This window comes from Argopecten irradians, chromosome 13, assembly GCF_041381155.1.
Source record: "Argopecten irradians isolate NY chromosome 13, Ai_NY, whole genome shotgun sequence".
Lineage (NCBI taxonomy): Eukaryota > Metazoa > Mollusca > Bivalvia > Pectinida > Pectinidae > Argopecten > Argopecten irradians.
In genome coordinates this window covers 19722764-19844659 of record NC_091146.1, presented here as the reverse complement: position 1 = coordinate 19844659, position 121896 = coordinate 19722764, and the positions used below count along the sequence as shown (strand labels likewise).

The following is a 121896-nucleotide window of genomic DNA, read 5'->3' as shown; positions in this document are numbered from 1 at the left end:
ATGGCTGACAGGCCATGTGTGTAAGATTTAATTAATACACGTATACATATGATTGTTTGAAATATAATTACTTATTAACCGGTTATAACAGGAATACAAATTATATTGATAATGAAACCAATTTTATTATCAGTTCATTTTAGCGGTCTTCACAGTGTTCTTGGACTTTCCCGAACATATCAGATTGTAAATTAAATGTAAGATATTTACCAGCGAAAAATGGCTAACGATCAAACTATACATGGTTTAATTCACAAAGGACATTGTGTGTCATTTAAAAGACAAGTCTAAATATAGAAGTCATCGTAAACAGCCTGGTGAATATATAGGTTAGTGCTAGTAATGTGTATGGAATGAGGAAGGAAATTAAGTTACAAGACACCCGTTAATATATTTACGTCTTAGGCTTTCATGTTCCATAAACTGGTAATGTGAAATAATGGAATTAATCACAAACGGAAGAGAGATTCCAGGTAATAGACAACGTTAACATAAATAAGTATCCACACTGATAAAGATACCAATCTATTAGGTAAGTACGCGCTTTCAATATACATACATGTATATTAACCATTTATCAAACAGTCTTTTCCAAGCCAACCTCCATTTTTTACGTCTTGCCGTAACATATTTTACTTTCTCAGTTCGTCTTTTATTAATACTAAAATGTTCTGTTTACTACAAGACTACATGAAGCAGTGTTTACTCTCAGTAACAACCCTGGCGGTAATTATACAATTAGTCATGTTATTTACCTTCCAACATCCACAGACAGATAACATTCTAATGGCCAAGCCTTGGATTAATGGCGGCTAAATATCAATTTAACTCTGTAGGCACTTATATCGAAAATATTATTAGATATATCTATATTTGTATACTAATATATCGGCAACCCAAAAACAAATGTTTACACTGGCGTTAATGTTATACATTAAACTATACAGTGTTGTGAGGTGGTGTTTTTAACATTAGACATTAAACTATACAGTGTTGTGAGGTGGTGTTTTAACATTAGACATTAAACTATACAGTGTTGTGAGGTGGTGTTTTAACATTAGACATTAAACTATACAGTGATGTGAGGTGGTGTTTTAACATTAGACATTAAACTATACAGTGTTGTGAGGTGGTGTTTTAACATTAGACATTAAACTATACAGTGTTGTGAGGTGGTGTTTTAACATTAGACATTAAACTATACAGTGTTGTGAGGTGGTGTTTTAACATTAGACATTAAACTATACAGTGTTGTGAGGTGGTGTTTTAACATTAGACATTTAACTATACAGTGTTGTGAGGTGGTGTTTTAACATTAGACATTAAACTATACAGTGATGTGAGGTGGTGTTTAACATTAGACATTAAACTATACAGTGATTGTGAGGTGGTGTTTTTTAACATTAGACATTAAACTATACAGTGATGTGAGGTGGTGTTTTAACATTAGACATTAAACTATACAGTGTTGTGAGGTGGTGTTTTAACATTAGACATTAAACTATACAGTGTTGTGAGGTGGTGTTTTAACATTAGACATTAAACTATACAGTGTTGTGAGGTGGTGTTTTAACATTAGACATTAAACTATACAGTGATGTGAGGTGGTGTGTTTTAACATTAGACATTTAAACTATACAGTGTTGTGAGGTGGTGTTTTAACATTAGTGACATTAAACTTATTAACTACAGTGATGTGAGGTGGTGTTTTAACATTAGACATTAAACTATACAGTGATGTGAGGTGGTGTTTTAACATTAGACATTAAACTATACAGTGATGTGAGGTGGTGTTTTAACATTAGACATTTAACTATACAGTGTTGTGAGGTGGTGTTTTAACATTAGACATTTAACTATACAGTGTTGTGAGGTGGTGTTTTAACATTAACATTAGACATTAAACTATACAGTGTTGTGAGGTGGTGTTTTAACATTAGACATTAAACTATCCAGTGATGTGAGGTGTTGTTTTAACATTAGACATTAAACTATACAGTGTTGTGAGGTGGTGTTTTAACATTAACATTAGACATTAAACTATACAGTGTTGTGAGGTGGTGTTTTAACATTAGACATTAAACTATCCAGTGATGCGAGGTGGTGTTTTAACATTAGACATTAAACTATACAGTGATGTGAGGTGGTGTTTTAACATTAGACATTAAACTATACAGTGTTGTGAGGTGGTGTTTTAACATTAGACATTAAACTATACAGTGATGTGAGGTGGTGTTTTAACATTATACATTAAACTATACAGTGATGTGAGGTGTTGTTTTAACATTAGACATTGAACTATACAGTGTTGTGAGGTGGTGTTTTAACATTAGACATTAAACTATACAGTGATGTGAGGTGGTGTTTTAACATTAGACATTAAACTATACAGTGATGTGAGGTGGTGTTTTAACATTAGACATTAAACTATCAGTGTGTGAGGTGGTGTTTTAACATTAGACATTAAACTATACAGTGTTGTGAGGTGGTGTTTTTAACATTAGACATTAAACTATACAGTGTTGTGAGGTGGTGTTTTAACATTAGACATTAAACTATACAGTTATGTGAGGTGGTGTTTTAACATTAGACATTAAACTATACAGTGATGTGAGGTGGTGTTTTAATATTAACATTAGACATTAAACTATACAGTGTTGTGAGGTGGTGTTTTAACATTAGACATTAAACTATACAGTGTTGTGAGGTGGTGTTTTAACATTAGACATTAAACTATACAGTGATGTGAGGTGGTGTTTTAACATTAGACATTAAACTATACAGTGTTGTGAGGTGGTGTTTTAACATTAGACATTAAACTATACAGTGTTGTGAGGTGGTGTTTTTAACATTAGACATTAAACTATACAGTGTTGTGAGGTGGTGTTTTAACATTAGACATTAAAAACTATCGTTATGTGAGGTGGTGTTTTACATTAGACATAAACATCAGTGTTGTGAGGTGGTGTTTTAACATTAGACATTAAACTATACAGTGATGTGAGGTGGTGTTTTAACATTAGACATTTAACTATACAGTGTTGTGAGGTGGTGTTTTAACATTAACATTAGACATTAAACTATACAGTGTTGTGAGGTGGTGTTTTTAACATTAGACATTAAACTATAAAGTGATGTGAGGTGGTGTTTTAACATTAACATTAGACATTAAACTATACAGTGTTGTGAGGTGGTGTTTTAACATTAGACATTAAACTATACAGTGATGTGAGGTGGTGTTTTAACATTAGACATTAAAACTATACAGTGTTGTGAGGTGGTGTTTTAAACATTAGACATTAAACTATACAGTGATGTGAGGTGGTGTTTTAACATTAGACATTAAACTATACAGTGTGTGAGGTGGTGTTTTAACATTATTAGACATTAAACTATACAGTGATGTGAGGTGGTGTTTTAACATTAGACATTAAACTATACAGTGTTGTGAGGTGGTGTTTTAACATTAGACATTAAACTATACAGTGATGTGAGGTGGTGTTTTAACATTAGACATTAAACTATACAGTGTTGTGAGGTGGTGTTTTAACATTAGACATTAAACTATACAGTGGTGTGAGGTGGTGTTTTAACATTAGACATTAAACTATACAGTGTTGTGAGGTGGTGTTTTAACATTAGACATTAAACTATACAGTGATGTGAGGTGGTGTTTTAACATTAGACATTAAACTATACAGTGTTGTGAGGTGGTGTTTTAACATTAGACATTAAACTATACAGTGATGTGAGGTGGTGTTTTAATATTAGACATTAAACTATCCAGTTATGCGAGGTGGTGTTTTAACATTAGACATTAAACTATACAGTGTTGTGAGGTGGTGTTTTAACATTAGACATTAAACTATACAGTGTTGTGAGGTGGTGTTTTAACATTAGACATTAGACATTAAACTATACAGTGTTGTGAGGTGGTGTTTTAACATTAGACATTAAACTATACAGTGTTGTGAGGTGGTGTTTTAACATTAGACATTAAACTATACAGTGATGTGAGGTGGTGTTTTAACATTAGACATTAAACTATACAGTGATGTGAGGTGGTGTTTTAACATTAGACATTAAACTATACAGTGATGTGAGGTGGTGTTGTTTTAACATTAGACATTAAACTATACAGTGTTGTGAGGTGGTGTTTTAACATTAGACATTAAACTATACAGTGATGTGAGGTGGTGTTTTAAATTAACATTAAACTATACAGTGTTGTGAGGTGGTGTTTTAAACATTAACACTATACAGTGTTGTGAGGTGGTGTTTTAACATTAGACATTAAACTATACAGTGTTGTGAGGTGGTGTTTTAACATTAGACATTAAACTATACAGTGTTGTGAGGTGGTGTTTTAACATTAGACATTAAACTATCCAGTGATGTGAGGTGGTGTTTTAACATTAGACATTAAACTATACAGTGTTGTGAGGTGGTGTTTTAACATTAACATTAGACATTAAACTATACAGTGTTGCGAGGTGGTGTTTTAACATTAGACATTAAACTATACAGTGTTGTGAGGTGGTGTTTTAACATTAGACATTAAACTATACAGTGATGTGAAGTGGTGTTGTTTTAACATTAGACATTAAACTATACAGTGTTGTGAGGTGGTGTTTTAACATTAACATTAGACATTAAACTATACAGTGTTGTGAGGTGGTGTTTTTTAACATTAGACATTAAACTATACAGTGTTGTGAGGTGGTGTTTTAACATTAGACATTAAACTATACAGTGATGTGAGGTGGTGTTTTAACATTAGACATTAAACTATACAGTGATGTGAGGTGGTGTTTTAACATTAGACATTAAACTATACAGTGATGTGAGGTGGTGTTTTAACATTAGACATTTAACTATACAGTGTTGTGAGGTGGTGTTTTAACATTAGACATTAAACTATACAGTGTTGTGAGGTGGTGTTTTAACATTAGACATTAAACTATACAGTGATGTGAGGTGGTGTTGTTTTAACATTAGACATTAAACTATACAGTGATGTGAGGTGGTGTTTTAACATTAGACATTAAGATATACAGTGATGTGAGGTGGTGTTTTAACATTAGACATTAAACTATACAGTGATGTGAGGTGGTGTTTTAACATTAGACATTAAACTATACAGTGATGTGAGGTGGTGTTTTAACATTAGACATTAAACTATACAGTGTTGTGAGGTGGTGTTTTTTAACATTAGACATTAAACTATACAGTGATGTGAGGTGGTGTTTTAATATTAGACATTAAACTATACAGTGATGTGAGGTGGTGTTTTAACATTAGACATTAAACTATACAGTGTTGTGAGGTGGTGTTTTAACATTAGACATTAAACTATACAGTGATGTGAGGTGGTGTTTTAACATTAGACATTAAACTATACAGTGTTGTGAGGTGGTGTTTTAACATTTAACATTAGACATTAAACTATACAGTGTTGTGAGGTGGTGTTTTAACATTAGACATTAAACTATCCAGTTATGCGAGGTGGTGTTTTAACATTAGACATTAAACTATACAGTGTTGTGAGGTGGTGTTTTAACATTAACATTAGACATTAAACTATACAGTGTTGTGAGGTGTTGTTTTTACATTAGACATTAAACTATCCAGTTATGCGAGGTGGTGTTTTAACATTAGACATTAAACTATACAGTGTTGTGAGGTGGTGTTTTAACATTAACATTAGACATTAAACTATACAGTGTTGTGAGGTGGTGTTTTAACATTAGACATTAAACTATACAGTGTTGTGAGGTGGTGTTTTTAACATTAGACATTAAACTATACAGTGTTGTGAGGTGGTGTTTTAACATTAGACATTAAACTATACAGTGATGTGAGGTGGTGTTTTAACATTAGACATTAAACTATACAGTGTTGTGAGGTGGTGTTTTAACATTAGACATTAAACTATACAGTGATGTGAGGTGGTTGTTTTAACATTAGACATTAAACTATACAGTGTTGTGAGGTGGTGTTTTAACATTAGACATTAAACTATACAGTGATGTGAGGTGGTGTTTTTACATTAGACATTAAACTATACAGTGATGTGAGGTGATGTTTTTACATTAGACACTAAACTATCCAGTGATGTGAGGTGGTGTTTTTTACATTAGACATTAAACTATACAGTGATGTGAGGTGGTGTTGTTTTAACATTAGACATTAAACTATACAGTGATGTGAGGTGGTGTTTTAACATTAGACATTAAACTATACAGTGATGTGAGGTGGTGTTGTTTTAGCATTAGACATTAAACTATACAGTGATGTGAGGTGGTGTTTTAACATTAGACATTAAACTATACAGTGATGTGAGGTGGTGTTTTAACATTAGACATTAAACTATACAGTGATGTGAGGTGGTGTTTTAACATTAGACATTAAACTATACAGTGATGTGAGGTGGTGTTTTAACATTAACATTAGACATTAAACTATACAGTGTTGTGAGGTGGTGTTTTAACATTAGACATTAAACTATCCAGTTATGCGAGGTGGTGTTTTAACATTAGACATTAAACTATACAGTGATGTGAGGTGGTGTTTTAACATTAGACATTAAACTATCCAGTGATGTGAGGTGGTGTTTTAACATTAACATTAGACATTAAACTATACAGTGTTGTGAGGTGTTTTTTTTACATTAGACATTAAACTATCCAGTTATGCGAGGTGGTGTTTTTTACATTAGACATTAAACTATACAGTGTTGTGAGGTGGTGTTTTAACATTAGACATTAAACTATACAGTGATGTGAGGTGTTTTTTTTACATTAGACATTAAACTATCCAGTTATGCGAGGTGGTGTTTTAACATTAGACATTAAACTATACAGTGTTGTGAGGTGGTGTTTTAACATTAGACATTAACTATCAGTGGTGTTGGTGTAACATTAGACATTAAACTATCCAGTTATGTGAGGTGGTGTTTTAACATTAGACATTAAACATACAGTGTTGTGAGGTGGTGTTTTAACATTAGTTTTAACATTAGACATTAAACTATCCAGTGATGTGAGGTGGTGTTTTAACATTAGACATTAAACTATACAGTGTTGTGAGGTGGTGTTTTAACATTAACATTAGACATTAAACTATACAGTGTTGTGAGGTGGTGTTTTAACATTAGACATTAAACTATCCAGTTATGCGAGGTGGTGTTTTAATATTAGACATTAAACTATACAGTGATGTGAGGTGGTGTTTTAACATTAGACATTAAACTATACAGTGATGTGAGGTGGTGTTTTAACATTAGACATTAAACTATCCAGTTATGCGAGGTGGTGTTTTAACATTAGACATTAAACTATAGAGTGTTGTGAGGTGGTGTTTTAACATTAGACATTAAACTATACAGTGATGTGAGGTGGTGTTTTAACATTAGACATTAAACTATACAGTGATGTGAGGTGGTGTTGTTTTAACATTAGACATTAAACTATACAGTGTTGTGAGGTGGTGTTTTAACATTAGACATTAAACTATACAGTGATGTGAGGTGGTGTTTTAACATTAGACATTAAACTATACAGTGTTGTGAGGTGGTGTTTTAACATTAGACATTAAACTATACAGTGTTGTGAGGTGGTGTTTTAACATTAGACATTAAACTATACAGTGATGTGAGGTGGTGTTTTAACATTAGACATTAAACTATACAGTGTTGTGAGGTGGTGTTTTAACATTAGACATTAAACTATACAGTGATGTGAGGTGGTGTTTTAACATTAGACATTAAACTATACAGTGATGTGAGGTGGTGTTTTAACATTAGACATTAAACTATACAGTGATGTGAGGTGGTGTTTTAATATTAGACATTAAACTATCCAGTGATGTGAGGTGGTGTTTTAACATTAGACATTAAACTATACAGTGTTGTGAGGTGGTGTTTTAACATTAGACATTAAACTATACACTAGGTGGTGTTTTAACATTAGACATTAAACTATACAGTGTTGTGAGGTGGTGTTTTAACATTAGACATTAAACTATACAGTGATGTGAGGTGGTGTTTTAACATTAGACATTAAACTATACAGTGTTGTGAGGTGGTGTTTTAACATTAGACATTAAACTATACAGTGATGTGAGGTGGTGTTTTAACATTAGACATTAAACTATACAGTGTTGTGAGGTGGTGTTTTAACATTAGACATTAAACTATACAGTGTTGTGAGGTGGTGTTTTAACATTAGACATTAAACTATACAGTGTTGTGAGGTGGTGTTTTAACATTAGACATTAAACTATACAGTGTTGTGAGGTGGTGTTTTAACATTAGACATTAAACTATACAGTGTTGTGAGGTGGTGTTTTAACATTAGACATTAAACTATACAGTGTTGTGAGGTGGTGTTTTAACATTAGACATTAAACTATACAGTGTTGTGAGGTGGTGTTTTAACATTAGACATTAAACTATACAGTGATGTGAGGTGGTGTTTTAACATTAGACATTAAACTATACAGTGATGTGAGGTGGTGTTTTAACATTAGACATTAAACTATACAGTGATGTGAGGTGGTGTTTTAACATTAACATTAGACATTAAACTATACAGTGTTGTGAGGTGGTGTTTTTACATTAGACATTAAACTATACAGTGTTGTGAGGTGGTGTTTTAACATTAGACATTAACTATACAGTGTTGTGAGGTGTGTTTTAACATTAATTAGACATTAAACTATACAGTGTTGTGAGGTGGTGTTTTAACATTAGACATTAAACTATATGTGATGTGAGTTTTTTTTTTATTATTAGACGTTGAAGGATACATTAATTTGTATTAAGTACATTACTTTATTTACGAATGCATATCATCGGTTTGGATTACGACAAGAAACCAAATACCTGTTGTTATGACATATATCATTTGTTAGCCGTGATTGTTATAGTTGGTTATACCAGAATATTACAAATAAAGTTTCCTGTGAGGTTTGCTCTGCTATACACACGTCCAAAACCTAACAGTGTATCCTGGGCTCGCAATGTTTTATAAAAAAAACATGATATGGGTCTTTGGTATTGTGTAAAACTGGTTGGCGTAATATCGACTAAATATAGAAATCATTTATATATTAAGCATGGTTAGACAGTTATTCCGACTAATCAATTGGTCAATGATACGCATGAGCAAGTTTAAAATACCCAAGCTTATCAGGATATAGTTCATGGGAAATCTTTAAATCATAATAACAGAACAAAATATCATTCTCTATCAATGGTTAATGTGCAGTAACTGGACAGATAAAAGCTGTAAATACTGAAAAAGAACCCAACAAAGACAAGAGACTTTTAAATTCTACCTGTAATGTCACATGTAAAGATATATATCACATATAGAGATATAAAGCGGTATACATGTACAATGTAATACACACAAGTTGTTTGCGTTTATACATAGCATACAGTTACGGAAGTTAATGAATTTTTTTATGAAAAATTTTTTACATTTTTACATATCGGACCATATACCGGTATATATGTGTACAACCCGCCCCCCAAATACAAAAACAAATTTCCAATTCCATTATATATTTAACAGTAAACACAGCTACTGAAGAAATTTGATTTTCTTTGAGAGAATTTCTTCCATAAACATTAGTTTTTCAATATCTTTTTCATTTAGAAACATGTATATGTACACAAGGTATTTTGAAAAAAAAAATCTTCATCAATATTTAACATAAAGTTTACTGATTAAGAAATTGAAAAGTATCAAAAATGTAATAAATTTCTTATTCTAGAACCTAAACTAGCCTATCATAAAATGACTGCACAAACTCACAAAGTAAAACATATATACAATGTATTTACATTAATATATAAAGCTACAAGTAGATCAACACTATACAAACAGACATTGTAGATGCACATGAAATTTGACTAAGAATCAGATTGAATATTTTACGAGAATTCTAAGTAATTTCTTACACATATAAGATATAATTAATGTATATGGAACTCTTTGAAATCTTTAAGTTAAATAATGACATGATTTCATCATAAAGCATTTTAATGTTTTAATTACTGAATTTTACTGAACTTAAAAGACCAACATTCTTCAAAGACTGGTACTGTAAACACAATTTTCTAAAGTTGGCCCTATATTATATGCAAATTCATTAATTTTCGAGGAATGCAGTTGTCCCATCGCAAAATGCGTCCCATTTCTGACAAATCCACTTCTGGATGGAGATTGAAGTGAGATATGTATGTAGCAATTAAAAGAAAGACGGCTTGGCCCTGGGTGATATTTTTTGTTCAGTGGGAAGCCCCTGTTTTAAATTAAATATATTTTTTTTTTTAAAATGGTGCATCCAGTTGGTACATTTAAAAAAAAAAAACTAAAATAGGTTAGAGATTACAATTTTAGGCTCCTCCGGAAGTGTGTCTTGATCGGAAATACTATGTAGCTTAATTTACTTGAAGCAAAGTTCAGGCAAATTTATTGAAACATATTGGCCGGATATTTATTTCACATTTGAATGACTATATTTGTATTCCTAAGTCATGTGCTTTATTTTCATAAAATGTCCAAATCTGCTGTGTTCTGCCAACTTGATGGAAAAAGATTTTGGGAGGATGTGGGATGGGTAAGGGGAGGTAATTGGTTCATTTGCTCAATTTCATGGTATGTATGCAAGGTTTATGTTAAATAATTCAGCTGAAATTCATTTTTTTGTTTCATTCCAAAAACTAAGTCATGCGATAATAACTTATCGGGCATCATACAATACATATGGCATGAATTCTGGTTATTTCAACTTGATTGATTTATCAATTTCCTGCCATATAATGTACATAAAAACTTATAACAACAGCTTTATTTTGTTATTTTCTCTTTAAAAACACTACTATTTAACTTTTCGTGTTCTCTAAAAAGTATGTATTTGTAAAAGATTGTGTGTTTGGTCAGGCCGATATTATCTATGATTATTTATGAAAATGTATTTTTTAAGGGGTAAAATTCAAAACTTGTGATGTCATATGCATGATATTTTTTCACTTCTTTGATATCATGTCATAATCTATATGTCAGAATCAGTTTGTTTAAATGAATGACCTTGACCTTTATTCAATGCTACATGATTCAATAGGCTAAAATCTTTTTATCAAGAACCTAGAGGCCTAGCCACCTTATATTACCTGGGTCATACATAGAAATTCTTATTTCTTAATTCTCTTATATGTATGTAAAACCTCTCTGTTAAGACAACTTGAGGGTCTGGACGAAAACGGTCTTAATAGCGGGGTGGTCTTTTTAATACTGAGGTGCATCGAATTGACTGATAATCAGTAAGAACCGTAACTCTGCACATAATTATCAAAAATAGTATACATGTATATACGTGTACTGTACATGTAGTATACATATATATGCAATGTGTGTCTCATGTGTATATAGTTACATAATAGACTTGTATCTTTTTATTGTAGTTGAATAAGCATAAAAGAAAACAGAGAAGATATTATTATTTTAAATTAATAATTTAATAAATAAATTCTAATAAATTCTAAACCACATAGCATACATACATTAATTTAGCAGTATACATTGCATTTAAAGTATGTCTATTAGCTGAAATTAAATGTAGATCCAAACGAAAAGTACATTTGAATACAGTTTGTAACTTTGAGATTCCAATAGCAGAAAGCATACACCACATTAAATATACTGTAGATCTCATTTCAAAATTTTGAAAAATTGTTCATGTCCAACTCATTTTGATATTTGTTTCACGAAAAGTTTTTAAGTTAAGCTCACGTATATAAAGTTTTTTTCCATCATATGTTCACATAGTCCGGTAATGTTCACAGTTTACAAGTTAGTTCACGGCTGTCACATTTTCATTTACTAAAGAAAGAGTCTATTGTGGACTGTCTGGCGTTACACTGAATGTCAATGGTATGTTCCCCATACAATCCTCAGCATCGTTAAACATATACAGTAAATCCTGAAAACCTTTCCTTGTGGAAAATCCTTGAAGATGTTTAAGACATCTCAGTGCGTCTTGTGCTGTCTTGATAGGATTTTCCTCGGTGTCCTCTTCCTGCTGGTCATCTGGATTAGGGGAGACATCAGACTCGTCGTCAAGATGCTTATCATCACGGCTTAGTGTATCTTTGATCAGACTGTCCTCCCATCCGGCATCTAACACTTGAATATATTCTTCGTTTATACTTGTGTAATGGTAAGAACATATCGCAGGTGGTATTTGATAGTATGTAGTAAAATTAGCATGATAAACGTAGTCGCAATATCTCGTATTAATTTTTAAATTATATGAATTCTTGTTCAATCATTTACCTTTACAAAGTGTATATTTTAAAACATTTATATAGGGATTGGATTTCGTTTTTATGTTAACCATGCTTGTATGGAGCAATTACTCTAAGAATATATTCTATGGGGCGCGTTAGCGCCCCATATTGAATATATTCTTAGAGGAATTGCTCCATACAAGCATGGTTAACATAAAAACGATATCCAATCCCCATATTTACACTCACACGACTTTTTATTTATATTTTATGCAATAAAATCGTCATTTGAAAGTGACGTAATTATTCAATAAAAGTCGGTCAAAAGTGGGAGGAGCTTACTCAATTGAACAGCGAATGATGACGCTTCACGTAGTTAGAATCATTCATCCGCGACGACAAAAAAGTTCAAAATTTTAGCGTAAAATAAACATGACAAACAAAGTAAATTTCAGAGATAATTTTATTTAATCAGATCAGAACTTTAAATATATATTCAATTGCTAAAAGTTAACATATAGCGTAATAACATAAAGAATTTGTACACGGCCACATGTGTGAACTCGGTGACCGTTATTGTGCAGCGAGGCCAAGCTGACGCACGCTTACACACTTGAGTTTGCCGAAGTTGCCAAAACACCGATTTTCAAGTAGCTCAATGTGTTTGAGATGTCTGACTTGACGATATTACATCCTTGGGAGCCATGTGATTATATAATCTACGCTTAGATCCATATCGCCATCGATAGATGAAACAAATTCACTTGTGTTCGATGGATACAATGTATTTGTGGTGACGCGTAACTGTCAACACGTGGATTATTAGCGGTGCATGTTTTATAATACACATGATTACATTCTCAAAGAACAAAGACAAGAGGATATGTTTATATTAACTGGCCTCTATCAGATGGTCTCACGCCCGTCCACCCCAAAGGCTCGATCGTAGGACGAACATAGGCACAGAGGTAATGTTTACATTTGACACCCATCATTTTTAACAAAAATGAAAACACGTCGCCCCGGTCGGGATATCTTCCGTTTCTTTATACAATTGTTAATTTAAAATTGTTTGAATCATATATCAATATAAAACATGTATATATTGTTTAAATTTTTCCAAAATTCTATGAAAAACAACAATATACACTTAATGTTGCGTCAAAATGTAAACAAAGCCACGTGTTTCTTTTAAAAAAAAGTAGTCCTTTTACGTTGCACAGAACATTTTCATACGCAAGTTCAAAGTTCAATGTTACCATGCAGTTATGGTAAACAAAATCGGCTAGTATTAGCGTATAGTGACCAAACCTAGCAAGTGTAAATATAAGTTATTGTACATTTACCACATTTACATGACAGTATATAAGTATTTATGTATATCGTCCTCTGTATTTTTTATCATGTATATACAGAGTTATCGTTATTTGTTCCCTTTATAATGTCTATGCGTAAATAAACACATTTTAAATAAAAATTTTCAATATTTTCCCTTTGTGGTTTTTTGTCGATATTAAGTATGTGTTTTAAAATGTAATAATTGTTTCTGTTACTCAATTACTTTGAGTTTAAACTTAAGGTGACCGCGATCTTTCAATACATATAATTTAGTAACAAGTATGCTATTTCGAAGATGTGTATGACAGGTAAAAAGCGAATGAACAAAAGCGAAAAAAGATATATCAAACTCTATAAATTACATTTATTTTTACATCAACTACGAAACAATTATATATATCTAATAGCAAAATATTATCTACAAGAGTTCATTTCTATCATGACTCTGGATCTTCATGCCTATCTCATACGATCTATTCTGTTCAAATAATACATTGAGTTTTTTACCAGGGGATTAAACGAACGCATACCGTTATTTCATAAAAGCCACCCATTGCAACCAATTTGGATTAGAGTATAAAGGGAAATGAACGAAGTACGGTAAAGAGACAATATTGATTAGAATATGTTTTAGCTCATGGCACATTCTTGTTGATTTTCAAGTAAATATTGAATAACTGCATTCAAAAATCTGATTGGTATCTAATATACACATTTGTTATTCATCACCACCCGAGTTAGATACACTAAACTGAACATAACGATATTTCTTTTCTTACTATTGTCACGATGTACTTTAAAACTCTCCCAAAAATAATATAAGGCACAACATACCATCATATAACTTGACGTTTGTCGTATTCAATATATGAATTTGTTTTTATTTTGTAGGTAAATAGAGGAGTTGCTGTTGTACTGAGAGTGACATACGTAGGAGATCATGGAGCTTCTGCGCAGGCGTGCACACTCTAGATATCTAAGAATGAGGTAGGAATCAATTTTACTTGATAAGAATAGTAAGAGAAAAGACGTTTATCATTTTAACATATCGGTTTGGTTGCTGTATTGAATTGCATTGTTTGTACCGGTAAGTAGTGTGTATGATTTGGAATATCGTCTCGATGAAAAAAAAAACACAGTTAATACTGGTGAACACATTTAATACAGGTGAGCACATTCTATAAGAAGACATTTGCCTCCTTGACGTAAATAGCATGCATTTAGTTCAATAACGAGTAATTGATTGTTCGTTTCAAAAAGATGCTCATTATATAGGAATGCATGGGATAGTCATTCATAATTTAACTGGTTTGGTATTAATATATGTTTTATGTACTTCAGATTTTTGAATATCAATGAGTAACTATTTGAGTAATATGAAAATGTCACTACCCCTTTTTGCGCATATCGACAAATAATACTTATCTTGTTTTCTTGAATATGATTTATTTGTTGTATAAACAAGTCAAACAACTCGAGGTTATTGGATACTAAATTTATTTGAAACTCGTACTTACTGTGTTTTTAAAGTTATACAAAACATAACACGCGCTAAAGATCTTGCCTTTTGTAACGTTTAAAGAATAACGCACTCATTTCATATATGATGTATTTATTTGTTACAGGTCTCAAACAAATGATCCGAAGTTTTGCTGTTCGTCTTTGTGAAATAGACAAACGATGGAACAGTACAAAGTAAGTTGGATTTTGTATCTTTCTAATTTTAAAATTTGGCAATCGTAAAGGCAATAATTGCTAAGATGTCATAAAATGATACTACATTGTATGTGGATAATTTTTTCTGGAGAAAAAAAAACTGAGGTCAGTTAAACAATAGTCTGTATTTGGTGTAGCCTAAACGATAAATTGGATATATCAATTTATTCCAAACATTTATAATAATGATTATTATATAATTTTAAGCATGTGGTATTTCGAAAAACTGTGTTTTAAGTTTTAAAGTAAAGTTTAAAAGGAGATATGCTAAGTATTGTATATTCCTTTGATTATACCTGTTTTCACTCAGAATTCGATATCAGTCTTTTGAAATCTGGGACATCTTGGTACTTGTTTATATGTAAGCAATTAAATATACAAAAATAATTAAGTGCACGCGTAACATTTGCCAATACTAGTCGCAATATAACTTTTGTGTAGTGAGAATTTCTCTTTACCTCGATCGGTTGAACGTCAGACTAGTAATCCAGACGTCCCAATCCCTTGCAGTGCAATGATGAAATTTATATATAAAATCCACCTCCGTAAAGTTGATTCCTAGTTCCCAGTTCCTTATTCCATTACTTATTCGATTCCCTGATTACAACTAATAAACGTTAGAAATGGTTCAGAATGCATTATTATACATCTCAATGATCTAGTTGACCTTTTAATTACTCATTAACGGCCCGATAATTATTCGATTTCCTGATTACTTATTCGATTCCCTGATTACTTATTCGATTTCTAGCATTTTATTAACGTTATAAATGGTTCAAAATGCATTATTATGTATCACAATGATCTAGTTGACCTTTTAATTACTCATTAAGGGCCCATTACTTATTCGATTCCCTGATTACTTATTCGATTCCCTGATTACTTATTCGATTCCCTATTTACATATTCGATTTCTAGCAACTAATTAGCGTTAGAAATGGTTCAAACTGCATTATTATGCATCACAATGATCCAGTTGACATTTTAATTACTCATTAAGGGCCCATTACTTATTCGATTCCCTGATTACTTATTCGATTCTCTAATTACATATTCGATTTCTAGCAACTAATTAGCGTTAGAAATGGTTCAAAATGCATTATTAAGCATCACAATGATCCAGTTGACCTTTTAATTACTCATGAAGGGCCCATTACTTATTCGATTCCCTGATTACTTACTCGATTTCCTGAATTCTTATCCTATTCCCTGATTACTTATTCGATTCCCTAATTACATATTCGATTTCTAGCAACTAATTAGCGTTAGAAATGGTTCAAACTGCATTATTATGCATCACAATGATCCAGTTGACATTTTAATTACTCATTAAGGGCCCATTACTTATTCGATTCCCTGATTACTTATTCGATTCTCTAATTACATATTCGATTTCTAGCAACTAATTAGAACATAATGATTAGCATTTATCTTGAAACTTTGATATATTAAGAACATGAATGACTATCATTGTGGAATATGTAGCATCATATTTCATTACATTGACAGATGAATTAGATGAATGACTATCATTATTGAATATGTAGTATAACATTTCATTGAATATGATTAACGACAATGACCTTTTTAATGAAATGGCAACAAGACAGATAAATACCATTTTCTATAGTGAATGAGCCCGCAAAAGTTTTTATTTCATGTTACCTTAGGAATATCCCTGTCCTCTGTCGTTCGATGTACGGATGCGGGCAAGTGGGACTGCTGCATTTTTCCTTGATCATTGTTTGAATTGGTTTGTTGAAAATGCCAGCGAACATCTCATCTTCCTCGCCATATAGGTTGATGACTTTTTCACAAAGGGATCGCTCCTTTACCATGGTAAGCCATGTGGCCTTGGCGTCTGCAAAGTTTCCGGTTGACATCAGATGTAAAGAATTAAGTAGGGTGTTCAATATCGGATTTTGGCGGTTACAATCTGTAAATAAGGACGGGTTTTTCAAATGAGTGATATACGTGATTGTCATAAAATTTTCAATGGTGCAAGTGTTCCTAAGATGTTGCCCGATTCTGGATACACCTCCCCACCGAGGCATAGGGGGAAATTTCTGAAGAACGCTCACATGTTTCGCTACTGTTTGTTTTTCATTTTCAGATCGTTTATCTTGTTCTTGGCGGCTGTGACCCGAATTCCTTGCAGTCTGTTTTGGTTTCTTGGGAGGTTGGTACCTATTTTTGCCGCGTTTTCTCTTTCTTGGACCATTTTTTTTTCGGCAACATTAATAGCTCTTCTCTTCCTTTGGGCACATCTTATTTCAGGTAGGTTCAGTTCCTTTATTCGAGCATTGATACTTCGCTTGAGGTTCGGCGCAAATTTGGCCGGTCTTAGACGTCCCTTTCCTTTCAATAAAACCTTCTTAACAACCATGAACCAGGCTTCCACATTTGCATTTGAATCGCGAGTTTCATTTGTTTCCATCGGCAGTGATTCTGAATCGCACTAATAGCGTCCAAGTCAACCAAGAAGGAGACCGCTCCAAAGTGGGTAAATGGGAAAGAATCTCTTAACTAGAATATCTACTATTTCTGGACAGTAGAAACTATTGGAGGGTTCTTTGTCGTTGATGCATCTTGTGAGATCTCTTTTTGTCTGTTCAGCCATTTGTGTCTATGGCGATGATTCAGTTATGGAGACATCTTGATTATCCAGTTTGACACTATGCTCAGTTTCATCTTCAGTGTCTTCACAATTTTCATCGGTCGCCCAGTCTGGATATTTCTGATATCTCTCAATGACGGCTTCTCTCGCTTTTTTGACATCATCTGTATCTTCTGTAGATAGAAGTACCATGAAAATTGATAATATATCTTCCTTCACACTTTCAAGGGATGTTTCATTGGAGAGAAGAGAAAATGACTTCCTTAGAAACCTAAAGAGTTCCTTGTCTTTTCCAGAGGTTTGGCGTGCGTGTTTACAAAACGTCTTGGTCATATGGGCAATGCAAATGTGTACAACAGTTAAACTAGACAGGTCTTAATTCTGCATTCGGTGATGAACTATGTCCCATGCAACTTTAAGATAGCGTTTTACAGACATGTAGTTGAAGGCCATGCGTATACTGTTTATTAAAGCCCAACTTCAGTCAACTTCCAACTTTCTTGGTTGAAATGATTTGGATTTCTCCTCAACTGCCCTCTGGAAAAATGTGAGAAAATGTATAATGGAAGGTTGCGAGTGGTATGTAGTTACCATGTCAGCAATGGGTAGAGGTGGAAGGTTTTCCTCTGGTTTGATAACAACAGAAGAGGTACGGCCTCTTCTGGTCTGGGAATGATTTGATGAGGCATCCTGTTGAGTCGATATACATATCTGGTCTAGCCATCTTCACAAGAACCTCAATTTGGGCATGTGAAAACATTATTACCGTGAAAGGATCGACTGCAACATACTGAAGATAGCCCGCATATCTGGATGTTTGATCAGTGTCATCATCAATGTAACTTTGTCTCAAAGATATTGTTTCTTGAATGATGTCCTTGTGAAGCATTTCTGCTTGCACAATCTCATTCACGGCCTTTCTAAGGACTGTCTTTGATGGACAGGATTCAATATCTCCAAGTTCATATTCATGTTTAGATAAGGCCTCAATGTTCTGATAATACACGTTGTCAATCCCTACGGCAAGAACTTTCCTTGCATTACCAGTTAATGGACGCCTTTCAGGTCTGTCGTGACAGACTTTACAATTCAATGTAGCATACAAAGACATTATCAAAAGGCTCTGTGTGTTCATCGTGGATAATCAAATCAATGTTTCTTTCACATTTTGAACGTCTGCATTGTACTTTTCCCCTGAAAAATGGCGCTTGGTATTTTCTGCTGTGCTCTGATTTTACTCTGTTGTAAATATATGAAAGACATATCCCTCTTGTTATAACTCTTCAAGTTGCTGCCGATTACTGTATGCCGACCTTTCTTTAGGCATCAAGGTTGGTTTTGTCTTTGTTGGTAATGGCGCAATAACTTCCCATTCCGCCCTATCAATATCTATTTCTGTTTTAACATTTCCTCCAACATCGCTGAGGTTTGCAAAATTCTCAGTATTGTTCGAGGCGGTATCTTCAGTAGAATGTGATGATGGACGACGATTCCGATCTCCAAGGGGTTTTCTCCTTTTATCAAACATAGGACTACGTCGGGGTGTCATATCAGCATTGCCATCTGATGACTCGGCGTTGCTCGGATCTGGTTGCTCATGGGAATGTGATTCAAGACGACGATTGTGATTCCCAAGGGGTTTTCTCCTCTTACCGAATATGGAATTACGTCGAGGTGTCACATCATTTTTGTCATCCGATGATTCGGCGTTGCTAAGGTCTGGTTGGACATTGGAATGCGGTGCACGACGACGAATCCGATCGCCAAGGTGTGTTCTCCTTTTACCGAACACGGGACTACGTCGAGGTGTCACATCAGCATTATCATCCGATGACTCTCCCTTGCTCGGGTCTTGTTGCTCGTGGGAATGTGGTTCAAAACGACGATTCTGATCTCCAAAGGGTTTTCTCCTTTTATATAACATGGGAACACGTCGGGGACTCATATCCGCATTGCATCCGATGGTTCGTCGTTGCTCGGGTCTGGTTGGTCATGGAAATGTGATGCAAGACGACGATTCCGTTCCCTAAGTGGTTTTCGCCTTTTACTGAACATGCGACTACGTCGAGGTGTCACATCAGCATTGTCATCCGATGACTCGGCGTTGCTAAGATATGATTGGTTATTGGAATGTTGTGCAAGACGACGATTCTGATCCCCAAGGGTTTTTCTCCTTTTATTGAACATGGAAACACGTCGGGGACTTGTATCAGAATTGTCATCCGATGACTCGGCGTTGCTCTGGTCTGGTTGCTCATGGGAATGTATTGCAAGACGACGATTCTGATCCCAAAGGGGTTATCTACTTTAAGGAACATTGGACTTTGTCGGAGTGTCTCATCATCATTGTCATCCGATGGCTCTGCGTTGCTCTGGTCTGGTTGGTCATGGGAATGTGGTGCAAGACGACGATTCTGATCCCAAAGGGGTTTTCTACTTTATGGATCATTGGACTTTGTCGGAGTGTCTCATCATCATTGTCATCCGATGGCTCTGCGTTGCTCGGGTCTGGTTGCTCATGGGAATGTGGTGCAAGACGACGATTCTGATCCCCAAGGGGTTTTCTCCTTTTATGGAACATGGGACCACATCGGGAACTCATATCAGCATTGTCATCCGATGGCTCAGTTTTTATTCTTTTACCGAACATTTGACTACGTCGGGGTGTCTCATCAGCATTGTCATCCGATGACTTGGAGTTGCCCGGGTCTAGTTTCTCATGGGAATGTAGTGCAAGACGACGATTCTGATCCCTGATAATTGTGTGATCAGTCTGTTTAGGATGTCCACTTTGTTCGTTGTAGGTAGTTTGAGTTTCCGTTTCATTTCGGCCAAAATTTGGCAAAGTTACTATGTGCACTTTCCGATCAAACCTCTTTGGTGTGATTCTTTTTCTCTTTCTCTTGAAAAAAAACAGTTTTATTGAATGTAATTTTTCTTTAAGTAGAATATCCTCACGAGTTACAATAATATGATAAACTCTGTTGTATTCAACGTGTTTAATCAAAATTTGATTATGTATTGATTGAGTCCATTTTACCTCCAAATCCGTGAAATTTACAAACCTGTGATGAAATTATTAAATTGCAAATATCGCGTTTATGCTTTATTCAGTATGAATGAATATTGAGAATCAATTGTAAGCCAAAGATCCACCCTATTACGTGTTGTACTAATAATAATATAAATAATTACATTAATGGTCAACAAGAGGCCCATGGGCCGTAGCGGGGAGCTGAGTGTTTGGATACATTGTCTGTTTGAGACGTTATGAAAACATCACCGTATGATGACACTAGCCCAGTATGCCCTTGAATTCAGTATGATGGATTTTTATAACTGAACTTTTCAATCTGATGAAGAGTTATCTGGTTCCATCAAATCTGTGGATCCAGAAGGTTTTTTTATTGTCGAATAGTTATATTTTGGATGTTCTTGTGTCCGGAAATCTGTAAAGGACCAATATTGAAAAATGATGGCAAAAATATGCAAGTGATTCGTAAAAAAGTTACAGTAGCCCTACTGTACCGAAAAAATGTGATGGGATGTTTTTTTCCTTAAATAAAGGTAAGTTTGCATTCAGGAGAAAGTACGAGATACATTTTGTTGAAATTCACAATTTTTTAATAAACAAGGGCCTTAAAAATACTGCATTTTATGATTTGAAGAGCAATTTTTTCCATCAAATCTGTGACATTCAGAAGGACTTTCTTTTGTTTTAGCCTTTTGACCATTTTGGCCCCCCCTTGCCCTGGGGGTCAAGCTAGGACCAATATTATGATTGCTAAAATTAAAAATCCTGTATCACGGGTCATAATTAATCCAACATTTAGTATTTTGACTCAGGACCTATCGACTTGAAATGACCAAATTTGAAATGCAAAACATGTGTACTTTTCCCTATATAAAACTACACAGTAAACTTGATCCTGTGTACAATCTTAGAAAAGGGGGACGCTTGAGATCCCATTTATAATTCACACTTTGTTGTTAAGGACCTTCAGACCTTTAAATCTATAATGAAAGTTTGTGAATTCATAAAACCATTACTGCAATTCTCCATTGTAGTCATTTTGGAATCTTCCAGTTTATTTGACGCCGACTTTTGGCACTTAAACAATCACCTGCTGGGGATTTGTCAGTCGTGTATTAGTGGCGATATAATTCAATGGCCATCATCATTCATGGCAGTATTGGCGGACAACGAGATTGAATTAGACCTTATACAAGTGACCAAAGCGTGCCCTTTTAAAAATGGGGTTTTATATAAACCAGGCGCGCGGGGGGAACGTGCCCTTACAATTCATAGGATTTGATTCACTTGTTTTAAAGGGAGTTTGCCGTTCAAGAACTTTTAATTCAATGTATCATTATTTTTGAATTCTATTAACCGATAGCTTAATTTCCCCCAAGAACATTTTGTGAAGTTTCAGCCTATTTACACCTAAAGGCATGCCAAAATGCACAGTATTTAGAAACAAATTTCTTGACAAACTGTCAGGGTTGTGTGAAAAGTTTCTGCAAAATTTATACAAATTTGGTTCAGTGTCTTTGTCTGAAGCATCAGCCCCTTTTCTAAATTTAACCTTTCCCTCTCGTTTGAGCTTTTTTTGCTTAGATTTGATAACCTCCATTATTAGGTCACTTGAGACTTTGTTGTTAGTTGTTTGCCGTAATCTAAAAATCAGACAAAATATTGTAACAGATACAATTTCCATGGGCTACATGCCATGTTTCTAATGGTAGAATTTATAATTTTTTCCATTGATTGTTTTAACATTTTCATTTAAAAAAATATACAAAGTAACTTGTTCAGCTGCACAAAAACGGAATCGCCTAAATGGCCTCTGTTACCTTGAGTAACACACTGGAAAAAAATTCGTAGATCAAAAAATTCGCGAATCTAAAATCAGTTTTTTTTTAGTGTTTAGTTGACCTCTGAAGCAATGAATCTTTCAACATCAAAATCTTCTACATGAATCTTTGTCTGACAAATTATGGATCATGGGGCTTATCAACTGGGGATGTTAATGTACTCTGAATGGTTTCCGATATCGTGACAGATCTAACGTTAGTTTGTGATATTGTAACGTCGCGACCTGGGCATGACGGTATGACGTCGAATACCCGATACCGGGCTTCAGTTGCTATTTTGCCTAAATCAAACTGAATTTCATATCGAATATGAAACCATAATTATTGTCTCTCATTGAAATTAGACTTATTACTCCCTTTTAGTCACATAGCATTTCACTTCTTTCGCCAATGAATTCCAAATCTTCGTCCATCGCAGCCATTGAATGTAATGTTGACGTTGAAAGCAGACGACGTAAACATTGTTCACGTGGGGTAGAAAAAGTAGTACCGGTCAAAGGTACAATTTCAACCAATAAAAACGCCGGAAGGTTATTGTAATAAAATAATAACCAATGGCTGCAGTGTCTATTTGATGTCCTAAGAGTCGAATAACACTGTCGTATTGTTAAAGAAATTAACTTTACACATCGAGAGGTATTTGAACATTGAACAATTCTATTAAAAATTCAAGCATATTCATAAAATTGCATGATTTATAAAAAATCGTAGCTTGTGATATTAATTCGAAATTTTCAAAATGAAGTGCTATGATGTTAATTGCGTAAATTTGAAATATTTAATGCATACGTGATTACATAGAAATATGCATAATTAAGTGAATTGAAATATTTTTCACTTCCTGCCTATTGAACTTTATTTTTGTTTAGGAAACAGTAAGAGCGTAATCTGGAACAGACTACTACATTTATTGATATATTTTTAAAAGACATGTATACAAAGTGCATTAATAAAGGACGTACTAGTTATCTTAAGTTCAACATTTTTATGATTTAATAAAAGATTTTAAAATTTGACATATCATCCCAAAAAGTATATTGTTTTAATACAAGAATTGTAATAAATGACTGATTTGGCGAATGTAAAACAAGTTAGAATCACAATAACTATTAACTTATCGTTTATATATGTTACATCTACTGTCACATTCCGAACAATTATATAAAACTAAATAGCATATCCGGCGTCGTCCTAATTACCGAGCGAAATGAGTCTTTTTCTTAATTCAACTTTTTGTTGTTACATTGATCAACACGTGGTCATGTTCTTTCACACTTAATACATAAGCAGACACTTAACACATACACAACATCCTTAATCCAATTTTTATTAATAATATAGTGTGTACATATATGTTTTCCCTAATAACAGCTTTAAAAAAGGTCTTTCCCTTAATGTCAATGTACCATCAAAATATTTGGTTACAAAATTCCATTTTGGCTTACTTTTTCTCTTTTCTTTATTAGATTACGATTTCAAGGTCAAGGGGTTCTATTATGCCATTTTCAATGGTTTACATAATATTTCATTGATAAAATTAAACAAGATGCTCATGGGTCGCAACGGCCACCTGATATTTGATACAAATTAGTTATATCATTTGCTAGTCAACTACTGTCCTTTGTTCACGAAAGTTTCATTTAGCTTTTTTGCATATTAACTCACATTAACATGTTCAAAAGGTTCACTAATTATTATTGCAAAGGGCAATAACTCTGTGAGTTATGATCTAATCACGCTGATTTTCGAAGTCGTCCGAGATCTTTCTTATGTTAGTCTACATAAAAAGTTTCATTAAGCTAAGTGCATATAAGTTATCGCGTTCACAAGGTCCTGCTATAATTATTAGTGCAAAGGGTAGTATCTCCATCAGGGGTAAGAAATATTTGTGACCTTACTACTAAAAATGGCCCATTTTGAATATTTAAGAATTTAAAAACACTCTAACTTTCACACTTGTTTTTTTTGTAATATTGGATAATTTCTTCTTATTGAAGGAACTTTTCCGATTGATTCAACATCATTCACATCAACATCGAAATGCAACTAGCAAAACCCTTTTATAGACCCTTTAAACCTCACCACATTCAGATTACGCTAAAAAGACAAAAGGAACTAAAGATAGGTATGGTAAACTAAATAAAGTGAATACGTTGATGAACAGCAGGGATAAAATGGGAAATTATGACACACTATACACAGAAAGTTTGGCATCATCATTACCAGATTCCTTTTCAAGTAACAAAAGACACAAATATTCACTAGTTCCAATACAGATTACAAAACAAAATACTTCCAAAAAATTCATACTTAAAAATGATAGATAAACTACCAGATGACTTCTGCAACCTTTGTAATGAAGAGATAGAGACAATTGAACATATATTTTCGAATTGCCTAAAAGTTAAACCAATATGGGATAATATTACACAGGGGGTTTTAATACATAAACATACAGCTTTGATATTAGACACAAAGAGGATATTATTTGGTTTGTGCAGATGTAGTAATAAAAGAAAACGTTATTCCAGTCAACTTTATTATACATTTTTGTTGTCACGAAAGAAGACAAAGTTAAAGATAACCACATTGAAAACTTACTTATTAAAAATGCACAAAATAATAAAGCAATTGCCCAAAAACAAAACAACATACATATATACAAATATATACAATACTGTATATATGATGATAGACATTAGATGATTTTTATATATACTACATTGATATGCTTATCTGCTATTTTAGAGCAGTTGTTAAAGGACCTCTTTCATGACAATGGAAATTTGCCCACGAACCAATTTTATCAAAACTAAATGTTTTTTTTATGTTTCGACATTAATGCAAACCCTTGATAGACGTTTTAAAAATAATCCGAAACGTCCCAGGGGTCTGTGCTATGGCTAAATTATATTTTCTTTTCGATCCAAAACGGTATCAAAATAAAGTTGTATGGCCATCAAACTCTATCATTTTCTGAAGAGAATGAATAATTACATACAAATGATCAACAAGAGCCCATGGGCCGTAGCGGTCAACTGAGTTCAGATACAGAATGATACAAAGACATATATAAAACACTATATATTAGCCCAGTATGCCATTGAATTCAGTACGTGATTTTATAACTAACTTTTCAATCTATGAAGAGTATCTGGTTCCATCAAATCTGTGGATCCAGAAGATTTTTTTTTTCTAATTTTAGTCATTTTGGCCCCGCCCATCTACCCCCGGGGGTAGGCCCAGGACCAATATTTATATGATGCTAAAATCCTATGAAAATTAAGCAAATAATGGTCATAAATGTGTTTTTCCAATATAAACTATAATAATTTGACCTCTTACTCAGGAGAAAGTACGATATACCAGGGTCATGAAATTCACAATTTTTGTAAAGGGCCTTAAAAAGACCTTTTAATCTATGAAGAGTATTTGGTTCCATCAAATCTGTGAATTCAGAAGGAGACTTTTGAAATTTTAGCCATTTTGACCAATTTTTGGCCCCGCCCTCTGGCCCTTGGGGTCAGCTAGGACCAATATGGATATGATGTTAAAATACTATCTCAGGCTAATAATCCTAACAAAGTTTGACTCATTTCCTATTACAAATAATCAAATAATGCCCAAAAATGAGTTTTCCCTATATAAAACTACAGTAAACTTGATCCCCTGTCTCCAAGAGGGGGACGTGAGATCCGAGAGTCATATATTTCACATTTTTTGTTAAGGACCTTCAGGACCATTTAAATCTATGAAGAGTAATGTGATTCTACCATTTCTGAAATTTCAGAAGAAGATTTTGGAAGTTATTGCCTATTTGACCCCTTTTGGCCCCACCAATCAGCCCCTGGGGGTCAGTCGTGGAAAAATTGTGAATATGATTCAATTGGCCATCTCATACTGATAATTCTGACATCATTTGACTTCGTTTCCTAATACAAATGACCAATAATGCCCAAAAAATGTGTTTTTTCTCTATATAAACTATAGCAAACTTGACCCCCGTCCCCAAGGGTGGAACGTGAGATCCCAGAGTCATATAATTCACAATTTTTGTAAAGGACCACAAGAACCTTTATTCTAAGATGATATTTTATTCTACAATTTCTGGAATTTCAGAAGAAGATTTTTTGAAGTTTTAGCCTATTTACCCTGAGGGGCTGGACCATATAATTCACAATTTTTGGTTGACCTATGGCTATGGAAGTTTTCTGCAAAATTTAAACAAATTTGGTTCAGTAGTTTGGAGAAGAAGTTAAAAAAGTAAAATTGTTTTTATCGCCATTTAACGCACGACGCACGACGCACGACGGACGACGACGGACGAAAGGCGATCAGAATAGGTCACTTGAGACTTCGTCTCAGGTGACCTAAAAATATGTAGACAAATTGTAACAGATACAATTTTGGCTATATTTTTAAGACAGAAAATGTCAAATTTTTTGGTGTTTTTTATTAATTATTAAACAAAAAAATATTCACACACTTCTAGATTGAGTGCACCGAAAACATTGCCTAAAAAGTTGGCTCATTACCTGGGGTAAGCTTCGGGAAAATTTGAGAAAAATCGCAAACCGGTAAATTTGTCGTTTTAAAGGTTCTAGTAAGGCAAGGTCTATTTTTTAGCAATATTACACCATAGTCTCAACACGGCCTTTTTTCAATCATAAAATTGAGAAAACAAAGAAAGTGACTACTCGATCTTATTATAAAACTCTTTCATATATGGATATGAAGAATAGGGATATTCTACCCGAGGATCACAAAATGTTGTAATACCCGAGGCTTGCCGATCATTTTGTGATCCCGAGGGTAAAACATCCCAATCCTTCATATCCGAATATGAAAGAGTTTTTTTTCCTCTCATACCTCGACATTTTATTGCAATTTTACTACTATTTGTCTCCGCTATTTTGTGATGAATTCGAAAAAAAAACGCAAACTGCATGTCAATTCTACATCCATGAAAAGGACCTCTTTCACGAACAATGGAAATTTGCCCACGAACCAATTTTTATTGAAATTAAATGTTATATGTAGCAACATAAATGCAAACCCTTGAAATACGTTTAAAAAAACCACGTGCGACCACGGTGTAATACTGCTAAAATAGACCTTTGCCTCACTAAGACCTTTAAACGACAAATTTTACCGGTCCACAAGTTTTCTGAAATTTTCACATATTAACTTCAGGTAATGAGCCAACTTTTTAGAAAATATTTTTGGTGCACTCAAACTGGAAGTTGGTGAATCACCATTGTTTATAATTGACATGGCCGAAAATAACACCCAAAATTTCGATATATATCTGTCTTTAAAATGTAGCCAAAATTGTATTTGTCACATTTTAATGAACCTACATATTTGTGATCATTATATGTGATATTTATACTCTTCAGAAAATAATACAGTTTTATGACATAAAACATTATTTTGATACCATGTTTGGATCAAAAAAGGAACCCTGTTCATACACCTCTACTGGGCAACATTAATTTGGCCATAGCACATGCCCCTGGGACCTTTGAATGTTTTAAACGTATTTGAAGAGTTTGTGCATTTATGTTGCTACATATAACATTTAATTTCAATAAAATTGTTTCGTGGGCAATTTCCATTGTTCGTGAAAGAGGTCCTTTTAAGATATTTGCAACGGAAATTCCGTTGTTTGTATCTTTTAAAGTTAATTCACCCTACTTTCTGAAGAAAAATAATTTTGTTGACGCCGTGACGTCAGGAGGCTTTATTGCATGGGTAGCCATGCAATACAGCCTTAGACGACATTAGTATATTGCCCTGGACCAGCCAGTATCACACGTGTAGTTACAATAAATATTGTGATGCATAATAATGCATTTTGAACCATTTCTAACGTTAATTAATTGCCAGAAATCGAATAAGTAATCAGGGAATCGAATAAGTAATGGGCCCTAAATGAGCAATTAAATGGTCAACTAGATGAATTGTGATGCATAATATTGCATTTTTGAACCATTTCGAACGTTAATTAGTTGCTAGAAATCGAATAAGTAATCAGGGAATCGAATAAGAAATCAGGAAATCGAATAAGTAATCAGGAAATCGAATAGGTAATGGGCTCTTAATGAGTAATTAAAAGTCAACTGGATCATTGTGATGCATAATAATGCAGTTTGAACCATTTCTAACGTTAATTAGTTGCCAGAAATCGAATAAGTAATCAGGGAATCGAATAAGTAATGGGCCCTAAATGAGCAATTAAATGGTCAACTAGATGATTGTGATGCATAATATTGCATTTTTGAACCATTTCGAACGTTAATTATTGCTAGAAATCGAATAAGTAATCAGAGAATCGAATAAGAAATCAGGAAATCGAATAAGTAATCAGGAAATCGAATAGGTAATGGGCTCTTAATGAGTAATTAAAAGTCAACTGGATCATTGTGATGCATAATAATGCATTTTTAACCATTTCTAACATTAACTAGTTGCTAGAAATCGAATAAGTAATCAGGGAATCGAATAAGTAATCAGGAAATCGAATAATTATTGGGCCGTTAATGAGTAATTAAAAGGTCAACTAGATCATTGAGATGTATAATAATGCATTCTGAACCATTTCTAACGTTTATTAGTTGCTAGAAATCGAATAAGTAATCAGGGAATCGAATAAGTGATCAGGGAATCTTAATGAGTAATTAAAAGGTCAACTAGATCATTGTGATGCATAATAATGCATTTTGAACCATTTCTAACGTTAATTAGTTGCTAGAAATCGAATAAGTAATCAGGGAATCGAATAAGTTATCAGGAAATCGAATAATTATTGGGCCGTTAATGAGTAATTAAAAGGTCAACTAGATCATTGAGATGTATAATAATGCATTCTGAACCATTTCTAACGTTTATTAGTTGCTAGAAATCGAATAAGTAATCAGGGAATCGAATAAGTGATCAGGGAATCGAATAAGTAATGGGCCCTTTATAAGTAATTAAAAGGTCAACTAGATCATTGTGATGCATAATAATGCATTTTGAACCATTTCTAACGTTACTTATATGCTAGAAATCGAATAAAAGTCAGGGAATCGAATCAGTAATGGGCCCTTAATGTGTAATTAAATGGTCAACTAGATCATTGTGATGCATCATAATGCATTTTGAAACATTTCTAACGTTAACTAGTTGCTAGAATTCGAATAAGTAATCAGAGAATCGAATGAGTAATGGAATAAGGAACTGGGAACTAGGAATCAACTTCACGGAAATATAAAATCCTACAATCTGTTACACTAGTGCCCATGTAGGAACTCAGGAATGAGACTAAACGGTAAATGTAAAGGAATCGTTGTGACCCCTGGAAAGTAATGGACGAGTCTATTCCTGGGAAGTGCGTATGTTACCCTGGTCAATACTAACCGCAATATACCTTTCGGCTAGAGGGAAAACCTCTTTAACTTCATTGGTTGAGCGTCGTACTTACTAATGGCGGATGCAGTATACAAAACCCTGCACTCTGTTGTACATATTTATCCTTTAACATTTTTGCCCTACGACATTAAATATCATAGTAGTTAAGCATCGTTTTCAAACACATGTTTTTAAAAACCAACAGCGACTCTTATTGGTTAAATTCAACTTAGCTCTAATCTTCAAAGCTTATTTAATTTAAAATGCAATGATAGCAGGTAGTTGTGTATTAACAACAATAGAACTGATCACTACAGTATAAAAACTAGAGATAAAGTTATTGGATAAACAAGTTCTCCAACGCGTGACTCTTATTTATCGTGTTAGATAATTAAATGCCATATAGTGGTCGATATATATATGATATATTTTCGAAGAGATAAAGAAAAATTTCTTATTTAAGACTTATATCCTCTTTACATATAAATAAAAGACAATATAAATGATTTCTTTCAAAAAGAGGTAATTAAAAACTTTAAAAACGTCACTAAATGGTCACTAAAATGTTGGCAAAATTAGACGTGGCATATCAGATTATCTGAATACATGTCTATCGACTAGCCAATTTGAAAACATTTTATTATATTAGATTAATCTCCATTGATATGTGTTTTAAGTGTGCAAAGTTTATGGATGGAATTCATCTCATTATTCAATTATTTTATTCTAAAATCCCTTTTCCATTAATTTAAATATACATACATGTATATCAATATAGATGGTACGTATCAAATACATTGTTGACACGTATTAGCTAATACCGCCTTGTTTACACTGATTCAATATCTTTGGTTTTAAGATTGATTTCAAACTTGAGAAAGCTGCAGAAAGAGGGGACAAAGAGGAAGTTATCGCTTGTTTACGGAACGGAGCAGACCCTAACAAGGTAGGAGTTAGGAAACGATATATATGAATATGTAGGGAACGTACATACCACTGATCTATAGAAAATATGGAGAAACAGATTTTAATATTTGCATGAGAGTTTTTTTCGTTCATGTGTCATGAAATCATATATTTCGATTCAATATTCAATTTTACGTTGGGAATATATTTTCCATCAGAGGCTATTCAAGTTCAGTCAATTATACTGAAATTATATCAAACAAATTTATTTAGTTTTTTATCTCCATTGCTTTGCCATTTAAAATTATCTAAGCTCAATGCGATTCCAGTTTTGATATTAATTATTTGTGTATAGGCCTGCGGCATCATCCCAAATAAGTACCATGTATCCAAAGATTATCGACGCTTTGAAAAGGAACCAATAATGTACAAAAACAAATGTTGATTGCGGTGGACAAGTTTAGGGAAATTATAGATGTCTTGCTATAATGCTTTCAGATTTTAAAATTTACATGGGATTGTTTTTCTTTCATATGTCATAAAATCATATATATTTTTTTAATGTGCCTGTACTCTATTTGAAACACCACACTTTCGTACTTATTGCATGCAATACTTTATAATTTAGGGGTATTGGTTTGTTTAGGCCATAATTAAATGTCCGTCTGTGTTGATGGTGTATAGTTGTCTGTAAACTATACGCGTACGGAGTGGCTCCATTATCCAGGAATTCCATCTAGGCGGGTAGTGACACGGGATGTAAACATACTGCTTATGACTCTCTAGCCTTAATGAAATTCATTTTCTTGTCGAACTACTTCTGCCGTGTTCCAGAGATTCCATCAAGGTGATTGGCCACTTCTTTACATGACATATATGCAGATGCTACTGTGTTTTTCATCGTTGATGGGATTCGATTTTCTGTCTGAATACTTCTGTCGCAATTCTCCAGCAATTTCATCGACGGAGGTTTTTGGTCACTTCTGTACATGGCGTGTAAGCAGATACTGCACTATCTGTGGTCTTTCTTTTGGCCCTATTTCAATAATCGCTTGTTTAGAATGTTTTGATCAGAATCCAAAATATGTTAATGAAATACTGAAATACTTGAAAACGGTAAGCATAAAAAGATCTATACTTAAATGCAATATAGTTGTTTTCGCAGTGACGTATTAACACCTTGAATAGATTGACATCTTACCGTAGAATATCTTCAAAACATTCAGAATGCTGGTTTTATCAGTGACTATCATACTTTCAGACTAGGCGAAACCGATGATAATATAATTATGAGTAAATGATAGGCATAACTATCATAGAAAATGGACATGTTTATGTTGTAAAGAGAAAGGTCAGTATTCATAGAATAGCAAACGTTATAAATATTACAGACATGATTAGTCAATTGGAAGCTGGGGTCAAGGTCGAGACCAAGTATCTGGTCAGGTTCCATTAGGGTTATAAAATGTACGTTCGGGCATAGGTTGTCTGTATGAAGAGGTGCAAGTACAACAAATAATTAAGTCCCTGGTTTTTGTTCTATCCTTTGGCGAGGTTATCAAGTTTGGCTAGCTGTAGAGTCGCTACAGATATTTCATACATATCTCACCACTGTCGACGGGAACTAACTCGGAATAAAAGTAATACAGCTGGTTGACTCGAGTCAAATGCCTCGCCACGTTTTTCCCACGCCCAATTGGAACACCTGGTCATTTATGTTAATATATATTTTCCATATACTTAAAATATGTAATACAGATTTAACTCAATTTTACCGTTTATCTTACTATTATAAATATGTTTTGCGATGTTTAACCGCTTGCTGTCATTGCTAACATTAATGTACAGTTTGCCTATCTCCTCCCATCTAATTAATTTTCTTGAATACCTGATTAACATTAATCAGGATAAAGATGTTTGGTATTTGTGATGGCCAGTGAATACTCGTCTTTCCATTTAACGTACAGCTAGACTTCTATGTAAAATCCAACACCTTTTGTGGCATTACTATGATAATATAATACATCATTGGTGATGTTTTTGCAGAAAATCATTTTATTGTGTTTTACGCTCTTTATAACTAGTCGTACGTGTTGTGAGAGGAGAACATGTAATATCATTGATAAAAGGGTGATATTGTGATACACCGATAGTCCTTGGATTCGTATTTGCCACCTTTGTTGTCAGTAATATAAAACTGTGATAAGCTTCTCCAAATGCTGAGGCCACAAAGTTGGGCTGACGAAAATGGCTTTAGATTTTCAAGATCAATAACTGTATGCATGCATTTCTGTCAAAAACGAAAACCACACAACGATCAAGAACTCGCACTCATGGAATTAAAATTCCAGTAGTTGGACAAACTAAATTTCTTGGACTAATATTTGATTCGAAACTGTCTTTTGTTCCACATATCAAACATCTGAAGGATAAGTGCTCGAAGGCGCTGATCATTATACGTGTTTTTTCCCATTCTGATTGGGGTGCAGACCGTGAAATGCTTCTGCGTATCTACCGGGCACTTATTAGATCAAAACGTGACTACGGCTCGATTGTTTATGGATCGGCTCGCAGATGCTTGACCCTATCAAGATTCAGCGATCGCGTCTCGCACTTGGAGCGTTTCGAACAACACCTGTGAAGAGTCTCCATGTGGAAGCTAATGAGCCATCTATAGATGATCGACGAAAGACATTATATGCAGTATGCTGCTCAACTCAGATCTAATCCTAAAAACCCCGCATTTAATCTTGTTTTTAACTCACAACATCAACAATATTTATATAAATTCAAAAGCTCATACCAGCATTTGGCATTAGAATTTCAAATTTTTTGCAGGAACTAAATATAAATTTCTACACCATTGACGAGTACACCGTGGATGTTGCCTCCATTTTTTTCTGTGGAAGCATGTGCTATCGGTCTGGCGCTTGACCATATCGAAAAACTCTACATTGAAAAGGCAATCATCTGTTCCGATTCTCTCTCTGTCCTGAAAGCTTTGAAATCAAGAAACCCTAGAAACACATTAATCCAAAATCTATCGATCCGAACATTTCGATTATCTTCTAAAACTCAAATTACTTATCTCTGGATTCCCAGCCATGTGGGTATAAAGGAGAATGAAAAGGTCGATAAAGCAGCTAAGACTGCTCTTCGTCTAGCACATACTGATTTGAAACTTCATTACACTGACATCAAACCTTCAATTCAGTCAGCAATTAAACCCCATTGGCAACAAAGGTGGTATACCGAAACAAATATTTAACTGTTTAAAATACAACCTAACACTTAATCCTAAACTCTCCAGTCGGAGAGACCGCAGACAGGAAGTTGTTCTATCTCGGCTCCAGACTTGACACACATATTTTACACATTCCTATCTATTAAGAGCAGAAGGTCATCCCGCATGCCATGCATGTGATTCTCCTCTCACAGTTGAGCATGTTTTATTGCATTGTATTGATTTTAAACACATACGAGATAAGTATTATGATGTCTCTGACATGTACACATTGTTCCATGTCGTGAGACATAATCGTATTCTCAACTATCTCAAAGAGATCGGCATTTTTAACAAAATTTGAACGTTTTCTCATCTTATCTTATATTCATATCAACACAACACTAATCGTTTCAGCAATATTGTGCATGAGTTCTCTCATGCTTTTTAGCTAAAAATATTTTATCCTATGCAATTCTTTTTGATTAAATCAACATTTACAATTTTATTTTTGTTTTTACTTGCCTTCTTCTTATCCTGATCTTTTAGGTACAGACCTTGTTTATATCCTAATACTAATGCCTGTCATGTAGCCCTAAATGACCTTAGATGGGCCGTAAAACTCAAACAAACAAACAAACTGTAGTCTCGGTAATCGTTAAGTAGCATTTATAGTTTGTTGCTCCCTAACACCTTGGCTTCAAATCAGCAAGTGCATCCGTTATGTATGAACGTAACACTGCTCCTTTACGTTTCTCGCTATATAACAACTTGATGATTCGGGCCCGATGGAGTTTTACTTTAATGTCTTCCTCTCGCTATATAACAACTAGATAATTCGGGTCCGATGAACTTTTACTTGTCTTCCTCTTGCTATCGAACAGTAAAAACTGTCTGTCTCCTCTATGCATTGCTATCAACATGTAGCTCTGTATTCTCGGTAATCGTTTAGTAGCTTTTAGAGTTTGTTCCTTTCTAATACTTTGGTTTCAAATCAGCAAGTGCATACGTTATGTATGTAAGTAACATTGCTCCTTTACGTTTCTCGCTATATAACAACTAGATGATTCGGGGTCGGATGGACTTCCTCTCTTTTTTGTCATTTTAGCCATAGTTTCCACATCATTTTCCCCGTTTGATTTAAGATGATGCATGGAGTTTAACCCAACTTTACTGATAGTCTTACTGGCTTAATGATACCACGGGTCTATAATTTGAGACATTTCCCATTTTCCTGCTTTACTTAATGGAATTTGCACTACCCTTTTTTGAAAACTTCCCAGAAAATCACTGTTCCACTTCATCTGGTAATTAAATTGCAAATTGGGACACATTGGCACATCGGAAAAAATAATTTGTATTTAGAAGTACTTTAAAATTTTAAGTAAATTAAGTTATGTGAACCATTTATTGGTGAACATTTGTACATGTTATTTTTTTCAGTTATCTAGTGAAAACCATCAGATTTGATGAATTATGTTTCGAAAATCATTCAAATGAACAAACGAACATGTCTTATACCCTAGTTACAACACATGCTTTAACCCTATATATGTTTATATGGAAACATACTTGTATAAATCACTTTGAATTGCCATTACAGTTATAACATTATAAAAATGTGAAATGAAATTGTGGAACACAACTTCGGTTTGTGGTCTGACCAATGTACTTTGTTCACTGCATTGAAGATGAAATCAAATTGTCACACTCTGTAAAATTCGATATACGTTCGTGTTTTGCCACATCGGTGCCTATCAAATCATTAATTTAATATTTAATCATTATGAATCAATACATGGCAGCTTTTGACAATGTTTTTTTCGGACCCGAAAACACTTGAATAAACTTAATAAATACCTCGACAGATTCAGTGGTATTTGACGACGATGAGGTAGAATTAATCATGTCGTCAGGGATAGCCCTTCTTTTCGTTTGTTTTACGTCTTTTACAGAACTTAAGAATATGAGTAATCTTTCATTTGAACTTCAATATTTGAAATATAATTTTTATATTTAAACTTTAAATTGTTTTAGAAGTTTACGATATTTACAGTAAAACGATTTATTTCTGGGAATCTAGTTGTCTTCCTGAACAACGTATATATTAGTTCCATGTTGTTCCATTGTTCCACGGGAGAAAGTGGCGTTTAACTGATAAAATGCAACTTGTAAGCTTAAACTATATCAAAGGCAACATCAAATGTGAGTCGTAGCATAATGAATGAAATATAAATTCATGTTTGAATTTCATCATCGATGTAGAATCTGCTCTTTTGAAGGCGTTTAATTCGGCAGCAAAGGGGGGTCATATAGACATCGTGAAAGAATGTCAAAAGTGTTTAACTGCTTGCGACCATATATTAGAACAAAAAGAACAAAACAAATCAATTTCATGCCGTAAGCCTGGTAAACATTACCACCAGTGCAATGTTCGATTCATTACCATTTCAATGTAAATTGAACCTTTGGATGTATTTTTTTTTCAACATAACCTCATGTCGGTCATCATAAATCTAGATAATACATCATTATTCAGTTTTTTTTTCGAATCGTTAAGATACAATTGATCATATAGACAGGGGTCTATATTTTGAGACAATATTCCCATTCCCCTGTTGTCCATACGGGAATGTACAGTTCCTTGGTACACTCTGTAAAAAATGACACTCATTTACTGATGTTCTTACATGCCTAACTTATGTGGGTTAATATTGCGTTTCATTTAGTTTTTCATCGCTATATTTTTGTAAAAATCGTTGTACATTGTTATACAGATTTCAACATGACAGATATCGATGACGTCGCATTGCTAACGTGTTCTGCGTTTTGTCTGCACTAGCTGACACGAAGGCCTTTATTTGTAAATTTCGGATTTTTAAATAGCAATGATTTTACCCAATAATATTCACATGGAAAAAAAACATTAGACATTAAGTGAGTAAGATGATGTTTCCAAATCCCTGATAAGCAAGTACAGTCTTTATGTGTCTTTAACTTTGCTCTTTTGCTTGATGATTCCGGTGAACATTGAAAATGGACCCCCGTTGAAAACTGACCTCGGGTCATTTTTCAACGTTGAAAAATGACCCCGAGAAACCGTTGAAAACTGAACTTTCAGAGCACTTTTTACACCGATTCGTTGAAAATAGACCCCGTTGAAAAGTGACCCCATAAGAACTCGTTTTTACACAACAACACAACACGACACCACGTACAACACCACGAAATTGCACACAGCATCACACAGCATAGCAACACACCAACAACACAACAATACTTCAAAACACCACATAACAACACATCACACCACACAACAAAAAACACAACAAAATAACACAACATCACACAACAACACATCACACACACACAACAAAACACAACAAAATAACACAACATCACACAACACAACTTCACACAACACAACAACGCATCACACTAAACACAACATCACACAACATACAACCACACAACACAAGACAACATTACACAACAACACGACACAACATCATAACAAAACATCACACAACACAACAACACACACAACCACACCACAACACACAACCACGCAACAACAATACAACAATTTCGAACAACAACCCAACAACACTCAACAACACTACATCACACAACACAACATCACACAGCACAACATCGCACAGCATAACACAACAACACATCACACAACATAACAGAAATACACATCACACAAAAACGCAACAACAGCAGAACACCACCCCAACATAACATAACAACAAAACATCACACAACAACACCTAGCACAACACACAACCAGGCAACAACAAAACAACACCACCCAAAAACAACACAATAGCACACAACAACACAATCCACGACAACATTACACAACACAACATCACACAACCATAACACAACACAAAATCATACAACAAAACATAACACAACAACACAACACAACAACACACAACACAACCACACCACAACACACAACACAACAACATCACAACACACAACACAACAACAACAATACAACATCACCCAATAACACAACAATACACAACACCACAACAACACATTATCACACAACATAACGAAGCAACACATCACAAAAACATCACGTAACAACATATTACACAAATACGGAACAACAACACAACACACAACAACACAACACAAACAGAGCCACACAGCACACAACAACACACCAATGACACACAGCATAATAACATGACACAACCACACATAACAACACAACATAACACACAACAACACCAAACGACAACAAAACAACACACAACAACACCACACAACAAACAACACAAAAACACAAAACAAAACATCAACACATTGCAACATAACCATACGCAGAACACAGCATAACTGATCCATACGCATATATTTGATACATGTATTCTTGTATTGCAGGGAATAAATATATATTAACAATTACTGAATATCTGACAAACGTGAAATCGTTGAAAATATAATCAGGAAAATCCCATAACTATAGTTTTCTAACACTATCCACTGGTACTCGGAAGTGAACACCACATAGTACAAACTTTGCATGCAGTTGATAACAACAATTCCTTTTTATTTACTACGTTACCTCAGTGTTATATAGCAATTTCTCAGTTTGAGAACAATTAAATTAACATTATCAACGCGAACGAACAAAATGACTATAGAAAGAATGAAAGTTTTGTAGTGCCGTATTCTCCATATCAAACATACAAACACCTAAAATATTTAAATGAGGTATTTATTACGATGATAACAATACCAAATTTCAATTCAAATCGAGGTGATTACGTAATTTAAATACCAGCACAGAAGGGTCGCTTATATTAGGAATGGCGATAACTGAATTCGAAAATTATGTTCGTGCACAAGTTATATATGTAAATGTACTAGGGTCATATTTCAACAGACCGTCCGTTAATAGTTTGCCAAGGTCATTTTTCAACGGTCATTTTTCAACAGACCTGCCGTTGAGAATTGACCCTTGACACTTTCAATTTTCAACGGCATGTTCAATTTTCAACGGCATTCTGGGTCCGTTTTCAACGTTGAAAACTGACCCGAGGTCAATTTTCAACGGAGGTCCATTTTCAACGTTACACCGGCTTCGATAAGTTGCCACTTCCAGGCCCTCACTATTTTGATACTTCAGCAATATTTTTTTATATCATATCATTTGCTTCCACTTTAGTATTGTGTCATGTAGGCTGATATATCTAAATGGCTCGATTTGTTTTAGGGTGACGCATTGAAATATGCAGCACTTAGAGGGTATACAGACATCGTAAAACTGTTGTTGAGCCACAGGGCAGACCCTAATAAGGTAAGTACATATATCAGTCTCAACCATGTCTTTTAATAGGATACATTTGATTTTGTATTAAGGGGCAAAGTGATATTATTTTAATGTTTTACTACATGAAATAAACATGGCGGCAAGTTAAGCCATGTATAATATTGATTATGAATGTCAAAATGTGTATTGTAGTTGCGACCAATTATTAGTGCAAAGAAAAAAAACCTATTCGTTTTGCTTGTACAGTTCAATATAGCAAATATTCCATAAACATCGTTGCCAATGCAATGTTCGATTAATTGCCACATGCGTTGCCAAACATTTTAAAGGCAACATATTGATATTACAAGAATAACGCGGGTCGTATCTCTTTTTCTATTATTGTTTCTAGAGGACCATGTCAATTGTACCATATTATCTCTTTTCCTATATTACTATCATTCGTAGATGAATATGCGGCTAGGTTTAGCCCCCCCCCCCCCCACCCCTCTCGTCCTTATTACTGTCAGTTAGTGGACTATCACAGCAAACAGCAAAACAACGAAAGGAATCTTAAATGTTAAAATAGAGTTCGCAGGTAACATTGCCTTCGTTTAGTATTGATAAAGTAACAGTTTACTGACTGCACTGTATATCTGCTACAATATTTTATAACAATACAATGGCAATAGTCTGTCTATGATAACACATTTTACATGTAGGATCCCGCCGTCTGCCATTTAATTCTTACAAGGATTACACTACTGTTGCTGCCGATGTTGCTGCTTGGTATCATTGTTGTTCCGTCACTCCCATTTGCATTAACAGCTTAGCTGTCCGTGAGATTACATGTGCAATGTAGTTCAAAACACTAATGTCGTTTATTAGTGTTTGATAGCCGAGTACCATTTGGATGTGTGGAAGGTTTTGCTGGTTGTGACAGGGAAATAAACCTTTGTTTGTCCAGGAAGCTATCCATCGCTCGTTGTCTCTTACAAGTTGTAGGTTGATAGTTTCTCTCTTGATTGAAATATCCCGCTATAGTGACGGTGCCGATATATTCGTGGTGGTTTTTCTATAAGCTTACGGAGGTGATATCCAGTGTTCCAGAATTTCATCGAGGTGGATGGTTGCTCCTTTACATAACATGTAAACATATGCTAATATGGACTATGTGGCTTTCATTGTTTATGACATTTATTGTCGAATCTACGGACTTATTCCATCTCTTGAACATCACGGTAGCTTTTAAGCATCTGAGCAGGGTGTAATGTATTGTCACTGTTTACTGCATTCCCGGGGCACTTACTAGATCATTGTATATCTAGTCCAGGTTATCACGACTCTCGTCAAATGTCATCCTGCACTAGTTATATGTTGTAGTCCGGATCTGTTAAATACATTACAAATACGGACTCATTGGCACATTCTGTAAAAATAATTTGTATTTAGAAGTACTTTATGATTAAAAGTAAATTAAGTTATATGTAACATTAATGGTAGACCCTAAATAGCTGAGTATATCATACATACCAGTCTCATTCATGTCGCTGAGAATGAAATATTTTGATTCTGTAGTAAAAGACAACATAACATATGTCCTTTAAATACAGACGGCCGTTGGGTGGTATAAATTATTCCCTCTACAATTCTGTAATATCAATGGATCTTATTAATGGAATTGTTTTCGATCGCAATACTCTACAATTTAAACTATAAAGAATACAGAAGGATGTCAAAAGTGTTAAATCTGCTTGCGACTATATATTAGAACAAAGAGAACAAAAGATTCGATTTTGATGGTACAGTTGGATGCCGGAAGCCTGGCAAAACTTTGCCACCAATGCAATGTTCGATCTTATTGCCATTTCAATGTAAATTGCGTGAATCTCAACCTTTGGATGTACTTCTTTCAACATAACCCCATGTCGGTCATCATAAATCCAGAAAATACATCACTATTTTTGTGGGTTTATGTTGCATTTCATTTAGTTGTTCATATTTTTGTAAGTTATATATTGTTGTACATTGTAATACAGATTTCAACATGACGGATATCGATGTCGTCGCAATGTTTACGTGTTCTGCGTTTGTCTGCACTAGTTGACACGAAGGCCTTTATTTGTAAATTGCGGATTTTTGGTACTTTTCTTACGTTTTAATAGTGGATATATTATATATTAAACATTTTATAATCGAACAATTGAAAATATGTATTGAGCGAAAAAACATATATTTTGATGATAGGATTATCACACATCTTTTGTGGTTATGTTTCGTATTAATACTACTATTGATGTGCCCATTAATTACTGATTAAATAACAATGATTTTACCCAATTATATTCACATGGAAAACATTAAGTAAGATGATGTTTATTGGTGGGATATATGAATTTTATCCCTCTGTTTTGCTGGTTTCCCGCTGATTGTATTAAATAGGAAGTAGTACGCTGCTCCCGAGTAGTCTGTATAGGAAAATTGAAATCAGCACATGTGAGCGCAACACTTAATTCCACTATTCTTGGCCCCTGTCATGTATTTATATAGTGCTGATGATGTCTTCAATGTGGACTATGTATAATTCGGTACCGATGATCTCCCGCACTTAATTAATGGTTGACTTTGTTTGTTTTTCTTAGTTTCACGTTCAGCTCTAAGTTGGCACACAGTGATAGTTTAGTAGCTCTAAGAGTTTGTTGCATTCTACGACAGTGACTTCCATCATTTCTGCTCGGTATCAAATCCCTGATAAGCAAGCACAGCGTGTATGTATGTTTAACTTTGTTCTTTTACTTGATGATTCCGGCTTGGATAAATTGCCACTTCCAGGCCCTCACCATTTTGATACTTTAGCAATATTTTTATATCATATCATTTGCTTCCACTTTAGTATTGTGTCATGTAGGTTGATATATCTAAAATGTCTCGATTTGTTTTAGTGTGACGCATTGGAAAATGCAGCAGGTGAAGGGCATACAGACATCGTAAAACTGTTGTTGAGCCACAGGGCAAACCCTAATAAGGTGAGTACATATATCAGTCTCAATCATGTCTTTTAATAAGATACATTTGATTTTGTACTAAAGGGCAAAGTATATTATTTTAATGTTTACTACGTGAAATAAACATGGCGAAAAGTTAAGCCATGTACAATATTGATTATGAATGTCGAAAGGTGTATTGTAGTTGCGACCAGTTATTAGTGCAAAGAAAAAATCTGTTTGTTTTGCTTGTACGGTTCAATTTAGCAACTATTCCATAAACATCGTTGCCAATGCAATGTTCGATTAATTGCCACTTGCGTTGCCAAACATTTTAAAAACAACATATTGATATTACAAGAATACCGCGGGTCGTATCTCTTTTTCTATTATTGTTTCTAGAGGACCATGTCAATTATACCATACTATCTCTTTTCCTATATTACTATCATTTGTAGATGAATATACGGCTAGGTTTAGTTTGACTTATAACCAATTAAACTAAATATGTTTTTAATATATCGCGGGACATAATCAGTCCCCCACCTATCGTCCTAATTACTGTGAGTTAGTTGACTATCACTGCAGACAGCAAAATAACGAAAGGAATCTTCAATGTTAAAATAGAGTTCGCAGGTAACATTGCCTTTGTTTGGTATTGGTAAAGTAATAGTTAACTGACTGCACTGTATATCTGCTCATTTAGGGACTCATTAGCACAATCTGTAAACATAATTTGTATTTAGAAGTTCTTTAAAATTTAAAGTAAATTAACTTATATGTACCATTAATGGTAGACCTTAAAAAGGTGAGTATACCATACATACCAGTCTCATTCATGTCGCTGAGTAAGAAATGTTTTGATTCTGTAGTAAAAGACAACATAATATTATGTCCCTTAAATACAATTTAAACTATGAACAATACAGAAGGATGTCAAAAGTGTTAAATCTGCTGGCGACGATATATTAGAACAAAGGGATTCGATTTCGATTGTACACTTCCATGCCGTAAGCCAGGTAAAGCATTGCCACCAATGCAATGTTCGATTTACTGCCATTTCAATGTACATTGCGTGAACCTCAACCTTTGGATGTTAATTTTTCAACATAACCTCATGTTGGTCATCATAAATCCACAAAATTCATCACTATTCAGTTTTTTTTTCAATCGTTTAGTTACTTTGATTCATTGGCTGGTATTTGTTGAATTTCTTTAAAATCATTTTCATTACGTAAAAAGAGTTTAAGGTGACTGTTTAATATGACAATTTCGTCAAGGAATTGATTGCCATCTTTGTACTTCATGGCCACAAAACGAATGGGTGCTTTAGGTGTTGCCTAAAGGGTGGGTTAAGCGTATAAGATTCATGGTTGCCAGCGTGATTCATAATATCATATAATAAAGCGTTTCTGTCTGAGTTAGGTTTAGTAAATGTTTCCCAATATCAAAATCGATGAGATCAAATCCGTCATCTTCTTCTCCCTGGACTAATTCATGCTTCGCTGCGCTGATGATTGAATCATCACAAAGTAACTAAATTTCTAACAAAGAATCTCTTCATATGGGTTTATATGTATCGATGATTTCCCCCGGTAAAATACAGAGATATCTTTTATCTCTCTATCAAGCGTTAGCTGAACCATACGAACCCGGTATAACCACTTCCAATATGGGATAAAGAGTTTTATTTATCCGTAGTATTATATCTGTCTGCTCGAGCTCCGTATTCTGAGATTTTAGCTCATTATATAATATTATCTTGACTTTCCTTTTGTATTTTTTTTATATCCTGATGTTATTCCTTATTATGTTTTCTATGTTAGTGCTGTCTTTAACAACGTCCTTACTTAATAGTGAGAAGTTTGTGGTTTTCATTAATATCAGTAACTGCACAAGTATGGATTAAATCATCTCTCTACTCTGTTTGTATTTTCCCCTTTTGGATTCTTTAGGACGTTTATAATGGTAAATTAAAATTTCAATTTTAATGTATTTTATACAGGCAAGTAGTTTTTTTTTAAATATTAATGTTTCATATTAATATTTTGTACGTTGTTATATTCCGTGCTATTATCTGAGAGGAGGGTCAAGGGGCAAGTAAGAGGTAATTAGGTCAAGGTCTTATCACGCGTAGTATTATCTACTGACCAGTGCGCGTGTGTCAGCTTCATTACCCACTTTATCACAAGATGGACACAAATCAAGGTCAGTTTTTCTGATATTTTTTCAATATTTTATCAGCATTCAGGTCAACCCCAGCATGCTATGGGGAGTAAGTAATCAAGAACTGTATGTCCAATCATTCTTTTTAAATTCTTTGATATTCAACATAGTAAAACTTGTTTTAATGCAATGGCACTCTACTTCTGGAAAGGGAATGCAATCTTACAGCTGGAGTTATTGCGAAGGACAATGAAATGTCGTTACCTTTCATGCATACAAGAATTGTTACTAGTCATTTGTCTACCCAGAAAAAATTTCTGGGAGGAACAGACCTAGAACAAAGTAGTAATCTACCAAAAAAATTTCAATTCAATCGGGAACTATTAACTTATTACTCTATTATATAGAGTACATAATATTATCTTACAATATTAAAAAAATATCAAGTAACAGCTTTCAGAATTTTGAAGTAAATATTGAGTGTGTGATAAAGTATTTGAGTTTGTGTATGGGCATCGCTTTAAGTACAATGCGCTTATTATTAATTCTACCACAAACTGATGGCATCACCATCAAGACAATTCATCAGGGCACCAGAACAGGATTTGCCCTTACTTGATCCTAAGAACAGCTCAAATCATATTATGGATGTATCCTGATCAGACAAAAAAAAACTTTCAAATAAAACGTTTATCGAATGTCATAAAGTTGACTTAAATATATGATTACTAATGGAAGAATTCAGATTCGAGTCGTTCAATATAATGGTACTCATGGGGTTGAAGCTTTATCTATCATGATTTCTTATATTTGGTCATAGCTACTGACACCGGGTGATGTTACAACCTGTTTGAACCTGACGTTTAACCAACCCTAGGTTAATGCTTGCAATATCAAAAGGCATTATGTTTTGTTTGATACAAATATTTAAGTAGTATATTGGAATTAAACGTTTTTCCCTGGGAGGGCTTTTAGCATCAGCGTTTCCCGTCCTTGTTTAGTTATTTCGACTTTTATGGAAGTCTTCAATATTGTTTGGCTACAATTCGCAATTTTACGATGAAATAAAAGTAAACTGAAAAAATAAATAAATCATAGTTTGCTTCGTAAAACCAATATCCACTTTCATTTCCCTATGCGGCTCTACTAATATAGATTTATTAGAAAGGGAGAACATATCATATATCATTGGAGGTCATTTTGAAAAATGCGTGTATTTCCGGTAAACAGAAAGATCTTGCATGTGTCTTAGGCTAATTTTGTTTGTAATGCCCTCAGGTACTTTCATACCAAAGGAGACATTTGCATCATGACTTGAAGTCAAAAGTCACTTAACCGTCCTGCTATACAAGTTAGACAAACCTATATTGTCTAGTTATCATCGCATTCGTTTAGTTCAATAGTATTTCCCCCCTTTCTTGATCTGTTTTACCTTTATTTCCCTGTCTGTTATAAAGTGTCCCGATTAGGTCCCGATTAGCGAATCTTTACACACAGTAAATCTAATTGGTGTTTTCCAATATATAACACCTGACATTTTAACGTAGAAGTCGTTTGTAAAGGTGTTAGTATGTTCTCGTTCATATCTCGCTTTGCTGCAATTGTCGATAAAACCGTTTAAAAGTAGCGTTTCAGTAAATCAATTACTTCAAATTTACACAAAAATATACTGTTAACCAACTTATTTTCGGGTGTGATTACAAGTCGTCTTTTGTAGAGTAACAATAAATCGTAAACATTATATATCTAAAGTTATGTGTACTGCAATTTTCATAGAAATGAGAAAGAAAAGCTTTAAATATGACATGTTCAAAACATTCTCTCCAAGTAGTGTTCTGCTATTCAAAATTTGACATTTTCAGAGTGATAATATTAATTATAAAGTGACTAATCCAGATATTTTTTCATCCGAGCACATGAACGAATAACGAACAAATCTTATTAACAGTGTTTTAATTCTATGTTGTTGCAAAGGTTTATAAATTATACAAACAATGATTGTATACTTTTCAGAGCTTAGTTCATCAAAAATTATGGTTTTCAGAATAGTACATGCAATAAAAACCTTGTAAGATGTTTTCGCCCATTTACCACTGTAAGTTGCGATATAAGTTCGCCATGAAAAGGAAATCGGATAAAGAAATGAGAAATCAAATCGCCCTAAAAAAGTCGTTAGGAATAAAAAGGAAATTAAGTCGTCGCAAAAGCCGTTTGGAATAAAACATATGATAGAGTCGTCCTTAAAAGTTGTATAAAAGAAGATAAGACGTCCTTAACAGTCGTTAGGTATAGAAAAGTAAATTAAGTTGTCGTCAAAAGTCGTTCGGTATAAAAAAGTAAACCAAGTCGTCGTCAAATACGTTTGGTATAAAAGAGAAGGAAATTAAGTCTTCTTTAAAGTCTGTGGATATAGAAGAAGAAGAAATTAATACGTTTTAAAAAGTCGTTAGGTATAGAAAAGGAAATTAAGTCGTCGTCAAAAGTCGTTAGGTATAGAAAAGGAAATTAAGTCGTCGTCAAAAGTCGTTAGGTATAGAAAAGGAAATTAAGTCGTCGTCAAAAGTAGTTAGGTACAGAAAAGGAAATTAAGTCGTCGGCAAAAGTAGTTAGGTACAGAAAAGGCGAAAATAAGTTGGGTTACAATATTCAGGTGACACCTGAAGAAGGCCATAGACAACGAAAATGTAACTCCATTGATTAGAATAAGTCATAAAAAATACAAAAAAGAGGAAAAATGAGGTGTGGACATATGATCAAAATTTCGAACAATGAAACTTCATTTTGTCGATATTGCGTTCAGGTCATCGGAGTGTAGATTAAAATATCACTTATGTATATCAGGATATGTCTAAAGAAGTTGCATCATCCCAACAGAAGTAGAAATGCAGCGTCATCCATAAATAACAATTACATTGATTAGGTATAGCTAGTGCCATACTTGTAAAGTGATTTATCTTCAGATGATGAGTGTTTATGTGTCTTAATATTTACATTTTCACTTCGATCCGCCTCAGTGAAACTACATGTAGTTAACTCCGATCTATTATTTTCTCAATGAAGGTGCGTGGTCACTCTCTGACCTCTAACCGGCGTGAGAATACATTTTGACATTGTTTACATTGTGACCTAGGTTTACGCCGCTTCAGTTTTGAATGAGCAATCTACGATGAGGCCTATAATTATCGTTGTACATTAAGAACAGAAATGCTTAATTACGATATATTAGAAATTGCAAGTACTGCGTAGCTAATTGTAAAAGACAAGGCATAGTAAATTACTTCGATGAAACGCTGACATAGGCTCAAGCCTCCGTGAAAATGCTGAACATACTCAACGCAGTGAGGTCCACCACGCATATAAGCAGGCATAATTGAACTCGAATACTTGCGTGGATATGAAGAGTAAAATATACACACGGTGACATACACAAGAAGAAACGATATATTCAATGACAGATAGATTATAAACACACTGAATTCATTGACGTTAGGCCAAACGTCCATTATCACCGAAACGATTCCGTGGGTGTCAAAGCCCATGGCAATGGATTGTCGTTGAAAAACGCAAACATTTCAAATCGATCTGTCTCCAATCTGCATCGCATGCCATAGACACAGAGATTGGGTATCACATAATACATATTTAAATACCAGCTGCAAACAAATACCAGACGGAATACAATATTTAGTTACATTCGACAATCATTGAAATTTAGTTTTAAACAGTTTGATGATGCAAAGATACCTACTGTTCGGCATTTTCAACAATCGTCTTTTCTTAGAAACCGGACCACTGCTAAATCGAGCAACTATATCTCACATTCCCTGCACTGCAAGTACTGGGCAGTAAGTTTTGTATTGGAAGCGACATAAGAATGTTTTTATGATGCAATTCAAGACATTAAATAAAACAAAAATATAATAAAAATCGCCGATTTTAATCTTAACAATGTCCAAAGAATAAAATCTTTTTCGGAATTATATTTTGTGTTGCCTTGGCAACGAGAAGAACTGACTGGTGGCTGTTCCGCAGCTGTACAAGCAACTAGTATTAATACTGTTTCAAATTTGTATAATAATGTTAAACCGATTACATAAGATTCGACTTTTTTCAATGTAGGGAATTTTAGATTGGTTAACGTTAATATAAGGATTGGCACACTTCATTTGCATGAGATTAACATTATTCATCAGTTATGGTAAGCAACAAAATTGATAATCAATCCTTAATTGTTGGCTTAAGTTGTAATAAAATAATGCCGAACGAGATATTTACTTTGAGAGACATCAAACGTTCAGTTTTAGTTTCTACATTTGTACAGTAAGTACACCATTGTAAACTCAGATATGTTTTGTTTCAGGGTAATGCAATGTATTGGGCAGCTTTGAATGGTCATAGAGAAATTGTGGAACTTTTGTTGAGCCATGGAGCAGACCCTAATTCGGTGAGTATTTTCGCAATTAATGTATATCTCTTAATCTGGAATAAAATGACGCAGTTATAAAAGCAAATAAACAAGTTTTGGTATTACGTTCTGGATCTAAATAGTTTTTGTATACATATACATGAAAAATATGCTGGTTTAGTTAATAACACCATAGACAGTTTATGCGAATTTTGATACAACTGCTCATACATATTGCTATGTGTGTTATTGAGAACTGAGTGTTTAAAGGGACAATTCAGTCTAAGAGAACATTAAAATTTGTACATATATCGAAAAAAAACCAGTTCTAATGGAAATTAGATCAGTCGGTTTTACTGTGATATGCCTGAAAAGCCCACGGTGGCGACATGTGTGTGAAATGTTCAAAATCGCTCGCTGTCCGCCATTACACACTGTGGTCAAACTTCTTGTATGCCGAACCCGGTCCCTTGCTCGTGGAGTAATACAACTTTTGTCTAGAACTGCTCAAATTGCCCTGACAGTAGTGTGTTTACCTTATTAGGTGCATTGTCTTGCCTAAGAATCACTTTATCACCTTCTCAATGGTTATGTAGTTCATTTGTTTAACGTGCGTGACTTTGGCTCGGGTATGGGTACAGCGTCCATATTGTACCTGCTTAATCGTATTGATCAACGATTTGATATTTCAACGATATTAATTAAAATACTTAACAATGTCGTGGAATTTGTCAATGTTTTACGTTATATGTTTCATAAGAAATGTAGAACAATACATTTATGCTATATTTTGCTTCTTGGTGATGTATCGAATTAGCCTGAGTGAATTGTCCCTTTAATCTCAACATTTCATAACTGGTAGTAATAGATATGCGTACTATTTCTGTGATCTCAGCTCTTTACAAGTCGATACCCATTTTGCCTACATCTAATAATATCTACTTGCATTACAGTTATCATTCGTTGGTGTTTCCGAAACTATAACTGATAGACTTGTCATTGATAGTAACAATTTGGTTGAATACTTTTACTTAGTAAAGATTTGAATGGTTGTAATAGTTGAACACTCAATAATTGGATGTCTTTGTCAATTGTGAGAGGAAAGTAAACCCGTGTTTGTCTCGGATGATATTCAACGCTGTATGTTGATACTTTACTTTCTCCATTAAATTCCCTCCGATGAATGGTGTGGATTTCGTGATATTTCTGTTCTATAAACTCACTGAATTGCTCCAATGTTCCAGATAGTCCATCGAGGTAGTTGGTAAATCATCTAATGGAATGTAAATATATACTACTATAGACTCCGTGGCCTTCATCGTTGCTAAATTTATTTTGTAGTCTACATATTATTCAACTGCAACTGGGCAGGTGGTAATGAATTGTCTCCGATTACTACATTCTCGACACCTGCTAGATTTGTCTTCGATAAATAAAGTCTAATGGAGAGACATTCATCATCTCCTGTAATATATGTGTTAATGTTAGATCATCGCTCATCTATGTACAGACCACACCGCCAAAACAATTCCGGTTTCTAATAATATCAAAAAAGCCATCTAAGAGATATGGTGATGGGGGCATCCTAACAAATGTTTTTGTTCTTTCTTCTTGAGTCGGGTATAAAACTCGATACCAGATAATGAGATTTTCTTAACACTACAATATTAAGTCACACTATACTGACCGTGTAGGTGTTAACATAACCCTACCTACATCAAGTTACAATATCTCTGACAGCACCATTGCTTTGTTTATGGTTACCTCTATAGTGAACATATACATGTAAATACTGTCACTAAACCTAGTACGTATTGTACATCTATATGTACAGTGCCAACAACCCATGTTATTCACACAACTCAGCATTTTACCCAATGACAATTGTAAAGCCAAAACTTTACCAAAACAATTTCATCCCGGACGAGCACCAAACTTGACGCAATGTGGACGAATTTTATTTACATTTTCCTGGAATCTTTTCTTGGGTAACAGTGATTTAACTGTGAAACTAAAGGCCTTGATATACATTTAAAAATTTAATAAGCATAAAAATATGTAAATATCATAGTATGGTCTATGTGTTGGGCACCAACGACTCTTATGATTTTACAGTTCACGAGTTTATCTCCGTGCATCGTCCACGATTCAGCGCGCCCCGCATGAGCGTTCTCACATCTTGAATCTTCTATGTCACTTCACCACCATACCATGATATGAACCAGTCATTCTTCACATATGTATGTAGACTTCTTGTCCAGATTATCACTGAGCACAACCAACTATAGTATTATTCGCTCCAACACATTGTGTCTTCTCCTTTGTCTCTGCTTCCAGCATTACGCCCAAGCTAGCCATACTGTTTCTGGTTTCCCTCACGTTTTTCCACTACGGGAGGTAACTCTCCCTGACTATAATATATAGGAAGCACTACACAATGTTCTTACCGCGATCACATGTGTCTCCAAGGTAATGTCTTTTACAGCTATGATGCCCACACACACACATATATCAGTATTAAAATTAAAATTAAAAAGTTAAAAAAGCAACATTTAATTGATTCATTTCAACTTGTGGATATTTGGAAACTTCGAAACCCCAGAAAATTTAATACGCATTCAAAAGAGGAATTTCAAAATCAAGAATAGATATGTTTCTTGTTACTTAAGACATTGGAAATGATATGGTCAAAACAGATATTACACCATGTGTTCATAGCAACCACAATATGACTACATTAAATATCAATACAGATAAAATAACAATTGGTCCAGGGACGTCGAAAATGAACGTTAATGCAATTAAAAACGATATAATCATATTATAAATACATATATTAAATACATTTCAAATTTGGGTTACGCTCACTGGGTTACAGAAAAGAACAAATATGATAATTTGAAGACTGGATAGACATAGCAAAAATAAAGATTAAAGAAATAACAATTTATATTGCAAAGTGCCTGAATAAAACCGACAGGTACATTGATGAAATTTTAACAAAATGGGTGTATAATAAAGACTAACCCAGATAATGAAAAAAACAACAAGCTAACTAACATTCATTCTGAGAGTGCATTATAGTAATAAAGCAACAGGGATGAGATTGAGAGCGAGAGTGCAGGAGTTCGAAGACCATGAATGATCATCTAAATAATTTTAACCTAGAAAAACAGCGTGCTAAATAGAAGCTCTAACATAAAATTAAAAACCGCAGAAGGATATTATAAAAATGACATCAATTCTATCCAAAAAGATAAAAATTACTCAAATGAAATATATATATAATGTAAAAGGTCATTTATATCGAGGCAATGGGCCTTAACGAGAAGGCTCACTACCCAATTGCTCCCAGACATACTGGTTGTTCCATTTTACATATTAAAACTACATGTTAACCATGTCAGCAGAACAAACCAGACGTTTTATTATATTGTGTAAAAAATGTATTTACGTAAATGAAAAAAATAATTGAAAACAAAAAGTATGTTAAGAAACCTTCTCTGAGAATGATAAAATGAATAGCACAAGTCATGAATATATTATTAGAAATGAAATTAACAAAATACTATTTTAGCCAAAAATTTCAAAAATCCGTCAGCTTAAGAAAAAAATAATAAAGATGAAATTAACAGTATGGTAATATCATTAGCTTAAGAGTAAAAAGTAAGTTATATTTAGCACACTGAATTGCTACATAACGTTTCGCATAGAATAATTATCATACTTTTATGTGTATGTAAAAATAACAAACTTATTTGTACGATGTACATGTACCTAAAATTTGTAATAGAAAGTAACATCGAATTAAAAATCAAATTAAAGCGAAGATATCAATATTAGTTAAGACAAAAATAAAACATCATACGTTACCAAACACTTAATAACAATGCATGAAAATACATTATTAAATGTCCAAAATTACCATTTTCAGAGTTAATTTCATTTTCTTTCTTCAATCTTCCGTCTTCTTAGTGGTTGTGTAGTTGTTGTGGTGATTATAGTGTTGTTGGCGGTCGTTGTAATGGAATGGATGATGTTTGTTGCTGCTGTATTCTTGTGACTGATGATGTGGCACTGAAGATCATAATAGTGGCGTAGCTACTTAAAGTGGTGTCGTCCGCGAAATCCTGGTTCCCATCGCACGTCACGGCGCCAGTATAATATTTCAAAGTTGAATGTTATTTCTCAATGTTTACTGTGTCTTTATGTGGTATAGGGTAGACTGCAGGTTTCATGGTTGCAATGATGACTGGACTTCCAATATCATTGTCGACATTTTATTTTCTTAGCTTATATACATATTTATATATTAATATAACACACAATGTATGCCGTGCCAGACGTTGTGTGCCCAAATGGTCCTGACCCCAAGATAGGGCGGTGCAGACTGCTCCTCTGTCTCTCTCAGCCCTCTTTTATTAGCAGACATGGAGTTGGCTGATGTGTACCTGTTTGTCAGAATAGATACGACACGAAAAATAAATGTCGGTACAACATTATATATAAACGAGGAACCTATCTATATACCAGACTGTTAGTTCGTTAACAACTCACACACATGTACACATTTGCCCTGGAGACGTATTACACGAATGTCTGAGATACCAGACATTCAGTCTGGAAGATTTTAATTTTTCAAAATAATACCAATAATACTACATGTTTTCTGATGATAAGCTAAAGTTTTCGTATGACTGGAATTACCCAATATAGTTTGTTTTATATATAAATGTGCATGCCATAGTTTGAAGATATATCTTCAGTTTGAATTAACATGAATCGAATTTCATATCACTGTGTCTGATTGTGTAACTAAATCAATTCTATGATTTCATCAAACACGCGATTATACGCGATAATTAATAATCCCAGTAAATAAATAATAATCTTAGGGACAGAACCAAGAAACTATTAAGCAATCTTACAGTAAGGCAATTCGGATTATACTTTATACTTCAATCAAGCAGTTCTAAACATATGATTCAATTCCGAGGAACAAACTAGCGCATGCATGTGTACGTTTAGGGGACGTAAGTAGGGGAAGGACGACACCGCGTCTGATTTTGGTTATGATCTAAGAAGGACAGCCTCGTAGCATACTCTGAACTTCACCATCATTATCTTGAAAATCAGGTTGTGGACCAGTTTATAAACGGTTTTCATAACCGTTCATAGATGAGGAAAAAGGGTTACCGTTCGTCATCCTAGTACGTTAAATAAGACAATTTCATCTGCAGTGGAATAGGAGCCACTACATACAGAATACATTGTTAAATGAAATAGTAGAGTGAAATTGGACACTCTTGGATAAAAAAAAGCCCAAAATAAAGAATTTTGAGAAATATGACAGGCATAGCTATCATAGAAAATGGACATGTTTATGTTGTAAAGAGAAAGGTCAGTATGTCATAGAATATCAAAAGTTACAAATTTTACAGACATGATTAGTCAATTGGAAGCTGGGGTCAAGGTCGAGACCAAGTATCTTGTCAGGCTCCATTAGGGTTACAAAATGTACGTTCGGGCATAGGTTGTCTGTATGAAGAGGTGCAAGTACAGCAAATAATTGAGCCCTGGTTTTTGTTCTATCCTTTGGCGAGTTATCAAGTTTGGGCTAGGTATAGAGTCGCTACAGATATTTCATACATATCTCACCACTGCCGACGGGAACTAACTCGGAATAAAAGTAATACAGCTATAACAACTGGATGACTCGAGTCAAATGCCTTGCCACTTGTTTCCCAGGCCAAATTGGAACACCTGGCCATTTATGTTAATATATATTTCCCATATACTTAAAATATGTAATACAGATTTAACTCAATTTTACCGTTAATCTTATCAATATGTTTTGCGATGTTTAACCGCTTGCTGCCATGGCTAACATTAATGTAAAGTATGCCTATCTCCTTCCATCTAATTATTTTTCTTGAATACCTGATTAAAAATAATCAGGATAAAGATGTTTGGTATTTGTGATGGCCAGTGAATACTCTTCTTTCCATTTAACGTACAGCTAGACTTCTATGTAAAATCCAACACCTTTTGTGGCATTACTAGGATAATAATATACATCATCGGGGATGCTTTTGCAGAAAATAATTTTATTGTGTTTTACGCTCTTTATAACTAGTCGTACGTGTTGTGAGAGGAAAAAATCTACTATCATTGATAAAAGGGTGAAATTGTGTTAAACCGATAGTCCTTATATTTTTATTTGCCACCTTTGTTGTCACTAATATAAAACTGTGATAGGCTTCTCCAAATGCTGAGGTCACGTAAATCATCAGCCTACTCAGTGTAACCAGTGACTGAACATTTTCAATCGAACAGTAAAAAACTGTCTTTCTCCTTTATGCATTGCTATCAACATGTAGCTCTGTAGTCTCGGTAATCGTTTAGTAGCTTTTAGAGTTTGTTCCTTTCTAATACCTTGGTTTCAAATCAGCAAGTGCATACGTTATGTATATGTAAGTAACATTGCTCCTTGCGTTTCTCGGTATATAACAACTAGATGATTCGGGCCCGATGGAGTTTTACTTTAATGTCTTCTCGCTATATAACTGCTATATACTTCTAACTAGATGATTCGGGTCCCATGGACCTTTACTTGTCTTCCTCTTGCTATATAACAACTACAATGTATAACTGTACGATGTAGACTTTATTTAATTCTGCACCGATCAGGTGCTTATCGGCAAGGTCACGTACATCATCAGCATTACTCCCACTGCCATTGTTCTTACCAGTAACTAGAGGTTTTGTTTACCCACCTGTAACACTTTAACCAAATTTGCCCACAGTGATAGTTTAGTAGCTTTTAGAGTTTGTTGCATTCTACGATCGTGACTTCAATCATTTTATAAATAACAATCTATATTGCAAAGTGCCTGAATAAGACCGGCCGGTATATTGATGAGATTGAGAAAAGAATCGGGTGTATTAACAAAGACTAACCCAGATAATGAAAATAATCAACAGGCTAACTAACATTCTGAGAGAGCATTTAAGTAATAAAGCAATAGGGATGAGAGCGATAGTGCAGGAGCTCGAAGAGCATGGAAGATCAACTAAATAATTTAAACCTAGAAAAACATCGTGCTAAATAAAAGCTCCGACATGAAATTTAAACCGCAGAAGGATATTATAAAAAAATTCATAATTTGCTATCCAAAAAGATAAATATATATATACATAAAAAGAAAACACAATTATAAAACTTTTTTTTTCGCCCAAGCGCTTTCACGGCTCTTGCAGGTCTTCGGGGGTTTAAATTATTTTATTTGTAAAACATGACGTCATGGAAACCATCACATGGACATAATTCTTTTTTTAGTTATATATATCTATATATATAACGTAAAATGTCATTAATATCGAGACAACGGGCCTTAATGAGAAGGTTCACCACCCTATTGTTCTCAGACCTACTGGTTGTCCCATTTCACATTTTAAAACTGCATGTTAATCTTGACAGTAGAACAAACCTGACGTTTTAATATGTGTAAAAAAATGTATTTGTGTAAATTAAAAGAATAATTTCAAACAAACAGCATGTTAAGGAACTTTCTCTGCGAATGATAAAATGAACAACACAAGTCATGAACATATTAATAGAAATGAAATTAACAAAATATTATTTTAGCCAAAAATTTCAAAAATCCGTAAACTTAAGAAAAAAATAACAAAGATGAAATTAACAGTATGGTAATATCAATAACTCATGTGTACAAAGTAAATTATATTCAGCACATTGAATTACTACATAACGTTTTGCATAGAATAATTATCATTTTTTATGCGTATGTAAAAATAACAAACTTATTTGTACAATGTACCTAATATTTGTAGTAGAAAGTAACACCGAATTAAAAACTAAATTAAAACAAATACATGAATATAAGTTTAGGAAAAAAAACATTATGCATTACCAAAAACTAAATTCCAATACATGAATATACATTAAATAATAGTTCAGTTCATTTTCTTTCTTCTATCTTCCGTCTAATTAGTGGTTGGTTCAGGGACGTTATTGTGGTGATTATAGTGTTGTTGGCGATCGTTGTAATGGAATGGCTCATGTTTGCTGCTGCTGTATTCTTGTGACTGATGATGTGGCACTGAAGATCATAATAGTGGCGTAGCTACGTGAAGTGGTCTCGTCCGCGAAATCCAGGTTCACATCGCACGTCACGGCGCCAGTATAATATTTTAAAGTTGAATGTTATTTCTCAAAGTTAGTTGACTGTGTCTTTAGGGGCTATAAGGTAGACTGATGACTGGACTTCCAATATTGTAGTCGACATTTTATTTTCTTATATACATGTTTATGTACATTGTATACACCATATATATATTAATATATCAATATAAAACACAATTTATGTCGTGGCAAAATGGAGCGGTGCAGTTTGCTCCAGCCGTCTTTTATAAGCAGACATGGAATTTGCTGATGTGTACCTGTTTGTCAGAATAGATACGACACGGAACATAAATGTCGGTACAACATTATATATAAACGAGGAACCTATCTGGAAACCAGACTGTTACGTCGTTGACAACTCACACACATGTACACATTTGCCCTGGAAACGTACTACACGAATGTCTGAGACACCAGACATTCAGTCTGGGAGATTTTAATATTTCCAAACTATACCAATAATACTACATGTTCTCTGATGATAAGCTCAAGTTTTCGTATGGTTGGAATTACCCAATTTAGTTTGTTTTAGATATAAATGTCCATGTCATAGTTTGGAGAGATATCATCAGTTTGAACTATCATGAATCAAATTGTATAACACTGTGTCTGATTGTGTAACTAAAACAATTCTCTGATTTCATTAAACACTCAATTAGCTAAAGCAATATCTTCCAAATAAGTTGTCTGATATGTATGACGTTTATGCTAAATCGAGGGGGTGACGGAGAGGTACACAAACAAATCAAATTACTACATAAATAATACAAATTATACACTTACAATTCCACTGAAACGGATTAGATACAGTTTCCCATAAGTAATGAGAAAATCGTTCTTGTTTTTTGTGGTTATCATGCTCGAGCAACAAGTATGTATTTTCTACTTTTTACGCTGTAATATCCCAACGAGTTTTATAATTTGTAGAGTCGCAACAGATGTTAAAGATGCTCCACCGCTGACAAATGACCTTTTTTGGTATCAAAAACAGGAGCAGACGCTTTAGCATTTTTCTTCAGTTACAAAAGTTACTTACTTTACACCATTACTACCATTGAACAGTTTGAGCTTCCTATTTTATTTCACGACAAAAATATTGAAAATCATATTTCAAACGTAAGAGTTGTTTCAATACTGCTCATCATTTTGTCTTCTGATTATTTCAAGATAGGTTCACTCCTAGCATTACGTTTGGCAGAACCTAGAGAGAATGGATTTTACGAAAAAAGAAAACGAATAGGAATATCTGTATATGAATGTGAATGTACACATTACCTTAGTATGATGAAAACCGTCCAACAGCTACCCAAGAACATATAACGTAACGGAACCGAGAGACGACAAATTTGTAGTTGTTCACCTCTTTACAAATTGGAATGGGAAATAAGACACAAATATAGACAGCAGATTTACAATTTATATAATGTACAGGAACACGTTTTAGGAATGATGCTGTTTTATCCCTTAACGGTCCTTTTTTTCTATAGGACGTTTGATTTATCTAAATCAACAATACTTGAATATTTGATCGTCCGTTGGCCACCTGACTTGCGACCTAGACAAAATTCCCGGCAAACAATTGATTTGTGTCATTTAGAAGCCATATATACTGCAGCATTCCAGGGCTGTTATGCTCTTGAAGTCTTATTTCATATTTTTCCGATCAATTACCATGACCGTCTGGACGCTATTGACTAAGAAACGTCAAGGACGTGACCAAAAATCCGGATTTTGGAATATAATAAAACAACAAACAATACAATTAAAAACAAATAGTGAAAATTACTTTATACACACTATATTCCACACACTTAAATATATATATAGATATATGTTTACGTCTTGGGTACCAGCGTATCCTAGGGCAGGTTTGCTTCAACATTATGAATGTAATCAATTACAGTATTAATCCAAAGATTTATGATGTTAAATTATCTTTTTAAAAAATCTTAATTTGCCCAAATCATATTTTTAAAGACCGAATTAACATCAGAAGCATTAGGAGAATAGGATTGTGTTTTCTCTAGGATTGAAGGTTTCAATACTTTAAAGGCTGAATGAGCAGATCTTCGTCCCCGTTGTAATATTTACGTATAGATACAAAACAAACAATGCCTTTCCATTCTAAAAGCCCAATAAGGTTGTCAAGAATGGATCATATAACAACAACTTCCTTAACCCAACTATTAACTTCCCCGCCTTTGACACGAAATTGGCTGTATGCAATCTTCCTCTCGGTAAAAAAATCGGGAAGTAGTGTGCTCCTGTGCGCCTGTGTATGAAATATGCGATTCGATAGGAAATACCCGCCAGTAAATACATATTAATCTCAGGGGCAGAGCGCAGAAACTATTAAGCAATCTTACAGTAAGGCAGTTCTGATTATACTTTATACTTCAATAAAGCAGTTCTAAACAAAGGATTCAATCCTGAGGAACAAACTAGCGCATGTGGGTGTACGTTTAGGGGACATAAGTAGAGGAAGGACGACACCGCGTCTGATTTTGGTTATGATCATAGAAGGACAGCCTTCTTAGCATACTCTGAACTTCACCATCATTATCTTGAAAATCAGGTTGTGGACCAGTTTATAAACGGGTTTCATAACTTTGAGATGAGGAAAAAAGGTAACCTTTCGTCATCCTAGTAAGTTAGATAAGACAATGTCATCTGCAGTAGAATACGAGCCGCTATATACAGAATACATTATTACATGAAATAGTAGAGTGGAATTGGACACTATTGGATAAAAAGTTGAAGCCCCAAATAAAGAATTTTGAGTAAATGATAGGCATAACTATCATATAAAATGGACATGTTTAGGAGGTCACGTGGTCACGTGGGTACTGACCAGTTTTTTTGCTCTGCAAAATCGGAACAAATTCGCTTTATTGGAATGGAATTCAGACTCCATTCTTGGATGTGTATGAGATAATAGAACGAACTAACGAAATATCGAACTATTTTCGGAAATTTCGTTATGATAAGTGTGGTTTGAGAAAGTTAATTTCCTGAATATGAACTGAGTACCTACGACGACTTCTACTCACTATATACTACATGTAGCGCTACTACACGTACGCCTGGATCTCTCGTACCTGTCAAGATTTTGGAAGCTTTGTCAGCTTAACTATGTCTGGAACGGAAAAAAACATACCGGGGTTTCGACCAGAGATAATTCAGTCAGTAAGGACAGTCGACGTCAGAGTGGTACTGAGATGAAAGACAGAAGGACAATGGAAGACAGGTTAGATGAACTTCTTTCTACCATGATCACACGGGAGTATCTCGACAATAAGATTTCTCAACTGACGACAGATATATGTGTTGAAAACAAGGAAATAACCGATCGCCTAGAGGCTCGAATATTTGATCTAGAGACTGACAATGATGATCTCCGGAAAACTGTGGACAATTTAGAAGGAAAAATTACGAGATTACATGTGGTTACACAGAATATGGAATATAAACTTTATGACTTGGAACAACATGGAAGGAAAGATTCGCTTCGCATTATCGGCCTGGAAGACCCGTCGGAAAAAGAAACAGTGGAAGAGTGCGTGGAGAAAATTGTGAGCTTTGTGACTGACACACTTGAAGTAAATCTTACAAAAAGTGACATTAACATCTCGCACAGACTTGGACATTTTAGCCGCTCCGAGTATTATCGTAAAATTTACTCCCGGAGAAAAAAGCATGACATTATCTGTGCGCGCAAGAAAATCCGAGGTTTTGGAAAGGTAATCTAGGAGGACCTTACGCGGGACAATCAACAGTTCCTCAAAGGTGCTTTTAAACTGGAGTGTGTGAAGAACACTTATAGTGTAGATGGGAAGCTATTCGCGGTGCTGGTGAACGGGAAAAAACGCAGACTTTTCTTAGACACACCATTGGAAGAGAAATATATGTTGAACGATGAGAACTTTAGGAGACAACGAACTGATCTGGTAAATAAAGTGACGGTTGGTAAAGACATTTAAAGGCAGTTTGGAATGCCGCCAACCCATGTAAATAAGTTCTCTATGTTTTTTATCACTGTGGTTATTGTGTGTATATTTGTGTGATGATTGTGCGTTTCATCCCAAAGGATTCTAATTAGGATATTCCTTTATATGGTAAGTGAGCATGTCTTTAAATATATGTGGATTAAATATACTGTACGTATGTTACACATTTATTATAATAATTCCGGTTTTTAAACGATGATTTTCATATGATTACATTCTGGTCCGTGTCTGGTGTACTTTTATTAATCACATTTCCGGAATTATTTGCACTCGGAACACTAGGGATTTGATCGATGTAATAGCATAGTTGTTCGAAGAGTTCCGAGTAGAATGTATTAGAATAGTGCTTCCGGTCTCATGGCAGGTTGAGGGATACAGTGTGTTCACATATTTGACTTTCATAATTCTAGTACCAGTATGTAGTCAGGTAGTAGTCGACGACTTTACCTTAGTGTATCTGTGACTGATGTATACGTTTTTATGCTTCTTTTCTTTTCTGTACTATTTTCTCTGTCTTACTCCTGTTATGTCCCGTATTTCTTTCTACTTTGGGGTGGATCGATTATACTCAAAAGTGACTTGCAAAGATGTCTGAAATACAGTTTTTGTCGGCAAACTGTCAGGGTCTGGGGGATAAATTAAAACGAAAAGATGTTTTCTCCTACCTTAGATCGACAAATAGTAACATTATCTGCTTACAGGACACTCATTTTACTAAGGAACAAGAACACATTATTAGAAACGAGTGGGGCTTTCAATGTTTTTTTAACTCTTTCAAATCGAATGCAAGAGGGGTTGTAATTCTTTTTTAAAAAAATAACTTTGAATTTAAAGTGTTTAATGAAAAGAAAGATGATTCAGGCAACTTTTTGACTTTAGATGTTGAAATTGAAACGTTCAGAATTTCCTAGATTAATATATATGGTCCAAACAGGGATTGTCCCGAATTCTATAACATTTTGAATGAAACCTTGGAAGAATTTGATAATAAACATTCAATTATTTGTGGTGATTTTAATTTAGTGCTGGATCCCAAGCTTGATTATGATAAAAACTATACAAATCTTAACAATCCTAAGGCCAGAGAAAAGGTATTAGAAATAATTGATTATTTTACTCTTACCGATATTTTTCGAGAACAACATGAAGATATCAGAAGGTATTCTTGGAGAAAGAATAGACCTTTGAGACAAGCTCGTCTTGATTTTTTTCTTATCTCCGAAAATTTGATTTCAAACTGTAATAAAAAGAGTATTGCTTCTGGTTCTCGTTCTGACCATTCTTTTCCTGTAATATCTTTTCAATTTCAAAAATTTAGACCGGAAAAGGGGGTGTGGAAATTTAATAATAGTCTCCTTCAGGAAATTGAATATTTAGATCTTGTAAAAAAATGTATTTTTGAGACAAAATTGCAGTACTGTCTTCCAGTCTATAATCAGTCCAACATAATTAGCATTTCAGATTCAGATATACAGTTTTCTATTGATGACAAGCTATTTCTTGAAACCTTGCTCATGCAAATTAGGGGGAAAACTATTTCATACTGCACGTATAAGGAAAAACAGCAGAATATTAGGGAAGATCATCTTAAGAAGGCAATTCAGGCATTAGAGGATCAAGATGAACCAAATTTAGTTGCTTTAGAACTTAAAAAGAAAGAGTTACAATTGATAAGGAAAAAGAAAATTAAAGGGAGTATTGTTAGATCTCAAGCTAAATGGATTGAGGAAGGGGAAAAACCTACTAATTATTTTTTTCAATTTAGAAAATCGAAATTACACATCTAAAATTATACCAAAGTTACAACTAGATGATGGGAAAGTAATAACAAACCAGGATGAAATTTTGCAAGAAGTTTTCAATTTTTATAAAAAGCTGTATGATTCTAATAGCAATCTAGAAGATATTAACTTAGATAGCATTTTAGAACCATTTAATGTTAAAAAAATAAGTGATATTGATTCAAAAATATTGAGGGTTTAATAACACTGGAAGAAGCTAGGAAAACTTTGCAAAATATGAAAAATAACAAAAGTCCTGGTATAGATGGCTTTACAGTAGAGTGTTATAAATGTTTTTTGAAATATTTAGGTAATTTTGTTGTGCGCTCGATCAATTTAGGGTATCTATCTGGCATTTTATCTATCTCGCAACGACAAGGTATCATCTCATGTATCCCTAAGGGAGATAAATCCAGACATTTCATAAAGAATTGGAGGCCAATAACTCTTTTTAATGTTGTCTATAAAACAGCATCAGGTACCATAGCTCGTAGACTTAAATCAGTTTTGGATGAAATAATTGATAATGATCAGACTGGGTTTTTAAAGGGGCGTTATATAGACAGACTTGTCGATGATGTCATGCAATATACAGAAGAAAATGATATTCTAGGTATGTTTTTAATAATTGATTTTGAAAAAGCTTTTGATTCGGTCTCTTGGGTTTTTATAGAAAAAGTATTACATTTCTTTGGCTTTGGGAACAGTATAATAAATTGGGTAAAAACCTTTCACAACAATGCTAGTGCTACTATTAATCAAGGTGGGGACTTATCTTCATTTTTTCCAATTAAAAGAGGCTGTCGTCAAGGCGACCCTATCGCTCCTTATATCTTTATTCTATGCGCAGAAATGTTGGTGATTAATTTACGACATAATGAAGGAATTGATATTAACGGCTGTCCAATACTCTTATCTCAATACGCGGATGATACATCACTGGCACTAGATGGTTCAGAGAAAACAATTAAGGAATCGATAAAAGAATTAAGACATTTTGCTAATATATCAGGACTTAAAATGAATGTTTCGAGAACTCAAGTGGTATGGATCGGAAGCAAAAAAATGTAGCTCAGATACATTTCTTCCAGAACTAGATCTTCAGTGGGGGAAAGATAGGTTCACTCTACTAGGAATTGACTTTCATGTTAATCTGCATATGATACCCAAGTTAAATTTTGACAAAAAACTGATAAAACTTAAATCTCTCATAAAATCATGGAATAGGAGAATTTTAACTCCAATTGGCAAAATACATATAATTAGATCACTACTTATTTCCCAATTTAATCATTTATTTATATCTCTGCCAAACCCAGATGAAAAATTTCTTTCCAAAATTAACTCTGTTCTCTATGAATTGCTATGGGATAGTAAAATAGATAAGGCTAAAAGGGATATTTTGATACAAAACTATACTGAAGGAGGACTTAAAATGGTAAATATTAAGGCCTTTATTGACTCTCTCAAAGTCAGTTGGATAAGAAGAGCTCTTCTTAGTACATCTTAATGGCAAGTGATTCTTAAAACATATATAAACATAGATTTGTTAGCTAACTGTGGGCTTGAATATGTAAGAATGTATCAAAATAAATGTAATAATAGTTTTTGGTTTGATGTATTTAAAGCTTATCAGCATCTTCATTCTAGTTACAAGAAGAATGTTAACAAACATCAATTTTATATGAAAACCTCTATCTGGTACAATGATGAAATTACTATAGGAAAAAATGCATTTTTATGAAGGACTGGTATCAGAAACGAGTTATAGTAATACAAGATCTAGTGAAGGATAAAACCGCCGGTACTTTTTTTACCTTTGATGAATTTACTCAAAATTATCAAATTCACAGTAATTTTCTACATTATCTAAGTGTGTTATCCGCAGTCAAGAAATATTGCGCCAATGCAGCTCTCCCATACGCTAATGTTGTATATCCTTACATTCCAATCAACCTGGAATTATTTCTAATGAAGTCTAAAGGATCTAAAAACTTTTACAACTTTCTTATTAAAAATAATGTAATTCCAACTGGACAGAAAAAATGGAATAAGACTTTTGACTTTGGCAATCCTACTTGGAATAAAATTTTCAAACTTCCTTTCACTATCACTAAAAACATAAAGCTTCAATGGTTTCAGTATAGAGTGAATCATCATATTCTTACTACAAACTCTCTACGTTTTAAATCTCATGTTGTCATTTCTCCATTATGTGTTCTCTGTAATTCTGAAACTGAGACTACGGAACCTTCTTTATACTTTTGAAAATATTTTAGATGAACTCGTCATTCCCTTCAGTTTTAATAAAGAATCATATCTATTTGGTCTTCTTTCACAGAATCTGAAAAATAATGGGATAGATAATGAAATTCTCATTATAATCAAACATTATATTTCCAAGATGAGATGTCTGCATAACTCCTTAAGTGTAAATGCTTTAATCAACACTATCAAGGACCACTATAGGGTACAAAAAATATAGCTACTAGTAAAAGTGATTCTGCTAAAGAAAGGTTTGATCAGAACTGGAAGAAGTGGGAAAAAACTGGTAGCATTGTAAAAGGTATACATTATTTGCCCAGATTTCTTTTTTTTTTCTTTTTTTTTTAAATTCTCTTGTTTATTTATCTTCCCGACCTTGAATATTATTGCCACAATTAATCAAATTTTGCTTTTGCTTTTCTTGTAATGTTGAATATTTGATGTCTCATAGTTACACCCCATCTTTCTTTCTCTGTCTGTCTGTCTGTGTGTCTGTCTACATGTCTGTGTGTCTGTCTCTGTCTGTCTGTTTGTGTGTGTCTGTCTCTGTCTGCTTGTTTCTGTCTATCTGTCTCTCTCTCTGTCTCTCTCTCTGTGTCTCTCTCTGTCTGTCTCTCTCCCCCCTCTCTCTCTCTCCCTCTCTCTCTCTCTCTCTCTCTAATCACACACATCAATTAAAAATATTTAAAAAAACAAAACTCATTCAGATCAATTTGGATGATTACATGTAAAATGTACAGTGATTACCTCATACAATTATCGTTCTCTATTAATGATGTCTTTGTGGGTGATATCATATATAATGTTATGTTTGAGGATAAGAGGACATGTAATAACTTTGATTATGATATCAAAATATAAGATTTAAATTTATTGATCATGATATCAAAATACATGTAGTAAGGATATTTTGACAATGATGATGATCATGGCAATGATGATGCGAACTGAGTAATGATGTTAGTGTACAAAGCTGTAACTATTGTGATGCTGTTTACTGAGTGTGATAATGGTAATCAAATATAATTTGCTACTGTGGGATATGGTGATTAATGAATGACGTTGTATATTGAGTGAATATATGTACTATGATGATGATGATGATGATGATGAATGAGTGAATGAAGACTATGAATGATTTGTGTGCTGATATCTAATGTAACTTTAACATTTTGAAAACTTCTGAAAAAATATTTTAAAAAAATACAAAAAATGGACATGTTTATGTTGTAAAGTGAAAGGTCAGTATGTCATAGAATATGAAACGTTACAAATTTTACAGACATGAATAGTCAATTGGAAGCTGGGGTCAAGGTCGAGACCAAGTATCTGGTCAGGTTCCATTAGGGTTACAAAATGTACGTTCGGGCATAGGTTATCTGTATGAAAAGGTGCAAGTACAACAAATAATTGAGTCCCTGGTTTTTGTTCTATACTTTGGGGAGGTTATCAAGTTTGGGCTAGCTGTATAGTTGCTACAGTTATTTCTTATATATTTCACTACTGCCGACAGGAACTAACTCGGAATAAAAGTAATACAGCTATAACAACTAGATGACTCGAGTCAAATACCTTGCCACTTGTTCCCCAGGCCCAATTGGAACCCCAGGTCATTTATGTTAATTTATATTTTCCAAATACGTAAGATATGTGATACAGATTTAACTCAGTTTTACCGTTTATATCTTAATATTATAAATATGTTTTGCGATATGTCATGGCTAACATTAATGTACAGGTATGCCTATCTCCTCCCATCTAATTAATTTTCTTGAATACCTGATTAAATTAATCAGGATTAAGATGTTTGGTATCTGTGATGGCCAGTGAATACTCTTCTGTCCATTCAACATTATAGTTAACAACATCTTGGAATGTACAGCTGGACTTCTATGTAAAATCAAAGCCTTTTGTGGCATTATTAGGATAATATAATACATCATTGGTGATGTTTTTGCAGAAAATCATTTTATTGTGTTTTACGCTCTTTATAACTAGTCATACGTGTTGTGAGAGGAAAAAATCTAATATCATTGATAAAAGGGTGAAATTGTGATAAACCGATAGTCCTTATATTCTTATTTGCCACCTTTGTTGTCACTAATATAAAACTGTGATAGGCTTTTCCAAATGCTGAGGTCACGTAAATCATCAGCCTACTCAGTGTGACCAGTGACTGAACATTTTCTATCGAACAGTAAAACTTTCTGTCTCCTGTATGCATTGCTAACAACATGTAGCTCTGTATTCTCGTAATCGTTTAGTAGCTTTTAGAGTTTGTTCCTTTCTAATACTTTGGTTTCAAATCAGCAAGTGCATACGTTATGTATGTAAGTAACATTGTTCCTTGACGTTTCTCGGTATATAACAACTAGATGATTCGGGCCCGATGGAGTTTTACTTTAATGTCTTCTTCTCGCTATATAACAACTAGATAATTCTGGTCCGATGAACTTTTACTTGTCTTCCTCTCGCTATATAACAACTAGATAATTCTGGTCCGATGAACATTTTACTTCCTTTATGTCTTCCTCTTGCTATATAACACAACTAGATGATTGGGGTCCCATGGACCTTTACTTGTCTTCCTCCTGCTATATAACAACTGTCCTGGACCTTTACTTGTCTTCCTCTTGCTTAATAACAACTACAATGTATAACTGTACGATGTAGACTTTATTTAATTCTGCACCGATCAGGTGCTTATCAGCAAGGTCACGTACATCATCAGCATTACCTCCCACTGACATTGTTCTTACCAGTGACTAGAGGTTTTGTTTACCCACCTGTAACACTTTAACCAAATTTGCCCACATTGATAGTTTAGTAGCTTTTAGAGTTTGTTGCATTCTACGATCGTGACTTCAATCATTTTATAAATAACAATCTATATTGCAAAGTGCCTGAATAAGACCGGCCGATATATTGATGAGATTGAGAAAAGAATCGGGTGTATCAACAAAGACTAACCCAGATAATGAGATCAATCAACAGGCTAACTAACATTCTGAGAGAGAATTTAAGTAATAAAGCAATAGGGGTGAGAGCGATAGTGCAGGAGCTCGAAGAGCATGGAAGATCAACTAAATAGTTTAAACCTAGAAAAACATCGTGCTAAATAAAAGCTCCGACATGAAATTTAAACCGCAGAAGGATATTATAAAAAAATTATAATTTGCTATCCAAAAAGATAAATATATATATACATAAAAAGAAAACACAATTATAAAAAACTTTTTTTTTTCGCCCAAGCGCTTTCACGGCTCTTGCAGGTTCTTCGGGGGATGACATTCTTTTATTTGTAAAACATGACGTCATGGAAACCATCACATGGACATAATTTTTTTTTTAGTTATATAATATCTATATATATAACTTAAAATGTCATTAATATCGAGACAACGGGCCTTTAATGAGAAGGTTCACCACCCTATTGTTCTCAGACCTACTGGTTGTCCCATTTCACATTTTAAAACTGCATGTTAATCTTGACAGTAGAACAAACTTGACGTTTTAATATGTGTAAAAAAAATGTATTTGTGTAAATTAAAAGAAAAATTTCAAACAAACAGCATGTTAAGGAACTTTCTCTGCGATTGATTAAATGAACGGCACAAGTCATGAACGTATTATTAGAAATGAAATTAACAAAATATTATTTTAGCCAAACATTTCAAAAATTCGTAAACTTAGGAAAAAATAATAAAGATGAAATTAACAGTATGGTAATATCAATAACTCAAGCGTAAAAAGTAAATTATATTTAGCACACTGAATTACTACATAACGTTTCGCATAGAATAATTATCATTTTTTATGTGTATGTAAAAATAACAAACTTATTTGTACAATGTACCTAATATTTGTAATAGAAAGTAACACCGAATTAAAAACTAAATTAAAACAAATACATAAATAAGTTTAGGAAAAAAACATTATGCATTACCAAAAACTAAATTCCAATACATGAATATACATTAAATAATAGTTTCATTTCATTTTTTTTCTTCTATCTCCGTCTAATTAGTGGTTGGTTCAGGGATTGTTATTGTGGTGATTATAGTGTTGTTGGCGATCGTTGTAATGGAATGGCTCATGTTTGCTGCCGCTGTATTCTTGTGACTGATGATGTGGCACTGAAGATCATAATAGTTGCGTAGCTACGTGAAGTGGTCTCGTCCGCGAAATCCAGGTTCACATCGCACGTCACGGCGCCAGTATAATATTTTAAAGTTGAATGTTATTTCTCAAAGTTAGTTGACAGTGTCTTTAGGGGCTATAAGGTAGACTGATGACTGGACTTCCAATATTGTAGTCGACATTTTATTTTCTTATATACATGTTTATGTACATTGTATACACCATATATATATATTAGTATATCAATATAAAACACAATTTATGTCGTGGCAAATGGAGCGGTGCAGTTTGCTCCAGCCGTCTTTTTATAAGCAGACATGGAATTTGCTGATGTGTACCTGTTTGTCAGAATAGATACGACACGGAACATGAATGTCGGTACACATTATATATAAACGAGGAACCTATCAGGAAAACCAGACTGTTACGTCGTTGATAACTCACACACATGTACACATTTCCCCTGGAAACGTACTACACGAATGTCTAAGACACCAGACTTTCCAGTCTGGGAGATTTTAATATTTCCAAACTATACCAATAATACTACATGTTCTCTGATGATAGACTAAAGTTTTCGTATGACTTGATTACCCAATTTAGTTTGTTTTTTGGTTATAAATGTTCATGGCATAGTTTGGAGAGATATCATCAGTTTTTTGAACTATTTAAGGAATCAAAACTTTATATAACACTGTGTCTGATTGTGTAACTAAAACAATTTCTAATTTCATTAAACACTCAAAATTAGCTAAAGCAATATCTTTCCCAAATTTAAGCTGTTCTGATAAGTATGACGTTTTTATGCTAAATCGAGGGGTGACGGAAGAGGTACACAAACAAATCAAATTACTACATAAATAATACAAATTATAACTTACAATTACACTGCAACGGATAGATACAGTTTCCCATAAGTAATTGGGAAAATCGTTCTTGTTTTTTGTTGGTTATCATGCTCGAGCAACACAAGTATGTATTTTAATGAATTCCAACGAGTTTTATATTTGTAGAGTCGCAACAGATGTTAAAGATGCTCCACCGCTGACAAATGACCTTTTTTTGGTATTCAAAACAGGAGCAGACGCTTTAGCATTTTTCTTCAGTTACAAAAAGTTAAATATATGCGGCACTTTTACACCAGTTACTAGTTTGAACAATTGACTTACTTTTTATTTCACCATTACTACCATTGAAAAAATGGTTGAGCTTCCTATTTTATTTCACGACAAAAAATATTAGAAATAGATTGGTGAAATTTTAAACATATTTCAAACGAATAGGAATATGTAGTTAAATGAATGTACACATCTTTCAGTTAGTATCCGGACATAAGAAAATTTTGTGCATGAAAATTGATTTTGTAAAGAACATGTTTATAAAACGTGCGTAACGTATAAGTGTTTTCAAATTTGTAGTTGTTATTCAAAGATTAATTTACAATATACAAACACCTTTTAGGAAAGTCAAGACAATGTCTATATAAAAATGCAGATTTTAATTTATATAAAATCCAGGTTTTTTTGTTTTAAGAATGATGCTGCAGTAATATTTTATTCCTTAACGGTTTAATTTCTATGGGAGGATCGGTAGGATTATCGATTAGGTTAGGTAATGATTGTTACGGTATAAACTTGAATTTTGATCCGTCCGTTTGGTAAATTAACTTGATAATTGTAGTACAGAAATTTGTATTTCGTTCATGCTTAAACAATTCAATATTTTGTCAAATTTAGTTTAAGCCAAAGTGTCAAGGTTTTATCATTTACCATAATATTGTCATAACATTATGTCAAATTTGTATAATTCAATATTTATTAATTTTTAATTCTTTTAATGATATGTCTACTAGTAATCTTCAATTGACTTTAAATTTCTAAACGTGACAAAAATCAAGATTAGGAATAGAATAAATCAATAAAAACTAATACAATTAATTATAAAATATTAAAAAATTGTTTCATAAAACTAAATTACTTTGGGTATTAAACTTAATTATTGCATCAAAAGAAACAAAAATCAGCATCTTCAAAGAAGTATCCAAGTAAAATTTGTTTAAAATTAGGAATTAATCAATGTCGATTTAGTCATGTGTAGCTTAAAATATCAGCTTCAGACAAATTATATCAGGATATGTCTAAAGAAATTAGCATCATGTTAATTTTAGGAGTAGAAACATACACTTAGTCACCCATTAAAGTGACAAATTGATTAGACATGTAGCTGGTGCCATACTTTGAATAAAGTGATGAAACAATTAAGCCAATATTTCAGATGATGTGTTTTATGTGTTCTAAAACATTTTCATTTCGATCCGCCTCAAGTGAATCTAATTTAAACTCCGATCTTTATTTTTCATGAATGAAGATGCGTGGTAACCGCTGTAAAATCTGACCGGCGTGATAATACATTTTGACATTGTTTACATTAACCGAGGTTACCCTATAATTTGTAGTTTTAAAAGAAAAACGACGATATATTCATTCGTACGTATATTAAACAACAAAATAAACATCTTAGAAAAAAGCGTAAAGTATAATAAATTGTAAAAGACAAGCTTTACAATATAAACAATTCATTTGACATAGACAGCGATTGGGTCCAAAAACCGGTGAAAAGGCAGGCACAATATCACATAATGTGTGTCAAATGACCCATGACAAATGTTCACAAGGTCGTTTATTCAAAAGATTTAAAACACACAGAATTCATTTGACATTAAGCCTATTTTATTTCTCCATAATCAAACCATTGGCAATTGCTTAGATTAAGTTGTCATTTCAAGATAGCAATTTCTTTCTCCATTTTAACAACATTGGAATTTGATTTGCGAAATTTCGTAAAAAATCTTTTCAGCGTTTTGCGACTGTAACAACATTTTTTGAGTCCCGAACATCGGCACCTATTGCTATCGCATGCTTTTATATAAACACAGCGATTGGGTATCACATAATATATATCTAAATACCCGCTGCAGCAATACCAGACGGAAATTACAATATTAAGTTACATTCCACAATAATTGAAATTTAGTTTTAAACGGTGTGATGATGCAAAGATACCTACTGTTCGGCATTTTCAACAATCGTCTTTTCTTCGAAACCGGACCACTGCTAAATCGAGCAACTGAATCCCACATTACCTGCACTGCCAGTACTGGGCAGTAAGTTTTGTATCTGAAGCGACATAAGAAAGTTTTTGTGATGCAATTCAAGACATTAAATGAAAAAAATCTAATACAAATTGCCGATTTTAATCTGAACAATGTCCAAAGAATAAAATCATTTTCGGAACTATATTTTGTGTTGCCTTGGCAACGAGAAGAACTGACTGTCGGCTGTTCCGCAGCTATACAAGCAACTAGTATTAATACTGTTTCAAATGTGTATAATAATGTTAAACCGAATACATAAAATTCGACTTTTTTCAATGTATGGAATTTTAGATTGGGTTAACGTTAATATAAGGATTAGCACACATCATTAGCACGAAATCAACATTCTTTCATTCGTTATGGTAAGCAACAAAATTGATAATCAATCCTTAATTATTGACTGAAGTTGTAATAAAATAATGTCGAACGAGGTATTTACTTTGAGAAAACATCAAACGATCAGTTTTAGTTTCTACATTTGTACACCATTGTAAACTCACATATGTTTTTTCTTTCAGTTTACTGCATTGTCAAAGGCAGCTGAGTATGGTCATAAAGCAATTGTGGAACTTTTGTTGAGCCATGGAGCAGAACCTAATTCGGTGAGTATTTTCACCATCAATGTATATCTCTTAATCTTCAATTAAAATGACGAAGTTATAAGAAAATAAACAATTCTTTGTATTGCGTTCTGGATCTGAATAGTTTTGGTATACATGTATATAAAGGATATACTGGTTTAGTTTATATTGCCATAGACAGTTTATGCAATGCTATTGTACACAAACAAGTGGCACATACATAATCACCAGCTGAAAACTTACATTACAGTTAATCATTCGTTGGTCCCGAAAATATAACTGATAAACTGCGTCATTGATAATACCAATTTGGTTGAATACTTTTACTGAGTTAAGATTCCGATGTCTGTATTAGTTGAGCACTCAATAATTGGATGTCTTTGTCAATTGTGAGAGGAAAGTAAACCCGTGCTTGTCTCCGGATGATATCAAACGCTGTATATTGATACTTCGCTTTCTCCATTAAATTCCCTCGATGAATGTTGTGGATTTCGTTGATATTTCTGTTCTATAAACTCACGAAATTGTTCCAATGTCCCAGATAGTCCATCGAGGTAGTTGGTTAAATCGTCTAATGTCATGTAAATATATACTACTATGAAAACTCTGTGGCCTTCATCGTTGATGAGATTTATTTTCTATTTTTTTCCTTCTAGTTTTCTAGTATTTAGATATATTCAACTGTAAATGGGTTAGGTGGCAATGAATTGTCTCTGATTACAACATTCCTCGACACATTGTTAGATCATTGTATATCTGATCCAAGTATTCTAGCTTCTCCACCTATATTAGTACTGTGTTATCATATCTAAAACCCTACTAGAAAGTCTCGTAAGGTTGATTGCCTATTAGTGTTCTATAGCCAGGACCCGACAATAATTTGTACATTTTCCTTCGGGTAAATAAAGTCCTAATGGAGAGTAATTCATCATCTCCTGTAATTATCTGTGGGAAATGTTAGATTAAATCTCTTATTTTATGTACAGGCCACACCACCAAAACAATTCCGGTTTCTTATAAACATCAAATTATGGATATGGGTGATGGGGTTCCCAAAACAAATGTTTTGTTCTTGTTTTTGTTCTTTCTTCTAAAGTCTGGGCTTAGATACTCGATAACAGAATAACAATAATTTCCTGTAAACACTTACAATATTTAGTTCACACTATACTGACGCTGTAGGTGTTAACCTAAACCTGCCTACATCTAGCTACAGTATCTCTATACAGCGACATTGATTTGTTTATGTTTACCTCTATAGTGAACATGTACATGTAAACACTGTCACTAAACCCAATACGTATTGTATAATTATGCGTACAGTGCCAACAACCCATTTTATTCACCAAACTCAGCAATTTACCCAATTACAATTGTAAGGCCTAAACTTTACCAAAACAATTTCATCCCGGACGAGCACCAAATTTGTCACAATGTTGACGAATATTATTTATATTTTCCTCGGATCTTTTCTATGACAACAAAGGCCTTAGTATACATTTAACAATTTAATAAGCATAAAATATATGTAAATATCATAATGTGGTCTATGTGTTTGGCACCAACGACTCTTACGATTTTACAGTTCATGAGTTTATATCCGTGCATCGTCCACGATTCAGCGCGTCCCGCGTAAGCGTTCTCACATCTTGAATCTTCTATGTCACTTCACCACCATACCATGATACGAACCAGTCATCCTTCACATTTGTATGTAGACTTCTAGTCCAGATTATCACCAAGCACACCCAACTATAGTATTATTCGCTCCATCACCTTGTGTCCTCTGCTTTGTCTCTGCTTCCCGCATTGCGCCCAAGCTGGCCATACTATTTCTGGTTTCCCTTACGTTTTTTCCACTAAGGGAGGTAACTCTCCCTGACTATAATATATAGGAAACACTACACAAAGTTCTGACCACGATCACGTGTGTCTCCAAGGTAATGTCTTTTACAGCTATGGTGCCCACACACATATATATCAATATTAAAGTTAAAGTTAAAAGATTAAAAACGCAACATTTGATTGATTAATTTCAACTTGTGGATATTTGGAGACTTTTTAACCCCAGAAAATCTTACTACACATTCAAAAGAGGAATTTTAAAATCAAGAATAGACATGTTTCTTGTTACTTAAGACATTGAAAATGTTATAGTCAAAACAGATATTACATCATGTGTTCATAGCAACCATTAAATATCAATACAGATAAGATAACAATTGATCCAAGGACGTTGAAAATGAACGTTAATACAAATAAAAACGATATGTTCAAAAATACATTTCAAAATTTTTGGACTCACTGGGTTACAGAAAAAAACAAATATGATAATTTGAAAGACTGGCGGGACATAGCAAAACATAAAGATTAGAGAAATAACAATTTATACTGCAAAAGACCGACAGGTAAATTGATGAAATTGAAAATAAAAGAATCGGGTGTATTAACAAAGACTAACCCAAATAATGACAAAAATCAACAGGCTAGCTAACTAACATTCTGTGATTGCATTATAGCAATAAAGAAACATGGAAGAGAGTGAGAGTGAGATTACAAAATATACATAAATTATATCCAAAAAGATAAAAACATCTTAAATAATATATATATATATATATATAACGTAAAATGTCAATAATATCGAGACAATGAACCTTAATGAGAAGTCTCACCACCCTATTGCTCTTAGACGTACTGGTTGTTCCATTTGACATTTTAAAACTTCATATTAACCATGTCAGCAGAACAAACCAGACGTTTTAATATATTGTATAAAAATGTATTGGTGTAAATTAACAGAATGGTTTAAAAAAGTATGTTAAGGAACTTTCTCTGCGAATGATAAAATGAAAAGCACAAGTCATGAAAATATAAATAGAAATGAAATTAACAAAAAAAAAATTTCAGCCCAAAGTTAAAAAAATCCGTAGGCTTAGGAAAAAATAATAAACTTAAGATGAATCAAACAGTATGGTAATATCAATAAATCAAGTGTATAAAAGTAAATTATATTTAGCACACTGAATTACTACATAACGTTTCGCGTAGAATATTTATCATCCTTTTATGTGTATGTAAAAATAACAAACGTATTTGTACGATGTACCTAAAATTTGTAAAAGAAAGTAACATCGAATTAAAAACAAAATCAAAGAAAAGATATCAATATAAGTAAAAACTAATTTCGGGGGTTGTCTCAAAAACAAATTCAACAAATTAAACTCGCCTTACTTTTTCATGTTCATTCCATGTTTATCCGAACATATATGTATATAGATTAGAATAATGATTATAATTTAGTTCAGATAATTCAATCAGGTACCAATTTAGCATAACTTTCCTGATTTTATTTACCTTTACTACAAAAAAAATATATATCTTATCCAATAATTCAGTTTGGCCAATGACTGCGCCGCTTTTAAAATTTTCAAGCGAAAATGTTCTGTATAAGAAAGTCATAATACTTGACGTACAATTCTTTCGATTTAAAAAAATAGACATGAATGTAACATATGAAATTATTATATAAGGAAATGAAAAAAATACGTAGCTACGTGTATCTTTTTATCCATAATGCATTGCGTAACTCGTCCAATCGTCTAAATGAAATTAAAACTAATTAATTATATGATTATAATCAAGGATGTCAAAAATAATCTTCAGGACCTTTACCTTTGCGCTCATTACGTTTTATCTTCCTAAGCCACTGATCAATTTCACCTTTGAAAATGTATGTATTAAAACCAAACAAATAAAATATATCAGAAATTGTTACCGACCATGCACTGTCACTATTGATACACAGGCTTTCGACTCTGTAGATATACGGACACCTCTATATGTGCAATACTGGGTACACATATAGAGGTCGTCCGTATATCAATAGTCAAAAGCCTGTGTATCAAATGAAAACTATACGATATCGGTCTAGATATGCACTCTAGTATGACACAGGGAGGTCAGCTTTCACGTGATTAGAGACAGGACAGTGCTGTAGTAGACGACCATTGTTAGGTGCGAAACAAGCATATCGTATCAAAAATGTATAATTAATAAAAACTTAAACAATGAACACAATTAACAAATTTGAAAGTTATCACACATTTAAAGTTATATAGAAGTTGCAAGCAGTATTCAATTTATTTCAAAATATTAAGAACGTACACATTTGTATACGTCATCTACGTCCTTGAAATACATTATTTTTTTATATCAACAAAAATGTACCGAATTATACCTGAAGTATGTTTTAAAGACACGAAATTTGATTGCATCCCCTGATTTTAAGCAGAGTCAATCAAATGACCAGATGTATAATGAATATGTATAATTAGTACCGCCTATATTAATTGAGTTTATATTTGATTGATTTTCAGTGTAAGCTGACATTATAAAATGAAAGAAAATGATACCATTTAAATTTTAAACTACTTCCAGCAATAATGTCTTACTTCAAAAGATACGACACGGCAAGTATATTATATTTATAACGTATTTGTTACAATTTTGTCTATTTTACATTTCGTGACGGCCCCCAAATTTCGGAAGTCGGTGTGGGTGTCGGTGTCCGTACTCCGTGTCGGGCAAAATGAAAGATGTCTAATATAATGTAACATCGAATTAAAAACCAAATTAAAGCAAACCTATCCATATTAGTTAAGACAACAATAAAACAGTATACGTTAGCAAAAACCTAATTTTAATGCATGAAAATACATTATTAAATGTCCAAAATTTTCATTTTCAGAGTCAATTTTATTTTATTTTCTTTCTTCAATCTTCCGTCTAATTAGTGGTTGTGTAGTTGTTGTGGTAATTATAGTGTTGTTGGCAGTATTTGTAGTGGAATGGATGATGTTTGCTGCTTCTGTATTCTTGTGACTGATGATGTGGCATTGAAGATCATAATAGTGGCGTAGCTACGTGAAGTGGTGTCGTCCGCGAAATCCAGGTTCACATCACACGTCACGGCGCCAGTATAATATTTCAAAGTTGAATGTTATTTCTCAAAGTTAACCGTGTAGGTGGTATAGGGTAGACTGTAGGCTTCATGGTTGTTTGTTGCAATGGTGACTGGACTTCCAATATTGTAGTCGACATTTTATTTTCTTAGCCTATATACATATTTATTTATTAATATAAACACACAATGTGTGCCGTGCCAGACATCGTGTGACCAAATGGTCCAGACCCTAAGATAGGGCGGTGCAGACTGCTCCTCTGTCTCTCTCAGCCCTCTTTTATAAGCAGACATGGCATTGGCCGATATGTACCTGTTTGTCACAATACATACGACATGGAACCTTAATGTCGGTACAACATTGTATATAAACGAGGAACCTATCTATATGCCAGACTGTTACGTCGTTGACAACTCACACACATGCACACATTTGCCCTGGAAACGTACTACACGAATGTATGAGACACCAGACATTCAGTCTGGGAGATTTTAATATTTCTTGGGTACCAGCGTATCCTAGGGCAGGTTTGCTTCAACATTATGAATGTAATTAATTACAGTATCAATCCAAAGATTTATGATGCTAAATTATCTTTTTAAAAAATCTTAATTTGCCCAAATCATATTTTTAAAGACCGAATTAACATCAGAAGCATTAGGAGAATAGGATTCTGTTTTCTCTAGGATTGAAGGTTTCAATACTTTAAAGACTGAATGAGCAGATCTTCGTCCCCGTTGTAATATTTACGTATAGATCCAAAACAAACAATGCCTTTCCATTCTGAAAGCCCAATAAGGTTGTCAAGAATGGATCATAAAACAACAATTTCCTTAACCCAACTATTAACTTCCTCGCCTTTGACACGAAATTGGCTGTATATAATCTTCCTCTCGGTAAAAAATTCGGGAAGTACTGTGCTCCTGTGCGCCTGTGTATGAAATATGCGATTCGATAGGAAATACCCACCAGTAAATACATATTAATCTCAGGGGCAGAGCGCAGAAACTATTTAGCAATGTTACAGTAAGGCAGTTCTGATTATACTTTATACTTCAATAAAGCAGCTCTAAACAAAGGATTCAATCCTGAGGAACAAACTAGCGCATGTGGGTGTACGTTTAGGGGACATAAGTAGGGGAAGGACGACACCGCGTCTGATTTCGGTTATGATCCTAGAAGGACAGCCTTCTTAGCATACTCTGAACTTCACCATTATTATCTTGAAAATCAGGTTGTGGACCAGTTTATAAACGGGTTTCATAAGTTTGAGATGAGGAAAAAAGGTAACCGTTCGTCATCCTAGTACGTTAGATAAGACAATGTTCATCTGCAGTAGAATACGAGCCACTATATACAGAATACATTGTTACATGAAATAGTAGAGTGGAATTGGAAACTATTGGATAAAAAAGTTGAAGCCCCAAAGAATTTTGAGTAAATGATAGGCATAACTATCATATAAAATGGACATGTTTAGGAGGTCACGTGGTCACGTGGGTACTGACCAGTCGAAGTTGTTTTGCTGTGCAAAATCGGAACAAATTCGCATTATTGGACTGGAATTCAGACTCATTCTTGGATGTGTATGAAATAATAGAACGAACTAACGAAATATTAACTTCCCCGCCTTTGACACGATATGATAAGTGTGGTTTGAAAAAGTTAATTTCCTGAATATGAACTGAGTACCTACGACGACTTCTACTCACTATATACTACATGTAGCGCTACTACACGTACGCCTGGATCTCTCGTACCTGTCAAGATTTTGGAAGCTTTGTCAGCTTAACTATGTCTGGAACGGAAAAAAACATACCGGGGTTTCGACCAGAGATAATTCAGTCAGTAAGGACAGTCGACGTCAGAGTGGTACTGAGACGAAAGACATAAGGACAATGGAAGACAGGTTAGATGAACTTCTTTCTACCATGATCACACGGGAGTATCTCGACATTAAGATTTCTCAACTGAAGAAAGATATATGTGTTGAAAACAAGGAAATAACCGATCTCCTAGAGACTCGAATATTTGATCTAGAGACTGACAATGATGATCTCCGGAAAACTGTGGACAGTTTAGAAGGAAAAATTACGAGATTACATGTGGTTACACAGAAGATGGAATATAAACTTAATGACTTGGAACAACATGGAAGGAAAGATTCGCTTCGCATTATCGGCCTGGAAGACCCGTCGGAAAAAGAAACAGTGGAAGAGTGTGTGGAGAAAATTGTGAGCTTTGTGACGGACACACTTGAAGTAAATCTTACAAAAAGTGACATTAACATCTCTCACAGACTTGGATATTTAGCCGCTCCAAACCAAGGAATATTATCGTAAAATTTACTCCCGGAGAAAGCATGACATTATCTTTGCGCGCAAGAAACTCAGAGGTTCTGGAAAGGTAATCTAGGAGGACCTTACGCGGGACAATCAACAGTTCCTCAAAGGTGCTTTTAAACTGGAGTGCGTGAAGAACACTTATAGTGTAGATGGGAAGCTATTCGTGGTGTTGGTGAACGGGAAAAAACGCAGACTTTTCTTAGACACACCATTGGAAGAGAAATATACATGTATGTTGAACGATGAGAACTTTAGGAGACAACGAACTGATCTTGTAAATAAAGTGACGGTTGGTAAAGACATTTAAAGGCAGTTTGGAATGCCGCCAACCCATGTAAATAAGTTATCTATGTTTTTTATCACTGTGGTTATTGTGTGTATATTTGTGTGATGATTGTGCGTTTCATCCCAAAGGATTTTAATTAGGATATTCCTTTATATGGTAAGTGAGCATGTCTTTAAATCTATGTGGATTAAATATACTGTACGTATGTTACACATTTATGATAATAATTCCGGTTTTTAGATATATGCATACATATATATATTTCTATGTTCACGAATGATTTTCATATAATTACATTCTGGTCCGTGTTTGGTTTACTTTTATTAATCACATTTCCGTAATTTTTTGCACTCGGAACACTAGGGATTTGATCGATGTAATAGCATAGTTGTTCGAAGAGTTCCGAGTAGAATGTATTAGAATGGTGCTTCCTGTCTCATGGCAGGTTGAGGGATACAGTGTGTACACATATTTGACTTTCATAATTCTAGTACAAGTATGTAGTCAGGTAGTAGTCGACGACTTTACCTTAGTGTATCTGTGACTGATGTATACGTTTTTATACTTCTTTTCTTTTCTGTACTATTTTCTCTGTCTTACTCCTGTTATGTCCCGTATTTTTTTCTACTTTGGGGTGGATCGATTATACTCAAAAGTGACTTGCAAAGATGTCTGAAATACAGTTTTTGTCGGCAAACTGTCAGGGTCTGGGGGATAAATTAAAACGAAAAGATGTTTTCTCCTACCTTAGATCGACAATAGAACATCGACAAATAGTGGGGCACATTATTAAACAATGTTTTTTTTTAACTCTTTCAAATCGAATGCAAGAGGGGTTGTAATTAATTTTTAAAAATAACTTTGAATTTAAAGTGTTTAATGAAAAGAAAGATGATTCAGGCAACTTTTTGGCTTTAGATGTTGAAATTGAAACGTTCAGAATTTCCTAGATTAATATATATGGTTCAAACAGGGATAGTCCCGAATTCGATAACATTTTGAATGAAACCTTGAAAGAATTTGATAATAAACATTCAATTATTTGAGGTGATTTTAATATAGTGCTGGATCCCAAGCTTGATTATGATAAAAACTATACAAATCTTAACAATCCTAAGGCCAGAGAAAAAGGTATTAGAAATAATTGATTATTTTACTCTTACCGATATTTTTCGAGAACAACATGAAGATATCAGAAGGTATTCTTGGAGAAAGAATAGACCTTTGAGACAAGCTCGTCTTGATTTTTTTCTTATCTCCGAAAATTTTATTTCAAACTGTAATAAAACGAGTATTGCTTCTGGTTATCGTTCTGACCATTCTTTTCCTGTAATATCTTTTCAATTTCAAAAATTTAGACCGGAAAAGGGGATGTGGAAATTTAATAATAGTCTCCTTCAGGACATTGAATATTTAGATCTTGTAAAAAAATGTATTTTTGAGACAAAATTGCAGTACTGTCTTCCAGTCTATAATCAGTCCAACATAATTAGCATTTCAGATTCAGATATACAGTTTACTATTGATGACAAGCTATTTCTTGAAACCTTGCTCATGCAAATTAGGGGGAAAACTATTTCATACTCCACGTATAAGGAAAAACAGCAGAATATTAGGGAATATCATCTTAAGAAGGCAATTCAGGCATTAGAGGATCAAGATGAACCAAATTTAGTTGATTTAGAACTTAAAAAGAAAGAGTTACAATTGATAAGGGAAAAGAAAATTAAAGGGAGTATTGTTAGATCTCAAGCTAAATGGATTGAGGAAGGGGAAAAACCTACTAATTATTTTTTTCAAATTAGAAAATCGAAATTACACATCTAAAATTATACCAAAGTTACAACTAGATGATGGGAAAGTAATAACAAACCAGGATGAAATTTTGCAAGAAGCTTTCAATTTTTATAAAAAGCAGTATGATTCTAATAGCAATCTAGAAGATATTAATTTAGATAGCATTTTAGAACCATTTAATGTTAAAAAAATAAGTGATATTGATTCAAAAATATTTAGGGCTTAATAACACTGGAAGAAGCTAGGAAAACTTTGCAAAATATAAAAAATAACAAAAGTCCTGGTATAGATGGCTTTACAGTAGAGTTTTATTGAAATATTTAGGTAATTTTGTTGTGCGCTCGATCAATTTAGGGTATCTTTCTGGCATTTTATCTATCTCGCAACGACAAGGTATCATCTCATGTATCCCTAAGGGAGATAAATCCAGACATTTCATAAAGAATTGGAGGCCAATAACTCTTTTTAATGTTGTCTATAAAACAGCATCAGGTACCATAGCTCGTAGACTTAAATCAGTTTTGGATGAAATAATTGATAATGATCAGACTGGGTTTTTAAAGGGGCGTTATATTGGCGAAAACACCAGACTTGTCGATGATGTCATGCAATATACAGAAGAAAATGATATTCCAGGTATGTTTTTAATGATTGATTTTGAAAAAGCTTTTGATTCGGTCTCTTGGGTTTTTATAGAAAAAGTATTACATTTTTTTGGCTTTGGGAACAGTATAATAAATTGGGTAAAAACCTTTCACAACAATGCTAGTGCTACTATTAATCAAGGTGGGGACTTATCTTCATTTTTTCCAATTAAGAGAGGCTGTCGTCAAGGCGACCCTATCGCTCCTTATATCTTTATTCTATGCGCAGAAATTTTGGTGATTAATTTACGACATAATGAAGGCATTGATATTAACGGCTGTCCAATAATCTTATCTCAATACGCGGATGATACCTCACTGGCACTAGATGGTTCAGAGAAATCACTTAGGGAATCGATAAAAGAATTAAGACATTTTGCTAATATATCAGGACTTAAAATGAATGTTTCGAAAACTCAAGTGGTATGGATCGGAAGCAAAAAATATAGCTCAGATACATTTCTTCCAGAACTAGAACTTCAGTGGGGGAAAGAGAGGTTCACTCTACTAGGAATTGACTTCCATGTTAATCTGCATATGATACCCAAGTTAAATTGACAAAAAACTGATAAAACTTAAATCTCTCATTAAATCATGAAATAGGAAATTTTTAACTCCAATTGGCAAAATAATATAATTAAATCACTACTTATTTCCCAATTTAATCATTTATTTATATCTCTGCCAAACCCAGATGAAAATTTTTTTCCAAAATTAACTCTGTTCTCTATGAATTGCTATGGGATAGTAAAATAGATAAGGTTAAAACGGATATTTTGATACAAACATATACTGAAGGAGGACTTAAAATGGTAAATATTAAGGCCTTTATTGACTCTCTGAAAGTCAGTTGGACTTGAATATGTAAGAATGTATCAAAATTAAATGTAATAAATGTATAATTTTTTGGTTTGATGTATTTAAAGCTTATCAGCATCTTCATTCTAGTTACAAGAAGAATGTTAACAAACAATGTTAACAAACATCAATTTTATATGAAAACCTCTATCTGGTACAATGATGAAATTCCTTTAGGAAAAAAATGTATTTTTATGAAGGACTGGTATCAGAAACGAGTTATAGTAATACAAGATCTAGTGAAGGATAAAACCGCCGGTACTTTTTTTACCTTTGATGAATTTACTCAAAATTATCAAATTCACAGTAATTTTCTACATTATCTAAGTGTGTTATCCGCAGTCAAGAAATATTGCGCCAATGCAGCTCTCCCATACGCTAATGTTGTATATCCTTACATTCCAATCAACCTGGAATTATTTCTAATGAAGTCCAAAGGATCTAAACACTTTTACAACTTTCTTATTAAAAATAATGTAATTCCACCTGGACAGAAAAAATGGAATAAGACTTTTGACTTTGGCAATCCTACTTGGGATAAAATTTTCAAACTTCCTTTCACTATCACTAAAAACATAAAGCTTCAATTGTTTCAGTATAGAGTGAATCATCATATTCTTACTACAAACTCTCTACGTTTTAAATCTCATGTTGTCATTTCTCCATTATGTGTTCTCTGTAATTCTGAAACTGAGACTATTATACAATTATGTGCTGTGGGAATGTCAAGAGGTTCAGAACCTTCTTTATACTTTTGAAAATATTTTAGATTAACTCGTAATTCCCTTCAGTTTTAATAAATAATCATATCTATTTGGTCTTCTTTCACAGAATCTGAAAAATAATGGGATAGATAATGAAATTATCATTATAATCAAACATTATATTTCCAAGATGAGATGTCTGCATAACTCCTTAAGTGTAAATGCTTTAATCAACACTATCAAGGACCACTATAGGGTACAAAAAATATAGCTACTAGTAAAAGTGATTCTGCTAAAGAAAGGTTTGATCAGAATTGGAAGAAGTGGGAAAAAACTGGTAGCATTGTAAAAGGTATACATTATTTGCCCAGATTTCTTTTTTTTCTTGTTTTTTTTTCTCTTGTTTATTTATCTTCCCGACCTTGAATATTATTGCCACAATTAATCAAATTTTGCTTTTGCTTTTCTTGCAATGTTGAATATTTGATGTCTCATAGTTACACCCCACCTTTCTTTCTCTGTCTGTCTGTCTGTGTGTCTGTCTACATGTCTGTGTGTCTGTCTCTGTCTGTCTGTTTGTGTGTCTGTCTCTGTCTGCTTGTTTCTGTCTATCTGTCTCTCTCTCTGTCTCTCTCTGTCTCCCTGTCTGTCTGTCTCTCTCTCTCTCTCTCTCTCTCTCTCCTAATTAGGTTTGGTATGTTTGTTCTGTTTGTTTGTTCTGTTTGTTTGTACACAAATCAATTAAAAATATTTAAAAAAAACAAAACTCATTCAGATCAATTTGGATGCTTACATGTAAAATGTACAGTGATTACCTCATACAATTATCGCTCTCTATTAATGATGTCTTTGTGGGTGATATCATATATAATGTTATGTTTGAGGATAAGAGGACATGTAATAACTTTGATTATGATATCAAAATATAAGATTTAAATTTATTGATCATGATATCAAAATACATGTAGTAAGGATATTTTGACAATGATGATGATCATGGTAATGATGATGCGAACTGAGTGATGATGTTAGTGTACAAAGCTGTAACTATTGTGATGCTGTTTACTGAGTGTGATAATGGTAATCAAATATAATTTGCTACTGTGGGATATGGTGATTAATGAATGACGTTGTATATTGAGTGAATATATGTACTATGATGATGATGATGATGATTATGATGAATGAGTGAATGAAGACTATGAATGAATTGTGTGCTGATATCTAATGTAACTTTAACATTTTGAAAACTTCTGAAAAATACAAAAAAAATACAAAAAATGGACATGTTTATGTTGTAAAGTGAAAGGTCAGTATGTCATAGAATATGAAACGTTACACATTTTTACAGACATGAATAGTCAATTGGAAGCTGGGGTCAATGTTGAGACCAAGTATCTGGTCAGGTTCCATTAGGGTTACAAAATGTACGTTCGGGCATAGGTTGTCTGTATGAAAAGGTGCAAGTACAACAAATAATTGAGTCCCTGGTTTTTGTTCTATACTTTGGCGAGGTTATCAAGTTTGGGCTAGCTGTATAGTCGCTACAGATATTTCATACATATCTCACTACTGCCGACAGGAACTAACTCGGAATAAAAGTAATACAGCTATAACAACTAGATGACTCGAGTCAAATACCTTGCCACTTGTTTCCCAGGCCCAATTGGAACCCCGGGTCATTTATGTTAATATATATTTTCCAAATACGTAAGATATGTGATACAGATTTAACTCAATTTTACCGTTTATCTTACTATTATAAATATGGTTTGCGATCTGTCATGGCTAACATTAATGTACAGTATGCCTATCTCCTCCCATCTAATTAATTTTCTTGAATACCTGATTAAATTAATCAGGATTAAGATGTTTGGTATCTGTGATGGCCAGTGAATACTCTTCTGTCCATTTAACATTATAGTTCATAACATCTTGGAATGTACAGCTGGACTTCTATGTAAAATCCATCAACTTTTGTGGCATTACTAGGATAATATAATACATCATTGGTGATGTTTTTGCAGAAAATCATTTTATTGTGTTTTACGCTCTTTATAACTAGTCATACGTGTTGTGAGAGGAGAAAATCTAATATCATTGATAAAAGGGTGAAATTGTGTTAAACCGATAGTCCTTATATTTTTATTTGCCACCTTTGTTGTCACTAATATAAAACTGTGATAGGCTTCTCCAAATGCTGAGGTCACGTAAATCATCAGCCTACTCAGTGTAACCAGTGACTGAACATTTTCTATCGAACAGTAAAAACTGTCTGTCTCCTCTATGCATTGCTATCAACATGTAGCTCTGTATTCTCGGTAATCGTTTAGTAGCTTTTAGAGTTTGTTCCTTTCTAATACTTTGGTTTCAAATCAGCAAGTGCATACGTTATGTATGTAAGTAACATTGCTCCTTGACGTTTCTCGGTATATAACAACTAGATGATTCGGGCCCGATGGAGTTTTACTTTAATGTCTTCCTCTCGCTATATAACAACTAGATAATTCGGGTCCGATGAACTTTTACTTGTCTTCCTCTTGCTATATAACAACTAGATGATTCGGGTCCCATGGACCTTTACTTGTCTTCCTCTTGCTATATAACAACTACAATGTATAACTGTACGATGTAGACTTTATTTAATTCTGCACCGATCAGGTGCTTATCAGCAAGGTCACGTACATCATCAGCATTACCTCCACTGACATTGTTCTTACCAGTGACTAGAGGTTTTGTTTACCCACCTGTAACACTTTAACCAAATTTGCCCACATTGATAGTTTAGTAGCTTTTAGAGTTTGTTGCATTCTACGATCGTGACTTCAATCATTTTATAAATAACAATCTATATTGCAAAGTGCCTGAATAAGACCGGCCGATATATTGATGAGATTGAGAAAAGAATAGGGTGTATTAACAAAGACTAACCCAGATAATGAGAACAATCAACAGGCTAACTAACATTCTGAGAGAGAATTTAAGTAATAAAGCAATAGGGGTGAGAGCGATAGTGCAGGAGCTCGAAGAGCATGGAAGATCAACTAAATAATTTAAACCTAGAAAAACATCGTGCTAAATAAAAGCTCCGACATGAAATTTAAACCGCAGAAGGATATTATAAAAAAATTCATAATTTGCTATCCAAAAAGATAAATATATATATACATAAAAAGAAAACACAATTATAAAACTTTTTTTTTCGCCCAAGCGCTTTCACGGCTCTTGCAGGTCTTCGGGGGTTTAAATTCTTTTATTTGTAAAACATGACGTCATGGAAACCATCACATAGACATATTTTTTAGTTATACATATCTATATATATAACGTAAAATGTCATTAATATCGAGACAACGGGCCTTTATGAGAAGGTTCACCACCCTATTGTTCTCAGACCTACTGGTTGTCCCATTTCACATTTTAAAACTGCTAATCTTGACAGTAGAACAAACTTGACGTTTTAATATGTGTAAAAAAATGTATTTGTGTAAATTAAAAGAATAATTTCAAACAAACAGCATGTTAAGGAACTTTCTCTGCGATTGATTAAATGAACGGCACAAGTCATGAACATATTATTAGAAATGAAATTAACAAAATATTATTTAAGCCAAACATTTCAAAAATTCGTAAACTTAGGAAAAAATAATAAAGATGAAATTAACAGTATGGTAATATCAATAACTCAAGCGTAAAAAGTAAATTATATTTAGCACACTGAATTACTACATAACGTTTCGCATAGAATAATTATCATTGTTTATGTGTATGTAAAAATAACAAACTTATTTGTACAATGTACCTAATATTTGTAGTAGAAAGTAACACCGAATTAAAAACTAAATTAAAACAAATACATAAATATAAGTTTAGGAAAAAAACATTATGCATTACCAAAAACTAAATTCCAATACATGAATATACATTAAATAATAGTTCAGTTCATTTTCTTTCTTCTATCTTCCGTCTAATTAGTGGTTGGTTCAGGGACGTTATTGTGGTGATTATAGTGTTGTTGGCGATCGTTGTAATGGAATGGCTCATGTTTGCTGCTGCTGTATTCTTGTGACTGATGATGTGGCACTGAAGATCATAATAGTGGCGTAGCTACGTGAAGTGGTCTCGTCCGCGAAATCCAGGTTCACATCGCACGTCACGGCGCCAGTATAATATTTTAAAGCTGAATGTTATTTCTCAAAGTTAGTTGACTGTGTCTTTAGGGGCTATAAGGTAGACTGATGACTGGACTTCCAATATTGTAGTCGACATTTTATTTTCTTATATACATGTTTATGTACATTGTATACACCATATATATGTTAATATATCAATATAAAACACAATTTATGTCGTGGCAAAATGGAGCGGTGCAGTTTGCTCCAGCAAAGTTTAATTAATAATCCCAGTAAATACATATTAATCTCAGGGGCAGAGCGCAGAAACGACACCGCGTCTGATTTCGGTTATGATCATAGAAGGACAGCCTTCTTAGCATACTCTGAACTTCACCATTATTATCTTGAAAATCAGGTTGTGGACTAGTTCATAAACGGGTTTCATAACTTTGAGATAGGAAAAAAGGTTACCATTCGTCTAGTACGTTAAATAAGACAATTTCATGTACAGTAGAATACGAGCCACTATATACAGAATATGTTCTTACATAAAATTGTAGAGTGGAAAGAGTCCCAAATAAAGAATTTTGAGTAAATGATAGGCATAACTCAGTTAGAAAATGTACGTGTTTATGTTGTAAAGAGAAAGGTCAGTATATCATAGAATATCACATGTTACAAATTTTACAGAAACAAGAAGACATGATTAGTCAATTGGAAGCTGGGGTCAAGGCCGAGACCAACTAACTGGCCAGGTTCCATTAGGGTTACAAAACGTACGTACGGGCATATGTTGTCTGTATGAAGTGGTGCAAGTACAAAAAGTAATTGAGTCCCTGGTTTTTGTTCTATCCTTTGATAAGGTTATTAAGTTTGGGCTAGGTGTAGAGTCGCTACAGATATTTCATACATATCTCATCACGGCCGACGGGAACCAACTCAGAGTAAAAGTAATACAGCTATAACAACTGGATAACTCGAGTCAAATGCCTTACCACTTATTTCCCAGGCTCAACTGGAACACCTGGTCATTTTGATATGTTAATATATATTTTCCGTATACTTAAAAAAATACTTGTCTTAATTAACTCTACAATCAATTTATTGGCATAAGGATCTGGTGAAAAGTGAAAATTTTCTGATGACTACCGTTTTTTTTCTAATATAAAGTTTTGGAAATAGGAATTCATAACAGAGTTAAAAATGTAATAACATTGATATGGTGGTGTGCTTGATTTTGAGCTATTATGAATCAAATATAGCTTTTTGACGTGAATTGTGATTTATACACAGGATGAACCAAAGCTATATTTTGCAAATTAGTTGTCTGACAAGTATGAATATTGGCAAAAATTGATAAAATCAATGTTTTCTTTAAGAAAGTAATAATATCACAAAGTCAATTCATTACTTTTGCTCAGAACAGCAGTATATGTTACCCTTACCCCTATTTTTTAAAGAGGGAAATACCGTTTTTTTACAATATTTGACAGATTCAACGCCTCATAGAAAAAAGTTCTGATGACTAACTTTTTCAAAAATTGTGCAGGTCAAAAGAAAACATGTTGCTGTTTCTAAAATCATTATAAATATACGGGGTCAGTGTGCTTTATGGTTTGTCCCGGGACAAAACTTTGTTATTTTTCAGCAATTCAAATCACTTTATTGTCATTAAAATGTAAAAAAAAAACCAATAGGTTATAATTTCACATTTAATTGCTAATGATTTTCATATCGGTGAACCTAAAACAGATGTTGTCCTACCTGCGAGTTAAGTAAAAATATTATAGTAAAAAATGTGAAATTGCACCTCTCCGCAAAGTCTAAGAAATTCACCTTTCAAAATGGCCGGCAAATTGGTTATTTCTTGAAATGAGCGTATAAAAAATTCTGCAAACAATAGAAGTATATTTTTGGACATATTTTATAAATGACAACTTGCTACAAAAGAAGACAAAAGATACTTTGATTAATGTTGAATCGAGACTTCAACGAGACTGCTGATATTTCCTCACCAGAACAGATCATTTAGTGATTATCTACTTAACACAGTCTATTTTTATGAGCTTAAACCACATATTATGTCTAATAACAAAGTTTCTCATCGAAATTAACAAGTCTATCATTAACAATAGAAGTAAAAAGACTTCTCAAACTCTAATTAATGGAATGACTCTATAGTTATTTGTAACATTACTATCACCATTATAAATAAGGCACAATGTTACGTATTGAACACGATTTGGGGTAATAGACATTATTAACATACATTGGTAAATTTAAATTGTTTAAACTTCGTTTTTCAGTGATATCGGCATCTAATTCATTATATGTATACTTTGCTGAATTAAAATCATATCATAATATTATCATAAGAAATTGGTAACCATTACATCCTGTTGTAGTTCGGGGGAAGATAAATCTCGAAAATACTCGAAGGCCATTTCGTCTATGTTACATTTAAGGTAGACCGTCCCTTCTGGTTTCCTCTCAAGGATTTCGTTTATGTTTTGATATTTTGATTTTAGGTATACCCTGATCACAAAATCCGCATAAAAATAATATGTCACCGGGTTAATTTTTATCCCAGGGTTGCTTAAAACTATGTACTAATGACTTAATATTCCGGATTTTAAGGATTTTTAAATAAATAATATTTCCTCCCTGTAACATCCCTTACCATATAAAGAATAAACCTTAATACCTTCAGTAGGTGATATAGAATGCATAACTATATATTTCAATTTTCACCGAAGTTGGACTCAATGAAACTACTTAAAAAATGCGGTTTCATTTGCTCATGAACTTGGATATGAACTTGGGTATCTTAGCGTCGGTTTTCGCACAAGAAAATATTTTATCTAGACCTACTTTTGCCTAAGAAGCGTCCTACTAGGTCTATGTACGTTGCCGTACTGAACTGAGGAGAAATTCGTTTACCTTCAGAGTAGTGGATAGTTGGAACAATTTACCAGAAATAGTCGTGAACGCTGAAACCACAAAAGACTTCGAAATCCTCTTAGATAACCACTTAAAGGACAACATTTATAATAATTATTGATATGTGTTTATATATGAGCTAACAAATACCTCTACCATTGACATAATTGTAATGTATATTTTGATGTTTTATGATATGGACATAGAGGCTTCTAGCCTACGTCCATTAACTTCAATTAAATCAATTAAATCAATTATGCATAGATATAAACAAAAATACAAATATTACGGACAGATTTCTACAAAGTTAAAAGGATTTTTATGAACTCTCGTTTTACTGACTCCGTGGCTCTTGTGTATCGTTCGAGTCTGCAACATTGCCACCAAAGCAAAATAAAATGTGCCATGTCCCTGTGTAACGTGTGTCGAAACTACGTTAGAACGTCTCAGTTACAAAAAAGCCTAAACGGCGATAAGAAATATTATATAAAAGTCAATGAATGTTAATTTACATTTAATCAGTTGTTTATCTTGTATCAAGGCTAAAGGCTACATAAACCACTAGGCCTAGAACCTTTCCGTTCCCATCACGTTACGGTGACTCTCCATTTTAAATCGAAGCGGGAGACAACCGTATCACACAGTCTAGACATTATCCTTCCGCATCTTCGGCGGACGATTTTTGCAATCACTTCTAAATCTATTGTAAATGTTTTATGTTTCATCTAGATTACATTGATAATAAAGTTGTTTCTAAATAAATGTATGAGAAATTGTAATATTTGCGCTATTTATTTTTAATTAGTTGTATTCTAATGACGCACTATTTTCTTACGTCTCTCGTTGTAGACTTGCACAAGCCCAGAAACTCGCATTTTTTTAACAAAAATCAACAAAAATCTGATACGATTGAAATGAAATATAAAAAAATAAATTTTGCTTTGGTCGATTTCATGGGATGATGAATTGAGTTACTGTTGAAACAAATTCAACATGAACTGCATTCAATTTGTTTCAAGAGCAACTCAATTCATCTCCCCCTGAAATCGACCAAAGCAAGATTCAATCCTTCAATAAAATAAGCTGGGTATTTCACAATAAAACTAAAAAACTTCAAATTTTAGTGAAAAATTCCATCAAAATTGTCATGTTTACTTTTTTCTGAAAATATGATCTCAAGAAAAATCGATTTTTTAGAATTTCCATGAAGATTGACTTATTTGCAATAAGAAAAGCCAATAAAAAGTATACCACACCACATTATTTTTCAAATATGCTTTCTAGTACCCCTTAAATTTTAGCCTGAAAACGTTAAAAATAGGAGAATCCTTAGCAATTTTCAACGTTTATATTCATTTACTCTTGTTACTTAACTATATTTATTATATAAGCATACAAGATAACACAATATTTACATATTTTAATGATTTTATTTATTTATTATATGAAATATAACAAACCAGTTGGCAAGCTGAATATGTATGCTTGACCTCAAACTTTCAAAACGGTCTAATTCAGTAAGAAATACACCAGCTTTACCAGCGATTGTCATACTATCATTTAATAAATCGTTTCTGCCTGATTTATTTTAGTAAATGTTTCCCAATATCAAAATCGATCAGATTCAATTCGTCATCTTCTTCTCTCAAGAATAATTCACGCTTCGCTTCGCTGACGATTGAACCATCACAGAGTAACTAATCTTTAAACATAGAATATCTTCCTATGGGTCTATCTGTATCGAGGATTTCCCCTTTTTACCAATTTTCTGACAGTAACATGATCACCAATTAGAAAATGTCGAATTGTCGCCATCACACAAAGTGGGCCTTGCTTACAAGTATGTGTATGTGTGTGTATACATCAATAAGACATTCGTTTTCGTTTGAAGTGCAGCGGGTCAAAGTTCACCACACATGAAATGCGTCGATTGTGACGTAATAGCGAGTGTGAACTGTCTTTTCCCTACCTCGGTAAAATACGGAAATATTTTCTTCTCTAGCATAAGTTAGGTGAACCATACGAACCGAGCCTAACCATTTCGAGTATGGGATAAAGTATTAAATTTAACCTTAAAATTATATTTGTCTGCTCGCGCTCCGTGTTTTGAGATTTTACCTCATTATGTAGATATTATCTTGACTTTCCTTTTGCATTTCGTTTGTTACTTATTCTGTTTTCTATGTTAGTGCTGTCTTTAACAACATCCTTACTAAACGGTGAGAAGTTTGGGGGTTTTATTATTATCAGTTACTGCGATAATTATGGATTAAATCATCTGTCTGCTTTGTTTGAACTTTCCCTTACGGAGTCTTTAAGACGTTTATAACATATATTACTACGTCATACGATGTTTAAAATGTAATTCAATGTAACGCCCTGAGCCCGTATCTGGAAGTAGACGAACTGGTTGGTAGAAGGATGAAAATATGTGTAAAATACAAAATACAAAATGACGTTTGAGCCAGTAAAACCCATCTCTATCAAGTGTACAATCAGGATTGTGATTCTTTACGTACAAAGCTATTCACACATAGTGAGATCATTTTATAACTATAAGTGAGCAATTGTCTCTGCTATGGAAGTAGATGTGTAAGATTTATCTGAGTAATTGGGATTCGGTTACTAGTAGATCGGTAAAGTGCAAAGCATATCCCGTTTACTTCAGATTCCGATGCAAAGGTTTATTTTTGTATGCAAGTGTCTTATGACCATAAACCATATCCAAAGACACAGGTGATTTATTGCTTCATTTCCGAAATAAACGCACTTTTCAAAATAGCTGTCAGCATTAGCCAATGTTCGAATATAAGGTGATAGGGGGTATTTATATTTAATTTAGTATATTTTATTATATCCTTCCTGTATACAGCATGTATTGCCAATATATGGATATACAATTGCAGTAATACCATGTATGCAGTATTTTGCTAGTTTACGACGTCGTTAATTGCTCGTCGTTAAAAACAGTTACGTCCCCTATAGAAATCAACACATTTTGCCAATTTATTTGACAAAGGTTTGATTCATTATGAAACGTAATATATATCAATATATACACATTTTACCTGTCTTATTGACAAAAGTTTGACTTATTATGAAACTTAATAAATATCAGTCTTATCAGTTGCATGACACTCTTTGCTATTATCAAGCAGTGTCCTCCTTTTTGGGAAGCTGAATATAAACTATACTGATTTTAGGAGCAATTAGATACCCTAAACCTCGACAAAGTATGATGATAATGAATATCAGATGAAGACTGGTATCTTAATTTGCATTTAAAGTATACATAACATAAACAAAACTTTTGGGGATATTTTCAATCTTAAAACTAAATTTTTCAAGGCAATAAATATCTAATAAAGAAAAAAAATACACTGGCATTACGGCATACAGCTAAATTTCACGTCATCATACCTGCAAAACACATGTTTTTTATTTCTATATCCACTGTTCTTAACTGGTATCTGCTTTTGTATTATTTTCTCATAATATCGCATTTCACCTTGACCTTACAGATTGCTACAAGTATAACAAGCTCGGATACTCTAAAACGTTATATCTATTTCAAGAAACGGAAATAAAAGCGTATGACTATATACTAGAAATGTCACTGACCAACTGCTCGACAAACAATAATACGGATAATGCTTGTATAAGTTCAGTTTTATTTAATATGCACACCCTAGGCATTTTTTTTATTTTCTTTTATTTTGGTGGTAGTACAAGGGGAACGCAGAAATTTAAAGTGTTACTTATCTCTTTGCGAATTTCCTGGTATATTACTTAATCCTTCCAGTGTTCGAATTAATAATGTTCACAAATCCACAGATAGTTTGCAAAGTTCTATGCATATGAATCATTCCACACAATGCATTGTAACAATTCATAGATAAAGTCAGAATAGCTTTCCCAATAAATATAATACAGCTCTGTACAGTTCTTGGTAATGTGTAAACTAGTTCTTTATACAGCTCTAGTTACAGGTCTCATTACAGTTCTGATTAGCCTTGCACAGCTGGAGTATATATAGCTAAACCCTAAATCAAGAATATTGGAGAATCTGCTACTTCTAGAAATATATAATTAAAAACAGTCAACAAATAAACACACGGAACTTTTAGAAATAGATCATTCTGGAATCCTACTTATAATCAACATGTTTACAAAAATGTATGATACTATTCCAGAAAAATATATAACCTAGATTAATAATATGACAATAGAAAGTATTACTCATATAGCTATAGGAGTTACTTCCTGTATCTAATAACTACATGTATTTAGTGTCATACATAACACAACATAGTAAAACACTGTTGTTTTAATCCAATGGCTTTCTACTTCTGTAAAGGGAATACAATTTTACAGCTGGATTTATTGCGAAGGATAATGAAATGTCGTTACCTTTCATGCATAGAAGAATTTGTAATAGTCATGTGTCTACCCAGATAAAATTTCTGGGACGTACAGACCTAGAACAAAGTAGTAATCTACCAAAAATAATTCAATTCAATCGGGAACTATCAACTTATTACTCTAGAACATATGATTATCTTACAATATCAAAAAATTGTCAAGTAGCAGCTTTCAGAATCTAGAAAGTAAATATTCGGTGTGTGATAAAGTGTTTTAAGTTATACATCTACATCACTCTGACTAAAAGACACGACTGAAGCTAAGTTTTTGGGTATATTATATAAATTACAACAGAGAATGAAAATGTCCAGTTAATGTCATTTTTATTAAATGACGAGTAATAACATGGCAGACATGGTAACAACAATGTCAGCCATGCTCCATAAACATATATACAACATAAGTAAATATTTTTGATATAACCAAAAAGGTGGAGGATCAAAACATGCCATGGACATACAGTTACATACATAAAACATAATATGAGTTCTTATTACAATATTCATTGTAAATATTATCATAGAAAAAGATTATTATCAGAAGTACATGACAAAGTATGATAGTTAGGAGAAAGAAACATGTGCAAATGGATGGGATGGTGGAAAATCAGAATACCGAGCACCAATCTTCCCAAGCAATTTTTTTTCTTTGTTTTGTCACGTGACCGAATGACCAGTTCAGATTGGCTTATCACATAAACCGGTATAGGGATAACTCGATTTACTTTATCTGTCAAGGTACATAGCCATATGTCAAAATCGGTTCAGGTCAACTCGATTTACATAAAATTTCGAAATATAACATAAATGTATATATCGGTATAAATTGTATTTATGCTATACATCTACATCACTCTGACTAAACGACACGACTGAAGCTAAGTTTTTGGGTATATTATATAAATTACAACATAGAATGAAAATGTCCAGTTAATGTCATTTTTATTAAATGACGAGTAATAACATGGCAGACATGGTAACAACAATGTCAGCCATGCTGCATAAAAATGTATACAACATAAGTAAATATTTTGATATAAACAAAAAGGTGGAGCATCAAAACATGCCACCGGACTGCAATGACTTGAGTGTCACCCAAAGTCGTGTCTGAATGTTGTCGTTATGAAATTGTTTGTTGGAGCAGCATCTCCAATTAAACAAATTGAAATACAGAAAACCGTCAAATTAAAGTACATAACAAAATAATGTAGTTGCATATTTTTACACGAATATGGAACATATAATTAAGCTGAGACTTAATCCAACATCCGTTATCAACATAGTATAATGTCAAATTACCATGTATACATTGCATCTATAGCATAAAGCTGAAGGTTCAATTTTCATGTCGGTCATCATAAATCCAGAAAATACATCATTATTATGTGGGTTATTATCGCACCTCGGACAGAAATGTCCCCAAATGATTGGCAGATAGCCGTCACGTGGTGACCCCCTATCACTTTATAGGGGGTCAGTAAATTTTATTATGGTGCAATATGGCGGCTCTCGCCCTCGCTTCAAAATTTAAACACATTATCTTAACTAAACATACCACTTTTTTACCGTAAAACTATATATTACTTGTTATTTTTTGTGTAAAAATAACTTTAGTCATTTCAATACTTCAAATTACATGAAATGCATTTTTTTGAAATACGAGTTGCTTCCCCTCCGCCAGTTTGAAAGTTGATGACGCGGCGAAAGTCAAACGTAACAATTCAAGCGTTTTCTAGACTGTGATTATAAACAAATGAAGGTGTTCGTACCTACAAATCAATCTTCACTCTATAATCATTTTATCGGAATAACTTTTAAGTGATTATATCAGCGAGAATGCACAGATGATCAAGGAGATTGTGCTTAAAATGTTAGATGGATGTTTGTGTCACTCTTGTTTGTGATGCTTTCAATACATATACAGACGGTCGGGTGTCGTATTGAGGTAGGCCTACTGTACACATAGGAATGTCGAAATTATTGTTGATTTATGAATTATTCATTATTATTCTGCAGGTTCCTTATACAGTATATTTGAAAATTCTTGAAAGAAATACAAAGATAAATATTTAGCCTAGGCCAATTATTTTAAAAGTGGCGATTGTGTGTTATCATTCGTGCCAGTATGATTTTAGTTTGATTTCAGATTCTTGATCAAACAAATAGGAAACAAAGAATCAATAAAACAAATGAATGGTCCTCGATGCGATAAATTCGTTATATAGTCAGTTTCTGGCCCCCTATAAAGGCATAGAGGGTCAGTAAGAAGCATAGAAGGCTCGGGCTACGCCCTCGCCCCCTATAAAACTTACTGACCCTCTACGCCTTTATAGGGGGTCAGTAGCTGACTATATAACTAATAATGTTGCACCTCATTTAGTTGTTCATTACTATATTTGTGTAAGTTATATATTGTTGTACATTGTAATACAGATTTCAACATCACGGATATCGATGTCGTCGCAATGTTTACGCGTTCTGCGTTTGTCTGCACTAGTTGACACGAAGGCCTTTATTTGTAAATTGCGGATTTTTGGTACTTTTCTTACGTTTTAATAGTGGATATATTATATATTAAACATTTTATAATCAAACAATTGGAAATATGCATTGAGCGAAAAACATATAATTTGATGAAAGGATTATCACAAATCTTTTGTGGTTATGTTTTGTATTAATACCACTATTGATATGGCCATTAATTACTGATTAAATAACAATGATTTTACCCAAATATATTCACATGGAAAACATTAAGTAAGATGATGTTTATTGGTGGGATATATGAATTTTATCCATCTGTTTTGCTGGTTTCTCGCTAATTGTATTAAATAGGAAGTAGTACGCTGCTCCCTAGTAATCTCTATAGGAAAGTTGAAATCAGCACATGTGAGCGCAACATTTAAGTCCACTAATCTTTCTGTCATGTATTTATATAGTGCTGATGATGTCTTCAATGTGGACTATGTATAATTCTGTACCGATGATCTCCCTCCTGCGCACTTAATTAGTGGTTGACTTTGTTTGTTTTCCTTAGTTTCACGTTCAGCTCTAAGTTGGCACACAGTGATAGTTTAGTAGCTCTAAGAGTTTTTTTTTTTTTTTTTTTTTTTTTTGCATTCTACGACAGTGACTTCCATCATTACTGCTCGGTATCCAAATCCCTGATAAGCAAGCACAGTCTGTATGTGTGTTTAACTTTGCTCTTTTACTTGATGATTCTGGCTTCGATAAATTGCCACTTCCAGGCCCTCACCATTTTGATACTTTAGCAATATTTTTATATCATATCATTTGCTTCCACTTTAGTATTGTGTCATGTAGGTTGATATATCTAAAATGTCTCGATTTGTTTTAGTGTGACGCATTGGAATATGCAGCGGATGGAGGGCATACAGACATCGTAAAACTGTTGTTGAGCCACAGGGCAGACCCTAATAAGGTGAGTTCATATATCAGTCTCAATCATGTCTTACATTTGATATTGTAATAAGAGGCAAAGTAGTATTATTTTAATGTTTTTACTACGTGAAATAAACATGGCGAAAAGTTAAGCCATGTATAATATTGATTATGAATGTCAAATAGTGTATTGCAGTTGCGACCAGTTATTAGTGCAAAGAAAAAAAAACTATTCGTTTTGCTTGTACAGTTCAATATACCAAATATTCCATAAACATCGTTGCGAATGCAATGTTCGATTAATTGCCACATGCGTTGCCAAACATTTTAAAAGCAACATATTGATATTACAAGAATACCGCGGGTCGTATCTCTTTTTCTATTATTGTTTCTAGAGGACCATGTCAATTATACCATACTATCTCTTTTCCTATATTACTATCATTTGTAGATGAATATACGGCTAGGTTTAGTTTGACTTATAACCAATTAAACTAAATATGTGTTTAATATATCGCCGGACATAATCGTCCTAATTACTGTGAGTTAGTTGACTATCACTGCAGATATCTAAACAACGAAAGGAATCTTCATTTGTTAAACTAGTATTGCCTTCGTTTAGTATTGATAAAGTAACAGTTTACTGACTGCACTGTATATCTGCTACAATATTTTATAACAATACAATGGCAATAGTCTGTCTATGATAACACCTTATACATGTAGGATCCCGCCGTCTGCCATTTAATTCTTACATGGATTACACTACTGTTGCTGCCGATGTTGCTGCTTGGTATCAATGTTGTTCCGTCACTCCCATTTGCATTAACAGCTTAGCTGTCCGAGAGATTACATGTGCAATGTAGTTCAAAACACTAATGTCGTTTAATAGTGTTTGATAGCCGAGTACCATTTGGATGTGTGGAAGGTTTTGCTGGTTGTGACACGGAAATAAGCCTTTGTTTGTCCAGGAAGCTATCCATCGCTCGTTGTCTCTTACAAGTTGTAGGTTGATAGTTTCTCTCTTGATTGAAATATTCCGCTATAGTGACGATGCCGATATATTCGTGGTGGTTTTTCTATAAGCTTACGGAGGTGATATCCAGTGTTCCAGAATTTCATCGAGGTGGATGGTTGCTCCTTTACATAACATGTAACATATGCTAATATGGACTATGTGGCTTTCATTGTTTATGCCATTTATTGTCGAATCTACGGACTTATTCCATCTCTTGAACATCACGGTATCTTTTAAGCATCTGCGCAGGGTGTAATGTATTGTCACTGTTTACTGCATTCCCGGGGCACTTACTAGATCATTGTATATCTAGTCCAGGTTATCACGACTCTCGTCAAATGTCATCCTGCACTAGTTATATGTTGTAGTCCGGATCTGTTAAATACATTACAAATAGGGACTCATTGGCACATTCTGTAAAAATAATTTGTATTTATAAGTACTTTATAATTAAAAGTGAATTAAGTTATATGTAACATTAATGGTAGACCCTAAATAGCTGAGTATATCATACATACCAGTCTCATTCATGTCGCTGAGAATGAAATATTTTGATTCTGTAGTAAATGACAACATACCACTATGTCCTTTAAATACAGACGGCCGTTGGGTGGTATAAATTATTCCCTCTACAATTCTGTAATATCAATAGATCTTATTAATGGAATTGTTTTCGATCGCAATACTCTACAATTTAAACTATAAAGAATACAGAAGGATGTCAACAGTGTTAAATCTGCTTGCGACCATATATTAGAACAAAGAGAACAAAAGATTCGATTTCGATGGTACAGTTGGATGCCGGAAGCCTGGCAAAACTTTGCCACCAATGCAATGTTCGATTTATTGCCATCTCAATGTAAATTGCGTGAAGCTCAATCTTTGGGTGTACTTCTTTCAACATAACCCCATGTCGTTCATCATAAATCCAGAAAATACATCACTATTTTTGTGGGTTTATGTTGCATTTCATTAAGTTGTTCATATTTTTGTAAGTTATATATTGTTGTACACTGTAATACAGATTTCAACATGATGGATATCGATGTCGTCGCAATGTTTACGTGTTCTGCGTTTGTCTGCACTAGTTGACACGAAGGCCTTTATTTGTAAATTGCGGATTTTTGGTACTTTTCTTACGTTTTAATAGTGGATATATTATATATTAAACATTTTATAATCGAAAAATTGGAAATATGTATTGAGCGAAAAAACATATATTTTGATGATAGGATTATCACACATCTTTTGTGGTTATGTTTCGTATTAATACTACTATTGATGTGCCCATTAATTACTGATTAAATAACAATGATTTTACCCAATTATATTCACATGGAAAACATTAAGTAAGATGATGTTTATTGGTGGGATATATGAATTTTATCCCTCTGTTTTGCTGGTTTCCCGCTGATTGTATTAAATAGGAAGTAGTACGCTGCTCCCGAGTAGTCTGTATAGGAAAATTGAAATCAGCACATGTGAGCGCTATACTTAATTCCACTATTCTTGGCCCCTGTCATATATTTATATAGTGCTGATGATGTCTTCAATGTGGACTATGCATAATTCGGTACCGATGATCTCCCGTACTTAATTAATGGTCGACTTTGTTGTTTTTTTAGTTTCACGTTCAGCTCTAAGTTGGCACACAGTGATAGTTTAGTAGCTCTAAGAGTTTGTTTTTGCATTCTACGACAGTGACTTCCATCATTACTGCTCGGTATCCAAATCCCTGATAAGCAAGCACAGTCTGTATGTGTGTTTAACTTTGCTCTTTTACTTGATGATTCTGGCTTCGATAAATTGCCACTTCCAGGCTCTCACCATTTTGATATTTTAGCAATATTTTTATATCATATCATTTGCTTCCATTTTAGTATTGTGTCATGTAGGTTGATATATCTAAAATGTCTCGATTTGTTTTAGTGTGACGCATTGGGATATGCAGCGGGTGGAGGGCATACAGACATCGTAAAACTGTTGTTGAGCCACAGGGCAGACCCTAATAAGGTGAGTTCATATATCAGTCTCAATCATGTCTTACATTTGATATTGTAATAAGAGGCAAAGTAGTATTATTTTAATGTTTTTACTACGTGAAATAAACATGGCGAAAAGTTAAGCCATGTATAATATTGATTATGAATGTCAAATAGTGTATTGCAGTTGCGACCAGTTATTAGTGCAAAGAGAAAAAAACTATTCGTTTTGCTTGTACAGTTCAATATACCAAATATTCCATAAACATCGTTGCGAATGCAATGTTCGATTAATTGCCACATGCGTTGCCAAACATTTTAAAAGCAACATATTGATATTACAAGAATACCGCGGGTCGTATCTCTTTTTCTATTATTGTTTCTAGAGGACCATGTCAATTATACCAAACTATCTCTTTTCCTATATTACTATCATTTGTAGATGAATATACGGCTAGGTTTAGTTTGACTTATAACCAATTAAACTAAATATGTTTTTACGCACACTCCACATACAGAAAACAAAGAGTTAAATGAATTGAAAATGGCCACCATAAGGTGACATATTTATTATAAAATTATATAAAACTCATATCAAAGTAATAAAACAAATATTATGCAAAGAAATTGACACTATGCAAACAAATTGACACATAATTCAGTTTTATAGAATTATGTTTAAAGATTATGAAACATAACATAATCTAGAACATCTCAATATTGATATTAAGGTGGGGGTTCGATAGAACAGGGCCAAAAAATATGAAAAAATCTCAAAGAGGAACTAAAATAATAAAAAATTGGGCGGGTATACAAAGGGTGGGTTTTTGGCAATTTGTTGAGTTATTATCAATAAAATGTTGCACAAAATGTATGCCAATATGGAGCCCGTGAAAATGTTTTCTTAGATGAAGGGCTGATGGCTTAGCCAATCAGATTCTTTTACAAAAGGGTGACGTCATACGGTACCCCAAATAAGGGACAGTCAAGCAAAGGGGAATAACTCCTACTTAAATTGTACACAATTACTTCTATATGTGTCAGTACATAAAATTAGCGATACGTATAGCTTGCATTTATGCACACTCCACATACAGAAAACAAAGAGTTAAATGAATTGAAAATGGCCACCATAAGGTGACATATTTATTATAAAATTATATAAAACCCATATCAAAGTAATAAAACAAATATTATGCAAACAAATTGACACTATGCAAACAAATTGACACATAATTCAGTTTTATAGAATTATGTTAAAAGATTATGAAACATAACATAATCTAGAACATCTCAATATTGATATTAAGGTGGGGGTTCGATAGAACAGGGCCACAAAGTTAAAAATATCTCAAAGAGGATTTTAAAAATGTTTTTAATATATCGCCGGACATAATCGTCCTAATTACTGTGAGTTAGTTGACTATTTGGTATTGATAAAGTAACAGTTTACTGACTGCACTGTATATCTGCTACAATATTTTATAACAATACAATGGCAATAGTCTGTCTATGATAACACCTTATACATGTAGGATCCCGCCGTCTGCCATTTAATTCTTACATGGATTACACTACTGTTGCTGCCGATGTTGCTGCTTGGTATCAATGTTGTTCCGTCACTCCCATTTGCATTAACAGCTTAGCTGTCCGAGAGATTACATGTGCAATGTAGTTCAAAACACTAATGTCGTTTAATAGTGTTTGATAGCCGAGTACCATTTGGATGTGTGGAAGGTTTTGCTGGTTGTGACACGGAAATAAGCCTTTGTTTGTCCAGGAAGCTATCCATCGCTCGTTGTCTCTTACAAGTTGTAGGTTGATAGTTTCTCTCTTGATTGAAATATTCCGCTATAGTGACGATGCCGATATATTCGTGGGGGGTTTTCTATAAGCTTACGGAGGTGATATCCAGTGTTCCAGAATTTCATCGAAGTGGATGGTTGCTCCTTTACATAACATGTAACATATGCTAATATGGACTATGTGGCTTTTATTGTTTATGCCATTTATTGTCGAATCTACGGACTTATTCCATCTCTTCAACATCACGGTATCTTTTAAGCATCTGCGCAGGGTGTAATGTATTGTCACTGTTTACTGCATTCCCGGGGCACTTACTAGATCATTGTATATCTAGTCCAGGTTATCACGACTCTCGTCAAATGTCATCCTGCACTAGATATATGTTGTAGTCCGGATCTGTTAAATACATTACAAATAGGGACTCATTGGCACATTCTGTAAAATAATTTGTATTTATAAGTACTTTATAATTAAAAGTGAATTAAGTTATATGTAACATTAATGGTAGACCCTAAATAGCTGAGTATATCATACATACCAGTCTCATTCATGTCGTTGAGAATGAAATATTTTGATTCTGTAGTAAATGACAACATACCACTATGTCCTTTAAATACAGACGGCCGTTGGGTGGTATAAATTATTCCCTGTACAATCCTGTAATATCAATAGATCTTATTAATGGAATTGTTTTCGATCGCAATACTCTACAATTTAAACTATAAAGAATACAGAAGGATGTCAACAGTGTTAAATCTGCTTGCGACCATATATTAGAACAAAGAGAACAAAAGATTCGATTTCGATGGTACAGTTAGATGCCGGAAGCCTGGCAAAACTTTGCCACCAATGCAATGTTCGATTTATTGCCATCTCAATGTAAATTGCGTGAAGCTCAATCTTTGGGTGTACTTCTTTCAACATAACCCCATGTCGTTCATCATAAATCCAGAAAATACATCACTATCTTTGTGGGTTTATGTTGCATTTCATTAAGTTGTTCATATTTTTGTAAGTTATATATTGTTGTACACTGTAATACAGATTTCAACATGATGGATATCGATGTCGTCGCAGTGTTTACGTGTTCTGCGTTTGTCTGCACTAGTTGACACGAAGGCCTTTATTTGTAAATTGCGGATTTTTGGTACTTTTCTTACGTTTTAATAATGGATATATTATATATTAAACATTTTATAATCGAAGAATTGAAAATATATATTGAGCGAAAAAACATATATTTTGATGATAGGATTATCACACATCTTTTGTGGTTATGTTTCGTATTAATACTAATGTTGATGTGCCCATTAATTACTGATTAAATAACAATGATTTTACCCAATTATATTCACATGGAAAACATTAAGTAAGATGATGTTTATTGGTGGGATATATGAATTTTATCTCTCTGTTTTGCTGGTTTCCCGCTGATTGTATTAAATAGGAAGTAGTACGCTGCTCCCGAGTAGTCTGTATAGGAAAATTGAAATCAGCACATGTGAGCGCAACACTTAATTTCACTATTCTTGGCCCCTGTCATGTATTTATATAGTGATGATGATGTCTTCAATGTGGACTATGTATAATTCGGTACCGATGATCTCCCGCACTTAATTAATGGTTGACTTTGTTTGTTTTTTCTTAGTTTCACGTTCAGCTCTAAGTTGGCACACAGTGATAGTTAAGTAGCATTAAGAGTTTGTTATATTCTACGATAGTGACTTCCATCACTGCTGCACGGTATCCAAATCCCTGATAAGCAAGTACAGTCTGTTTTTGTCTTTAACTTTGCTCTTTTACTTGATGATTCCGGATTCGATAAATTGCCACTTCTAGGCTCTCACCATTTTGATACTTTAGCAATATTTTTATATCATATCATTTGCTTCCACTTTAGTATTGTGTCATGTAGGTTGATATATCTAAAATGTCTCGATTTGTTTTAGTGTGACGCATTGAAATATGCAGCACGTAGAGGGTATACAGACATCGTAAAACTGTTGTTGAGCCACAGGGCAGACCCTAATAAGGTGAGTACATATATCAGTTTCAATCATGTCTTTTAGTAAGATATATTTGATTTTGTAATAAGGGGCAAAGTAATATTATTTTAATGTTTACTACGTGAAATAAACATGGCGAAAAGTTACGCCATGTACAATATTGATTATGAATGTCGAAAGGTGTATTGTAGTTGCGACCAGTTATTAGTGCAAAGAAAAAAACTATTTGTTTTGCTTGTACGGTTCAATTTAGCAACTATTCCATAAACATCGTTGCCAATGCAATGTTCGATTAATTGCCACTTGCGTTGCCAAACATTTTAAAAACAACATATTGATATTACAAGAATACCGCGGATCGTATCTCTTTTTCTATTATTGTTTCTAGAGGACCATGTCAATTTTACCATACTTTCTCTTTTCCTATACTACTATCATTTGTAGATGAATATACGGCTAGGTTTAGTTTGACTTATAACCAATTAAACTAAATATGTTTTTAATATATCGCGGGACATAATCAGTCCCCCACCTATCGTCCTAATTACTGTGAGTTAGTTGACTATCACTGCAGACAGCAAAATAACGAAAGGAATCTTCAATGTTAAAATAGAGTTCGCAGGTAACATTGCCTTTGTTTGGTATTGGTAAAGTAATAGTTAACTGACTGCACTGTATATCTGCTCATTTAGGGACTCATTAGCACAATCTGTAAACATAATTTGTATTTAGAAGTTCTTTAAAATTTAAAGTAAATTAATTTATATGTACTGTTAATGGTAGACCTGAAAAAGATGAGTATACCATACATACCAGTCTCATTCATGTCGCTGAGTAAGAAATGTTTTAATTCTGTAGTAAAATACAACATAATATTATGTCCCTTAAATACAATTTAAACTATGAACAATACAGAAGGATGTCAAAAGTGTTAAATCTGCTGGCGACGATATATTAGAAGGAAGGGATTCGATTTCGATTGTACACTTCCATGCCGTAAGCCAGGTAAAGCATTGCCAGCAATGCAATGTTCGATTTACTGCCATTTCAATGTACATTGCGTGAACCTCAACCTTTGGATGTTAATTTTTCAACATAACCTCATGTTGGTCATCATAAATCCACAAAATTCATCACTATTCAGTTTTTTCCAATCGTTTAGTTACTTTGATTCATTGGCTGGTATTTTTGTTGAATTTCTTTAAAATCATTTTCATTACGTAAAAAGAGTTTAAGGTGACTGTTTAATATGACAATTTCGTCAAGGAATTGATTGCCATCTTTGTACTTCATGGCCACAAAACGAATGGGTGCTTTAGGTGTTGCCTAAAGGGTTGGTTAAGCGTATAAGATTGGTTGCCAGCGTGATTCATAATATCATATAATAAAGCGTTTCTGTCTAAGTTAGGTTTAGTAAATGTTTCCCAATATCAAAATCGATGAGATCAAATCCGTCATCACAAAGTAACTAGATTTCTAACAAAGAATCTATTCATGTGGGTTTATATGTATCGAATATTTCCCCCGGTAAAATACAGAGATATCTTTTATCTCTCTATCAAGCGTTAGCTGAACCATACGAACCCGGTATAACCACTTCCAATATGGGATAAAGAGTTTTATTTATCCGTAGTATTTTAGCTCATTATATAATATTATCTTGACTTTCATTTTGTATTTCGTTTATATCCTGATGTTATCCCTTATTATGTTTTCTATGTTAGTGCTGTCTTTAACAACGTCCTTACTTAATAGTGAGAAGTTTGTGGTTTTCATTAATATCAGTAACTGCACAAGTATGGATTAAATCATCTCTCTACTCTGTTTGTATTTTCCCCTTTTGGATTCTTTAGGACGTTTATAATGGTAAATTAAAATTTCAATTTTAATGTATTTTATACAGGCAAGTAGTTTTTTTTTAAATATTAATGTTTCATATTAATATTTTGTACGTTGTTATATTCCGTGCTATTATCTGAGAGGAGGGTCAAGGGGCAAGTAAGAGGTAATTAGGCCAAGTTCTTATCACGCGTAGTATTATCTACTGACCAGTGCGCGTGTGTCAGCTTCATTACCCACTTTATCACAAGATGGACACAAATCAAGGTCAGTTTTTCTGATATTTTTCAATATTTTATCAGTATTCAGGTCAACCCCAGCATGCTATGGGGAGTAATTAATCAAGAACTGTATGTCCAATCATTCTTTTTTAAAATTCTTTGATATTCAACATAGTAAAACTTGTTTTAATGCAATGGCACTTTACTTCTGGAAAGGGAATGCAATCTTACAGCTGGAGTTATTGCGACGGACAATGAAATGTCGTTACCTTTCATACATAGAAGAATTGTTACTAGTCATTTGTCTACCCAGAAAAAAATTCTGGGAGGAACAGACCTACAACAAAGTAGTAATCTACCAAAAAATTTCAATTCAATCGGGAACTGTGTGATAAAGTAATTGAGTTTGTGTATGGGCATCGCTTTAAGTACAGTGCGCTTATCATCAATTCTACCACAAACTGATGGCATCACCATCAAGACAATTCATCAGGGCACCAGAACAGGATTTGCCCTTACTTGATCCTAAGAACAGCTCAAATCATATTATGGATGTATCCTGATCAGACAAAAAAAACCTTCCAAATAAAACGTTTATCGAATGTCATAATCACCGTGTCCAACCGTACTTTGGAGATTGCGGTTGAAGTAACGCAGAGTTTGCGGTTATGAGCCGGAAAACGGAGGTAAGTCGGAAGGGAAATGTCATATTTCTCATCAGGAAGCTTTTTTCAGAAATCTGAAGTGTGCACGGAGAACAGAGATGATATATCCAAAATCGGGAAGCGGTAACCTGTTTCTGTATGGCCCCAGTATTTCAAACACCTACGTACAGTGCATAATTTTTGCCACTTTTCGCCAATTGTCAAGTTCATGATCTCATGCTGCTTTACAAATCGAGTCTAGACCAATATCAACTGATTATATTATAATTTCGAACCCTTGTAAACAGCCTCTCAAAAGATTTTCTAAATCTAATACCGGATGATTGAGAGATACGATTTTGAAAATGTGTCGGTAAAAGTAACGTCATTATTGCGGTTGACATAAAGTAGTTTTTCGTGGTTGCGGAAAATGTAAAGTAAAAAAGTAACGTCATTGATTGTTGCGGTTGGGATAAAGCATCTTACTCTTGCTTGCTGATTTAAAGAACAATGAAAAAAGAAGTGCTCTTCATTTTCCACCACCAAATATTTTTTACATAGTCTATGATTTCATAGGGATTTTTTTCATTCGCCCAGTTGCTATTTCTTAGTCATGTTCACATAATCTAAATTTAGCATATAAAACGCGTAGATTTTTAAAGCGTAATAGGGACGTCGTCGTGGGACAAAATTTTACTAGTGCCGAAGAAGGAAACATTTTTGTTTCTTGTCTGATTACCTTGATTCTGTTACGACAAACAGAATTCTTAAAAAACGATGTATCGAGCATTAAAATCGGTTGATTATTTTTCGAAATATTGCCGAAAACAGATGTTCTGAGTTAAATGGGACAAACAGTAACAAACTTGACACATGTTCATAGGTTATAGATCATTCTGTTTCCCATTTATAAACTCTCCTGTTTCTCTAATTAGGTAGTTTGAGATTTGAGAAGGATTTTTTGTTGTTCTATGCTGATTGAAAAGAAGCATGGTTGAGAGTTCAATGAAAGTGACCATTCACAACTCAAAAATAAAATCAGGTTGTTGGAAGGGAAAAGTACATGAATAGGAATCAATATTATTGAGAGTTTCACTTCCATTATTAATCCCAAACGACCAATAAGAGATTTATCATTAAGACCGAGTCGGAATCAGAATCAGAAAGCGAATTGAATGTCAGTACTATAGCATATAGTGATCAATGAAGTAGAACTAAATACAATACAATGGATTTCGTATTCTGATTCGGATTCGAAGTCTTAATGAGAAATCTCTATAAGAATCATTCAATTATCAAAGGTCAATTCAATCTTTATTTAGTTTTTTATTTACTTTTATTTATTTACTGTGTTATCAATCGCCTGTAGCAGTAGGCGTCTCTGTAGCGGCTACTAGGGCCTACTCTTATTACGAAGACTACAGAGTAACACAATACACATCATGTATTTTTATAACGGGTACGGGTGTGTTTATTGGGGTGAAAAATGCTTCATGATCTTCATGATAATTTTATATAATTTTCCTGTTTGTTGCTACACAGTTTTATAATAACAAATGAAGAGTTAAAGCTGACATACCATTCTTACATATACATACCATTGCTAATATTAAAACTGATCAATACGGAACGGAAACTTAATTGATTGTCTTAGTGATAATAACATTAAACGCAAACATCTCCGAAACACTCTGAGGTCATGGAAAATGGCAAATATCATCCGCTCATTATAGCTATTGAATGACCAAAAACCGCATCCCCCATTTTTTACTTTATGAAACCGCAACCTCATCCTTCAAAAATTCAATTCAGTATTTCATGGAAATTTCTTGACACAAACAAATGTCATTCAGTCGGGGTGTTTTTAGAACATCAACACACAAATGGAAAGTGTTTATATAAAATAATATGGCTTACAACATTATGAACTTTTGATTTGTTTACAAAAAATCCTATTTCGATTTTTGTCGTGGAGTGTTTGAACTCCACAAAAGACATCGACAATATGCGAAACATGCCTCGAATTCTTCAATGTGTGCTACAATCCGTGAGCGACTCAGTTTCTTGATATTGTTATGTATGACACTAAATACATGTAGTTATGAGATAAGGGAGATAACTCCTATAGTTTTTTTTATCAATACATCCTATGAAGGTCATATCATTGATTTAGGTTATAGAACTTTCTAGAATATAATCATGTATAAACAAATATGTTTGTAAACATGTTGATTTTAAGTAGATATCTAGAATGATCTATTTCCAGAAAGTTATGTGTGTTTACTTGTTTACTGTTTTTAGTTAGATATTTCTAGAAGTAGGAGGTTCTCCAATATTCTTGAATTACGGTTAAGCTATATATACTCCAGCTGCCCAAGGCTAATCAGAACTGTAATGAGACCTGTAATGAGACATATCAAGAATTGTACAGTGCCATATTAGATTCTATTGGGAGAGCTATTGTGACTTTATCTGTGGATTATTACAACACTGTGTGTGGATTTATTCATATTGCCTGGAACTTTACAAATCATCGGTGGACATTCAATTTCCTTGTGGATTTGTGATTATTGTTAATTTGAAACCTGGAAGGATCAAGGATTATACCAGGACATTCGCATACAGATAAGTAACACTTTAAATCATCGTACTAGTCTTGTACCACCACCAATTACTTTAGATATTGTAAACCATCTCTGTATAATATTGTATATATAATTAAATTGTGTTTTGAATTTAGCTGCTGGTTTCTCCTTTCTGTTATTCGTTAATGTAACAGGAATTGGGGGCTCGTCCGGGATCGATATTCAATTTGTGAATTCTAACTTTGAAAAATTAATTAAGAAATTTTCAAAATTTGTGTACAAACTTTGAGTTTACATTTGAAACCAACAGCTAGATAAACATGACTACTATGCAGGTAGAACAGTTTGTTAAAGCGCCATCCCTGGATGTTCTTTTGCAAGTTAGTAAGAAGGATTTACTGTTATTGGGTAAACATTTAGGCCTTACTATCAAAACTAATTTGAGGAAAGCTGAAATTAGGAATGTAATTATAAGATATTTTGTTGACAATGGCAAATTTGACTCTAGTGCATTAGATAGTATAGAGGAAACAGTCAGCTCAGAAATTCAAATTAGACAAATGGAACTTGAACATGAAATGAAACTAAGACAAATGGAAATAGAAAAAGAGTTAAGAGAAAAAGAAATTGAAAGAGAATTAAAAGAAAAAGAGATTGAGAGAGATCAGATGTTAGAGCTAGAGAAGCAGAAAATTCAAGCTGAAACAGAACTTAGAATGAAAGAATTAGAGCTAGCTTCTCAAGACAGTTCAAGTAATCTAACTTTTAGGGGTTTACAAGGAAACAGAGGTTTTGATGTCAGTAGAAACATTAGGTTAGTTCCTCCTTTTCAAGAGAAAGAAGTTGACAAGTATTTTCTGCATTTTGAGAAAATAGCTGATAGTATGAAATGGCCTGAAGATAAGCTTACAATGCTTCTTCAAAGTGTCTTGATTGGTAAAGCTAGAGACATTTATTCTTCTTTATCTGTAGATGAGATTTCAAATTACCAAGTAGTCAAGAAAGCTATTTTGAAAGCTTATGAGTTAGTTCCTGAGGCTTACCGCCAGAAATTTCGAAACTCGAGAAAGAGAGATGAACAAACTCATGTAGAATTTGCCAGAGAAAAAGAACAATTATTTAATAGGTGGTGTGATTCTAAAGAAATTGATGAGGATTTCGGTAAATTGAGGCAATTATTGTTGATAGAGGAGTTTAAACGTTGTGTCCACACAAACATAAAAACTCATTTAGATGAGAGAAAAGTTGAAACCCTTAGTGAAGCAGCTACAATGGCTGATGATTACGCTCTCACCCACAAAGGCTCATTTGTTAAAAAAACAGTTCTCAAGACAAAAACAGTACCACAGGTACTAGTAAATTTGGTCAGCCTAGGAACCCAACCTTTAGTGGCCCTTCCAACGACAAACCTAAATTAGGTGATAAAAACTAAGTCTGATTCTAAAACAGATCATAGGGCAGGTGTGGGGTCTCCTTTCTGGTCCTGTTTGTAATTACTGCAAGAAAGTAGGGCATACTATGTCTGAATATCAAAATATAGTGTGCTCTAGGCCTAGTTGCTAACTTGAAACCTAGGCCTGTATTGTCTTTAATTTGGCCATGTTGTCTCGCTGGTGAAATGCGTTCTTTGTAAATATTCTGTGATGTTCTGTACTTCATCTCCATGTTTAGCCATTGTGTCTTGTCTATAATAAAATGTTGAACTTTATGAATTGTGTTGTCGTCCGTTGACCTGTAGACCTAGCCAGTAGAAATCGAGACGGAACCACAGAGTTGACGAACCTATAAAAATCCACTTTACGAGGTTAAATTGCATATCGGTGACGAACACTGAAACTTTTACACATGCATGTTCCCAATTTTGCTCGTTAGGTGGGTTTTGATTAATTATTCATACCTCTGTTACGTATTATATCTTATATACCAACCGTACAATTTATTTATAATTGATTAATAACTTTACGGTCCGTTATTAACCATGCTATATAGGCCCTATAGGCCTAAATATAAGTTAGTGTTTGCTTATGTGGTAAGTCGCATAGGCCTTGATGTACAATTCATATTCAGCATAGCAGCTGTTTATCACTTGTATGGTCATGATCAGGACACCGCTAGGTTTTAAGTTCCTGTAACATGATATGACTGACTGATATTTCTGACATTTTTACAATGCTAGCTAATTAAATATCCAGGGCACCGCTAGGTTTTAAGTTACTGTTATATATATTCAACAATTGGGACACCGCCAGGTTTTAAGTTCCTGTATACATGTAAGATATATATACTTCAAAATGCAGGACACCGTTAGGTCAGTTAGTATTTTTCTGTTTTAAGCCATATATGCATATGTGCACCCTTTATGTGCCTCTTATAGTTACCCTGTGTAGAGCCCCAATATAAGGCGATCTCTCATTGGCTGTTATATTAATACTGATTGCTGATTGGTTGTTATATTAAGCTTCATCTCTGCAAAAATATTTCACAGGCGCCATCATTTTCACCTCATTTTACGATTAATTTTTACAATTTCGGAAAGTTTTAAACCCACCCTACTTCCCTCCCTTTAATTCAAGCTTTTCTTTTACATCATCTTGGGTGACGTCATTTTGGCGTATTTCTGTCGAATCTGACTCTTTTGCGTAATTCTGAGGCGTAATTCTGACGAATCCCCACAATAGGGAAAATATTTTGTAATAATTTGTAAATTTTGATTTTTTATCTTTATTGTTCTCTATTTGAAAAGAGAACAGCTATGTTTATTGGAATGGTCATTTTTAGAGTCTCCAGTTACAATGTATGTGTTAATTGAATATGGAGTACTAATTATTATGATGTTATGATAATTCCATTATTTTGTATGTGTTAATTGATAACTTTCATGTGATCTTTACACATATAACATGGTTTAGTTTGAATAAACCGTCATCTTATATAAGATGTTATCATCTTTATAAGATGGTCATTTTCAATTCACACATTTGTGTCGAGTTTTATGTGGAGCATGCATTTTGTTTACAATTTGTTTTTTTATTTACCCAAATGCATTTTTACACAATATATTAAAACGTCTGGTTTGTTCTGCTGACATGGTTAACATGCAGTTTTAAAATGTAAAGTGGAACAACCAATATATCTGAGAACAATAGGGTGGTGAGCCTTCTCAATAAGGCCCATTGTCTCGATATTAATGACATTTTACGTTATATATATTTTTTATTTGAGCTATTTTTATCTTTTTGGATAGAATTTATGTCATTTTTGTAATATCCTTCTGTGGTTCTTGATTTTATTCTAGAACTTCTATTTAGCACGCTATTTTTCTAGGTTAAAATTATTTAGGTGATGTTTCATGGTCTTCGAACTGCTGCACTTTCGCTCTCAATCTCATCCCTGTTGCTTTATTACTATAATGCACTCTCAGAATGCTAGTTAGCTTGTTGATTATTTTCATTATCAGGGTTATTCTTTGTTATACACTCAATTTTTAATTTCATCAATGTACCTGTCGGTTTTATTCAGGCAGTTTGCAATATAAATTGTTATTTCTTTAATCTTTATTTTTGCTGTGTCCATCCAGTCTTTCAAATTATCATATTTATTCTTTTCTGTTACCCAGTGAGTCGACAAAAATTGAAATGTATTTTGAGCATATTGTTTTTAATTGTATTAACTTTCATTTTCAACGTCCCTGGACCAATTGTTATTTTATCTGCATTGATATTTAATGGTTGCTATGAACATATGATGTAATCTGTTTTGGCTATATCATTTTCAATGTCTTAAGTAACAAGAAACATGTCTGTTCATGATTTTGATTTCTCTCTTTTGAATGTGTATTAAGATTTTCTGGTGTTACGAAGTCTTCAAATATCCACAACTTGAAATGAATCAATTAATGTTGCTTTTTTAACTTTTTTAACTTAGTGGAAAAAACGAGAGGGAAACACAGAAACAGTATGGCCAGCAATGCGGGAAGCAGAGACAAAGCAGAGGACACAAGGTGATGGAGCGAATAATACTATAGTTGGTTGTGCTCGGTGATAATCTGGACCAGAAGTCTACATACATATGTCAATAATGACTGGTTCGTATCATGGTATGGTGGTGAAGTGACATAGAGGATTCAAGATGTGAGAGCGCTCATGCGGGACGCGTTGAATCGTGGACGATTTAACTTTAAATTCGTAAGAGTCGTCGGTGCCCAACATATCGACTACATTATAATATTTGCATATATTCTATGCTTATTAAATTGTTAAATGTATACCAAGGCCTTTGTTGTCACAGTTAAAGCACTGCTACCCAAGAAAAGATCCCAGGAAAATATTAAATAATATTCGTCAACATTGGGACAAGTTGGCGGCTCATCCAGGATGAATTTTTTTGGTACAGTTTTGGCTTTAAAATTATCATTGGGTAAAATGCTGAATTGTGTGAATAACATGGGTTGTTGGCACTGTACGTATAAATGTACAATACGTACTGGGTTTAGTGACAGTGTTTACATGTTCACTCCAGAGGTAAACATAAGCAAAGCAATGTCGCTGTCAAGGATAATGTGGCTTGATGTAGGCAGGGTTATGTTAACACCTACACGGTCAGTATAGTGTAACAATATGTTGTAGTGTTACAGGAAATTCTTATTATCTGGTATCGAGTTCTATACCCGACTCAAGAAGAAATAACAAAAAGATTAGTTAGGATGCCCCCATCACCATATCCCTTTTTGATATTATAAGAAACCGGAATCGTTCTGATGGTGTGGTCTGTACATAAATAAGAGATGATCTAACATTAACACGTATACTACAGGAGATGATGAATGCCTCTCCATTAGACTTTATTTACCGAAGGCAAAGTACATTATTGTCGGGTCCTGCTATAGAACACTTGGGCAATCAACCTTACGAGACTTACTAGTAGGGTTTTAGATATGATAACACCATACTAATATAGGTGGAGAACCTAGAATGCTTGGATCAGATATACAATGATCTAACAGGTGTCGAGAATGTAGTAATCAGAGACAATTCATTACCACCTGCCCAGTTGCAGTTGAATATATCTGTAGACTAGAAAATAAATCTCATCAACGATGAAGGCCACATAGTCCATAGTAGTATATATTTACATGCCATTAGATGATTGACCAACTACCTCGATGGACTATCTGGAACATAGGAACATTTCCGTGAGTTTATAGAACAGAAATATCACGAAACCACACCTTTCATCAGAGGGAATTTAATGTAGAAAGTAAAGTATCAACATAGAGCGTTGGATATCATCCGAAGAAAGCACGGGTTTACTTTCCTTTTACAATTGACAAAGACATCAAATTATTTAGTGCTCAACTATAACAGACATCCAAATCTTTACTCAGTAAAAGTATTCAACCAAAGTGGTATTATCAATGACAAGTTTTTCAGTTATATTTTCGGAGACACCAACGAATGGTAACTAAAATGTAAGTTTTATATATAATTATATGGAGGCAAAATGGGTATCGACTTGTAAAAGGCTGACATCACAGAAATAGTACGCATATCTATTATTACAGGGAACAAATCAATAAAACATTAAACACTCAGTGCTCAATAACACACATAGCAATATGTAAGAGCAGTTGTATCAAAACTCGAAAGCCTTTTTCCAGCTGGTGATTATATATGTGCCACTGGTTTGTGTAACAATAGCATTGCATAAACTGTCTATGGCGTTATAAATTAAACCAGAATATTTTTCATGTACATTTATACAGAAACTATTTAGATCCAGAACGTAATACCAAAAATTGTTTATTTGTTTTTATAACTGCGTCATTTTATTGAAGATTAAGAGATATACATTGATGGCGAAAATACTCACCGAATTAGGGTCTGCTCCATGGCTCAACAGAAGTTCCACAATTTCTCTATGACCATAAAAAGCTGCCTCATATAGTGCATCACCCTGAAACAAAATATATTTGAGTTTATAATGGTGTACGTAATGTACAAATGTGGAAACTAAAACTGAACGTTTTATGTTTCTCAAATAAAATATTACGTTCGACATTATTTTATTAAAACTTATGCCAACAATTAAGGATTGATAATCTGTTTTGTTGCTTATAATAACTAATGAAGAATGTTAATCTCGTGCAAATGAAATGTGCCAATCCATATATTAACGTTAACCAATCTAAAATTCCCTACGTTGAAAAAAGTCGAATCTTATGTAATCGGTTTAATATTATTATACAAATTTGAAACAGTATTAATACTAGTTGCTTGTAGAGCTGCGGAACAGCCGCCAGTCAGTTCTTCTCGTTGCCAAGGCAACACAAAATATAGTTCCGAAAATGATTTTATTCTTTGGACATTGTTCAGATTAAAATCGGCAATTTGTATTAGATTTTTTTCATTTAATGTCTTGAATTGCATCACAAAAACTTTCTTATGTCGCTTCAGATACAAAACTTACTGCCCAGTACTGACAGTGCAGGTAATGTGGGATTCAGTTGCTCGATTTAGCAGTGGTCCGGTTTCGAAGAAAAGACGATTGTTGAAAAGGCCGAACAGTTGGTATTTATGTATAATCAAACCGTTTAAAACTAAATTTCAATGGTTGTCGAATGTAACTTAATATTGTATTTCCGTCTGGTATTTGTTTGCAGCTGGCATTTAAATATATATTATGTGATTCTCAAACGCTGTGTTTATGGCATGTGATGCAGTCATATGCACGATGCCTTCGGAACTCAATAAAATGATGTGCGATTAGTCGCAAATTTTACTTCTGTGCTATTTTTGAAATATATTAACGATTAGAAATAAATAGAGAAAGATCATTTGAAATGCTGGACAACGACACCTACGCAATGGGCTTTGACACCCACGGAATCGGTTCGGATAATAGACGTTAGGCCTAATGTCAATGAATCTCAGTGTGTGTATAATCTAAGCGTGTTGTCAATGAATATATCGTTTCCTCCTATGTATATCACCGTATGTCATATCTCATTGCAATGATATATACTGATGTGCCTGTGCGTGGTGACCTCACTGCCTTGAGTATGTTCAGCATTTTTCCCGGGGGCTTGAGCCTATGTCAGCGTCTCATTGAAGTATTTTACAATGTTTTTTTTCCCTTTAAAATTAGCTACGCAGTACTTGCAATTTCCAATATTTCGTAATAAAGCATTTCTGTTCTTGATGTACAACGATAAATATAGGCCTCGTCGTAGAATGCTTATTCAAAACTGAAGCGGCGTAAACCTAGGTCACAATATAAACAATGTCAAAATGTATTATCACGCCGGTCAGAGGTCAGAGCGTGACCACGCATCCTCATTGATAAAATCAGCGATCAGAATTAACTACATGTAGTTCCACTGAGGCGGATCGAAGTGAAAATGTAAGCATTAAGACATATAAACAGACATCATCTGAAGATAAATCACTTTACAAGTATGGCACTAGCTATACCTAATCAATGTAATTGTTATTTATGGATGGAACGCTGCATTTCTGCTTCTGTTGGGATGATGCAACGACATATCCTGTTATACATAAGTGATATTTTAAGCTACACTCCGATGACCTAAACGCAATTTCGACATAATGAAGTTTCATCGTTCGAAATTTTGATCATATGTCCACACCTCAGTTTTCCTCTTTTTTTGTGTATTTTTATGACTTATTCTAATCAATGGAGTTACATTTTCGTTGTCTATGGCCTTCTCCAGGTGTCACCTGAATACTGTAACCAAACTTATTTTCGCCTTTTCTATATCAATTGACTTTTGACGATACCTTAATTGCCTTTTCTGTACCTAACTACTTTTGACGACGACTTAATTTCCTTTTCTATACCTAACTACTTTTGACGACGACCTAATCTCCTTTTCTGTACCTAACGACTTTTGACGACGAATTTATTTACTTTTCTATACCTAACTACTTTTGACGACGCCTTAATTTCCTTTTTTATACCTAACGACTTTTTAAAACGTATTAATTTCTTCTTCTACTATATCCAGCGACTTTTTAAGAAGACTTCATTTCCTTCTCTTTTATACCAAACGTATTTGACGACGACTTGGTTTACTTTTTTTATACCAAACGACTTTTGACGACAACGTAATTTACTTTTCTATACCAAACGACTGTTAAGGACGTCTTATCTTCTTTTATACAAACTTTTAAGGACGACATTATGATATTTTCTATACCAAACGACTTTTGCGAGGACTTAATTTCCTTTTTATACCTAACGATTTTTGTTAGGGCGACTCAATTTCTCATTTCTGTGTCCGATTTCCTTTTCATGGCGAACTTATATCGCGACTTACAGTCATAAATGGGCGAAAACATTTTACAAGGTTTTTATTGCATGTACTATTCTGAAAACCATAATTTTTGATAAACTAAGCTCTGAAAATTATACAATTATTGTTTGTATAATGCTTTATAAACCTTTGCAACAACATAGATTTAAAACACTGTTAATAAGATTTGTTCGTTATTCGTTCATGTGCTCGGATGAAAAAATATCTTGATTAGTCACTTTATAATTAATAATTATCACTCTGAAAATGTCAAATTTTGAATAGCAGAACACTACTTGGAGAGAATGTTTTTGAACATGTCATATTTAAAGCTTTTTTTCTCATTTCTATGAAAACTGCAGCACACATAACTAAAGATATATAATGTTTACGATTTATTGTTACTCCACAACAGACGGCTTGTAATCACACCCGAAAATAAGTTGGTTAACAGTATATTTTTGTGTAAGTTTGAAGTAATTGATTTACTGACACGCTACTTTTAAACGGTTTTATCGACAATTGCAGCAAAGCGAGATATGAACGAGAACATACTAACACCATTACAAACGACTTCTACGTTAAAATGTCAGGTGTTATATATTGGAAAACACCAATTAGATTTACTGTGTGTAAAGATTCGCTAATCGGGACCTAATCGGGACACTTTATAACAGACAGGGAAATAAAGGTAAAAACAGATCAAGAAAGGGGGGAAATACTATTGAACTAAACGAATGCGATGATAACTAAACAATATAGGTTTGCCTAACTTGTATAGCAGGCCGGTTAAGTGACTTTTGACTTCAAGTCATGATGCAAATGTCTCCTTTGGTATGAAAGTACCTGAGGGCATTACAAACAAAATTAGCCTAAGGCACATACAAGATCTTTCTGTTTACCGGAAATACACGCATTTTTCAAAATGACCTCCAATGATATATGATATGTTCTTCCTTTCTAATAAATCTATATTAGTAGAGCAGCATAGGGAAATGAAAGTGGATATTGGTTTTACGAAGCAAACTATGATTTATTTATTTTTTTCAGTTTACTTTTATTTCATCTTAAAATTGCGAATTTTAGCCAAAAAATATTGAAGACTTCCATAAAAATCGAAATAACTAAACAAAGACGGGAAACGCTGATGCTAAAAGCCCTCCCAGGGTAAAACGTTTAATTCCAATATACTACTTAAATATTTGTATCAAACAAAACATAATGCCTTTTGATATTGCAAGCATTAACCTAGGGTTGGTTAAACGTCAGGTTCAAACAGGTTGTAACATCACCCGGTGTCAGTAGCTATGACCAAATATAAGACATCATGATAGATATAAAGCTTCAACCCCATGAGTACCATTATATTGAACGACTCGAATCTGAATTCTTCCATTAGTAATCATATATTTCAGTCAACTTTATGACATTCGATAAACGTTTTATTTGAAAGTTTTTTTTTTGTCTGATCAGGATACATCCATAATATGATTTGAGCTGTTCTTAGGATCAAGTAAGGGCAAATCCTGTTCTGGTGCCCTGATGAATTGTCTTGATGGTGATGCCATCAGTTTGTGGTAGAAATAATAATAAGCGCATTGTACTTAAAGCGATGCCCATACACAAACTCAAATACTTTATCACACACCCAATATTTACTAGAAAATTCTGAAAGT

The 121896-nt window shown here is 33.7% G+C and overlaps 1 protein-coding gene across 5 annotated transcripts; it reads left to right on the top strand.

Annotated features, from left to right (window-relative positions):
• Positions 1–306: 306 nt before the first annotated feature.
• LOC138305916 (ankyrin repeat domain-containing protein 29-like) lies at positions 307–109016 on the top strand. 5 transcript variants are annotated; one of them, XM_069246206.1, is made up of 11 exons: positions 307–473; positions 14528–14623; positions 15262–15331; positions 31096–31182; positions 39608–39691; positions 42586–42669; positions 49154–49237; positions 73270–73353; positions 99765–99848; positions 102756–102839; positions 106564–109016. In XM_069246206.1, the coding sequence occupies exons 3-11, from the start codon at positions 15317–15319 to the stop codon at positions 106681–106683; spliced, it is 726 nt and encodes a 241-aa protein (XP_069102307.1). In that variant the 5' UTR covers positions 307–473; positions 14528–14623; positions 15262–15316; the 3' UTR covers positions 106684–109016. The 5 variants fall into 5 exon arrangements, with proteins under 5 accessions (XP_069102307.1, XP_069102308.1, XP_069102306.1 ...); XM_069246207.1 differs by having other exon boundaries at positions 307–532; positions 14536–14623; XM_069246205.1 differs by having other exon boundaries at positions 307–532.
• The last annotated feature ends 12880 nt before the right edge of the window (positions 109017–121896 follow it).

What these genes read in the sequence shown, in the direction of transcription:
- LOC138305916 (XM_069246206.1), top strand. An exon ending in ATGGAGCAGACCCTAATTCG is followed by an intron (nt 49,238 to 73,269) that starts GTGAGTATTTTC and finishes TTTTTCTTTCAG; the next exon opens with TTTACTGCATTGTCAAAGGC. An exon ending in ATGGAGCAGAACCTAATTCG is followed by an intron (nt 73,354 to 99,764) that starts GTGAGTATTTTC and finishes GATTTGTTTTAG; the next exon opens with TGTGACGCATTGGAATATGC.